This window comes from Sceloporus undulatus, chromosome 5, assembly GCF_019175285.1.
Source record: "Sceloporus undulatus isolate JIND9_A2432 ecotype Alabama chromosome 5, SceUnd_v1.1, whole genome shotgun sequence".
Taxonomy (NCBI): domain Eukaryota; kingdom Metazoa; phylum Chordata; class Lepidosauria; order Squamata; family Phrynosomatidae; genus Sceloporus; species Sceloporus undulatus.
The window spans coordinates 35,130,007-35,274,185 of NC_056526.1; the positions used below are offsets into that span (position 1 = coordinate 35,130,007).

General features: G+C 41.2%; 4 protein-coding genes across 6 annotated transcripts; 2 read left to right on the top strand and 2 right to left on the bottom strand.

Annotated features, from left to right (window-relative positions):
* The first annotated feature begins 11,249 nt into the window (after window positions 1–11,249).
* MICALL1 (MICAL like 1) lies at window positions 11,250–55,973 on the top strand. Of its 2 annotated transcripts, none has more exons than XM_042468654.1 (16): window positions 11,250–11,404; window positions 22,948–22,996; window positions 26,001–26,142; window positions 28,604–28,704; window positions 32,359–32,495; window positions 35,051–35,601; window positions 38,891–38,954; window positions 39,540–39,931; window positions 40,310–40,782; window positions 42,839–42,973; window positions 43,902–44,028; window positions 45,334–45,424; window positions 48,604–48,677; window positions 51,770–51,884; window positions 52,248–52,294; window positions 54,174–55,973. In XM_042468654.1, exons 1-16 carry the CDS (start codon window positions 11,259–11,261, stop codon window positions 54,293–54,295), a joined length of 2,766 nt encoding a protein of 921 aa, XP_042324588.1. In that variant the 5' UTR covers window positions 11,250–11,258; the 3' UTR covers window positions 54,296–55,973. The 2 variants fall into 2 exon arrangements, with proteins under 2 accessions (XP_042324588.1, XP_042324589.1); XM_042468655.1 differs by lacking the exon at window positions 11,250–11,404 and adding an exon at window positions 15,898–15,916 and having other exon boundaries at window positions 28,558–28,704.
* On the bottom strand, window positions 55,970–66,148 carry C5H22orf23 (chromosome 5 C22orf23 homolog). 2 transcript variants are annotated; one of them, XM_042468656.1, is made up of 7 exons: window positions 66,110–66,148; window positions 64,159–64,272; window positions 62,537–62,599; window positions 60,642–60,827; window positions 59,274–59,405; window positions 57,583–57,683; window positions 55,970–57,374 (listed from the first exon to the last, which is right to left on the bottom strand). In XM_042468656.1, exons 2-7 carry the CDS (start codon window positions 64,262–64,264, stop codon window positions 57,252–57,254), a joined length of 711 nt encoding a protein of 236 aa, XP_042324590.1. In that variant the 5' UTR covers window positions 64,265–64,272; window positions 66,110–66,148; the 3' UTR covers window positions 55,970–57,251. The 2 variants fall into 2 exon arrangements, with proteins under 2 accessions (XP_042324590.1, XP_042324591.1); XM_042468657.1 differs by lacking the exon at window positions 66,110–66,148 and adding an exon at window positions 65,419–65,688.
* Window positions 66,149–66,194: 46 nt separating this feature from the next.
* Window positions 66,195–72,693, top strand: POLR2F (RNA polymerase II, I and III subunit F). The gene is made up of 5 exons (XM_042466492.1): window positions 66,195–66,262; window positions 67,270–67,339; window positions 67,781–67,911; window positions 70,616–70,687; window positions 72,509–72,693. Exons 1-5 carry the CDS (start codon window positions 66,243–66,245, stop codon window positions 72,597–72,599), a joined length of 384 nt encoding a protein of 127 aa, XP_042322426.1. The 5' UTR covers window positions 66,195–66,242; the 3' UTR covers window positions 72,600–72,693.
* A 9,503-nt stretch (window positions 72,694–82,196) lies between these two features.
* SOX10 (SRY-box transcription factor 10) lies at window positions 82,197–115,520 on the bottom strand. The gene is made up of 4 exons (XM_042466451.1): window positions 115,374–115,520; window positions 113,940–114,393; window positions 85,961–86,226; window positions 82,197–85,016 (listed from the first exon to the last, which is right to left on the bottom strand). Exons 2-4 carry the CDS (start codon window positions 114,347–114,349, stop codon window positions 84,307–84,309), a joined length of 1,386 nt encoding a protein of 461 aa, XP_042322385.1. The 5' UTR covers window positions 114,350–114,393; window positions 115,374–115,520; the 3' UTR covers window positions 82,197–84,306.
* Window positions 115,521–144,179: the final 28,659 nt, after the last annotated feature.

Below are 144,179 nucleotides of genomic sequence, written 5' to 3' on the forward strand. Positions count from 1 at the left end.
TGCCCTGATCTAGTGATAATTGGAATCCAACTATCCCTGGAAGGTCCATGTTTTCCAGTCCTGACTGGAAGATTTAGCAGCAGCTTGCTTTTTCCTGTGCCTACTGGGAAGAGCAAGATTCTGCCCTGTCGTCCCCCCATCTGAATTAATTTAGTATAAACTAATTCTGTGATGTCGTGGCTTGAGCACAGGACTATGACTCGAGACCAGGGTTTGAATCCCTGCTCAGCCATGGAAACTGCCTGGGTGACCTTTGGCAAGTGACACTCTCTCAGCCTCAGAGGAAGTCAAGGGAAAACTCCATCTGAACATATCTTGCCAAGAAAACCTGTGATAGGCTTGCTTTAGGGTTGTCATAAACTGGAAATGGCAATTTAGGCACACAACAACAAAACTACACCTGCACTTTGAACTCAGTTTGCATCAATTGAAGTAAGCCAGGGACAAAAGCATGAAAATGAGAGAAGAGAGAAACTGGGACCTTTTAAAAGCATCTGAAAAAGTGGGACAAGAAGATTAACCAGGCCTGTCTGTGCCAAACTGTGACAGTTGCAAGGAGCTTATCCCATGGCATTTTAATTCGACTTATCTCTATCCAGTTTAAACCTTAATTTGGGTGGCATCCTAATATTATCAGATGATTTTTGCTGCCTAATTTGCCACCCAAATACAGCCCAGCTCCATCCCCGCTTCCAGGAGCACACCGCTGGCCATTTTCTCAAACCAGAAACAGGGATGTATTCAGGCAGCAAATTAGGTGGCAAAAACCATATAATAAAACCAGGATGCCGCCCGAATTAAGACTTAATCCAGATAGAGTTAAAGTGAATTAAAACGCCATGGGATAAGCTCATTGGAAGGTATAATATTGATAGAAATCAGCTTTCTCTGTATCTTCATTCCAGTTTTCAAGAGCTCTTAATCAGTAAAGGAAAAATTGGGTGTTTGCTCCTATGAGGGCCACAGAGCAACCTAAATGTGTTTAATTTCCAAATATAATTACACTTTTGAGTCCAGCATCTGTGTGTTTCCCACCCACTGCCATCACAATTATCTGAAGGTCAGGAGTCTTAGTTGCCATTATGAGTCTCGTTCATGTGGGAGCGGCTTCCATTAATTTGATCTTGACTGCTGTTCTCACTATTTTCTTGTTGGGATCCTCAAGCACTTGGCATATGTGTCAATTTCCAGACATTTCCTTGCTCCCAGCATCAGTTCTGAACAAAGTGCCATTGAAAATCTCCCTCTGACTTCTTCCAGGGCTTCAGTTAGTTTAGTTTTCCAATAAACTGTGGAAAGATTCTGCCATTTTAATTGCAGGACAGTGTAAACAAAAAAGTAAATAAATAAACCTTAAGGAAATAAAACAAATGCCTTATTTTATTGATAAGACTGTCATGTTTTGGAGGAAACCTCCTCCTTCAAGGAAACATTCATAAAATAAACAGCCACCTTCTCAAAGATTCTCTCAGAAGAAAGTTGTCTTTCATAAGCATGCACTTGAAGAAAGTAGTTTCTTTCTAAACAAGCTGCGCTTATAAGTAAAATTAAGCACTTTTTGGAGACTGTTTCTTTTTAGTTCCTGGATGGGCAACTGTGTTCTTCCAGATGTTATTGTCCTACAAATCCTATCAGTCTGAAGAGTCAATGATGAGGGACTATGGACACTGCAGTCTAATGATATCTGAACGACATAAATTGCCCATCTTTGATCTAGTATTTATTTATTTATTGCACTCACATTGCCTCCTTGTTCTTGTGCATGGCTCTGGAGCATGTGGTGGCTTTCCAGCTCCAAGACTTCCTGGATGAAATGGATTCTCTAGATGCGTTTCAGTCTAGCTCCAGGTCAGCTTTGGTCACTTTGGCAAATGACATTTGCTGGGAACTGGATTGGGGGAGTGTTGTCCCTGTTGGTTCTGCTGGACCTTTCAGTGTCTTTTGATACCACTGACTACAGTATCCTTCTGAGTGCCTCTCCATGATGGAACTTGGTGGCACTGTTCTGCAGTGATTCCAGTCCTTGGAGGGGCAAACTCAAAAGTTGTTGCTGGGGGATTCCTGTTTGACCCCTTGGCCATTGTCCTGTGAATCCATCAAGGTTTGTTTTGTCCCCCGTGCTATTTAACATCTACACGCAACTCTTGAATGAGATGATCGGGAGTTTGGGGATTGGGTGTCATCAGTATGCTGATGACATCCAACTATCTCTCTCTTCCATCCAATTCCAAAGAAACTGCATCCATACTAAACCAGTGTCTGCTATTGGTAATGAACTGGATGAGAGTAAATTAATTTAAAGTCAATACAGACAAGAGAAACGTTTCCCAGTCAGCTGAAAGGCAGATTGGGGAATAGGGATTTAGCCTGTGTTGGATGGGGTTATATCCCTCTGAAATCTCAAGTTTGCAACCTGGACATACTTCTTGACTCAAATCAACCTGGATGCCGAGGTTTTGAAGATGGCTAGAAGTGCATTTGTACAATTAGTACTGGTGTGCCAACTTCACCTGGTCCTGGAGATGTCAAATCTGGCTACACTGACACATGCCTTGATTACAGCTGGTTTGGATTACTGTAGCGCACTACTTGGGGCTACCTTTGGAGCCTTTTCAGAAACTTCAGTGATTGGGTCTGCAGTCTAGTTGTAGATAAGGTTTAGCACATATTTAGTATACTTACAAACAGTTGAGCAGGCCTGGATGAGTACTGTAGTGCAGATAAGGTTGTGCATTATTTACACACACAGGTTATTCTATGTGTTGATTTCCCTTGTGTCATAAGGAGATAACCTGAGGTGTATCCAAGGTTTCACTAGATTTCCTCTTTCTAAAGCATTGACAAATACTTTTTACATTTCCACACATTTTTCAACAAATGTATAAACTCCGGCTCAAAACTTGCTTTTATAAATGAAGGCAGGGTTTTCGGTCCGTCATAATATTGTAGGTACTCGCAGTCAAGATCAAGGACAAGTGTAGAGAATAAGTGGCTGTCCAAATATTGCTGGACTCCAGTTCATATTAACCAAAGCCAATATGCTCTAAAGTAAGGGATGATGGGAGCTGCAGTCCAGCAACTTTTGCAGGGCCACACATTGCTCACCTCTGGTCTAAGCCAAGACTGTTTTCCACAGAAGCTTGAATTATAATGTTCATCTTTGACTGTGCTACTGATTTGCTGTATAACTATGAAACCTTATACCTACACTTTTATTTCCACCCTATAATTGCAGAGGTGTCTTGTCTTGTTGGAATCTTCGTCCTGGTAATTTTGAAATATGCTATGAGTCACCATAACTTTGTTAACATATTGTGGCAGCACATATAGATTAAGGAAGAGTGGATCCGCAGAGCTTTGCAGTTTTCTTTTTTACTTATCTAGAAATATTTGTTGTCTGGTTTTTTTGGGCAGAGGGCGTCTATTCAAAATGCAGAGACACCAAAAGAGATGCCAAGCTACGTTATCAATTACTCATCTTGTCTGGAGAGCTTAACCCAAGGGATATATAATGGGATCTGAGGTAACAGTCCTATGATGTCAAACCCTTCTCATATTACTCATAGGTTAAAGGTACAGAGCAGCAGCTGGCTGTGTGTGTTTTGAACCATCTGCTTTGCATCACTATGGAAAGAGGTGATGCAATTTGCACTACACACCCCATTACTGTCTGCCTTTTTATCCCCTTTGATACTGTGCTTTATTTATTTATTTATTTATTTATTTATTTATTGCACCTCAGTAAGAAGGTATACATTTATGGGCTGAACAGAAGGTTCACTCTATCCCATCTTCCCAGCTATTGTCTAGCTCAGAGAGAAGGACAAAATGCAGCCCTCCAGAGGTTGCTGAAATGCAATTCCTATCAGTCTTGGCCAGCTTCACCAATGGTGAGGAAGCAGAGCCATAGTCCACCAACATTTGAAGAGCTACATTTTGCCAAGACCTGATTAGCTCAACAATGGCTAACCTGGTTCCTTCCAGCTGTAATGGATAGATGGTGTATGTGTTGGTTAGTGATAAGCGGAACTTAGAAAAGTTACATTTTCAAACTAAGAATTCCTCAAGAGTCTGTAGTTAAAAAATGCTTTTCTAAGTTCTAAGCACAATCCAGGTTCAAATTCCTATTTACCCATTAAGCTTGCTGGGTGACTATAGACCAGTTAGTCTGTCTCAGCCTAACCTACTTCACAGTGTTGTTATGGGGATAAAAAGGAGGAGGGGAAAATCTGTACACATCACCTTGATCTCCTAGAGCAATCATGCAACAAATTTTGAATTTGTTTTATTTGCTTCAACTTCATAGAATCAAAGAATCATAGAGTTGGAAGAGACCATAAGGGCCATCCAGTCCAACCCCCTGCCATGCAGGAACCTTCAGTCAAAGCATACCCAACCGATGGCTATCCAGCCTCTGTTTAAAAATCTCCAAAGAGGGAGACTCCACAACCCTCCGAGGGAGTGTGTTCCATTTTCTAACAGCTTTTACTGTCAGGACGTTCCTCCTAATATTGAGGCGGAATCTCTTTTCCTGTAGTTTGAATCCATTGCTCTGGGTCCTATTCTCTGGGGCAGTAGAAAACAAGCAGAAAATATTTTAAAAATTATATTGTTATATTTCTGTTATTATATTATCATATTAGATTAGATTTACAATTGCTTTTTTAAAAAAGGTTATATTTTTAGTATCATGCTCATTATCTTAAAAGAGCCACTGTGGTACAGCGGTTTGAGTATTGGAGCAGGATTCTGGGACACAAGGGTTTGAATCCCTGATCAGCCCTGGAAACCCACTTGGTGACCTTGGCCAAGTCACACTCTCTTGGCCCCAGGAGAAGGCAATGGCAAACCACCTCTGAAGAATCCTTGCCAACAGAACCCCAAAACAGGGCCTCCGTAAGTCAGAAACAACTTGAAGGCACTCAACAGTTAAGGTATACATTAGCTTAGATTTTAAGATTTAGAAGATGCATTTCTGCTTCTCGTGGGACAAAATGTGCTTCAATGATTATTCTTGCCATCTGCAGTCTCTAGAACATATTGCATTAACATCCTTGGTGCATCAATATTGTACTTCTAAAATCACGCTATCTACAAATAGCATATACAGTGGGATCTTGTTATCCGCTGGGGTTTGGTTCCAGGATCCCCTGTAGATAACAAAAATCTGTGGATGCTGAAGTCCCATTAAATGTAATGGCAGAACAAAATGGTGTCCCTTATATAAAATGGAAAATCAAGGTTTGGGATTTGGAATTTATACTTTTTTGGAATGTTTTCAAGCCCTGAATGCTTGGATCCATGGATAACAAATCTGTGGATAAGGAGGGCCGACTGTATGATATAAAATATGGAGAAAAATAACGGTTTCCTGTACAATAATAATTCTTAAAATTTGGTGTCTGGTTAATTAGGCTAGTATCTTTTAGCTGACTAAACTATTTCCCCCGAAGCTATTAATCCAACCAATTCATCATCCAAACATTGCAGCCTGGTTTATTTATAACAACAGAACTAATGGATGGGCCACAAATATAGGTATTACTGAGGAACATGCACTCAGGAGAGTCTGTGCCACACAACCCCATCAATACATTCTGTTCTGTCATAAGATTTACACAGGGAAAGAGAAGAATGGTCCTTCTGTAGAACGACTGGAGTAAGTAAACGTAGTGCTTGATTCCAGGAAGCCATAAACTGTTCAATAACACACAAGGCAGGGTGCCCTAACCAAAATGAAGGGAAAATCTTTTGGCTTGTTTCAGGCATATTACTTGCAGAAAGTCCTGGAAGAAGTACTGTATGTCATATTTTGACTTGCCTGCCCTCCAGCCTTACTCCTTACCCACCCCTTCCTTCTCAACTTCGGAGACCACAATGGTTCAATTGTATATGCTGATTTTAGAAAATATTGCTGTTTTCTATAGATCCTTGCTTATTAAAGCTTATTAAAAGCCTTATTAATTGCAGCATTAGCAGGGAGCTGTACACACACATGCTTTTTGGATCTGAGAACAGTACTACTGGAACAGTATTAGTAGACAGAAGGGCCTAAATGCCCTAAAGGCACCAGATCCTGTCAGATCTTGGAAACTAAGCAAGGTCAGCTCTGGCTAATGCTTGGATGGGAGACTGCCAACAGATATCAGGTGCTGTAGACTATATGTCAGAGGAAAGAAATGGCAGAACCACCTCTGTCCTTACCTTTAAAAACCCTGTGCAATTCATAGGGTTGCCATAAGTCAACAGGTGATTTGAAGGCATATACACACACATACTGGAACAATACTAGTGAAGAACACACCCACTTTGTATAACTCCCCATTCTAGTCTTCCTGGCTTAACTGGTATTTCTAGGAGAGGTCTTGGGTGAATCACGTTTGCATTCCAAAACCACCTAATTGATACAGTAATTGTATGGGAGTGCTTGTTTAATTATTTCATCCTCACCATAGTCAACATAGCAGTGGGTGATCTGATAGTGTCCTTTACCCAATGCATAGCAATCTAAACAGCACAGAAAAGCCTTTTTCACTGAATTTCTTGTGTAGTATTGTCGGCAGTTTTGGTGAATATAAATCAGTGTCCAGTGCCCTTATAAAAATATACTAATGTTACTTGACAGCTGAAATTCTTCTCCAGTCTTTGCAATGGAATACACTCTTCGGAGGATAGAAATATGATTCCTCCACCTCTGGGTTAAAAAGTAAAGAGAGGCTGTTTGGAGCCAGTTCTGCAGTTTGCATTCATCAACCAAGGTGAATAATTTCTGGCAATTCAGATGTGGTGTTTGACTGCCACATAACTGGGGCTCATGGGAGTTACAATCCAAGAACAAGATGGACATCTGTCAGGGATAATAATAATAAAATTTATTTATATTTCCCGCTTCTCCCTTCGGATCGAAGCGGGATTACAACAGTAGAAATGTCATAAAATCCATAGATAATACAAAATACATCAATCAAAATCAAAATCAAAATAAAAAGGGGAAGAGTTGTTACAGTGTTGCTCACAGTTGTAAGAATGGAGTCATCATATTCAGATGTTCAAAATCGGATTAGAGGAGGTCCATTGGATAGGCCCGCCGGATGCTTTGATTGTGATTTCCTGCATGGCAGGGGGTTGGACTCAATGGCCCTTGTGGTCTCTTCCAATTCTATGATTCCCGTTCATGCTGTAGAGACAGAGAGGGCTGAGCTGGCTGAAGCATTACTTGGCTGCAGTTGTTTCTCTTGGGAACCTGATGGATTAGCAACTATACTGTATGCTTAAAAGGACAGAAACCAGCTGTGCAGTGCCACCCTTGTAATTTCTCATCATTTGGAAAAGCAAAACAATATATGCCTTCATTAACACCAGGTCATGTCATGGCAACAAAATCTGCTTCCTTTTCATTTTCAGGACAGGTGACAATTTTTTAAAAAGGGTTACTAGAACACACAAATTCCATTACAATGCACATGCAATCTATGCACTTTGATCTAGTTTAAAAGAGCCTCACTTTTTTTATCTAGGAGATCATGCAGAAACAAAACCACGTTTCAAAATGGGACTCATGTAGCCCTTTAGATGTGGTTGGACCACATCTTTCCCTACGTTGGCTAAGGCTAATCCAACATCTGCAGGGCTGTGTGATTCTCACTCTCCTCCTCCTCCCATATATCCTAGACATTATCTAAACCAGTCATGAAAAGATCAACCTCCCATGTCTGATACTCACTTTCTATCTCTCAAGCTGATTAAAATGATCAGTTGAATGGTAAGGATCATGTGGCCCTTCAGATATTGCTGGATTACATCTCCCATCAGTGAGCATAGCCAGTGGTAAGGAATGCTGACAGTTCAACAGCATAAGGTGTACCACAGTTCCAGTCTAAAGGATATATTGGAAATATGTTTTCTACTCAGGCAAATTTCTGAAAAGGGTAATGGCAGGGCTTAAAATGGAATAATGAAAATTTAAGCCAACCCTTTACAGTCTACTTCTATATCAGGACAACTAGCCAGATTAAGAACCACAGAGTAGTCCACTGACTTCTTGCCCACTGGATCTTCCCTGAGAAACTAGGTCAGAAGTTTACACTCTCCCCTTACACAATTCCTGCTGTTTCCAACCCAGAGCTCTGCATGTTATTTTTGAAAAGATAAATGTGTTTTAAAAAGTAGTATGCTACCTGTGGTTGTTTTCTTTGTAGAGTAACATGTCACTTGTTTGTTCGGACTAACCCGTTATTAACACATCGCCCTGGGTTATAATTTCATGATGGTTTTACAAAAATACACATAACAATGTAGCAATGAACAGTTGTGTGATACATTAAAGATTAACACGTTTTAGATGCCACAAGCCTCTGGCATTTCTGCTGCAACAAAACCAACACAGATACATACTTAACAGGGCTTTTTAAAATAGAGGCATGCTGCCATCACCCTATTAGCTGTGACATGCCTTCAAGTAATTTCAGGCTTATGGCAACCCTATCACAGGCTTTTTGTGACAAGGTTTTTGCAGAGGGGTTTACCACTGCCTTCCTATGAGGCTGAGAGAGTGTGATTTCCCAAGGTGGCCCACTGGGTTTCTATACTCTGTCTTCTGGAGTCCTTGTCTGGCAATGAGCCACTATACCAGTGATGGTGAACCTTTTCGAGGCCGAGTGCCCAAACTGCAACCCAAAACCCACTTATTTATTGCAAAGTGCCATGTCCCTCTGGCTTTCTAGTAACAAACTCTGGCAAACTCTGTGCTGGAGTGACAGCACATGTGCCCACAGAGAGGATTCTGAGTGCCATCTCTGGCATGTGTGCCATAGGTTTGCCATCACTGCACTATTCAGTGGGCCCTTGGTATCTGCTGAGGTTGGTTCCAGAACCCCTTGTGGACACCAACATCTGTGGACACCAACATCTGTATATACAATGGTCTAGTAAAATGGTGTCCCTTGTATAAAATGTACAAAATCAAGATTTTATTTTTGGAATTTCTATATATTTTCAAATGTTTTCCAGCCGTGGATTGTTGAATCCGTTGATATCTGTGGATAAGGAAGGCCAACTACACTACACTTGCTTCATCCAAGTATATGACCCTCAAAGCAATGTTTCTGAAGGAACAAGTAAATGTGACTCATTAATGAGAAAGTAAAAAGGTTAACATGTGTTCAGTTAAAGAAAAATATGCACTATTATGCTCTTGTTACCCCCCCCCCCCCAATCGATGTGTCCCAGTTTAACACTATTGTGACACAGTATTTCAAAACTCTGCTCTCGTCCTGCATGATTATACTTGCTGCTTTCCTCCTACCTTTCCGCACTATTGGGTGGTAAGCACACCAATTGTTGCTACGCAACCACTACACAACACAAGTTGTATAATAGGCCTGAAATTATTGTGCTTATTAAATGACTATAATACTGTCAATTTTGATACATTCAAATAGGTCCTTTGCATTTCTTGGCGACAACATGAGTGTGTGTGTGAACAAAGGGTGAAATAGTTTTTTGTGGGTTTTTCGGGCTATGTTTTTCTCAACCACAGATGCTGGTGAAACATCAGGAATAAACTCTTCCAGAACCCGGCCACATAGCCTGAAAAACCCACAAAAAATATGGATGCCGTCTGTGAAAGCCTTTGACTTCACAAAGGTGAAATGCTAACTGCACATTTCTTCCTTTTACTTCTGGAAGGAAAAAAAAGGAACTAATACTTCTCTATCATACAGTTATAAGCTGGAAGGGACCATAAGGGACATCTACCCTAATCTCCTCCCATGCAGGAATACATAACAAAAACACTCTTGAGAGATGACGCCTGTTTGTGTGTATCTCTTGTACGTTGGTGAACATCTTGGTAACAACAGGTATCTGTGTAGGGAGATAATTTTATGGAGAATGTGTGGTCCAGTCAAAATTGTGTTGCATCTGGTACAATGGCATGCCTGTCATTAATTCTGCAGACCATTGCCCTCTAGCACTCAAACCTTGCTCTGGCTATGCGTAGCTGAAACGGCCCTACCATTAGGCATAGTGGCCACAGTGGGTTGAGTGTTCGATTCAACCAGGGTTCAGGGGTTATTCACAGTGAAAATAATCCAGGATGAATCTGGGTTGAATCTCCGTGGTTCACACACATCTTGGATGTGTCCGATTAAAGGTTTTTTTTTGGGGGGGTGGCTGTTAAAAAACCCACACACTCCATAATAATAAATATCAGGTTTCTTCGCAGATTTTAAAAGAGATCTGGATTGTCGGTAGTGTGAATAACTGATGCGAATAGACCTGAATAGACCCTGGATAAAATGATATATGCCTTGAACGTGTTCCGAATGCATTTGCATCGTCGCCTCCATCTTTATTCGAATGCTTGCATGTGTGAGCTTGCATGTGAACTTGCAGAGATGCGCACTGATGCGGTTCCATGGTCAGCGAGTCATAATTTATTACAGTCCATAGACCTCAAGTTTACACAGTCAACCGAAATACACATATCATCATATCCCCCCAAACAAAATTGCCAACAACACAAGAGTTGTGGACGTTGTTAAATCTAACTCTGAGCTCTAACTGGCCCTTTATACATAGTGGGTTCTGATCTTGGCTGCCTGAGAGAGAAATTCGGCAACGACAAGAGTGACAGGCATTTACCTTCCAGCAAGAACTTTACATTGAATAAAAAGGTCTGATTGCCTTTCACTTTCCTTAATAACGGGCAGATGTGGCTTGTCAGATCTGACTGTAAAGACTACAGAGCAATAAAACATTTTGCATAGACTTGGCTTCCAGGTTCTTACATGAGCATCTTCTTTTGGCATAAGGAACCCTGGCAAATCTACTTCTGTGGTGTGAATAACAAACCAGGAATGTGTGAGTGCCATGATTTCAATCATTGTGCTAAAAAAGAAAGCCTGTATGACCCCCCCCCCCCAATTCCCCACTTGGCCATGAAACACACTGGGGACTCAGCAGTGTCACTACTACCCAGAAGGGGCCAGAACAAACGACCATTCCCAGAATTCCACAGCCTCGAGCCCTGGAGGTTAAGGCGGTACCAAACCGGATTAATTCCCCAGTGTGGAGGCAGCCTGAGGGCGCAGAGGCGCTGTGGGCCCATCATGGGCGGAGAAGGAGGCAGCAGCAGGGCAGGTCTGAGCAGAGCCCGGCTGCGGAGTCCTGGTGGTTGCTGCTGCTTCTGGGCGGGAGAAGGAGAAGGAGACGGAGAAGGAAGGCTGTAGGAAGAAGGGAGAGCTCCTGCTCCCTCCATGTCTGGCCCCCGCAGCGCCCTCCAGGCCTGGTGCCGCCGCCAATGCGAGGGCTACCCGGGAGTCGAGATCCGAGACCTCAGCAGCTCCTTCCGGGACGGGCTGGCCTTCTGCGCCATCCTCCACAGGAACCGGCCCGATTTGCTGTGAGTAACCGGAGGAACCGCGCTAGGCCCAAGAAGCCCCGGCCTCGCCTAGGCGCAGCAGCCCGCAGCCCCCGGGGAAGGAGGGTTTGGGAGCAGGCGGGTGGGTGGGTGGGTGAGCCCACGTCCTCCATTTCCAGGGCGTGTCCTACATTTCGGGCTCTTTCTGCCCAGGAGGAATCCCCACTTGTCCTCCATTTCCCCAGGACAAGCCCTACATTTCAATCCCAATTGTCCCCCATTTCCCCAGGAGAAAGATCTATATTTCAGCCAACCGTCCTCCATTTCCCCAGGACGAATCCTACATCCCAGCCTCCTTCTGCCCAGGTAGAACTCCCACTTGTCCTCCATTTCCCCAGGGCAGGTCCTACATTTCAGCCTCCTTCCCAGGAGGAATTCCCAAATGTCCTCCATTCCCCCAGGACAAGTCCTACATTTTAGTCTTCTTCTCCCCCGGAGGAACTCCCAAATAACCCCAATTTCCCCAGGATGTGTCCTCCATTTCAGCCTCTTTTTGCCCAGGGAGAATGCCCAAATGTCCTCCATTCTGACCATGACTAAGACTGCAGAATTAAGACAGTTTGGCACTGCTTTGACTGCCATGGCTCAGTGCTGTGGAATCCTGGGAACAGTAGTTTGTTGTGGCACCAGAGCTCTCTGACAGAGAAGGCTAAATGTCACCCAGAATCCCATAGCACTGAACAAGGGCAGTTAAAGTGGTGCCAAACTGGGTTATTTCTGCAGCGCGGATGCAGCCTAGGAAGCATGAATTTGTGTTTCTTAAGTCTTTCCCAGAATGGGGAACATTTTGAAATGTAGGATATATCCAACCTCCCTTGACTTCCTTTTATGATGGCTGCACTGATTTTCCAATGTGTATATGACACCCAGTCATCAACTGCTGTGTAATATTGGTATTTATTAATATGGTGGCTGTAATGAATGAAATGAATCAAAATGGAGGACATTTTGCAATTCCTCCTGGTCAGAGGGCTGAAATATAGGAGTTTATCAGACAAGGGAAACTGGAAGTACCTGTATACTCCAATGGCAATCCCAACGCAATCATGGGGTTTCACGTTAATGCGTGATAGACTACCACACGCAATTTTGGGCAACGGGGAGTCAATTCAAACGCAATTCACATTCATGTAAATTCACTGAACTAGCGAATTCATGTGAATGAGTTCTGGCCCCACTTTCTTTTCATTTGAAATTAAGAGAAATTCCTGCCGTGTGATAAACTCCAGAGATATATCCTGGAAAAGGATGGCATCTGGTCACCCTGGGAGTGGAAGGGATTCCTTAGGCAAAAAAAAAGGAGGGAAGCCCTGAGGGATAGTTGTGCCCTAGAGAGGAATGAGGAAAAGGGAGCCCAAATATCTGTGGTGGAGAGGGGAAGACTTGTTGACGTCCACAGGAACACATACATCTAGTCGCACCTTTCTACTTTGCTGTGGTTGTTGTGTGCCTTCAAGTCCTTTCCTACCTCAGGGCAACCCTATCATGGGGTTTTCTTGGCAAGGTTTGTTCAGAGGGGGGTTTGCCATTGTCTTCTCCTGAGGCTGAGAGCATGTGACTTGCCTAAGGTCACCCAGTGAGTTTCACAGCCAACACTCACACCATTACACCACATTGTGGTGTGATATATTGTTTTATACTTCTTTCCTTCCCCACAGAAGTGATTAGAGTTTCAGTGATTAAAACTGATTTAGTAAAGAGCAACTGATTTAATAAAGAGCAATTTATTGCCTCAAGGTCAGCAGCCAGTTCTCACAACCTTTTTCTTTGTTTCATGGACCTCTTGAAAATTGTGGGGAGTCCCAGCAGACCACTTAATAACTCCCCTCACTTTTGGTTACACAAATCGAAGCTCATTCCTAACTTATATTTTGATGGAATTCAAAGACATAAGCCATGGTTAGTCTGGAAAATCAGTATGCAAAGGTATCTTGCAGCACCGTTGAGCCTAACTGAAAGATAGAAATTGGTAGCATGAGCTTTCATAGACTTGAGTCTACTTCCTCAAATGCATTTGGTCCAAAAGTTCTAATCTATGAAATCTCATGCTACCAATTTCTATCTCTCATAATGATACAATTCAAAAATGTAGCCATGTTAGTCTGTAGAATGAGTGTGTAGAGTAGTCTTGTAGCACCTTTGAGACTGCATCAGCCCCTTTTAGTGCCAGATCGGGGCCAAAGCAACTGCACGCCGCGCCCTCAATCTGGCCTTTCCAAGGCACAAAAAGGAGCTGCAAAAAGCGGTTCCTTTCTGCGCTGTGGAAAGGGTGCCATAGCCTTCAGCGCTGCGGCTTTTTGGTGCTTCTTTGGTGCTGCGTCATCTGGATGCAGCACCAGAGGAGTGCCATGATGCCTCCAGGCATGTGGTGTGGCATGTGGTGTAACACTGGCACAGGGGCGGAGTTGGGGAGTGCATCATGTGGATGCCATGCCCCCACTTCATCCCAATGCTGGCCTTAATGGACGGTCTATACAGTCCCTAAACTTCTTTCTTTAGTTAGGTCCAAAACACACTGCAGACATAATCCAGTTTGAGACCGCTTTAATTATCCTGGTTCAGTGCTAGGGAATCCTGGGAATTGTAGTTTATTGTGGCACCAGACAGAGAAGGCTCGATGTCTCACAAAACTACAGTTCCCAGAATTCTCTAGCCTTGAGCCAAGGCAATAAAAGCTGTCTCAAACTCGATTATATCTGCAGTGTGTTTTGGATGCTAGTCTCAAGAGTTGCTACAAGATCTCTCTACATATTGATTCTACCTCTCAGTTAGTCTCAAAGATGCTGCAAGATCTCTTTGCATATTTCTATTTCGATGGATATATTTTGAGCCAAGTTTTGTGGCAATTGGGCATATAATGTTGGTTAAGCTTTAGGCAATTTAGCTATTCATCTGCTGGGGCCTCAGGGCATCAAGTGACAACAGCACCATGTTATTGCAATCACAGATGCTAAGCAAGGGTCTTTATAATTTACCATTCAGCTCTGGTAAAAGTGACCTTGAGCTCCATTATCTGAACAAAAATAATGAACTGAATGGCTGGGCACAGCTATTCTCAACTGTTCTGCAACCTTTCTACAGACTGCCACTGCAGAGCGCATGGGCTGGTGGTAGTCGATTGACCACAGTTCAGTTTGTGAAGAATCTCATATACACACAGCCATATATACAAAGGAAGAGCAGTCTTCCAACTTTATAGTAAAAGATACTTCTAAATTATTATTTCAGTTTTCTGGAATTCTAAGTAGTTGGGATCCAAGGAAGGCTCTCTTAGCATTATCAGAGCAGACTTATAGGCAGAAGGGTTGACATCTATAATAGTGTGCTTTGGGGACTTCATATGTTTTTCTGTTTTACTTTGCTTGATGCCTTGGATTGAACTGCTGTGATGTCATATACCTGTGTGGTGTCTTAAACTGTGGCCCGTTACAAACGGGCACCCTAGCACGGACTCAGTCCGTACTAGGGTTAGAAAGGGGCGTCTCTTCCAGACGTCCCTAACCCTAGTACTGACTGAGTTCCGTATGAAATGGCGGTGGCCGTTCCACACAACTGCTGCCATCTTGACGTAGCAGACACGCTGCGTCTGCATATCGTGCCCCAGAAATGACGCCGTGAGTGCGCGCTTCGGCACTTGCGGCGTCTCTTCCAGGGCGCAGGAAGGAGCGTGATTTTCACGCTCCTTCTTTGCAGCGTCCGGCGGTGGCAGCAGACCGCTGCTTTTCAGCAGTCTGTAGCCCGCCTATTATTGGTTTTTCTCTCTGATATCAGAGGGCAGCTTTCCAGCCTGGAGATGAACAGTTGAATTCTGAGGTTGGGAGTACAGTATTTTAGAAAATGAATTGCAACATTGGTGAACAACCTGTGATGAGTTGAATCAGCTCACCGGGTACACATAGGTTGATCGGTTCTCTGAGAAGGAGTGGGTGATAGTTGCTGCATTTTGTAGGTAATCGTACAACCTTTCCCTACCTGGTGTCCTCCAGATGTGATGGACTAGAGCTTCTATCATCCCCATCCAGCTTGGTATCGGAGGGTGCTAAGTAGGGAGAAGGCTGAGAGACTAGCTCTATCAGCCCCAGATTATTTAACACTACTAAATATTACTGCCACTGTATTGTTTTCAAATTCATCTCTCCATATAAGAATCAAGTTTTCGTCTTCATTCTAATTTTTGTTAGGATTTCCTGCCTTTCATTCAATATGCTTCTTCCTTCCTTGCTTATTACTATTTATAAATCTGACTTGTGAACAAAGCACCAGAGAATACAATGTATTCATAGAAAATATCACTTGACAAGGACAGGAGATAAATGACCCAGTTTGTGTCTTTCAGTGGTTTCTGTTGCCAGTATTACTGCGGAAGGTTGCATATAGTTTGCTGGTTCCTTGTGATTGGATTAATTGCCTAGGAGGGAAGACTGGTCCAGTTTTGGAGGGACCATTATCTTGGGCTCCAAGAGTGTCCATCTGCACAAGTATTACTTGAACAAGGTAGAAAAGAACTAGTATTGTAAATAATTATTTAGAGAATGCTTATGAAACCGACATTGTTCCCCATCCCTATCTGAGAGATGGTCACTTACCCATCTCTAGGCCCATATATCATTCCGGGCTGTTGCTAAATCCATATGAATCACAGAAAATTACAATTGATATAAACTTTGGAAAGTGTCCAGTCAGATCTTCTGCTCAGTGGAAGATCTTCCAACTACAGCTTCCTGGCATAGATAGCTTTTTAAATGGATGTGCCATTCACATTAGCCCTGATAGCAACAAATAAAAAATGTGTTAAGTGCACCATTATTATATATGTAGACTAGGCTCCCACAATTTAGTGCTCTCCAGATGTCTTGGACAATGCAATAGAGTAAAAGCTCTATCAACCCCAGCCCACTCAAAAGGCACCAAGTTGGAGGTTGTTGTAAACAAATGGGATGATTATGTGTTCTGCTCTGCTTAAGAACCTCCTTGGACATTTGGGCATTACTGTGGGATATAAACTGTAGGACTTAGATAAGGGACATTCAGTTCATAACGTTCTGATGTTTCTGACTGTAACTCCCATCAGCCATACAGCATAGCCAAAGAGATCATGGGAGTTGAGTCAGACAACATCTGGAGGACACATCCCTTAACTCAATGTTGAGTTCTGATTAGGAAGGACAAGGGAAATGGCCATAAGGAAGCCACTATGTCTCTCATCCTTAGATTCTTTTCCTCTCTGCAATTGGTGTTGATAATATTGACTTGGTCACCTGATATAATGTGTGTGAATGTCCTTGAACTGCATTTTGTAAAGACATACTATGTGATGATAATCATCATCACCCTCTTTCAGCTGGAAAATTAGCAAAGTGGAAAAAATTAAAGTATGCACACACACAATGGTTCCTTTGCTGACTGCCAGATGCATTGGCAGAAATAAGTAGACAGGGAAGAGCTTTTCTCTTTTATCAAGAGGACTGATAAAAGGAACACTTCATTACACAATATATAAATTGCAGAGTTTGCTACCATATGATGTAGTGATGACTGCCAACTTTGGTGGCTTTAATGTGGGATTAGGTAAATTCATGGAATTTAGGCCCATCACTGGCTATTAGTTATGATGAAGATATATTACATCTTATATCAGAAGCAGTATGGAGACTGTGAGACAGTCCTGCTTTCCAGCATCCCATAGACAACTGAGTAGTCACTGTTAAGAGTAGATATTATAAGTTGGGAAATATTAATTAAAAAATTAACCTTAAAAACCTGAGTCGAGTTATCCACTGGTCAATGCTGGTTTTATAGGAGTGGAAGCCAGCCTGCCCAATTTGGGGAAGAAGGAAGGAGGCTTCTGAAAAGCACTAGAGGAGTTTGCTGGGTTGATTTTCAATGATCCACTCCCTCAACCTCCTTCCCTGGTGGCTTGATCTGGGGTGATCACTCTGGAGGTCCTTGAAAAACCATCCAGAGCAATCAGACCATGGGTTGTGTGTGTGTGGAGGGAGAGGATTGTCAAAAAGCAACCCAGCAAACAACTACCAGCTTGAGGCACATAGGGATCTGCCCAGAATCTCACACAGAGATTCTCTTTACACAGCAGAGAACTTCTGAATTCTTGCCTAGAAATGGAGCAGCAGTCAACTACAATGTGACACTGATGAACAGTAACAAATGTATGTGGGAACTGTCAACTTTTCCTACAGTTTTAAAATACATGTGATAGATGCCACAGGCCAAAAAGGCAGCTGTTAGAAGAGCACATGTCCTAAGCTTCCATTGGAGCAAGCAGCTCAAAAGAGCTACATTTGGCAGAAGTAAAACTTCTCCTTGAAAGAGAATGACTGTTCCATTAAGCAGAAGTCGCTGCTGTTAAATATCCAGGACATAAATCTCTTTTCTAGCAGATGGTCTAACTAAGCAGTTCACAGTTAAGTGGAGCAAAGTGTATGGTAGGCTTGACACATAGGACCTTACAAGGACATGGCACATTAAGAGAGGATTTTCCAGGGAACATTTAAGGGGAATGTTGAATCATTATTAACCACTTTAGTATGCCCTGATTTAGAAGCTGAGAGATCAAAGCTTGGGAAAAAATTGTCAAAAATCACTCCTTTGCCAGATCAAAAGCAGACCCTCTTCGAAGTTATATTTAGAAAGTAGCACACATTAAAAGAGTCTAGCTGGGATAGTGAATAGGCTGCAGTTGTATATTCCTCTGCAATTCCAAGGTCCTCTGTGGGGTTGGCCTGCTCTCCAGCTAAGCCTTAGAATACTCTAACAAGATACATAGACCACAGGAAGATCATAGAAAAGTATTTTTTTGGACCACAAGTCCCAAAATCCCCCAACCAGTATGGCCTTTAACAGTCAGAGCTTTGTGTGTTTAACTCTTGCCCACATATAGTAACTAAACAAATCAGATTAGTCCTAAGAAAAGATTTAGTCCCACAAAAATAACTTTTTCGAAAATCTACCTTCTCCCATCCTTTAACAGCTTAGTTGCTGACACAGGCTGTGGCAGAATGGCTCTCTGGTCTGGTCTAACCCACTTTTGGCTTTCCAGTCCATGGATTTGGTCCAGCTTTCTTCCTAACCCCTCCTGGCCCCATGCAAAGGGTCTCTACTTCTGCTTGAAACTCCAGGCCTTTTCAGTTGGAGGTCATGCCACGGAGGTCCCACACATGCCTTGTGCAACAGCTACTCTGTCAGGAGACTTTACTGGGAATTACATAGCAGATGAGGGAGCAAGTGTGTGATCTTTTTGTTGCTGTTCTGTGCCTTCAAGTCATTTTCTGGCTTATGGTAACTCTAAGGAAAACCTATCAGGGTATTGTTGTTTTTTGTTTGTTTGTTTGTTTTTTGCAAGATTTGTTCAGAACGGGGTTACCTTTGCCTTCCTCTAAGGCTGAGAGAGCATGACTTGCCCAAGGTCACCCAATGGGATCAGGGAATTAAAAATAAGGCCCATCTTAGCCTGCCTTTTATTAGCCAATGTTGAATTTGCTTAATTCCATTCACATCTAGAACAGTTCACACAACAGTTGTTGGCTGAAGTTTTCAGCCACCTGGGTGCTTCTGCAGTTCAGAAATACCTAGTGCTAGCTGGGTTTGTTTAGGATTATTTGATGATCCAGTCAACCATAGACTGGTTTTTCAGTAACAGGACTTAAGCAATATTTTAAGCTAATGACAGAGCGCTCTTAAGGAAGTCAAAAGTCCAATCTCAAGATATTTATTTCAGGATTTAGTAAGGACAGCTAGAGTAGCAGCATTTGCCTGTTTGATGCTATCAGCTCTGTAGCTTATTAGTGAGCATGGCAAAGGCTCTTCCAAGCAAGTAGAGTTGTCCGCAAAGAATATCACTTACAAGCATCCATAAATCATAATGGATCTTTTAAAGCAGTCTGTAGAAGGAAATGAAAAAGAAAAGAAACAAACATGCAGGCTGATTTTAGAGACTTGTATTCAGAGAGTTAGACACAGTGACTTTGAGATTAAGTCCCAAATGAATGTGTATACAAGCCTTCTCTAACCTAGTGACCTCCACTGAGGACCCTGCTGGGGTTAGTGAAAACTCTAGTCCAACACCATCTTGAGGGAAACTAAGGCGGGTTACAGACCGCCAAATAGTACATATACAATACGTACTAGGGTAGGAAGGGGGCGGTGCTTCTTGCTCTTCTCTTCTTTCTTCTTTCTGCAGGCCCCTAACCTAGTACGTATTGAATACGTACAAGATGGCGGCGCCCTGTTCATAGGGCGCCGCCATCTTACGTATCGGACGCTGAGGCGTCCGTACGTGTCGCAAGCCTTATGACTGAGTGAGTGCGCCCCTGCGCCTCGCTACGTCACAAACGCGACTGCAAAAAGAACCTCCATTTTGGAGGCTTCTTTTTCGGTCCGCACGGGAGCCGTGGCCGTCTGAAGGCTCCGGCTCCCCTGCGGACCTACCGGCGGCGGTCTGTACCGGCCAAAATTATTTTCTTGGACTGCATATGTGATCAGATTATCTGTCTTTGAATCTTTATTGGGTTAATTTTTGAGAAACGGGAGTGGCGGGTTACAGACCGCCAATAGTACGTATACAATACATACTAAGGTTAGGAAGAGGCGGGGGCTCTCCGCACCCCCTAACCTAATACGTATTGAAACATACAAATGGCAGCGCCCCTGTTCATAACGGGCGCTGCCATTTGACATATCGGACGCTAGGCGTCCGTACGCGCGTCGCGTCTTGTGACGTAGCGAGTGCGCCCCTGGCGCCTCGCTACGTCACAAAGGCGACTCAAAAGAAGCTCATTTTGGAGGCTTCTTTTTGGGTCTGCAACGGGAGCCGCGCCGTGTGGAGGCTCCGGCCTCCCCCGCGGACCAACTGGCGGTGGCGGCAGCCGCCGCAAAGCAGCGGTCTGTAAACTCCTCCGTTGATGTAGAATATACATTCTGTAACAATTTGATTGTCAGGGTTGAATATTGTGACAATCCAAGAACAAAACAAATTGAAAATAATCTAGGCACAACTGCTGAAATAGTCCAGACTGAGTTAGTTATCCCTCTGAGGAAAGGTAGCTTTGCCTTATCCATAATCGAATTGCTTATTTTTGCACCATATTGGGCAGAGATAATTTTTGCTTTCATCTAAAGATTGTGGATTGTTGTTGTGTGTCATCATTTCCAATTTATGGGTAACCTATCAGGGGGTTTTCTTGGCAAGACTTGTTCAAAGAGGGTTTGCTTTTGCCTTCTTCTGAGGCTGAGAGAGTGTAACTTTGCCAAGGTCACCTAGGGAGTTTCCATGACTGAACAGGAACTCAAACCCTGGTTGCCAAAGTCATAATCTTAGACCACTACACCATGCTCTCATCCTTAATTAAATGTTATGTTAAGAAATCTACTCCTGATCATTGACCAGATGCTATCATAACTAATCACGGGTTATGTGTGTAACAGGTCAGACATTTGTAGCCCATGTTCTAGCTTGTTAATTTTCCTCCCTTGGAGAAGGTCCTGAAGATCTTGATAAATGTTTTGTCTTTTAAAGTAACAGTTGTTTACCTTCTTCCCAAACCCATTAGTAAATTTAAAGGTCATTAGAAGAACTAAGAAAAATGTAAATTGAGTTGTTGCATTGTTACTGAGCAGATAGACAGAAGTGAATAGGATACAATATTTGTAGGGCAGAAGTTGGTGGCATTGTATGAATGAATGATACCATTTTATGATTGTGAAAGATATCATTTGCATAGAGTGTGCTGAAATGTTGTCCCATGCAGTCTCTTTTAAGGTCGTTCCCCAGTGTTCACATTGTTATTTTTCCTCATGCTCTCATTGTTTTTCAGTTCTTTGTTACTGAATGGGGAAGGAAATCTGGGATTCACTGGTGAGAAGTGGCATTCTAGAGGAAGAATGGCAGGAATCTCTAGTTATGGGGAGAGTCATATGCTGAATGAAGATGACTTGGTTTGGTACCCTCTGGTTTATAAAAACAGGTTTTGGAATGTTTTGAGAGCCAGCTGAAGCATGCTTGCATCCTACATTGCTCTCTGTTTACTATAAAATGTATTTACCATGCATAAATATTATACAGATACTTCTCAAGGGTTCAGTTTGCCAAAATATAACAAGAGCCATGCTGGATCATTCCAAAGGCCTACCTACTCCAACCTTGTGTTCATACAATAGCCAGTCTGTTGCCTTTAGGAAGCCTATTAGTGGGACCCAAAGAAGCTCATAGTCTTGTGTTTAGCACATGACTGCCAAGCATAGCCTCCCAACCAGCATGGTTATTTTCTATGGAGCTATGGTCATCTTATATGATGATTTTCATTGGTGTACATAGGGAACAGCTCCCTGGGTAAAATGTAATGTGAAAACTATCTGCATGATGGTGTATACTGGCACTAATAGTGATGGCTGCCAACTTGGAGAGATTTAAAAGAGTTTGGTCCAGGACAGACTGCCTCAAAAGGGCAGGCAGGTGGCAGCCTGTTTCCCTCCGGAGGGACATTGCAGTCGCCAAACCGCGCGACATCCCTCCGGAGTAAAAAGAACCCGGTTCTTCTGGGTTCTTTTTGCAGCACCTGGCTTACATCGTGAGTGTGCCACTGGTGCACTCGGGACGTAAACAATGCACAGTGACGTGTGGACGCTGTGTGACCGTTACATAAAGGTAGCGGCCCCCGTGTGGATGGGTGGCCGCCATTAGGCCGCCACCCACACGTAGTAGGTGTGGTTGGTGTGTGGTCCCAAGCCCTATTATCGCTGCCAGGATGCTGCTTCCTGCCGGCTTGTACCGGGCCCATTAGACAAGTAAAGCTAATAGTGGCTACTAATCATGATGGCAGTATATGAACTCCCATATCAGAGGTAGTCTGTTGGTTTTTGGGAAGCACAAATGGAAAAATACTACTGATGGGTTTCCCAGAATCATCTGTTGGTCTGTATATGCACAGAAAGTTGGAATACTCAGGGCTTTTGTCTTATCGGGCACAATTCTTCCTGTACTCCTAATATGTTCTATATTTTGTTTCAAATGTCATATGTGGATTGGCCTGGATTTTGAGCTCAACTCATTGGGAACCTCTTTTGAACAGGTTGCACACATGTTGGTGAAGAGCATGTTGGTGCAGAAGTGTACCTTTCCAAATTTTTTGTTTTGTTTTGTTTACATCGTGCCTTTTCTTCAGCCCTAAGACTGAAGTGTAATTAAAGCTAATTAAAAGAACGCCAATTGAAATAGGAGAGCAACAAACATAAACAATAGAGATCTCTCTCTGAAAGTGCCTCCTATGTCTTCATTATTATTTTTTATCACTTTTGTCATTGGTGGTCCTGCAGTCTGAATTCCCTGCCCTTTGTGTCCACAACTGAAGGGTTTCTTTTCCTATGGACAACTAAATTTTCTCTTCCTGAAACATGACACTCTGAAGTGTCTGGCTAATAATGGGCAGCTCACAAAATCTACATATGATCTGGTAGATACTGAAGCATATTTCCTGCCCTTCCTGTGACATCTTTTTTGTTTTGTTTTGCAGGGACTTTAATTCTCTTTCCAAGGAGAATGTGTACGAGAACAACCGCCTGGTAAGTCTCTATTGTGATCTTCACTGTTCATCAGTTTATTTTATTTTTATTTATCCTGATTCAGATTGATCTCAGTAGTGCAAGAAAAATCCTATGTGCCTGGTTGCCCGTGTGTCTGGAAATTTGATACTGGCACTGAGATATTTGAAGCCTGTGTCCCTTGCCGGCTTACAGTATGCTTTTCCCAAACCTTTTTCTTTTCTCATGGTGCTCAAATTATGAAGTCCCTGTTTTCCTTGGCTCTTTTGATGTTTCCTGTATTGATTGATTGGTTGATTCATTCTTCTGCTGCTTATTTCTTCAAAACCAGAAGCTGTTAAAATATTGAAACACAATTTCCTGTTCTAGTTGTCTGATTTTCACTGTGAATTTCCCAGCACTTCCTAGTCATTGGGTAAGGGGTGGGCAGGTAAGAGTGGAAGGCCATTTGGGGATGGCTTGAGAGTTTTCTCAGCCTCCCCTATTCAAACTGATGTGCTAGTACAACTGATTGTCATCCATGAATTCAGTATCTAGGAACATTTTTATGGCTTGCTTGTCTTTTAAAGATACAGCATACTAAGATCTCCAGAGTACAGTACGTGCTTTCCATGCTTTCTGCTGGTATTGGCATATCCATGCTTACATGACAAATTTGCAGACCCAGACTTGCAACCAAATGGAATAGGCATGCCATGACAGTAGAATAATATGGTTACATGTCTTGTGGCATATTTAAGATACCACACAAGCATAAATAATAATCTTGGCTGGTTAGGAGCATACTGATATAATTGCAGAGTTCTGCTAGGGATGGGGTAACTCTGATGTAACTTTTAGTAGTCCCTTTCTTGTGGGAAACAACTGAGCAAGCAACTACAAACATAATATATGTATTATACAACTATACAAACATACATAGACACAGTTCTTAATTGAAAGGTTGCATTAGCCTCTCCCAGGTCGCAAAGATTATGGCATCAGAATTTCCATAATATACTATTTGTGTGGATGCATGTTTAATGTATTGCTTATTTCTAATTATTTTGATGTGTTCATAGGATCCTGATCCCAGTTAACTCCATTGTTTCATCTTGGAATAATAACCATGCAGTAATATTCAGTTTTTAAATCTGTGTTTTATTATTGATGAACTATTTATTAGTTAAATTTGCAGTCTGTTGTTTCTATAACAAGCTTGAAGTAGCCATACATGGCACTTCTCCACTCCATTCTATCCTAACGACAATCAATCTGACTTCGACAAATTTTATGAATCAGTGGGAACTGGAACCTACGTCTCAAGTCCCAGTCCAGCACTCTAACTGCATACCATGCTGGCTTTTGACTTTTCTTTAAGAAAAAACAGGATAAAATATTTCTGTCTGTATGTCTTACATTATGATATGCAATTTAACACCAGTTATAAGCTCTGGCATTCTCAGACTATAGAAGGATGACTCACCCAAGGTCACCTGGTGAGTCTGTGGTGCAGCTGAAAATTGTTCATAGTCCAGCATACTCTAATGTGCTGCTGCTGGAAGCAAATCTACCACTGTCTTCTTTCTTATTTCCACCTTTTTCTTCATCCTGGCAATTATTTATCATTGAAAAGATTCACCTGTAGTCATTTTGTTTTATTTACTCAGTATTGTCAAAGAGTCTGATATTTTGCTAAGCTCTTCTTGCATGAAGTATATTTCATTTGCACAATGTTTTCTAACAGTATTCCTCGCTCCCAGAAATTTGGAGGAGTATTCAAAAGGCATTTAGGTTGAAGGGAAGAAAGAGGTGAGGAACTATGAAGTGTAGGACATGGTAAAGTCTTTAAAAGCCTCAGGGACAAGGCAAGATGGAAAAAAGCTGGCGTTGGCCTTTCCATTATTTCTTTTCACTCTGTAACCTCTTTGTTTATTACATTTATATCCTGCTTTTCTGCCAACAAATTCATATTGGTGTATGTGATTCTCCTTCCCATTTTACCTTGTGACAACCTTGTGAGGTACAGTTGGTGAGTGGTCCATGTTCGCATTCTGAGCTTTCAGGGCTAAGCCTGGATTTTAACTCAGAAGTCTCCAGTTTTCTAATTTCTGACTGGGCTATTATATCAGTCCAACTACAGCACTTCCAGATATCGAAACAGTTTCTGTGTACTGTGCTGGTCTTAAGCATAACAAGGAGTTAGTAGACTGTGGCTTGGGCAAAGTTTTTCCACTGTTCATTACTAATATCTTTACAGTACACCTGACCGAGTTCCTTGCTGTCTCTGAAGCAGGTTTGCAGTGTGACAGGCATTTGAATGAACCTCCTTAGATTACCTCTCATGTCTTAGTTTAGGCCTGGGCAGGAGGTACATCTAGATCTATTGGAAGATCTAGTGATTTGAAGTAGGTTGGTGAAGATTTCTGATTCCCAAATGTTTTATAATGACAATAACAAAATAACACACACACACAGCCCTCTCCCCCATTAAACTGTTGAAATGAAGAAAGCTGGAATTGAGGAGGAAAGCTTTCTTCATTTTTGATATTCAAAACAAATTCCTCTGCTTAAAATTATTCAATTTGAGGAGTGTGCCTGTTGCATGAGGAACTAGTTAGTGGACTGTGTCATTCTATTGAAAAAGAAGGTGGATCCTGGATACCTAACATTTGCCCACCTCTGTCTTAGGAAGCATGCAGGCATAGGAAGAGAAGTGACTGGATTTGTTGTCCTTTCAAAAAGCTTTATATTGGAAAATTCACCCTGTTTTGTGTTACCTTTCTGACAGAGAGCAGAAACTCTTCCTTTGCAGAAAGTTGGCACTCTTCAGGATAAAAAGAATGGGTTGTCAGAGCAAAATTCATTTTTTCATGGTTTATTTATTTAAGTCAAAATACTAGTGGAAATGGTGGCCATGCTGGCTTGGGAATTCTGGAAGCTGTAGTTCAAAAATGGAATTTTTCCAAGTTATAATTTTGATACACTTATGTGTCTGTGTCAGCCTCAACTTCTCTGAACTGTTTTCCTCCTGTTGCTTCTGCAGGCTTTTGAGGTTGCTGAGCAGGAGCTGGGGATCCCTGCCCTGTTGGATCCCAGTGACATGGTCTCCATGAAGGTCCCTGACTGCCTCAGCATCATGACTTATGTGTCTCAGTATTATAACCATTTCAACAATCCCAGCCAAGGTGAGAGCACTGTTCTTCACACACATACCCATAATACTTTCAGCATTACCCCATGGTGGCTGAAGAGTTCTGTTCTTTTATGGTGTAGCAGCATCGGTTTCTTTGCTCTCCTTTCAACTTGGTTGCTTGTGCAGAGTCCACAGAGCTATTCTCCGTGTGAACACCCTTATGCAAGTATAACAAGTCCCAGCCCTTATCCTGAGCTTGTTCTGAGAGTGAGAGGGAAACGAATAAAGCATCTATATCAGAAAAACCCACGAATGCCTTTCCTGTTTACTGGCAGTATAAATACTGTGATAAATGATTAACAGTTTCCTACCGTTTTTTTGCTAGTCAAAAGCAACTCTCTGTGGTGACTGCCTTATTCTGTTTAATGGTAGGAATAGTCTTTGGGCAGGGGGAGGGACTTCAAACAGTCCTGAAACATGGAGAATTCCCACCCTACTTTTCATTTTGGAGTTGGGGAGAGCAGTGGAAGGTTGCTTTTAACCTCTAGTATGCTTTGGGAGTGCTCTGAGTATCTCTGGATTTCAGCATGTTAAGACCTCTTCCCCAAGCAAAGGTTGTCTATTAAGCCACATAGTGTATAAACACACTATGGCCAAGATCCTGTATAGCACAGCATAGCATAATAGTTCCATAAGCAGAGCTACTCTACATTTCTTCATTCAACCCCCTGGCTAGACTCACTTTTTAGCAGCTGTAGCCCCCTCCAGAATCTTCTGGAAGTCTAAGTAAATTAGGTCATTGACATGCACCTGACTGGACACTTCTCTGATCTCCCCCAAGTCATTCAGCAGCTACTGAATGACTTGAGGGGAGGGCTGTACTGGCTAAACAGTGAGTCCAAGGGTGGGGTTTTGTTGTTCCAGAGGGTGGAACAGAATACCAAGCTCTGCAACAACCCAAAAACATGTTGTTATTGTTGTTTGCCTTTAAATTGTTTCCTACTTATGGTGACTCTAAGGCATAGGGTTATCAACTGGTTTTCTGGTGTTGAGAGTGGGTGACTCACACAAGGTCACCCAATGGATTTCTATGGCTGAGTGGAGAACTGAACCTTATTTTTCAGAGTTGTAGTCCAGCACTCCAGTTGCTACACTAAAAAAAGACATATGCAGCTGTAAGTTGGATTTATGCCTGTATACGTCACTAACAGAATGACAGCCATTATGTGTTCACTACTGAAGTCTCCTCTCACCAAAATCTTCTGGCATGTTCCAAAGGTGAGGCAGAGACTTCTTTCATTTGCAATGAGTATGGAGAAAGTGAGAACACTGTGGGAGTTATTCCTGCTTTCCTTTTCCTTCTCCAATATGCAGTGGAAGTGAGAGTTTAGAGATGAAAGCATGATGGCTGGGTCACTAGCAGGCATTTATTTTCCACCTTTCTCCAGTGAGTTCATAGTAGCCTGTATAATTGTCCTTCTTCATACTTTATCCCCAGAACAACCCTGTCAGATGAAAAAGGTCATGCAAAGACAGACTAAAGATTATCCAGTGAGTTACATGGCTCAGTGGGGACTTGAACCTGAATCCTTTAAATCCCTGTTCAGCATTCTGACTATTACACCACACTGGCATAAGATGTTTGCCTCTGGCAAGTGGATGTATAGATGTCTGTGTGTGATATGTATGTATGTATGTATGTGGAAAATTAATTTGTAAATAGAGGTAAGTTACCTGTAGCCTATGCTGTCAGGGCAGTGTGCATCATATAAACAAAAAACCAATATAAAACCAATCATTCCAAGATTACAAGCACAATAAAAGTAGAAGCAAAACCACATTTTATTTTCCAAAACAGAAAGTAAAACAGCAACAAGACAGCAAATTAAAAAAGATATAAAACAATAATGGAACTAAAGCAATTCAGGAAACAAGTTCAAAATGGGAGACAGAAAATATAACGCCTAACTTGGATATAAAAATACAAAGTGAGTTAAAATGCCTGAAAGATTGAAAGGTGGCTTGCTAGTTGCTGTAATATTAAGGAAAGCACTAGGCAATCCTCTCTAGGGAGAGCGTTTCAATTCCTCAGTTGAGGGGGCTTGGGGACAAGACTCCATCCCTTTCTTCTAACCAGGGGAGAAGCAAGGAGGTTGTGATGAACACAATATTGGCTGCTAAGTTTCTGTCAATATTTGTGGATATCTGGCACTTCCCATGACTTTAATGATGCTGCTCAGACCCTTGAGCCGGGTGCTAAGTCAAACTTAAATGAAAAACTTTGAAGTATGATGCAGAGAAAGAGTGAGTTGTTTGCTGTCAAAAATCATCAGGTAGGAAAAAAGTGAAGGTTTTGCACTTCAGCCCCAACTGTAGGTGGCGGCAAAGTGTGAAAAGCCAGGTTGGCCCGTTGGGCCTTTTAAAACCAGGGAATGCTACCTATTTTTTCTCTTTTCTCACTCTCCAGCTGCCGTTGTGGGTTGAGCTGACTTTTTTCCCCTCTGCCTTTGCAGCCAGAGTCCCCCCATCTATGAAACGTCCAGCAGTTGCCTCCTCACCCACCCTTCCAGTTCATGGGCCTGCAGCTGCATCTGAGACTACATCAACATCCCAGGTAGCTAAGCCTGCTAAAAATCAGGACCCATCTAATTGGTCCAGATCTTTCTCACTTGCTTCCAGTCCTGGCTTCTCAAATGATACACTCCAAAAGAAATTCAAAACAGATAGTTTTGCTTGGCTTACTTATGTGCTGTTTGTAGTACTGTGCGGCCGCATCATATGTAGACGTGACATAAATGGCTTTCAGCATATGCTGAAAGCCATGTGGGAAGAAGCAGCGCCACACACCAGAAATACTAATTTTACTAATACTAATACTTTACTAATACTAATACTAAAAATTCCGGGTATGAACTGCCATGCCGCCGCGAGCACCTTACTTTTAATGGGACTTGAGCATACACGGAATGTCCTTTACACGGGGGATCCAGAACGGATCCCCCATGTAAGGGAAGGGACCACTGTAATTGTTTATATTCTGCATTTTAAATTTTTGGTACTGTGCCTGAAGAATTCTGGTCATTAGCTGGTCTAAACATGTAATAAAAAATAAAATAAAATAAAACTAGTTCTGTCTCTAAGAGGGCATGGTGGGCAATGCTCAGCTTGTCATGCAACCAGGTTGAATGCAGCTCACTTGTACCCTGGGTGACAGCCTACCAGGAGTTCATTAAAGATCATGCTTATCTTGCCTGTGATTGCAAAACACAGAGATTGTCAAGATCTGTGCGTGCCATAATATATTACACATGGATCAAAAAGTGTTCTGGCCTAGTGTGGAGAACTGAAAAGAAGCTGTAGCTCAGTGGTAGGGCACACACCTTCATACAAAAGGTTACAGGTGCAGTCCTCAACATCTCAGGATACAGCTGGAAAAACACCTGCCTGAAGCTGTGGGGTTGTTACCATTAACTGTTAAAAATAAGAGGCTAGACATAATGTGTGACATAGTGTAAGTCCTATGTTATTCCTAACATTCCCAGGCTTTTTACCTTACTTATTTTGAAATAGCTATCAAAGGAACAGTTGATGTATTTACAGGATCTCTGGACCCTTTTATTCCATTGTTTCATCCTGAAATAATAGTCATGCTGTTGCCTTTAATGGAATTGTATATGTGTTCCTGGACATAGCGGTTCAAAAGCCTTGCCTAGAGGCAAAGTACAGAGATACTAAGCCCAGTGACATACCTTTCATGCCAGGATTTAGTTAGGTTACCTACAGAACTGCTGAAGAATAGTTAGGTTCAAGCTGAGATTTGTTGCTGTTGTTATGTGTCTTCAGGTTATTTACGGCTTATGGTGATTCTAAGGCAACCCTATCACAGGATTTTCTTTCAAAATTTGTTTAGAGGGGGGTTGCGATTGCCTTGCTCTGATGTTGAGAGAGTGTGACTTGCCCAAGGTTACTCACTTAGTTTCCATGGCTGCAGCAGGGATTACAATATGATAAATCATCTCCATTCATTTGTCTAAGTCCTGTCAGCAGCATGTAAACAAACTAACATTGCCTTCAATGATGTCAGTATTTTTCCTCCACCACCATCCATCAGACCAAACAATAGCACAAGACTTGAAACTACCAAGGGACTAGATTTGTCTGTGTAAAGAAGATGGAGCCATTTTACACTGAGTTAGGTTACTGGATTTGTTGTTCTGCTCCACAGCAGTGGAACACTGCTGGGCAAGAGTTGATCAGCCACAAATTAGTAATAGGATAGCAAACATCTGCATTCTCCAGATGGTAATCTGGGGCCCAGAAGTGTACTTTGCTATTTAGATCGACCCCTTAGAATACCTTTCAGACAGCAGTAGGGAGTTTGTACCCCTTCCACATGCTGGCTTTCATCAGCTCTAGGTAGTATATCTAGTGGTGAGGGATGATTGGATTCTCAGTCCCACAACATCTAGAGCAGGGGTAGGCAACCCTTTTGAACCGGGGGCCGGGTTGCTGTCCCTCAGACAACTGAGGGGCCGAAGCCAAAAAAATAAATAATTAAATAATTTAAAAAATAAATAAATAAATAAATAAACCGGGACAAATGTAGGACAAAATTTTCAAATGGAGGGCACTTTTAAAATAAAAAAATGGAGGACACGTGAAAAAAATTGCTGATTTTTAAAAAAATGTTAAGATAAATGCATGTTTCTGAGGCTTCTATAGACAATTGCCCCACCATGCCCCTCGCGCGAGACGCCAAAAGCCCCGGCGGCAATCGGCGGCAGGACCGGGCTGGGGCCGGTCCCAAGGCCTCGCCGGGCCGCATCCGGCCCGTGGGCCGCAGGTTGCCTACCCCTGATCTAGAGGACCACTCTTTTCCTGTCCCTGCTTTAGGAATTTCACAGTAGCAGAACTCTTGGTTCAGGTGCTGCACTTTATGCAAACAAAAGCACATTGGATGATTGATCATGCATGCAAAATCCAATAGAAAGGGCAAAATATCTCTTTCACAGATTTCACAAGTTTCATTTTACAAAAGAAAGTGTGGATCAACCTCTTTTTGTAACTTGGTGACAACTTTGTAGAGTTGTGGGAAATTGACTTGAGGGCCAAATCAAGCTTTTGGGCGCACCTTGATTCCCTCCAACTTAAGTCATACTTCACCTGTTTGCAACATGGGCATTATTCCCCTAAGTAGATGATCACCTAGAGGATGAAAAGCCAAATGATTTCAGGAGCAGAAGGAAATTGCTCTTGAAGAGATCTCCCACCACTCAAAAAAAAAAAAAAAGTAGGGAAAGTAATACAACAAGATGCCTTTTCTCTTTAAAGGCAGTAAAATAACTTCTCTCCTTAGGAGCAATGTGGCCAGACCTTGGACTGCTGCCTAGAGCTGGATTGTATCATTGTTGTTGTTATTATTCAGATGTTGCATTTAAAAATTCAATAGTTATAATATATTTTCCTTTGAGCTAGACAAATCATTTGTAATGGGACAGATACTGGAAGATTGCCTTTTACTCCGCCCTTCCTGGCAATCACTTCAAGAAGAGGACCATTGACTAGAGAGGATTCATTCCAGTATTTACTAATGCATCCTCAGCCAGATGTCTTGAACTGTTAGCTCCCATTGTTCTGGACAATAGGTAGATGGTTGATTTGGAGGCTATTGTCCAATGCACTTAGGAGGCACAAGTTTTGCTTCATTCATTCCAGGATTAGATGAGAGCCAGAGTATCTTGTAGAAGTGGATAAGACTCTACGTATGTGAACTGGGTGAGGCAGCCATTTGCAATATAAATATAATGCAACTGCAATCTGATAAAAGTATTTGGCACTTGACTTCCCCCCTCCACTCCCAGATGCATATTGTGTTTAGATCTAAAGTCTTTTGGTCAGAGTTGCAGCTCTGTGGACTATCTTTCTCCAAGGTGGTGCACACCAATGTTTTGAAGTAGCTCCATGCAGCATAGGCAGTGGCTAGGAATTTTGGAAGTTGTAGATTCAAATGTCTGGAGAGCACAAGGCTGGAGAAAGCTATACCAAATAGAAGTCTGTTAAGACTTATAATACAAGTGGATGATATATAGTCTTCCAGATTGCACTGGACAGCATGTCCTATCAGCCTTAGTTGCAGAGCAAATGGTGAAATGATAGGAGCTTCAGTTCAACAGCTTCTGGAAGTTGACTGTCTTCCACCTGTAGCTGAGGGATAGTTCTTTGTTCCAAGAAATGGAGGCATCCTCATTAGAACTTCTTTTTACTTCAGGATGATGTTGCTGAAGGTCTGGCAGAACAGTCCCAACGAACTACCCTTAGCAGTACGTGTGCAGCTTGCCAACAACATGTTCACTTGGTCCAGCGCTATCTGGCTGATGGAAAACTCTATCACCGTCAGTGCTTCAGGTAAGCTCTTCCAATCCAAGTCCATTGAAAACAAACACTGTCACCTCTTATCCTACAAGTCTGTTCTTCTTTTACTAAGAATGCTTAATGTTGCCAAGGCCACTTGGAGCATCTCATTTTCTGAATGATGAACTCAGAACGCTTTCATATTTTGTTTTGTTATTGTGAGGCCTGACGCCCTGGTTTTTAAAGAGGAAAAATAATGAGGTGGAGGGAAGCGTCATCAGTCTTCTGTATTTAAAAAGAGTCCATCATCTGTACACTCAAGAAGGCCTATGATGGCTTTTCCTGGCTAGTGACTGTCTTTTATGTGCTTCTCTATTTTATAGAATTATTGCTCAGGCTAGCTTTTTTTCTTGTTAGTACTAACAAGAGGCGGATTGAGGCGGGATTACAACAAAATCATATACATCATACAGATCAAACGTTAAAATTTCCATAAAAATAGCCCTCCTATGACACAATAATACAGGACAACTCTCTAAGGATAGCAGAGAAAAACAATAGGAAAGTTGCCACCTCTCCTTCTGCCTTGTTTAGAATAAGCTAGCAGGATCTTGGGAGATGACCAGTTTTCTGATGCTGCTACCTGTCTTCTTTCCCTCTGTTGCCAGAGAATACATATTCTGTTGGCAACTTCTCAGCATGTTTATATAATTTTGAAGGACAAAATTTAACCTAATAAGAGTGAATACCGGCAGCTAGCTGTGTGTGTGAGAGAGTGTGTCAGCGGGAAATTGGCTGCAGGTTTCTTGTCAGTTTGGGAAGAATGTGAGATGCTTTGGAACGTATATAGATAAGCAAAATGACTGTGCACTGATTCTCAAGAAGTGCAGGTACTCAAGAAGAGGGAACAGCAATAGATTTTGGAAAGAAGACAAACCATGCAGGGTACATCAGCCAGACCAGGTAGGATAGAAGGGACACCTGCTTTACCTCAACTCTCAATTTCAGTTGGATAAGAACTAATATACATATCAGTTGCGATTCATTTTGATTGGTCAGCAAATAAATTGAGTGGGCATAAGGATAGGCTAAAAGAGGGTGAATGCTTTTTAGCATTCCTCCAGCATGGAAGCTCGTTGTCTGTGATAAACTAAGAACTGATAACTGCCTGATATATGGGCCAAAAATGTTGATTTATACAGGTACTGGGAAGGATAGATATACTTAAGTAATTATGAATGCTGTTAAGATATAATAACTCTTTTATTCCTGCATGTAGAGAGATCTTGTAGCACCTTTGAAACTAATTGAAAGAAAAAATTTGGCAGCATGAGTTTTTGTAGACTTAAGTTGAATGATGCATTAACATGCAGTATAAACAAATGTCCTCAAGCTGTGCACCCAGATATTGCTATGTCAGTGTTTTTCTCTAAAGGGAATGGAAATGTTTTATGTCTATGAATAGTTATAATAAATAGCTTAATAATACCAAAAGAGACTGCTTATTTTCCCTATAAATAAACTGAAATTCCCAAACAGCTGGCCCTCCGCATCCATGTATTCTTTGTCCACAGATTCAACCATCCATGGCTTGACAATATTTTAAAAATATATAAATTTCAAAAAGCAAACCTTGATTTTGCCATTTTACTACACCATTCAATATAATGGGATTTGAGCATCCGTGGATTTTGGTATCCACGGGGGGTCCTGGAACCAAACCATAATGGATAACAAGGGTCCACTGTATTTGAAAATGCACAAGTGGAGTGTTAATGGCCATCTTTATGTGACGCCATCTTTATGTGACACTATCCATACGGGGTGCATGTACATGACGCAAGCACAGTGGTACATCCGCACCTCCGGGCGCCACGCTTGCATCCTGAATGCATTGCCGTGCGCCAGTGGCACACTGATGACGGTGGCCCCACGTGCCAAGAAGAACTTGGTTTTTTTGGGTCCTTTTTGATGTGGAGGGATGCCGCGATGTTTGAGTTTTGTGGCGTCCTTCTGAAGGAAAACTGGGCGCCTCCAGACCACACCTTTGAGGCGGTCTGGAGAGCCCCAATGATACCCTGTATGGTTTAACTAACCTTGTGAATTTGGCACTTAGGAGACCAGACATTGATAATGGCACCCCAGGCATAATTCAGAATTAGCTGGCAAGTGGCAAGGGCCCTCAACCCCTCAGTCTAAGGCAGTGGTTCCCAACCATCCTAATGCTGTGACCCTTTAATACAGTTCCTCATGTTGTGGTGACCCCCAACCATGAAATTATTTCCGTTGCTACTTCATAACTGTAATTAAATAGGTGTTTTCTGATGGTCTTAGGCGACCCCTGTGAAAGGGTTATTCGACCCCCAAAGGGGTCCCAACCCACAGGCTGGGAACCACTGGTCTAAGGGATAGGGGCGGGGAGCCACACCTGTTTCCCTCCCTCTATCTCTCTTTGAGATACATGTAGGGTTGCTTTTTCAGTTTACAAATGGGAGAAGGAGGCCAAGAAATTGAAGTTTAGTGACTGAATTTTGTTCTTTTGAGTATTTTGGTGATTGCTAGGCCACGACTCTTTATAACCTTCTAGTAACATGCTCTCTTTCTGACAGATGTAAGGAATGCTCCAGCACACTCCTTCCTGGATCCTATAAGCCTGGACCTGAATTGGGCACATTTGTATGTACCCAGCATCGTGGCAAGCTAGGCCTGAATGGGAGGGCTGAACGGAGGCCAAGTCCAGATCATCAGCATATAAAGGAAAGCAGAGAGACTGGGGTAGTGACTGCTGGGATGGAGGAAGAAAATGGAGTATTAGAGACTCACCCATCAGCTGTAGAAGCGAAAAGCGAAGGGACAAGATCATTTGACAGAACGGAGGCAGAGATTGAGATGCCTCTTGCTCAGCCAAAGAATGAAATGCTCGCCTCTACTCCTGACTCTGAGCCTTCCTCCCAAATGCCTTCCAAGCCCCCTGTGCCAGCCAAGCCCCCCATGTTCATCCAGGATAAAGCTAAGCTCAGGGAGGCTCGGCCTACTCCTGCCCCCCGGAAGAGCATGGACACCACAGCCCCATCGCCACCAAATTCCCATCCTGTTCCAAGGCCCAGAGCCAACATCCAGACTGAGAGCTCCAGTGAGCCAGGATCTGAGCTGGTCAATGGTAAGCAAACGTGAGTACGGTCAGGAGATCAGAAAATGGATCTTGTTTAAGCCAATTCATGATACTAAAGTAAAATGAGGTGTGTGTGAATTGTAGGCACAAACAGACATCTTGGGCATCTAAAGGCATATTACTGTGCAGCCCTCTGGGAAATCTTTCTCTCCTGAAAAGCATACCTATGTGCTAGGATAAACCAATTGTCCACCGAGCCCTGTATTGTCTACTGTGATTGGCAATAGGATTGGCCACCAGAGCAGTCCTCGGACAGTGCTGGCTCTTTGGCTTAGTAATGGAGATGAGCACTGCCCCCTACAGTTGGCTACGACTAGACATTCATGTCAAGGGACTACCTTTACCTTTACCTTTAGTCCAAAAAAGTAACTTTTCCAAGCTGGATGTCATTCACAGCCCTGTTCCTTGTTTCTTTCAATTAGAAACTGACTGAAATTCTCTTTGTAGTGTAGACATAGATCAAAAACATAAAATAAACATAAAATAAAAGGTAACAGTAAAAGAACAATAAACATAAGATAAAACCAACATTACTATACTCAACTATAAGTCGACCTCATGTATAAGTCGAGGTCAGGTTTTGGGGCCAAAACTTTGCCATGACCCATGGATGAGTTGAGGGAAAAACTTGGAGGCTCCTTCAGTGTGTGTATGCGTGCATGCAGCAAGAGGGACTCTCATTGAAGCTGTTTCTTTCAACATTGGTTTCAGCCTTCAGCCAGACAGCATAGTAAATGGGCTGGAGAGGTTCTCTGTTTGTTTAAAAGCAATTAATCACTCAGGACTCTTTCTGCTTGGCGCAAGAGAAAAAGAAACTATCTTTCCACTGCATGGGGAAATCTGAAAGAGCTGCCATTCCATTCCATTCACATTACCATTCTGACCTGTAAATAAGTCAACCTGGGATTTTGGGGTTAAATTTTGGGAATAAATTTTTAGCCTTGTAGATGTATATACAGTAGCAATAAAAGCTTACCTATAACACAAAATAAAACCAGCCAGGAAAAAAAAAACAGATCTAAAACTACATTTCCCCATCATCCCAGTCAAAATAGCTAGTGGTCAGAGATTGAGGAATATGTCACTCATCAACACTTGGGAATCCAAGAAATGGAGGGGGAAATCCTGATCTTAAAATACTAGAGCAGTTCCAAATACAAAATTAAAAACCTAGTATTGAAAAGAGCCTCTAGGGAGAGTGTCACATGGCACCACAGAAAAAGTCCCTTTCCCTCTTGCTACTGATCTTGCCCATTCTTTAATTCAGGGATGGGGGGGCTTAAGGTCCTGGACATGAATCTGTTCCTTAAGGCTTCCCCAGATTGCCATGTCTCATCTTTATGGCATCATTGTCTTGGTAGCTTCCCAGCCTTTGTACATTCCCCATTCTGAAAGGTTAAAATTCTTCTCTTGGGGGCTTTGTTCCTGGCAATACTAAATTTAAGGTAAAATATGGTAGAGTTTTTGGTCACACCCTTTTGCCACTGAAAAGCAGCTTCTAAGAACTTCTCTGAAATTGAAAATGGCTTCTGAACTGATAGAGGACCTCCATCCTTGATTTAACTGGTGATGCTTGAGAGATCTGGGAGCATCTTCTGCATATAAAGTATTTGTTCTGTTGGGAAACTCTGGCCTCTCTGCTATTTGCACTGTAGATGCATTGCAGAAAAAAGGAAACACTAAGAAAAGCAAATACTGCCCTTCCCAGAGCACAGTCTGAACAGAAAAACATGGCATATAGAGGTCATCATGTAAATTTGGGTATTGAATATCACAGTGACTGCAGCAAGTCAATAACAAAGAACTGTGGGTTTCAGTGTCTGTTTAGAAGAGAATAATTTATATCAAGTTTGAGGGATTTGTGGCTATTTTAATTTTGTTGGGATTCTGGCCAGGGGTAAGGGATGATGGGGACAGTAGTTCATCAACACATGGAGGGGCAAGGTTTCCAAGCTCTGATTTAAATGTATTGCAGGGAAGTAATGCAATTGTTATTGGCAGCTACTACCCATTTCTACTACTTTCAAAAGTTACTTTTAAAAGGGCATTTTTAGACATATTTTGTCAGGAATTTACATGTTTCTGCCATTGCCTTGTCTTAAAGGGTTTTTTCTCTCTCTCAAGAAAGTACAGTAATTGAAATTGTTGGAAAAGTAACCAGCAGCAGAATGAGAAACTTAACGAGTTACTTTTTAAACATTACATCATACAAGAGCAATGGGTTACATGTCAAACATTATGATGAATAACAGAAACAAAATACTTTTAAAAGGTGAATTTCAAAACCTCTGCTTCAGTGGTATAGGGAAAGAGGCAGAATCTTGGAGTCTCTCCTTTTTTCATTATTTGCACTCAGAATGTGTTTTATCTTCCTTTCCCACAGTAAATATCAATCATATGAAAATTTTCTCTCTTGATTTGGCTGTCATTGTCTCCTGCAGTTGGGGCCAGCTTCTTGTGGAAAGCTGTTGAGAAACTTTCTTGTGAAGCAATTACAGGGCTAGGTTTGCATCTCTTTATTTGGCTGAGGCAGAGTTCACTTTGCCCCCACTGTATTCACAGGCAACTCTCAAAGTGTTCCATTGTCAGGATTATATGTCTACTCCCATTTTACAATTCTGTGTCAAGATAATCTCAGTTCTGTACCAACAGGGAATGCAGCCTTATAAATCAATCCACTGAAGTTACTAGTCTTACAAACTGTTAGGGTCTTAACAGGGGAATTAAAATGGCCTTCTTCCAAGTAGACTGGAGGAGGGACTAAGCTGTCTTTTCCCTGTTTGACAGCCTACTGTGTTTTCATGCTGGTCCTTCCTTCACAGCTGGCATACAGAGTTTAGAAAAGGTTATTTTTTTTAAAAAAAACTAAAACTGCTGGAGTCCCACAGTCACCATGGTCACAGTCATCATCTCTAACATATGAGATTTTTGGTTGCCCATGTCTACTACGTGAGTTGTTAAACAGAAGGAATGGCTTCTTGAATGGATGGGTGGCAGAAAAGGCATGGAAATAAAGGATGAGTGTATCTTGGGCTTGGACCAGAGAATTGTAATCAGAGTATAAAAATAAGGAGCTGTGTTGGTTCTGCTCCCAGCAGTAGACATCCTCCCTCATAATTTAACACACTACTTTCAGAAGACATTGTGCAAATATATGGTCAGGTTTTATAAGGACTAGCCATTTTCTTTGTAAAATAAATTTTCAGCATTATAATGAATTTGGAACTATTTTCTAGAAGATGTTACACACCTGTTGTTTTCTTCAATTTCTGGTTAGGTAGGCCATCTGACCCCTGCCCTCCAGTTCCGAAGCCCAGAGGCAGGCCAGCATCCTCAGACCGGTATGTTCTTTTGCTTGAAAATCACATTGAGATAGAGAAACCAATACTGAAATGTAAAGTCTAATAAATCTCCGACCACAGTACTTCCCCACCTTGTGGAACACATGTGAAAATATTAGCAATAAGTGTGCATGTGTGTGTGTGTCTGAGTGTAAATGTAATAGAGATTACCTCAGGAAACATATTCGGGATAGCCATGTTGGCCATGAGACAAAATAGAACAATAAAAGTGATACTTTTATTGGCCAACCAATATGCACATCTGAGACAAAATGTTGACCTGTGACTCTAACATCATCACTTTTCTTCTACTGTATGATTTTTAATATCTTTGTCTGATGAAGAAGCCAGTGAAGCTTTGAAAGCTTGCAGGATGTATTTTGTGCAGGATGGCTTCTGTGCTCAGTATCCATTTCTGATGCTTATGTAGCAGAATCACAAAGTACACGTGACCTGGACATAAGGGAACATCTGATATTCATTGAGCAGTGAACATTGGATCACCTCATTACTCAAAAAGACAGCTCCATTTTTCCTCCCTACATCTATCTTTATACAATGTCTATTTCTCCACCTTCCAACTAGAACTGGTGAGTCACCAAAGCCAAAAGACCCTCCATGGATTGCATTGGTCCAAGGGGAGCCCAAGAAGAAGCCTGCTCCTCCCCCACCAGGTGGTAGCAAGGAGAGTCCACCTAGGGCTTCAGAAGAGGATGAAGGTGTTGAAGAGGAAGAAAAAACACAAGGGAGAGAAAGCCAGCCCACTATAAGGGAGCCAAAGCCCTATAACCCCTTTGAGGAGGAGGAGGAGGAAGAGGAGAAGGAATCTGTCACACCACAGAATGCTCCAAAGCCAGAGCAGACTGACACTGAAGCCACCACGAAGGTTCTTCACCCCTGGTATGGCATCACCCCTACCAGCAGTCCCAAGACAAAGAAGCGTCCAGCACCAAGGGCTCCCAATGCATCCCCACTTGGTGAGTCTGTATTCTGTCTTCAAATGGGAAACAAATTACCCCTCCATGATATCTATCCAACATACAAGTTAATCCATCTCCTTCATATAACATTGTTCCCTGGTAACCCTGTACTTTTGATGCCTTTAGAAGCAGAAGAGTGCAATTAAACTGGGTCATCTTGGCCTACATTTGAAGGATCAAGGAGCTGAGAGATATTTACTGGTAATGATTTCTCTCAGTAATTTGTAGTAATTTTCTCTGTCAACATTCCTTTTTCTTGCATATGCACCCTGCTTAAAGCATGCTGTGATTTAGATGGCACAGAGCAGTTTTCAAGTGGTTCTGCAGATGAGTGTGTGTCATCCCATCCTCTCAAGTATTTCACTTGTTTTGCAGCTCACCATTCCATCTCCCGACTCTCCAGATCAGAGCCATCTTCTTCCACCCCATCGCCTGCCCTCAGCCTAGAGAGCATCACATCTGAGTGTTCAGCCAAGGCCTCTGAAAACTTGGAGGAGACCTCTGTGCCCAAGAGCTCATCTGAGCCCATGGTTCACGCTCCAGCTGTTTCCAGTGATCCCTGCTTGGATCCTCCACTTGCCAGCATCTCTAGCGAGGGTCCTGCAGCTCTGCCCAGTTATTCTGCTGTTTCCTCATCATCATCCAGTGAGTTGGCTGATTCTGGGCATGAGCTACCTGGGGGAAATTTACAGTCCACCAAAAGCTGCTCAGCTGGGAACTTGAAAATCAGCTCTGGGCAAGTCTCACCCAAGCCTCTGGTTGGTGCCACCCCCACACCTATCCTCTTGATGTCGGATCTGAACAGTGGGGGTGCCAGGAGCTCTACTTCACCCAAAGCACAGCCAAAGGTAAGTTGAAGTGCTTCAAAAACCTAAATGGAATTCGGTGACCCTGGCCATGTCTGTAGATCAGGGTGGGAAATCCTAGGTCTTCCAGCTGCTTTGGTGACCAGTTCCCAGAAGTTCGGGTAATAAGGGACTGTGGGAGTTGAAGCCCAAACCTTCTGGAATGCCAAGAGTTTTTCACTCCTGCTATGCATCTTTCAAGTGATTACTTCTCAATCCTGCACTGGTCTTCCGTGTTGAAACTGGGTGTAGTTTTAAGCCTCCCCAAGAGTTTGATGCAGAACATTGGCATATATTACTGCTTTAGCATAAACTTTATTAATGGTAAATGTTGAAGCAGATGGTACACAGAAGGGAAAAATTCAATCCCTTTCACTAATGGTGTCCAGAATCCTCTCATAGCCAATGGTAGAATTGGGCCTCTAAACAACTAATTCTATCCAGACTATTCCCCAACTGGCGAGCAAATTCTCCATAGCCGAAGCCCTTAGACTGGGGTGCACTCCACAAAAGGCAAGACTGACAGAAGATGGACTCCCAAGGGTTATACAATATGCCCTTGTCATACACTGCGCTGCTGCAAGCACAAATTCCATTATTTGTATTGGGGTTCAAGCATACACGCAATTTCTTTTACGTGGGGGGGGGGTCTGGAACAGATCCCTCACGTAAAAGAAGGGCACACTGTATAGAGGAGAAACAAACAAAATCAAAGTGCACAAGTGTGACTCTTATCCCCCACAATGGCTATGAGAACTATGCAAGCAAGTTAAAAATAAAAATTTGATAATAAGTTAGTAATAGAGGAAAATTCACTCACCCAGTCCATTTCCAACCTTTGTATCTTTTCCCAGGCTCAAACTGCCATGCTGATGCAAAAAGTATCAAACAGTGTCAGTAATACAAATTAATTTGGTTTAACATATCTGTTTAACAAATCTGTTAATTTGTTTATGCTTGGCCATAAAGTTAATAACTAAAATAAAAATGGATTCAATTACAAGGGATTCCACCTAAAGATTAGGAAGAACTACTTTACTGTAAGAACTGTTTTGACAGTTGAATAACTGCTCCGGACTGCAGAGTGAACTGTACTTCTTTGGAAGACTTTAAACAGAGATTGGGTGGACTCTTTCAGAAACATTGTAGCGTAGTTATACTGTATATTCCTACATGTCAGGGATTGGACTAAATAGCTCTTGCAGCCCCTTCCTAAGGGTATGTGATATTATAAAACCCATCTATCTGGTGGCAGAGGCCCAACTCCTTACAACAGGTCTGTCAAGTACTTCTTGGTCCTCTTGACTTTGGCTTAAATCAGCCCCGGCAACATGTGTACCAACAAATGTGTATATTCAAGTATCTTGACACGAAGCTTTAACCAGTTAGGGCTTTACTGCCTCAGTTGTTCAGGATTCATGATAAAATGTTTGGCCTGTTCTCCATTTCCCTTTAGCTATACTCACTGATTACATTAGTGATTATACACTACCTACAAAATCAAAGTGCACAAGTGCTTTTGGGGGTAATTGGGAATAATACACTCCCAACAGGAACAATTGCTATGCAATGTGGTACAGGATTTCAGATCCTTGAGCCAAGCCTGGTCAAAGACTCTTTGCTACCTGAGGTAAGGACAAAGTGGTGCCTCTTCATGTTGCACACACACCACCTTCCAATCTAAGAAAATCCACCAAAAGTGCAAGTTATTTTCAGGCTTATTTCTGGCTTCTCATCAGCCACTTTTGAGTGTATGTGTGTGTGTCCTGGGGTGTATGCAAAGGTAAAAATTATCTCCTGTACCCTCTGCAGTTGCCCATCCCTAATCTTGCCCAATATTGTCAACACTGACTGGCAACAGCCCTCCTGTTTTCAAATGTGTTGCTTTTCTGACTTGTTGAGATGCTGCAGATTGATCCAGTTACTTTCTGCACATAAAGCACACACTTGATACTGACCTGTGGCCCTCACCCACACCCTGGGCATTCAGGCAGAGTGATAACACACTTAATGCTTAAGGCGGGCCTTTTGATGTTCTGTCTTGTGTGTTTATCCACAGTCATCCTGTAAAGAGAATCCCTTCAACCGGAAGCCATCACCTGTTGCCTCCCCATCCATTAAGAAAAACCCAAAGGGACCCAAGCCTGCAAGGCCTCCTGCTCCAGGACATGGCTTTCCATTAATCAAACGGAAGGTAAATGGCAAGAAAGTAGAAAGACTGCACTGCTTGCTCTGATGCTTTAATTCCCAGGGTGTCCCCACCCCCAACAGTAGTGGAATGAGGAAAGTAGAGGCCTAAGTGGTGCCATGAAGGAGCAATTGATATTTAGAGGTGGGGATAGTAGCTTCTTTCAAAAATTTGCACCAAAGTAAAAAGTGCTGGTCAGGGATATGAACTGTGGTCCTGGAACCTTACTTTAAGATCATCTCCACCCAAATTCTCTTCATGTAGCTATTTCCTGATTAATTTAGGCGCAAAACAGATGGTGGGTAAGGGGTTGTTTAATGCTGCCCCAATCCAGTGTTTTTCTGGGCCAAAAAGAAGCAGAAAAATGCCGCTTCTTTTTGGCCCGGAAAAAGGACATCCTTGCTGTGGCGGCAGCACTCCTTTTGGTATGTAGTGTGTGAGTGCCGTGCCAAAGGAGTGCCGCAACATTGTTCTTTGAATGTTCAAGTGAGTGGTGTGACGCCAGCATTGGGGCGGCATTGGGGTGTGCGTCCAAATGTCCCCCCCCCATGCTGCCCCGATGACGGTGCTTACTGTTGGTCTGTACAGCCTCTTACTTCATGCCATACTCAAAGCTGTGTAAATTTTAGGATTCCAATCTCCCAATCATGAATTTGTATGCTTAAAAATAACAACTTTTCATTTTAAAAGAAAAGTTGTTATCCCTCATGATTGTGTAAGCATGTTCTCAAAGGCTCAGGAGGTGCTTGCAGGAGGCAGGGAGTCCAAATTGTGACATTTCATCCTATTCCTGGCCTTTGTTCACATATTTTCTGTAATGTTATCTCCCTCTCCCCCCTCCCCACTCTGGAGTCCACAAAAATATGACTGGCTTGTTTTGTTTTTTTTAAAGGAAAGAAAAGAAAGCATGGCTCTGTGTTCCTCTTTCTTGTAGGTTCAGTCAGACCAGTATGTCCCAGTGGAGGATATCTATGGTGAGATGGACAGTATTGAGCAACAGCTGGATGAGTTGGAGCACCAAGGAGTTGAACTCGAAAGAAAACTCCGCAGCATGGAGAATGGTAGGATGAGTGATGCCACTCTTGAGGGGAAAGGGGGAAAAGTCAGGAAGAGTCCTGAGATACAAGACAGGGTTGATTAAATTGCCAAGTATGCCAGCTTTTCCTTCTGACTTACCACTGTGGGATCGTTAACCTGGTCTTGAGTAGCTGTTGTCTGGCAACATATTTCCATATTGTATCTTGTGTATGTGCAGCTTTTTAAAAGTTTCAATATTTTCAATGATTTAAGAAAAATAATTATTTTTAAATTATAATTATAGATAATAACACTATCAGTGTTTATTTCAATGCACATTATTGTATGGAAACATGGAGGCTGAGGACCAGTATTTGGTGAGAGAAGCAGAAAACAGTTTGAGGGCAAGGTATTGAAAGGAGAGTAGGTGGAGAATCTCAGGAGCAATAGATGTAAGGCTGCTGTGAAGGAAGGGGGTATGCAAGATAGGACAGCCTGGCTTCTTGGCATGTAAGAGAAGGGTAAAAGTAAAGAAGGAAGGATTTGCTCTTCAATTGCTCCCTCTTAGCTCCTTCTGCAAGTGGGAGTAGCTCAAGAAACTTGGGTCTTCTGTCATCAGTTTATTGTCAGGAACTTTGGCTTGATTCTCTCCAGACAAGCCAGAGTCATAAACTTGGGAGTGTTTTGTGCTTATACCTCTGGCTTGTTGTGAGGAAGAGAAGCTGAAATACCAGATTTGCACATCATAATAAACAAACCACAGGCTTAGGCTTGTACTTTCATTCACAGTAAGTCAGAATTTTCTGAATGAGGCCATTGTGAAATTTATTTGATTGATATTCAGGGTAAAGGACTTATTATGATGCCTGTTTTTAGTGAGGAGGAGAGTGAACTGGAACATGATGAGGGGCTGGTTGAAGGAGGATAAAACAGGATATCAGTTTTAACTGACAATTTCAGCCCCTGGGTGAGCTGGAGAGTGAGGATCTCAAGCTAACATGCTGCTTGCTGAGGTAATGTATCTCCATTAAAAACAAAGGCAAAGAGGAAGGTTGAATGTTGGCAGCTTGAAAAGGAGGAGACAGGGTTTTTTTTACAAAAAATCCCCCAGCCGGCATTTTGCAGCAGGTGGGATGGAATCCATATAGAGACATTGTTAATTGAAGAAACACTCTTCTTGTTGGACCTCTGCTTAAAAAATAGCATCTCTGGGTCTTGGGTGCTTGAAGGAAGCATTGAGCATGAGTCAGAGATCCTCTGTCTGCATCTGCCTTCTGCTTTTGGCAGGTGAAGGAAAGTGACTCCTTTACTTATTGTTTCTGAGCCTCTGCTCTCCATTTGACTGGCAGATGTACCAGAAGATGGTTTGCTGGTAGACTGGTTTAAACTCATTCATGAGAAGCACATGCTGGTACGACGGGAGTCTGAGCTCATCTACATGTGAGTATGGCTTAGCTCCAAACTATTTGATGAATCTGCCAGAACCTAAGATCCTTGAGAGAAGGCTTTCTCTTGGTCCCACCACCATTGCAGACTCACTTGGTGAGGATGTGAGAGAGAGCCTCCCAACCTCTGGAATGCCCTTCCAAGGGAAGTTAGGCTGGCCTCCTCCCTGCCTTCCTTTCATTGGCAAGCTAAGACATATTCAATATATAATCATGCCAGAGTGATTTTTACAGACTATGTGTGTTTTAGCTATGCCTTTCAACTTTTGTATATTTTAATGTACTGTAATTTTGTACTGTTTTAGATTATCTTGACAGTTTTAAATTTTACTGTACAGTCGTTGCTCTGGATTTTGGGGGATCCTTTCTGGACCACCCCCCCCCCCCCCCCCCCCGGAAATATTCAAGTCCCATTGTCCCCAATGGCGGCGCTGGCCAAGGAAAGGCCATGTGGCTGGGAAAATGGTGCTGCTGGCTGCCACAAGATTGCACTGGCCAAGGAAAGGCCACATGGCTGAGTCAAGGCCGTGTCAGTTGAAAGAAGGTATTGCCTTGGCCGGGACGGCCTTCCTCTGGCAGGCACAAGCTTTCCTTGGCCAGAGCAAGGCTGCAATGGCTCGGAAAATGGCTGCAACAGCTGGATGAAGGCTGTGCTAATTGAAGCAAGGCCACGCTAGCTGAGGTAAAGCCGGAAGAAGGTCATGCCAGCCATAAGGTGAGGGAGGGAAGGGAGGGAGGGAGCTGCGGGCTTGTCAATTGCAAGTAATCGAAACCGCAAATGGCAAGTCCACAGATACGGAGGGACAACTGTATTTTTTTTAATGTTTTTATCTGTGAGCCACCTTGGGCCCTTTCTGGGAGACAGGAAGCATACAAATATAATAAATGAATAATACAACAAGCTGAGTTTGGCTGCTGTTCCAAAGACATTTACTGGGGAGTTGATCTAGACTACTGCAAGACTTACATGGATTCAATATGCTGTGGACTGTACTGTTAGTGGGGTAGTCTCTGGTAAGTGGAAATCTTAGGACAGGGAACAAAGGCAAACTGTCCAGTGAAACTGAAGAAGTGAGATGTACCTCTGTGCATTTGATAGAATATTAGAATAATTATGTCCCATGTTATAGCCCCAACAGACATACAAAAGGTGTCCATACAGGGCTAAACATTACCTGGTGTCTATATGGGAACCAGGGCTATTAAAGCAGCATTTTCTGCCCTTATATTTATCTTTTTGTGGTGCTATCTAAGGCAGTAACTCCCACTGGTATCATCTGGGAGTTGGGTTGAACAGTTGTATTTAACTTAGTCTATGATTCCAGTACCCTTTCTTTGTTGGTAGTTGGCCACTGTTCATTGGAATCAAGGAGAAAAATCAATGAAATGTACCCTCTCTGTGTAGGCCTAACCCTGATTCCTGAAGACCAGTCTGAATGAGCAAAAACATAGGAAGAGCTGTGCTGGGTCCAACTGAAGGCCTATCTGGGAAGCCCACAAGAAGGGCTTAGATGCAATACTGCTTAAAGTGGACTTTATGGCCTGAAAATTGCTCAGATTGAATTTTGGCAAGTCTACAGCAGCAGGGAATTCCACAATGGCAGTAGGGGAGCATGTGTGTGGGCAGCTGTAAAAGTGGCTCTCTTCATATGGAATGGAAATACCATTTCCATACAGGAGTGTGGCAAAAGGCACATTTTTGTTACTGCTGAAATCACCATATCTTAAGTAGTAGAAATCCTAGCCATGAACCACTGAACTGGGAAAAGTGAGGAAGGTTTCCATTTCTCAAAGGAAAGGTGTTTTCCCTTCTTTTAAATCGTCTCCCAAAATTTGGATGGCATACAATAGATCTGTGAAGCCCTGTAGCCATAATCTTCTTCAGAGTTCCCAGCTGGAAATGGCTGTGGTTCCCCTGTGACACATAGTAATCTCATTCAGTCATGATATCCTCTTTTACTGGAAAGGACTGAAACAAAATTCAGTGTGCTGCTGGATTTCGAAGGCATCCAGGATTCAAACCGATTCTTCAAAAGGAATATTATCGTACTAAGTATTTCCCTGCCACTGCATTCCTGGTTTATAACTAGATTGAGAGGATTGTAACCACCTTAAGAGACCTTCTCAGCCCTTAAAGTGGATAATAATAATTGGGCACAGGAGCAGGAGAATGATGCATTCATAACCATAATGGTGAAGGGTCTGGAAACCATGTCCTATGAGGAACGACTTAGGGAGCTGGGGATGTTTAGCCTAGAGAAGAGAGGGTTAAGAGATGATATGATAGCCCTCTTTAAATATTTGAAGGGATGTCATATTGAGGAGGGAGCAAGCTTGTTTTCTGCTGCTCCAGAAAACAGGACCCGGTACAATGGATGCAAGCTACAGGAAAAGAGATTCCACCTCAACATTAGGAGGAACTTCCTGACAGTAAGGCTGTTAGACGGTGGAACACACTTCCTCAGAGTGTGGTGGAGTCTCCTTTAGAGGTCTTTAAGCAGAGGCTGGATGGCCATCGGGGATGCTTTAAGAGTTTCTGCATAGCAGGGGGTTGGATTGAATGGCTCTTGTGGTCTCTTCCAACTCTACAATTCTATGATTCTATAATCTGTTTATGAGCTTCCCAGAAGCATCTGTTTAGCTGCTATAAATAAATAAATAATAATAATAAATTATTTCTATCCTGCTTTTTGCCAGGCAATCAAAGCGGCGTACAACAAGTTAAAATACATCCATATATATATATATATATATGCATGCCCCCCCTTAAAACAAGATTAAACAGTGTAAGATTAAAAACTACGGTACATATTAAAAACCAACTAATCCAAATAAAATCATCATGGAAAGAGTTCACTAGATAGATGGGAAGTCTTATTCATGGCCGAGTATTTATTCTGGGAAGGCCTGCCGGAAGAGATCCATCTTAATGGCTTTTTTGAAGCTCTCTAGATTGGTAATTTGACGGATCTCGTCCGGCAGGCCATTCCATAAGTTGGGAGCGGCTGCAGAAAATGTCCTCTGGGGGATCGCTATGGAAGCAAATAGAATGCTGGGCTGGATAGATGTACTGTATGGTCTGATCCAGCACAAATTATCTTAAAAGTCTTGTTAAAGGATTCAGACACAGACAGTTACTTGAAAGTGAATAATGCTCAGCTTCCTTCCTTTTAGCTTTAAGCAACAGAACTTGGAGCAGCGTCAGGCTGATGTGGAGTATGAGCTGCGGTGCCTTCTCAATAAACCTGGTAAATTTCTTTTGTTGTGCTCTTGTTTGGCCGTGTGTGTGTTACAAAACTTGGAAAGTATTCAAATAACTTTAATGACTGCCTGGGGATACAGACAATCATAATCCAGTACAGGAGGCTCCTGAGTTGTGGAGAGATAAATTATATTGAGATTGCTTTTTGTGGCTATTATTGTTTTTTCCAATGCATCCTAACTGCCAGCAGAGAGCACTGTTCAATAAATAGACTTTTTCTACAGTATTTCTGTTACCAGCCTATCCACGCATTACTGTATAAGGCATTTCCTGACCTAGTTAGTAAGAGTCCAACAAGAGGGATGCTCCCAGAATAGGCTGAAAATGTGAATGATGCATAGAAAAGTAGAGAACTTAAATCAATCAGTGTGCAAAACTATGTTGTGTTGAGCCACAATGGATCTTTTGTCAGGAGAGAATTTTGAATATAATGATCAATCCCAGACAAGGAAGTCAGGGAAACTGGAACATAGGAATCAGCTTCATACTGAGTCAGGCGGTTAGTCTGCCCAGTCTAGTACTCTTTTTTACAGTCTACTTTGATGGGCCTTACCATTCCTCAGAGTTTGGAAAAAGTTTATTTTTCCAGAGGGTGGAGGTAGGGGTGGACTACAGCTCCCAGAATCCCCTAACTATCATCGTCAGTACCTTTTCCAAGTTGTGGCCATGCTGCTTGAGATCCTTTTAATTGGAGATAACGTTGCTGTTAATTGCTGTCGTTGATTTCAACTTATGGTAACACTATCAGTGATAGATCTTCAAGTCAGCCTATCATCAGTAGCCCTGCTCAGGTCTTGTAGATTCAGTGAGGTGGCTTCCTTGATTGGGTTTGTCCATCTGTAATGTGGTCTTCCTTTTTTCCTATTGTCTTCTACTTCACTGGGCATTATTGTTTTTTCTAGTGAGTCATATCTTCTCATGATATGGCCAATGTACAACAGCCTCATTTAAATCATCTTGGCTTATAAGGACTGTTCAGATTTGATTTGTTCTAGACCTCATTTATTTGTCTTTTTAGCAGTCCATAGTATCTGCAGAACTCTTCTCCAGCACCACATTTCAAATGCGTTGATTTTCTTCCTACCAGCTTTCTTCCTTGTATAGCTTTCACAGCCCTACATAGAAATAGGAAATATCTTGATATGGACAATCCTAACTTTCGTATTCAATAATACAGCTTTACACTTCAGAATCTTTTCTAGTTCCTTCATAGCTGCCCTTCCAAGTCCTAGTCTTATGATTTCTTGACTGCAGTCTCCATTCTGTTTAATAGCTGAGCCAAAGTATGGAAAATCTTGTACTATTTCCATCGCTTCATCATCTACTTTAAAGTTATTTAAATTACCTGTGATCATTATTTTTGTTTTCTTAATGTTCAGCTGTAAACCCACCTTTGCACTTGCTTCCTTGACTTTCTTCTGTAATCATTCCAAGTCATTGCCATTTTTTGCTAGTAGTATGGTGTTATCTGCATATCTTAAATTGTTGATGTTCCTTCCTGCAATTTTCTTACCTCCTTCCTCTAAATCAAATCTTACTTTACATATGATACATTCAGCTTACAAGTTAAACAGATATGGAGATAAATGCAGCCTTCCCTGACCCTCTTGTCAATTGGAAAGCATTCCATTTCTCCATATTCTGTCCTGATGGTGGCCTCTTGTCCTGTGTACAGGATAATCAAATGCTGTGCCTCATCCATTTCTTTCAGAGTGATTTATAATTTTTGATTATTACACAATCAAAAGCTTTGCTATAATTTATAAAGCACTGGCTGATTTTCTTTTGAAATTCTTTAATGCGCTCTGTTATCCAGTGTTCCCTATATGATCCCTAGCGCTTCCTTTACTGAACCCAGCTTTGACATTTGTCATTTCTTACTCCATATATGGTAAAAGTCTTTGTTGTAGAATTTGGAGTATCACTTTGCTTGCACTGGAAATTAATACAGTAGTCCTGTGGTTATTGCTACTACTTGCAGTTGTCCTCTTCTGTATTGCCGTAGCTTGAGTGCCTTCCAACCTAGGAGTTTCATCTTCTAGCACCATGTCTTGCTTCATTTTGGATTGTTTCATCATAGGGTTTTCATGGTAAAAAACATTCAAAAGAGGTTTACTGTCCCTTCTTCTTCACAGTAGTAACAAACATTTGCTATGATACCACTGCCATTGTCTCTGAGAGACCATTTGCCAGTGTCACTCCTCACTTTTTCTGCTGCTCAGAAGCTGTTTGGTACATTTAGTCTGTCTCCTCAGCAAAAGCCTGTCTAACATGGGTCTAACAGACCCTACTAGTAGCACTGCTGCTGTCAGCTTAGCCTCTTGCCCCACAGGAGTATGCAGTCCCACCACCACAGAAAGACAATGCCATGAATGGGGGAGATAGCATATTCTTGTCCTATGTGTTTTGCCACTTGCTGAGAGGCTGTCTTTTATATCTTTATTAGGCCATCTTTTATATCTGACAAATGAGAATAGAAAGACAAAGCAAATTATTCCGAGCAATTTGTGTATTAAAAGAAGACCTTTTTTATATGGAAAATGTTCTCCTCTTTATTCTGACCAGATGATCAAGTATGTTTTCAGCTGTTAAGGAGCTGCTTAGTAGTAGAGTTTACTTGTAGAAGGTATCTTTTTTATTTCAATAGCTTTCTTTAGCTTTGATGCTTCCTTCTTTTCAAAGTAAAAAAGTGGTGGCAGCGCTTAAGCCCATCAGATGTGGCTCACCCCTGGACTCGATCTCACACTTGCAATGTCCGCTGATCATCTTCATCCCACACTTTGATGGCTTGATTGGGTCACAATCGTGGGTCCCCTTTATTGGAGGCTGACAGACTTATCTACCTGTAATGACCCCAGGCAGATCTTATCCCTGCAGCAAACAGCCACCATCAGGAGCAGTCGTGTTTGGTGGCTATCGCACCAGCTGTACCACCGGAAGCCAAAGGAAGAACATTTTTTAGAGTGAGATGGGTGTCATATGGATCCACCTCAGATAAAATTTCACTGAGTCGGAGTTTGGCCATTGTACTGAATGAAGTTCTTTTTGTCACTGTGTTATTCTCTTACTGTTGGACAGAGAAAGACTGGACGGATGATGACCGGGTGAGGGAGAAGGTGCTGATGCAAGAGCTTGTGACCATTATTGAACAACGGAATGCAATTGTCAACTGTTTGGATGAAGACCGGCAAAGGTAGCTTGAAGGAAAGGCCAGGGAAATAGGCTGCTGCTAAATAGGCTGCTACTAAATAATAGGGGTTGGGATGACCATGCTGGCTCTAAACCTTCAAAACACAAATGTACAATGCAGTTCTTATCATGAAACCATATTCAGGCAAAACATGGAGCTTTGCCTGTGGGAACCAATGCTGATAGTTTGAGCAAGTTTGGATAGTTTGCGTTGTGGTTTGGGAGAATATGTGGCCAGGTTCCTAAGCAAGAATTGGAGCCAGATGGTACTCAGAGAAGAGTAATGCTTCTTGCCTGCATAACTGTTTTAAGCCATGGCTGTTCTCCCTAAGGTGAATCTCACTGTAGCTTTCTCTTGTTTTGTCAGGGAGGAAGAGGAGGATAAAATGTTGGAAGCAATGATTAAAAAGAAAGGTAAGTGAGGACTAAGTTCCAAGAATTAAGCAGCCACAGAGTCTCAACTGTCTCCCACATAATTACTTGTTGACATCGATTCTCAAGTTATCAACCAGATTGTCTGTAGCTAACCATACTAAAAACTTAATACAATCTCAATTCTATCCTGAGAAAACCTCATTTATATATATTTTTATAAATGATAGAAACTGAAATGTATATATTGTGTTGTTTTCCATATTTTTCCAATCAGTCAAGTGGTATTCTACCTGCATATTCAGTTGAAATAGAAATGGGGAAGTATAGGAAAATATTGGCGGGACAGAACAGATATCCAAGGATTCTTTGCTTCCTCTCCAAATGAGTTTCAGCCACATGTGTTACAGGTACACTTCCATTATTGAGGAATATCCCCCAGCAGAGGCGAACACATAGTTACTATCCCTGCCCAAAGACGGCATTCGTTGTGTTAGCTGGATGCAACAGAATCTCCTTTAACAGTTATCTCAATGATGAAGGAAACCCAGTATTCTCCTCAAAAGTGACTGTGATTGAAGGAAGGAGAAAGTCAGAGGCACTGTGCCAAAGAATTCAAATCCCACCCCCAGCAGTTGCCTGGGGGCAAATGGAGGCTAAATCTTCCCTTCTCTTCTCCTCTAAAGCAACCACTTCAGAAGAATGAAATGTCAAAAAGCTTTTCATGGCTACACTGTTAATTTTGTTAATTTATTTGGATTTTAGCAGCTATAGGGTAGTGGAAGAAACAGTACAAGATACTAAATCCTCGCCTTCCCTGAAACATTAGCAATCCAAGAAGCAGAGAAAGGGGGAAAATTCAGGAGTCTTGTGGAACCTTTAAGAATAATTTATTTTAGCAGGCGCATCTGTGGATTACAATCCAATACCCAGATGTACTGATGGAATACAGTACAGTATTCTGGCCCTCAGGTATCTATATTTCTGTAACTTATTTCACGGTACTCTGGTATATGGATAATTTATCCCACTTCCACAACTATACCTGTGGCTTGAATATTTTAATCTATTAGTGGATTTGAGGAACTGCCTTTGCAGTCCATGATAGCTCGTGCTGAAATAAATTGGTTAATCTTAAAGGTGTCACAAGACTCCTTTCTTCTGCCATCACTTTAATACTGAAAACTCTTTGAGATTTTATATGTGCACTTTCAAGTATTTTATTGTCAACCCTAAAGACTAGAATTTGGTTCCTTAACAAAAAATCTCAGGCAGTTTAATTTAGCATCAAGAAAACATTCTGGGTCTTTTCTATACTCCTGGAGAATTATGGTATGCACATCATCCTGGTATTGAATACACAGAGATCATTCCAATTTGAGGCTGTATCTTCATGTGCAAAACTTGAAGATGTTCACATGCATGTATACACAACCAGATAATGACACTGTATTAATTGTGAGGGCATGCAAACAATAGTTGTGCATTTGTTCAGTGGCTATTGCCTTTTCCATCTTCTCCACAAGTAAAAATCATTTCTTATTTGCGCATAGTTTAATTTCTGTAAACAGTGTTTGACTGATCTAGTTAAAATTATCCACCTGCATAATTTAGATTTCAGATCCTGGAATGAAGACTTTCTTTAGCACAGAGTCTCTGGTATTACATTTTGTTTACACACACACACACACACACACACACACACACACACACAAAACGTAGGAGCTCAGGTTGAATCCCTAGTGTCCCAAGAAAGGACTCTTATTATAAAAAATATGGACAAATGCTTGCTGGTCATTCTTGGTGCTGTTGTCGAAGCAGTTAACATTTCCAAGCTCTGCCCTTTTCTCTCTCCTGCCTGCCCGCCCCACAATGCATTCCAAAGAAAGAATGTTTTATACATCTCCCTTTCTCTCTCCAGAATTTCACAAGGAACCTGATGCTGATGGCAAGAAAAAAGGGAAATTCAAGCCTATGAAAGTGCTGAAGCTGCTTGGGAACAAAAATGAGTCAAAGAGCAAATCACCCAAGGAAAAAAGCTAAAGCAGGTGGCAACCAGAAGCAGGGGAGGGCTGCTGTGCTCTGTGATTGCCTCTGTCCTATTTGGCTGGGCACTTGGCAAAGAGGACTTTTTGCCTCCTGCTTGCTCTCGTTCTTAGAAGGCATGGCTTGCCATACATCAAAGCTGGCTTTTCCCTGGAGAAAAGGTAGTTACCTTCCAGCAACAGATACTCCTCTGCTTAAAGAAGCAAGGGGGCAGGAGGCAAGGCATGTCCAGTCAGCACTGAAAATTATGGAGGGATAGATGTGAAGGAAAGAGTCACTTGTCCCTTTCTCCCTCAGGGTGGGGTGAAGGAAAGGAAGAAATGAGATTGGGTTTGACTTAACCAGTTATGCACATGTTATTATTCATGTTTCTGTGCAGTCCAGGATTTGGTTAGCTGTGGCAAATTTGCACTAATTGACTCCCTTCTCTAACTGTGATAATCACATGTGCCTCACATTCTGAAAATCTTTCACAGCAGTCTGGGGAATGGGACTCTGTTTTCCTGCTCCAAATGCATTTTTACCTGCTTGTAAAAAAAAAAAAACACAAAAAAAACCTGGGGCTTTCCAAGCAGGATTATTTATTTTATTGCCGGCTTAAACTGTTAAAACTAGAGAGATTGCAGAAAACAATTCAGTATCGTAAGGGCCCATAGAAACAGCCAACAAACCAGAACCTGTATCCTACTTTTAGAAGCCTTCTGTACTACCAAAAACAACGTGCCGTGAATGTGAGGCCTCTTGGGAAACTGTTAAGCAAAGCAAGAGAATTGTTTTGGTTTGTATGGGACACTCACTGCGCCTTGTAAACCCTCTTGGTTGCTGCTGCTAATATCATCCATGGTGCTCCTTGGGATGCAGGAAGCTGGGAAAGGATCAAACGTTCCCTGCCCACTATTAGGCATGAGGATGTCAAGCTGTACTCAATGCCAACAAGGCTTTCATTTTTGCCTTGCTCACCAGTGCCACCCTTTGCCCATTTGGGAGGGATCCCAGCTGCTCCTCTCCCAGCTTAGTCTGTATCTACTTTTCTAAAAATGCAAAGACAGCTATTTCTGTGATATTCTTAGCTGACTTTGAAACCTATCTACCCCACTTCCAGCTTTCTTTTGATTTGTTGTATGTATGTTGTGTGTGTGCTGAGAAGAGAGACACATCTTTCTTTCTTCCTTTCTGCCTTCTCCTCTGTGCTGAGGAGTTATTTATTGAAATGTTTGTTTTGTCTGAGTTAAACACTGATAGTATTGTAAGTGCTGGTTAGTCAGCTGTTAGTCTTGAGTTCTTGTTAGCAGAGTAGACTACCAGCCCAGAGCAAATTGCTGTGCTGCCTTATCCAAATATGAATTTCTTGGCCAAGCCCTGGCTACGATACACACTCCACACAATTGCAGAAAGAGGATCTAGGTTGATAATGTTACCAGCTCTGGTCAGGGCCATATTCTGAGTCCCTACAAATGAATGACAACTACCAACAAACCCCCACTCTCCATAGCAAAGTCATCCCTGGGTTTGATCCCAAAGCACAACTTTCCCTTCTACCTTAAAAAAAAAAGGTTCCAAAATACCATCTAATTTGCTCTCATCAGAAAACCCTGGTGGTCAGAATGACACTGTATTAACCACAATTTTCACTGACATACAGGAAAAAGAAATTAAACAGAACAATTGTACTGAATGTCTGTTGTAGTGTTTATTTCTGTGTTTTGAACCACTTTGTTATAGAAAAAAGAGAACAAAATCATTTCTACATAAATATATTTCCAGGGAGTTAAAAACAGAGGGTCATGAAGTCTCAAGTATATATCCAACACTAGTCTTCTTTTTATTCTAAGTGAGACTGCTGACGGTTGCAGTAGACTTAAGCGCACACCTGCCTGCCCTGTCACATCTAACTTAGAATATGGACAAATGAAGGGAGCTGAATGTCCTTTTCTATCTCTTTGTGCTTAGTCACTTTTCTCTAAGCTCAATTTCTGATACCAGCAATGGAGCAAAAGATGCTTCCAGCTACAGAGTGCAGTGAATTAAGGCACGGATGATATCAGCTCCCCTCACCCACCCACACCCATGGCTGTAACAAACTGAAGCTTTCTGCATGATTGAGGCAGACATATGAGCAGACAAACATGACTCCTCCATTACATCTAGATTGACCCTGGCTACTTACTCTATACCCACATTAAGAAAAAGGCTTGTGTTTAGATAAAGTGCACCGATATGTCACTTTTTTACTTTGGTTCAGAACATACCATATTTGTTCCTGTGTGATTATACACAAGATTATGATTGAAATAGCAAAATTTAACTTCCAGTGAATCTTGCAGAGGTCCATTCAAAAATATGTGACCTGAACACTTGCTGAAAGTTCTTCACACAGTTCTCATCCTAATGAACAGAAGCACTAAATGCTAGAAAATGACATGAGGTACACTGGGTTCTATTATTACTTCCTTGTCTGCTTAGAGAAAGAAAGCACTTTGTGCCTTTATTGTTCCCAAACAGCAGTTCACTGGCTGCTTGTAAGCCACACCCTTGAGAAGGCTCTGCTACTGCAAAATACTATGAACAGAGAGTTCCTAATCTTCTGAGTTCATGCAGAAAACAGGATTTTTGATCAGCTGAGCTGCAAGGGAAATGATGTTCACTAGCTTCCAAGATTATTGTTTACTTGCTGCTGGCAAAGGCAGGTAAAAAGCAATCTCAGTTGAGATAAACAGACGGAAGAATGCATTGAGCAGACAGGAAGACTTTGGGTGGGGAGAGCATGTATGTGCAGCTGTCTTACAGCTCACCAATAAATGGGGCTCTCAAGTCCAAAAACATTGTGCATTGCTTCACTACAGTGTTACAATTACACCATTAAGAGCCATTCTTGACCCTGTCTTCTGTGAAGCTCATAAGGGTAGCAGAAAGTAGTTAGGGTGAAACAGTCTTATGCTAAATGGGTAAAGGATTACTGGCCTTCTTCATTTGTGTTTTCAGGTTCAGGTTTGTTGCCTGTATTGAAGGATTTAGCCATTGCCTCTTTCAGTTCTGCACTTCTCTGCTTATCAATTATCTCCATCTCACGTAGTTTCTGAAAAAGAGAAGGTGGGGCAGAAGAAAATTTATTTCATTCCTTTACAAAGTAATCTGCAGTTCTAGAGACCAGAAGGCTTACTTACACATATGCACTTACTTGAAAAATTTCCCTCACAGTCTTAAAAGTATGTTATACCCAACAGACAGAATGAAACAGTAATCCTATAAATGTCAGAATCTTCAGGCCAGAAGAGGCCAGATACCTGTGATATTTCAGTAAGGATGATACCATGGTATGACTTGCCCTGTCCCAGAGCCTCCATCTCTGCCAGAAACTTCTGTCGATCTTGGATTTCATTTACCACTAGACAAGTGAAGAAAGAAAGGAATCTGGAATGAAGAACCTGTGGGTTTGGACACATCAGTACTTCCTGAACATTAATTTTTTCAGTTCTTAAGACATATTTTGTTAGTTGCTTGTATGCCTTTTAAATTTAACAATGATTATCCCTTTCTTTGGGAAGAAGCTTGATAACTTTAAGGTTTGTTTGCTTGTCTGGAAAGGAAGTATTTTACAGATAATTTATTTATGGGTTATCATTTTTCACATGAAGAGCTTGTGGCCCCAATGTTAGATGGCATTCATTACAGAATTATACATACATGGATGACTGATTTCGCAATGGATGTAGTTTACAGTAAATAGAAGCTCCAGGTTTAGTGGAGATACACTGCTGAATACTAGCTGCTAGAAATGGAAGGCAGCAGTTCAAGAGAGCTGTTGCCTTCCAGGAAGATAGAGGTAAATCATTGACCACCAGGAATCTATAATTTTATGAGATGTGTATGAATGGCTCTTACTTTCTCCTACCTTTTGCTGCCACATGTGAGACATTGTGGCACCTTTTCTTCACAAATAGCATACACCTCAGAATTCCTTAAAGCAGGGGTAGGCAACCTTTTTGAGCCAGGGGCCGGGTTGCTGTCCCTCAGACAACTGGGGGGCCGAAGCCAAAAAAATAAATAATTAAATAATTTTTAAAAACAATTTACATATATAAATAAACCAGGACAAATGTAGGACAAAATTTTCAAATGGAAGACACTTTGTTAAAAAAAATGGAGGACATGCAAAAAAAAATTGCTGATTTTTTAAAAAATGTTAATATAAATGCATGTTTCTGAGGCTTCTATAGACAATTGCCCCCCAAAGGCCCCAGCGGCAATCAGCGGCAGGACCGGGCTGGGGCCGGTCCCAAGGCCTCGCCGGGCCGCATCTGGTCCGCGGGCCACAGGTTGCCTACCCCTGCCTTAAAGATTTAATGGGGTTCTGCACTGTGTACACCATTTGCAGAGGGGACATTGCACACATTTATGTATGTATGTATGTGTATGTATGTATGTATGCTTTCTATTGTAGCAGGAAATCTATTAAATAGGTTAACCCAGGCTGGCTGCTTAGCCTGCTGGTATAGTTGGCTCAGTTTTGCTGATGGTCAGTTCTACATTGTGTGTGCTCTGATAAGAATATGGCTCATGTAGTTCTGTTGCTATCTTTGATTTGCTCATTTCTTGCATCAGTTTGCTGTGGTGCCATCATGATGAATTGCCCTGCAATATTTATTTTGCGGGGATTGCTTTGCATTGCATTGTTCCTGTGTAGCAGGGCAGGAGTTGTACCCCTGTTTCATTGTTCAGCCCAGACGTATAAGAAATCTTTGGATGGGCAATGCAAATAAACTGTTACACCCAGCTACAGATTTGGCAGCAGTGTTTGGCATCTTTAGATAAGTAACAGGGCACAATAAGGAGGATACCTACAATATGGGTATTGATTTCATCTGAGCAACATCTCTACTCCAACCTGGAACAGTTGCTCACACTCTCCATCTTCCAAGACTACAAACTGCACATCAGAGTACTGCTTTTAACCAGGCAGATCCAGTGTACGTACATTCATCAAACCGGTCCAGTTCTGGTACATCTTCTTCCACTTTGACTGGTTGCTTCTGGGTTTTTTTCCTTATCTTATCCTTTCCCTTTGCGAAGATATTTTGGAGCCTTTCCTTTTCCTTCTCTAGGTCTCCTAACAAAGAAAGGAGATGATGTTTCATTCCCCCCCTACCCCTTGCAGACAAGCTTCTGTCCCTAAAAATAAGGAGACCTCGTATACAAAAGATACAAGCAAAATCATTCTTGCCAGTTTGTATGTTACAAAGTCTGTGCACACAGAAAGTAATAAATATTTGGGTAGAAGTTCTGAATCAGCTATGTTGATTATATGAGGCAACTTGAACACAGGAAGGTTTAGAAAACATTTCGAACACAATCCTAGCATGTTCCTCCCAAGTTAACTGAGTGAGGATTGTAGCTTTAGATTTTTAAAGAAGAGAGATGAAAACTGACTTAACACAAGGACCTTTTAAGCTATGGTGTTAAATTTCTACTCACCTTTTAAGAATAGGAACTTCATAAATGGGTGACCTTGACAATAAGTTTAGGATAAATGTAGCACAGTGTTCAACAGCTGGAAGCCAGGACTAGGAAATTCTAGTTCATATATTGTCTTGGCTATTGATGTCTTCAGTCATGCTATTAATTTAATTTTTTTTTACTCTTAATAAATTTTAACTTGCACTTTATCCTAAGGTACCAAGTGGGATAAAACTTAAACAAAAACAGAAGAGCCAAAATTTACTACTAATATAAAGGGATTAAAATGCCCCCCCCCCCAAAAAAAAAGCATTACGACACAAACCAACCAATACCAGACTTTAATATGGCTGAGCAAATAAGCTGCATGTTTGACTTGAAATGTTAGCTCAGCTGGTACTAAGATTGCTTCCATGGGAAGGGCATTTCAGAGAGGGGGTTCCACTGCTGAGAAGCCCCTCTGTCTTTTCTCTCAGCCTCATGCACATAAATGCACACTCATACACTGCTAATCTGAGCTGTTTTGTTGTTGTGTGGCTTCAAGTCATTTCTGATTTATGGTGACCCTGAGGCAAATGTATCATGGGGTTTTCTTGGCAAAATTTGTTCAGAGGAGGTTTGCCTTTGCCTTCCTCTGAAGCTGAGTGTGTGTGATTTGCCCAATGTCAACCAGTGGGTTTCCATGGCTGAGCAGGAATTTGAACCCTGGTCTCCAGAGTTGTAGTCCAATGCTGAAACCATTACACCATGTTGTCTCTCTATCTTTAATGATGACTAAAACTTATACTTTCAAAATTATAAATGCTATATGTAGAAATGCTATATGTTACTGTTGCTAACTAACTTACTTCAAATATGGAATATTATTTGCAAAAGTGTGTTGGCTTACGAGTGGCTTGAGGCCTGAACTTCTCCCGGGTATATGCATCTCCTGCCTGGCAGATCTCAGCAGGACGTCGATGTGATCTACCATAGGGGCTGATGGAAAGAAAATCCTTGGAAGGTGAGACAGACTTTGGAATCTGTGGTTCTTTGCTAGATGTTGGGTTGCAGCGGAGAGGCAGGGAATCACCTTCTAAGGAATGAAAGACAGAGTGGACATTAATTAGCTTTGTGACATACTGCTAGGGGCACTATCTTAACACGACTCCTTTGGCATAAAAAACAATTACTAATCTGAATCAAATGCTTAAACAGCTATTTAGAATGTTTTGCTTTGTAGAAACACAAACACACAAACACACACACACACACACACACGTATCCTTTCCTAAGAGCTATGCAGCATAACTCTGAAAAAGGAACTCATTGTTTTGCTATTGTGCAACCCCAACCCCAAGGTACTTGTTATGTTAACATTAATGTTAACATTTCCCTACCCTTCCCTCTTCCACCCATGCTAAAAAGTGAACTCCACAGTGGCTGCATCCCCAAAACTCACCTCTAGTTTTCCTATAAACCAAAATCAAAGCCATGTCATACTTTATTTGTTATTATTATTAACCTTTATTTATGAAGCGCTGTAAATTTACACAGCGCTGTACATGCAATCTTTTTAGTTAGACGGTTCCCTGCCCTCGGGCTTACAATCTAAAAAGACATGACACAGAAGGAGAAGGGAGTGGTGGAGGGAAAGGGTAAGAGGTCCAGCAGTTCCTCTCTACCTCCAAGGCCTGGACCAAGGCAGATGGACTGGAGGGAGGGCTTGGCTTCAAAATGGAAGGTTAATCATACATGTGTGGCTTAGTAACTCCTTAGTAACTCTAGTGTTATATCTTTACAGAATGCCTCCATGAGTGTTACAGTTGGCCCTTCTTATACACAGATTTTTTATACACGGATTCAAGCATCCACGGCTTGAAAATATTCAAAAAAAGTATAAATTTCAAGTAGCAAACCTTGATTTTTCCATTTTATATAAGGGACATCATTTTGCTCTGCCACTGTGTTTAATGGGACTTGAGCAGACACAGATTTTGTTATTCATGGGGGTTCCTAGAACCAAACCCCAGTGGAGAACAAGGTCCACTGTATTAGCCTTTCAGAGAAAAGACTTGTGTCCTACATTGCTTGGGTTTTGAAGAGGGACTAGGGAAGACTAGGACAGGACCCCATGTTCTCATTGCGAGGAATAAGGGAACGTCTAAGAACACATTTAATTAATGAGGTGGGGTGTGTTTGATTATCGTTACTAATCATAAGGAACAATGTACAAGTAATGTGTTATTACTAAGTCCTGCTTGTTTTTGTAGTGCTTACACATCACTGGTGAGCTAACAACAGCAAAACCAGTTATGAATTCAATAAAATGCCGACACAGCAGCAATATAACAAAAACAAACAATTTATTAATTTGGGAGTTGTAATGCAAATAAGCTATGGAAATTAGCCTGGCTATGAATGCAAGATAGAGCATGGTATGTGACACAAAGTCTTTTAAATCTCTGCTTTAATTAAAAACTTGCCCAAACTAATTTTACAGTATATGTTGAAGATCCCATTCAGCAGCAGTCAGAACCACAAGACAGCCTTCATTAATGTTCTATAGAGAGAGCTGGATAAAACTAGAGTAAAGTAACCATCACTCGTGACTTATTTCCACTTATGTTTTGTTTGACCTCTTGAGCCTATATAAGATTCCTTTACGAGGGGATGAGTTATTTCTTTGCTCAGAAATGAATCATGTGACTGAGAGTGAGCCAAATTCAGAAACCTGGAAACTAGTAATAACCAGCAACTTTGCAGCTAATTGTAAAGAAAGGGTTGAATTTCAGCATAACTCACGTTTCATGCAGTTTACAAGATGACGCTGCTGGAAGTTGGTAAGTCTGGATTCTTGCATCATCACTGAAATACAAAAAAAAAAATCTGAAAAAATCCATATCAACAAACCTTCACAGCAATGGATTTAACATGAATAGAAGTTAGGTAGAAGAGGTAAATCCGGTCTCTGGGAATGGCTCACAGGTAGTTAGACGATGCTACCCAAGGTCTTTAAATACAGCATTTATATGATTAGTGTTCTTCACATGTGTGGGACTCCAGCCCCTGACTATGGAGGTATATACATGGCACCGCAATGGGGAAGCCTGGTATATAGCAATGTTTGTCGAAAGGCCAATCAGTGGGCCAGTGCTGGTGAATCATTGGCTGCTGGTCAAGTTTCCAAAATAGAAAGAAACAGTTGTAACCAATGGTCACAAACATGGTACTGATCCTTGGCACACTAAGGAAAAATATGCCACTTTCCCACTATTCTTCAAATGTATGATCAGCTGTCAGGACCCACTGGTATCATGAGCAAAAAGTATTCTACACTGACACTGATTAAATTCAAACAACACTTTCTGATTAATACTCAAGGTCTTTTTTTTTTTTGTCCTTCCAAAGTAAATATGTACATATTAAATATTGTTCTGGAGTACAGAAAATCCAAACCAAAGAGATATTTTTGATACAATTTGCACTGGATTGTCCATTTCAAAAGGCATTAACAGACAGGCTATTACAAAGAAACAACTGATATTTTTAAAATGATGTTGAATTTAGATACTGCTTGCATGTCGCCATGCAATATGGATAACCACACCTGAAAGAAGGGCTGATGCTCAGTAAGAGAATGCATACTTTGCATCTTTTCTATGTCCAGATAGATCTAGGAAAGACTCATTATCTGAAAGGCTAGACTGCTGCTATGAACCACTATAGATAATTCTGAGCTGGATGGATAAATGGTGTGACCTGAGACAGCTTCCTATATTCCTGTGGTTGGACAAACAATGCTGTACCTGCAATTGCTGCTGCCTGTAGCTGGGAAGGGAGAGAAGGAGCAACCAATATAAAAGGAACTGCAAAAAGAAAAGGTTGTGCATCTGCCACTGTTTAAATACTTGAAGGGATGTCATATTGAGGAGGGAGCAAGCTTGTTTTCTGCTGCTCCAGAGAACAGGACACAGAACAATGGATGCAAGCTCCAGGAGAAGATGCAAGCTCCAGGAGAAGAGATTCCACCTCAGCATTAGGATGAACTTCCTGAGGGCTGTTTGACAGTGGAATACACACTCCTTCCTCGGAGTGTAGTGGAGTCTCCTTCCTTGGAGGTCTTTAAGCAGAGGCTGGATGGCCATCTGTCGGGGATGCTTTGATTGAGAGTTCCTGCATGGCAGAATGGGGTTGGACTGGATGGCCCTTGTGGTCTCTTCCAACTCTATGTGTATGATTCTATGATCTTCTATCCCAACATCCATTGGCGGCTGGACAGATTTTTTAAAATACGCATGTGATCTGGAACACCATTTATTCAAATTGAGGTTTATACAGGACATCATGGTTGGATGCTCTAGTACTGCAAAGCAGAATGCGTAGCTACATAACCTTGTTCTGATTTCATGTAGCCTTCTAGTTACCTTTTAGCAGTTCTTGTGTTTCCTGGCTGTATTTGGTCACAGTGGGCACATGCCAGAATCCAGTGCCTTTGGCCACAGCTGGTGTGGTCCTCTCTTGGGAAGCCATTGTGGCACCTTGAAAAGAACAGTGGAGAAACGCACCTTTTGTAACCATCAGGACCACAATGCCAGGGAGTATTCTCTCTCATTCTACTAAACCATTCTATCACTTCTTGTTTACGTCCCTCAAAAGTTGGTCATTGTGAGGAATTTTCCTTTTTTCTTTGCATTATGAGATATTTCTTTTAAAAAATAAATACGGCGTGCAAACCATCCAAACTTTGGAAGATGCCAGGGATAGTTTTGCTCACATTTAGTACTTAATTGCCATACACGCAATCCACTTTGTGTTTGTTATGCATAAGCCACACTTGTGTGTTTCTAGGCCAAATTTCTGGGTTTTCAGCTACTTGCAAACCGCATCTCTCTAAACTGGCCTCCATACAAATAGTTTTCCTCCTTCCTTGGTGTGGGAGATGTGAACCTCAGTTCCTAGGAGCAGTTATCCTCAAAGCACAAAACAATCTTAGAGTTCCAAAAATGCCAGTCATTAGCTGCCTTTTTAGCTGCAAGACCCACTACTTTCAGCTGACTTTTGGCATGAGTGGATAGGTATGCTAAGGTCCAAAACACACTGCAGGAATAACCCAGTTTGAGACCACTTTAAATGCCCTGGCTCAATGCTAGAGAATTCTGGGAACTGTCGTTTTGTGAGACATTGAGCCTTCTCTGTAAGAGAGAGCTCTGGTGCCACAATAAACTACAATTCCCAGGATTCCCTAGCACTGAGCCAGGGCAGTTAAGGCGGTCTCAAACTGGATTATTTCTGCAGTGTGTTTTGGACTCAAGTGTATTAGACAAATTATAAGAAGCAGTAAATACACTTTTGTGCCACACTTTTAAAACTACTTTTTAAACACAGCTAAAGGTTAATTTGCTTATAAGCTTCTGGTATCAGTACTGAGAGATATATATATATACACACACACACACACACACATATATTGTTGTTGTGTGGTTTCAAGTCATTTCAGAGTTATGATGGTGAGCCTAAGGCGAATCTATCATGGGGTTTCCTTGGCAAAATTTCGTTAGCGTGACTTTGTCCCTTCTTCCTCTGAGGCTGAGAGAGTGTGACTTACATAAGTGGGTTTCAAGACCAAGCGGGGATTTGAACCCTGGTCTCCAGCGCCCCAGTCCAACCCTCAAAGCACTACATACCTATATTTCAAATCAAGTCCTACAGAAGTTAGGCATTAGCCCCCAGAAAGCACGCCCAAGATGGCGGCCTTTTGCAGTCAAGACAGGCAAGTGATGATGGGGCCAAGGCACAGCAGGTTTGCCTTCTCTTATACTCTGCAGCTTGGCTCACTTCTGCTTGGGGGAACTAGCAACACTGTGCCACCTCTGGAGGCCATTTTCACAAGGGGGACCTCCTCCTTGCACTTTTTAACACAGTGGAGTGGATCTACAGAAAGTGGTGTCATGCGAACCGCTTATTAGGCTGGGAAGGGGACTGTGAGGAAGGAATGGACTAGAGTCCAGAACACACTGCAGGAATAACCCAGTTTGAGACCGCCTTAACTGCCCTGGCTCGGTGCTGGGGAATCCTGGGGACTGTAGTTTGTTGTGGCACCAGAGCTCTCTCTCTCTCTCTCTCTGACAGAGAAGGCTCAGTGATGTCTCACAAAACTACAGTTCCCAGGATTCCCCAGCACTGAGCCAGGGTCTCAAGCTGGGTTATTTATTCCTGCAGTGTGTTCTGGACCTGAGACTCTGGAGAGCAGGGTTCGAATCCTGGCTCAGCCACAAAACCCAATGGGCGGCCTTGGTCAAGTCACACTCTCTCAGCCTCAGAGGAAGGCCATGGCAAAAACCCTCCGAGGAACCCTATGGGACAACCCTCTCTTACCCGAGGCGGCGTCCCCCGTCGCCACGGCAACCAGCTCCTCCGACTTCCTGTGACGTCAGCGGTGACACCGGAAGTACTCCTGAGGAGGAGCGCAGCGTCTGACCGTTGGTGAGCAGCCAGGAAGAGGAGCGGGATGTCGGACAACGAGGACAAGTAAGGAATGTCTGCCCATAGGGATACATTGGGAGTGTCTGCCCATAGAGAGTAATGGAGAATGCAGTACTGGCCCATAGGGAACCCATACTTTCCCATTGGGGAAGACTGAACACTCGCCCAGGGTTTCCCTATGGGCAAGCATCCTGCAGTCCTGTCCTTTGTTTTCCTACGTCCCCATTTTGGACTTCCTCCCACACAGAAGATAAAACGTTCATGCTTTCTTAGTCCTGCTCAAAGTGGAGAACCTTTGGGAGTTCCTCTTGGACAGACGATCGACTCGTAGGACATGTCCTGGAAACGGAGGGGTACCTACATAAATTCATCCCCAGGGCAAAGGAGGACAAGGCACCATTCAAGAAAAACGTAGGCCCCGTGTCCTAATAACAGCTAAAACCATAGGAACAGAAAAACCCATGCTTCTTAGTCATGCTGAAAATGGAGGACGTTTTGGAGTTCCTCCTGGAGCTGCCCAAGTCACCCAGTGGGATTCATGGCCGAGATGGGGGTTGAAATTGGTCTCCAGAGTCCTAGTCTAACACTCACACCACTGTGGTCCAAAACACACCAGAGAAATAATCCAATTTGAGATCGCTTTAACTTCCCTGGGTCAGTGTCAGGGAATCCTGGGAGTTGTGGTTTATTGCAGCACCAGGGCTCTCCGACAGAGAGGGCTAAATGCCCCTCTATCTGCTTGTTTTGTGGCACAAAAGGCCATTTTTTTGGTGGCATTGGATCCCTGCCCCCTTTGCATTGCCCTCCTGAGATTTAGTTTATGCTTAATAGCCCCTGATAGATATGTCCTCCATACATTTACGTAATGTATCATTTAAACATCTTGCTGTTGAAGAAGATTGAATTAATATATTTGTTAGTGTTCCAATTCTTAAAGAGTTGTTTGGGTATTTAGGGGATACTGTTTGTGAAAATGAGCAAAAGGGTGTTTGAACTTGGGAATGCAGCAAGGTTTGACCTGTTGAATATTTTAATATTTTTTCTTCCAACAGTTTTGATGGAGATGACTTTGATGACGTGGAAGAAGACGAAGGACTGGATGATCTGGAAAATGCCGAGGAGGTAAATGACCTCCATTTGTGGAACCTGAACATCTGTAAAATCACAGCACTTGCTTGCAGCACTCTGAAGTTTTATAAAGAATAAGTGTGTGAACATGTATGCATTTTGCCAGGGAATGAAAAAGCAGAGAATAGGAAATGCATCCATATCTTTAGCATGAGCCTGGATGGCTAACTCCTCCAAAACTCTTGTGGTGAGCATTTTGGTCAGTGGCTTGGAAACAAGCCCTGGCCTGTTAAGGAAAGCACTTGTTTGAAAATGATAAACCTTGTTTAATCAGTAATCTATTTATCTAGTGCTTTCCCCCTTTCATTGCTTTATTTAATGTCCTTATTTAATTTAAATTATTTGTAGGCTTGAATTTAAGTTTCAAGTTGTCCCGGTGACTTATTTATATGTATAATTCTGTGGATGTGATTAACAGTTCTTTATATTCTACAGGAAGGTCAGGAAAATGTGGAAATCCTACCATCTGGAGAGCGACAGCAGGCAAACCAGAAGAGGATCACTACTCCGTACATGACCAAATATGAGAGAGCCAGAGTTCTTGGTACCCGTGCCCTCCAGATAGCGTAAGTATTTTTATGGCCTGTGTGTTAAGCTGGAATGGAGAGTATGAGCCAACAAATTCTGCAAAAGTGTTCTCCCCTGTGTTTATAGATGCTTCCATTTAGGGGCCGCACCTGATGCTGAACTCGCCTTTTCACCCTTCTCCTAGAAAATTTGCCATTCCATCCAAAGGCAGAATCTTCAAACAGAACAGTGGAGCTTTTGCTATGTCCTGGAAAGTTCTAGGCTTTGTCTCAGTACATCAGAGATGTCTGGTTACAGCTTAAGTGGGAAAGTCCATTAGCTTCAGATCTTGCATCACATAGATGCATACCTGAAGAAGTGAGATATGCTTAAATGGCAATGGACAGTAGGTTTCATCAGCTGTAAGTTTTGCAGCCTCACTACTCTAAAAGCTTTTCATACAATCTTGCAAAACTTCATATTAATTCTGTTACTGCTCATTCTGGCTTGCCAGAAAATTCCAGTTTCTTTGATTGTTCATAGGACATACAGTAGAAGGCTGTTAGGGACGCATGCTTTAAATTAGCAAGAAGAGAAATGTTTCCTTCTTAGAGACAAAACCATGCCATGTCTCTCAATTATCTCTGTCTGCATCACTTACTTACATTTATGTCGTTACAAAATATAGGCTTTAGCAATTACTGGTAGCAAGGGATACATAGCACACATAACCTCTTTTCAGAGATATGTTTAGACTACTTAGTCAGCAAATATTCAAAGCAAATAAGCATTACACTTATTCCTCCAGGTTAGGGGCATAGGATCCCCATGAATGTGGAAAGACCACAGATAACAAAAACACTTTGTTTTTACCTGAGAGAACACCTCTTTAGGAATCTCTTGGTCCTCCAGTGCAACTCTGTGGTCAACATCTGCCAGACACTGACCATAACATTGCACCGGAGGAGCTACAAATGCCTAGTGGAGTGTTCTCTCTAGGAATCTCAAGGTCCTTTGGTGCGTCTTTTGGTTAAAGTTGACAATAGAGATGTGCTGGAGGACCTAGATATTCCTGGAGAGAACATATTAATAAAATCCATGAATAATCAAATCCGCAAAAGTCAAAGCCGCAAATGTGGAGGGACAAGTGTAGTTGTTAATACAGAGTTATTTGATGATAGTATGCAGACAGTTCCATAAGAAAACCAAGTATTTGGCCAGTTTTGTTCTTGTGTGAACACAGGTTTTTTTTAAAAGTTCATTTTACTATCCATAAATGTTAGCATAAGTGATAGATATGATCCAGACTTCACAGTTTTGATCAATTCCACCAAAGAGACAGTTAATCTAATATTTGTAAAGCTCCAATGTTCTTTATATTAGCATACTATCCCTATATTGGATAGGAGCTTCAATTCAGATGAGGGAATGTGTGGGTGAGATGAGGGATCTCTTTGGATATATGAAGACGTAACTCTTCATATAGGAAAAGTCAATAAGGAAGCCTTAGCATGAGGTACAGAAACCATGGTTCCAATTATGCTGCTTTGTACTTTGGATGGGTGTTTTTTTAATGGGTGTTTCCCCCCCTCTTCACTCAGCATTCTGAAAAGGCTGAGGGTGGGAGGCTGCTTTTCTCTGCTAATGTTTGGGCATTTTGAAACATTGGTCAGTGAATAGCAGTAGCAGCTTCATTTATCTACTGCTTCATACCATTCTAAGCAGTCTTTAAGCGGTTTACAACTGTAAGCTAATTGCTCCCATCAAGTTTGGGGCTCATTTTAGTGACCTCGGAAGGATGCAGGCCTGAGTCGAGCCTGAACTCTGTCTGGTATTGAACTTATAACCTTGTGGTTTGTGAGTGAGTGGCTGCAGTACAGGCATTTAACCACTATGCCACCAGGGCTCATAATGTGGAGATGGAGAGAAGTATCCTTGTCCTAGACGTATCTTCCATTTAGAGCTTCAGGAAAGCACGCAGAATTAATACAGTGACATACCTTGAGGTGGGCATGAGCCTTACATGAGCTTTGACCCTGACAAAATTAAATACAATATACCTAATGCTGAGCCGCATTCGTATCTGAAGTCAGTAGAAATTCCATTACTTTGATAAGCCATCTGACATATACTGTGTTTGTTTTTAATAAATAAATAAATAAAAAGAATATTGTGATTGTGTGAAAGTCACAGCACATGCTTTATTTATTTATTTATTTATTTATTTATTTATATTAAATATTTTTATCTCACTTGACCAAAAAAGTGCCCTGTTTAAAAATGTACTTATACCTTGAATACTGTGAAGGTGCCATGTAGATGTAATTATTCCACACTGTCTTATTTTATGCAGTTCTATATCTTTCCATTAATCCTCCATAGAGGATCTACTGTGCATGGTGTAGGCATCCCTCTGGATACCAATGGGGTTATTTTGCATGGTCTGCTAGTTGCCTCTCATTCTTGCTGCATGGCCAGTCCACAGCTTTTTGTGTTTGTACATAATTTCAGTGATGTCTTTAATAATGTTTCCTGTCTACTGAATCATTAATATAGATATTTAATAAATGTAGTAAAATTATTTCTTTAAAAGCTTTAAATTGCATCAGGTAAAATATCAGCAACTGTACATATCACAAAACTGGGTCAGCTGAAAATGAGAAAGATGAGGAATAAAAAGTCAGGACAAATTAAATGTTTGGCTTTGGGAGAAGCTTTTCATTGACTGCCTAAAACACATGGAATCATTTTCTTCCTACTCAGCATGTGTGCACCAGTGATGGTAGAGCTGGAGGGAGAGACAGACCCCTTGCTGATTGCAATGAAAGAGCTCAAGTAAGTTGGAGATATTCCTGCTATGTGCATGATTTGTCACAGAATATAATTCTCTCTCTCTCTCTCTCTTTCTCTCTTTCTTTCTTGCCCTTTCTGAGCATTTTCTCTCTGTGTGGAATCAGCATGCAAAGATCAAGGATGAGTATGTTCACCCCACCCTGCCTGTCACTACCCCCATTGCCACCCCTTTGTTGAAATGATAATATCTGATTATATAGGCTCCTTCATGATCAAAAACCCTGATTTTCATAGGTTCTAAATTTCCAGAAAATGTCCACTAGAAGACTCCTCACTCCCAATTTTTCAATGACTGTCATGGACAGTTATGGAACAGGGAGAGAGAGAGCTACTGCACTTGCTACCTCTCTTATATGTTGACTCTGTACAAAAGTAGAACTACTGGAAAAGTGTCTCTCAGCTCCAAAAGAGGAAAGATAATTTTAAAAATAGTTCTTAAAGAACTACGTTTTATTTTGTTTTATGTTTTACATGTGCATCTATAAAGCAAAAGGAATATTATTTTATCTTCAAATCATTGTAAGTTTTTATACAAAATTCCATACTGCTGTTCTATTCATACTTACATCTTTTCTGCAGAAATTTAATCAGCAAACTTTTGAATTTTCTCTAGTTTCTGGTTCTGCACTGTAAAACCAACATTATTTGGAACTGAAAGCTTCATAGACCAGAAAGTCACAGTACCAGTTTCTGCATTATGTACAGCTGGCCCTTCGTATCCACGAGGGATCTATTCCTGATACGCATCCCCTGCCTCGCGGATAAGAAAAAATGTGAGACCTCAAGTCCCACTGTTTCCAGTGGCAGCGTGACATGCACACTACCATTGAGAACAATAGGGCTTGCCATCCACAGATACTCACATCTGCAGATGACAAACCTGCAGATGGCGAGAGCCCACTGTACAAATGGTGAAAAGAGTACTAATAAGATGCAATTCTGATTTGTAAGTTCCATTTGATGCATAACAGCAGAAGTGGCAAGAAAAAGAAACACAAATTAAAAGTCAATTCCTCTTCTTTCATTTCATTTATTCCCTCCCTTCTAGTATGGCATTCTTCATAAAATGAACCTGAGATCTAGCTCTCATTTTCCATATAACTGTGTACATCTGTGTGCATAATTTTATGAAAGCACATTTCCATAGTCCGAGTATCTAAAATTGTTTTGATGTTCAAATTGTGTAGAGACAGTCATTCCCTGATGCCTCCAACTGGAAGTCATGATGAGGGACTTGCCAACAGAGATCATTCTCTATGTAGCTTTGAGCCATTGTAATAAATTCTTGAAATTTTTAGATATTTCCTTGTTTTTACTTTTCATGTGCTGCAAGATTATAAACCTGATGTCCTGGACAAAGTCCAAGCTGGATAATTACATTGTTGACCTAAAAAGTCGTATTTAGATTAAACTGGATTTGAGTTACTTTTCTTTCAATTCTAAATAGTTTGCTTCTCTAAGAGCTTTTAATGGCTGTAGTATTCCACTCAAAGTTGGGGTCATTTCTGTGTTTTTTGATGTGTATGAATGTTTTAAACTCTGTGTCACATAAATAGGACCCTTTGTGTCACCCCAGAGGGAAATTTTTCCATTCTTTCCTCTACCTATTCACTGTGCTAGTCCCTTCCTGGGACTAGTTAACAAAGAACATCTCCCTATAGTTTCGAAGGGGAGGGAAACACTGTATCTGAAAATTTTCTGTAAGTGTTCAGTGTTGATATTCCTCATCCAGGTCCCAGTGAGCCAGATACTCCATGACATGACCAACATTTGCACTGTTTTCTATTTCTTTTCTCCTTGCAGAGCACGGAAAATTCCCATAATTATCCGCAGATACCTGCCAGATGGAAGCTATGAAGACTGGGGTGTAGATGAACTAATTATCACAGATTGATCTGCTTCTTTTCTGTGTTCCAACCTCACTTTTACTGCATATTTTTTAAATTTTATTTTTGTGTAAATAAATACTAAAATCCAATTGTAAGTTGGTTCTTGGATGCCATCTCTCTCTGTTTAATTCTGAAGAAAATCCATAATCTTTCCTTTTTCTGTTTTAGTGTTGCAGCTACTGTTACAATACAGCTTTCAACACTCTCTTTTGAACATTCTGGCATTTAATCTGTGGCTGGCTTTACTGAGCAACATGAAGTGCCTGCTGCCTTTGAAATGTTACATCTGTGAACTGGGGCAGGGAGAGAAGAGCAGCTTCCTCTGTGACCATCATGTTATACCTAAGCGATTTTAAAGTGATTCTGCAGCTGCCAGGCTTCCAGATGCCCTCTGAGGCAATTGAGAGACCCCTTCCTCCCCCCTCTGACTTACACCCTTTTCCAGGGGCCTGTAGTAGAGGAGACATTTCTGTTGCCTGCCAGTAGACAGACATGCCATTGTGCCCAGGAGCAAGTTGCCTTGGAAACCCCTCAATTTCCCCTCTGATCAAGGCTGGCTCTGTGGGCTTCTCAGGAGTATCACAGAGCAACTTTCATCAAATCTCCCATTGTTCCCTGCTCCTGCCCTGGCTTCTTATCAGTCAACAGGATCCCCTTACAGTGGCTGTTGTGCAGCAGGAAACGCCGTTGCCTTGATGAGTGGCTACCTGGTGAGGCTCTGCCTGACATGGATGGGTATCATCTACGCTTTATGGCAGGTATCAGTGCACCTCTTTCCCACCACCTCAACATCATCCTAGTCACTGCCTTGCTCAAAGTATGTCTGGTCTTTTCATTCCAAAGTGCCACAGAACTCCTTAAGCAGCAGGAAGGGTGGTTCTGATCATGCCGCGCATCAAGTAGGGAATCTGTTTGGGGGCACCTCAAGTGTATCGGACAAAATCAAGGACAGTGTTTCCTCTTGACTAAACAAATGTACCAACAGTATTTTAAAAGGAACAGCTGTTTCTTCAATAGACATTTTAAAAATTGTTGCAGGGAAAATAGTCTTGTGGCACCTTAAGGCCTATCAAAATTATTCAGGTCTGTTTTCAGTTGGGATGTTGATCCGATATGAACAGCATTAGATCACAGCCTTTAATTGAAAGTTATACATGCTTTTTAAAGTAGTGTATTTATTTATTTATATGGGACATGAGTACAAAAATTAACATAACTTTTAAAATATAGAACATCAATTGAAAATAACATCTTTAAAACATTACAATAAACAAATATGTTAGTGGAAATCAGTAAATGTTTTGTAAATAAGAACACCGTAAATTGCCAAGCAAAAGCTGGAGTTTCCAAAGGGAGAGTTTCAGAATTGGAGCAAAAAAAAATTTTTTTTTTGCTTCTGTTCTTGTTGGCTGTTAGAAGTGTAAATGACAGAGTAAAGAGACTTAATGTACTGTTCACTGTGTACTGAGATACGCAAGGCAAGGCAAGGCAAGCATTTTTAAGGTATTTTGATAACTGCTTAAAGGGTCAATGGCAGCATCTTAAACTGTGTTTGCAAACAAATAGAAAGCCAATGTAGACAGTCCAGCATTAAGTAATATGACCTCTACTAGACAAAACCTCAAGTAAGTAAACAACCTCATTCTGCACTACCTGGAGTTTCCAGTCTTCAAAGGTAATATCACAGTAGACTAAACCAAGTCATCCTTATCCCAGAGGATGAGTTACAAATGGCATGCTGGCTGAAGCTGGTAGGAGATATTTCTGGGTGTAGCTACTATGTGAGAGTTAAATTGCAAAGCAAAGTTAATGAATACTCCCCAGACCCCAACTGACTTCTGGGAAGAGCAACTCATTCAGCCCTTGATTTGCTAGCAATCAGTGCATTGGCACTTTCATCTTACTGGCCTCCTTCATAGCTACATCCATTCTGGTGACTAGACTCAAAGCCTTAATATCAGGAATCTGTACAGGAAACAGGTTACTAGCAAGTTTTTTCACACACACACACACACACATATAATGGAAGCCCATTAGGCATTTCTTAAACGTTTCATAGTTTTACATGCATGTGCCAGATACCTTAAAACCAAGGCCACTATGAAAAGATGCATATAACAATCTCTCACAAGTCTGTCTAATTTGCCTAGCTCTTGAAGAATTTTATTGTTGAAGGTAAGGAAAGTTGTTGAACTCTAGCTCAAATTTCTATCTGGGCTACTAATGCGGTTATGAGCTTTAATCCTACTTGGCTTAGGTGTCCAGAAATTCATTTTCACACAAGAACCCCTTCAGCTGCTGCACCACCACTATCACTTCAACTATCTCCAAAAACACAACAAATAATTTGATCAGTTGCCTCCATCTGAACTTTTTCAGTATTAGGCAAATGATGGCCTCCTTCAGAACTATACCTACATACTCCTATTCCATATAGAATTTATATATATTGTTAATAGTATCAATGGTTCCTAAAGTTTTTCTGTGACCAGTAAGGTCTCAAAGGATCTGGCCTACTGCCTTAGAAACTGCTCTTCTAACATTTAACCACAAGGCAGTAGATATCTCAAGTGACTGAAAAAATAATTGGACTGAGTGTAGGCAATTTTTATCAGCAAGATGTTTAATAATATTGTTCCACTTGAAGGTTTCATTTCATCCAACAGCTGAGGAAGGCAAAACAGTCCCATACTAGCTAAAATTGTTTTGCTATACAGTTTGGGGAAGACGTAAAGGTATGTAAGATGTGGGATGCAAAGGTAATAAGACATTAAGATGGGCTCTAAAATGGTTAGATTCAACAGGTTTTTTTACCAGTCACCAGACTGAGCTGCCTTTTTCCTGTAGTTTCATTGGAACTCCACTGAAATCAAGGAAAAAAGTTACTGAAAACTGATGAGTGAGAACACATCAAAAGCCTAGGCTAGGTTTTGGTTTCAATGATCAAATGAGTTGCAGACCAGAAGATACATGGAAACACCTGACAAAGGAACAGATTTGGAAATTAGTTTGATTCAATAACCTGCTTAACAAAGGGGGCTGTGACCTCACAAAGTCTGGAGACGTCTTGGATCTCAGAGGAAATATTTTTAGGTATTGCTAATGGAATTCAAATTTTATATTCTGGACTTTGAAATGCTTTTCTTACAATGACACATGGCCAGAAGGAGGCGGGACAGTTTGCATACCTATCCCAGCTATGGTCCCTATGCTTCTAATCCATAATGCCAATATAGAAGTATGCAACCAAATTTCATGGGCAGAAGGGTGACAAATACCTCTGAAGACTGCTTTAATCTTTGTGGATAGGGCAACTTTAAAAATATTCAGAGGCCAGTCTTGCCTTTAAATCTGTAATAGCTGAGTCTTCTTTGCCTCTTTGTTAAAAACACACCTCCTTTCTACTCAACTTTCTACTCTACGCAACTTTGCTCCACCCCTAGAACAGAATACTCCAGCAGTCAATATAGCCAGCAGTATTGTGGCCCAGCAGACCAACCAACTCCCTGCTCAACTTGGTGGCAAGGCCTTGTTGTTATGGAAGGGAGAAAGGGAAACCCTCAGCAACTTCATACTTAAGGGCTGAACATTAAAAGGTCATAAAATTTGCCAGACACACATTTTGTGGAATAAAAATGGTCCAGTAAAGCATCTTGTTTTATCAAGCATCTTGTTGAATGTGTTGCTTGTTATATGGGAGGCTGTTGGCCAACTGCAACAAGCCCACATTTATTAAGACTGCCATGAAATCCTGAGCTTTATTTTACAAGGTGGACTCAAGATGGATATTGATATCCCATTGAATAAATAGCCTTCATACTCTGTTGGCTGTTACTTTGATCAACCCAGTAATTTTGTTGTTGTTAACTGCTGTTTAGAGGACTTTGACCCATGGAGACACCACGAATGACAGATCTCCAAGTCACCCTGTTAGCAACAACCCCACCCAGATCTTGCAGATTCAGGGCTCTTGAATCTGCAAGATCTTGACTGAACCCATCCATCTGTAATATGGTCCTCCTCTTTTCCTACTGCCTTCTATTTTACATGTCTTCACATGATGTGGCCAAAGTACAACAGCTTCAATTTAGTCATCTTGGCTTATAGGGAGAGTTCAGCCCTGATTTTTTTCTAGGACCCGTTTATTTGTCTTCTTAGTAATACAGTAATACAGAAGTTTGTTTTTCTTATAGATCAGGACTGCATCAGGGTCTGTCAGGGACGGGTTGCCATAATTGTCCACTTTTACCAGGGACAAAATGTGGAACAAATTCAAGACCAAACTGTAGGACAACTGCAGGACAAAACTCAGCCCAAAATGTAGGACATTGAAGAAAAATGGTGGACCTTAAATGTCCTACATTTTGAGCTGAGTTTTGTCCTGCAGTTGCCCTACAGTTTGGTCTTGAATTTGTCCTACATTTTGTCCCTGGTAAAAGTGGACAATTATGGCAGCCCTCAGGGTGCATATGCCAGCAGTGTGTGGTGAAGCCATTGGTGGGTAAATCATTCAAAAGTCACCAGACGTTTTTTCTTTTTTTCTGCCTCCTCTGTCTTTCTTTCTAACACCCCCTTTACTCTCTTTCCCTTGTCCTCTCTCTTTATTTACACCTAGCAAGTAACTGAAGGAAGGACATATCACTCTTCTTGGATGCATGAATTAATAGTTTTTTAAATTATTTTAAAAATTAAGCTGGAGGCTGCATGTAGTTCTAGTGTTGCAGGTTGCAGTCTTCTGCAGCAGCAATACTTTCTTCCTAGGTGCAAAAGGAATACAGAGATGGGAACTGTATATGCTTTAAGGAGTGGTTTTAGGGGCCATTTTGTGAAATGGCACTTAAAGGGATATGATAGTCAGCTGTCACCAAGAGCAGGCATTAAAACCACAAGGAATGTGTTGTGGGCTCACAGCAACCTTGCCAATAAAAGGTTAATCTGTGGAGTTGCATCTTACAAGCCTCCTTGCCCTCCCCACTCCCCCTGGCGTTTAATCACGTTGGCGTGATGAAATTTCAGTAATGAAATGTGCCTTTGTGTGATCATTTTGGCATCTGCAATGGAGCGCGGGAGTCGTTTTCTTGGTTCACTAAAAAAAAAAGCTTCTTTGTTTTAATAGTCCCCCTCCCCCTCAAGCCTTGCATCTCTATCAGATACAATTAAAGGGATAGCAAGGAACTCTAGGCCAGCTCCCACCAGACTGCAAAGGGAATGTGCATCTTCTTTGTGTCCAGTGTGGAAGCTGGTGGGTGCCAGATCCTGCTTTTGCTGTGAAGACAGAAATATAGTTGTTGGCACTAAACATGACCAGCCAGTGACTAAGGGAGCACATCACTACCATTTCCTTAACCAGCCTTCTTTTGGGGGAAGTGTGGGGAACAATTGAATTCAGCTGAGGGATCTCTTTGGCCACCTTTGCGGTCATTCCTTAGGCAGGATTACTCCTAATCTTCAACTGTGGCAAATCCTGTTTGGCTATTTATTGTTTTCCTAATCCAGATCTCAGTTGTACTTCTTCAGACATACTGCAAGAACAGCATGCAGAATATTACTCTACTCTTGGCTATCCCTCCCAATTTTTACGGAAAGTTTTCTTACGTACATTTTATTTTCTCTGTTCTGGATTATTGGAAAGCACATTTTTGTTTGCATTGACTTAACCTTAAAGATATACTATCTTAATTTGCTCTGTCCTTACTTTAGACTATATATTGAAGGAACAAGTTTCAGAAAGTTTATTGTAGCTAAAACAGAGTCCTGAGGACCCTAAAGCTTAAGTGGACTCTACCAACCTGCCTGATCTTGAGATTTCCATGAAAACTCTTATCTGGGTCCTTTATGCCAACAGAAATCTGTTGGGCAGCTACAAGAGAGAGGCCTCTTTTTATGGTGGCACCCTGTTTCTAGAACAACCTTCACTGATGTTAATATTATTTCAATTCCAGGCTCAACTTACAGTATTTCAAAGTTATTTTATACATTTTAATGTTTTTGAGTTGTTCTATTATAATGCTGTTTTAACATTCCGCCATATTATATTTATGGTAGGTTTCTGTCTTCTCATGTCTTTTGTATATTGCCCTGGTTTCTGTTCAGATGAAGAACAGTTTACAAAACAAAACATTACTGAAAATAGGTCTGAAAGTTATCAAAAAGTGACACAACACCATTTCTTAAAATGATGACTATGAAGCCCTCTGGAAGAGGCAAAAACTGGGTGTTCGGAATGCCAGGGTCCAGAGCATATCCACCCCTACTTCAAATAAAAATTCACCATCAATATGAATGTCACTACATGAAATTCTATACCCACTTACCTGATAATAAAACCCATTGGATTGGATTGTGCTGTTGAGAATATAAGAAGAATCACAATGGGCCAAACCAATGGCCTATCTAGCCCAGAATTTTGTTCACATAGTAGCCCACCACTTGTGCAGCAACTAGCATACAGAGGCATAATGGCCATGATACTGGAGGGAATAAATATACATCTTTTCTAGTAGCCTCATCTTTCCCAAAATTGTCCAATCCATTTTTAGTCACCCAAGTTGGCCCTTATTCTGTGTTGATTTCCACAGGTTAACTATGCACTACTTGAAGTACTTCCTTTTATCTGTCTTGCATCTCCCATTATTTAGCTTCAGTGGCTGAGTTCTATTAATACTGAAAGAATCAAGCACTGTCTGCTGTCCATCCTCCATGAATTAAACAGGATTCTCAGTTTTACCTTATTTGCTAGTTGAAGGAATAGATTTTACTGCTTTTCAGTTTTTGCTTTCAAGTGAAAGAGTCAAGAGCAATTCTTTCCATAACATTGCTCATATTTCAAAATCCCATTGAATTATTCCACTGCTACCTTTGTGCTTTCTTTCACCTTATCCTCAGCTATAATTGCAACTTTGTGAACAGCTAACTGAAACAAGCCATCCAACTCCCAGTCATTATAACCTTTGGTGCTATGGTGAAAAATGGCCCAAATTACTTCATTTGCCTGGGCATTGAAAACATTTGAACTGAAACGACCCTCAGTACATAAGACCAGAGCCATTAAAGTCAGAAGGGATAATGTCAGGCCAAATGCATAACCCATTCACCCACTCCATTTTTTTGCATACGCCCACACAGAGACTGAGCAAATACTGCACTCTGCTATGCAAAATATGGCATTTTCCAAGCTTTAGGTGACCTATGACTATGACTCCCCCTTTCTTACCTTGCAACATTTTGTCTTGCAAGAAGAAATTTCAATGTGAAGAAAGGACATGTCATCTGGTCATCATCTTGAAAGGCTTGCTGTGGAAACATCTACCTTTAGAAAAGCTAGGCAAGTCAATGAAAATGATGTTTCAAATTCCTCCTGGATGCTATTGAGTATAGTAACATAGAGAGCAGAGGTGCCACTGGTTGTTTTCAAGGACAGTGTGGAGGCTGGAAATAAAACGATCATGGTTTGAACTGGAAATGTGGGTAGTATCAAACATGTTTGTTGCTACAAGTGATCTTGCCAGGGTGTGTTGGTAGTGGGGGAGCATGTTTTGTTGTTTAGGATTCAGCCATAGTGCACGAATGAGGCAAGGTCACGTTCAGATTTGTTTATCCAAAAAACAAATGTAAGTTAAAACAAATTCTGAATGGTTCAGAATTTTCTCTCTCAAGATATCATCAGTTTTGAGATTACTCAGCAGTCAATTGACAACAGTCTTATAATATTGTAACAATAATGCTGTACATTATTAGCTTAATAATAAGCTAATAATGGGTGGGATGGGGACTATGTGGGTATCTAGTTGTGGTTGAACTCCAGTTGCCACCATCCAATGCCATAATTATACCGGCTAGGACTGATGGGACCTGCAGTCCCACAACATCTGGTAAACCACACATTCCCTATCCCTGAGTTATAGAATTCATTTCTATGGTGCGTTACAGATCGCCCCTTTGGGGCGGCCTGTAGGCGCACCTTTCCCCGCCAGATCGGGGCCTCAGCGGCCAGAGCGACAGCCGCTGAAGCCCCGATCTGCCGCTTTCTGGGCTGCGGGGAAGCGGCAAAAGGCCCCTTCCCTGCAGCCTGGAAAGGGGTGTCCTTGGGGCTTCAAGCCCCAAGGACACCCCGCGGCGGCGGGGAGAAGGAGAAAGGGGCTGCTTGGCCCCTTTCTCCTTTGGTCCACTGGGCGCAGCCGTGTGAAGGCTGCGCCCAGCGGACCAAACCAGGAAGGAGCTCCGAAACGGAGCTCCTTCCGGGGTCGCAGAAAGGGCGCCCTAGGCACCCTGCCGCGACCCCAATACGTCACAACCGCGCCGCCTCGTTTGGAGGCGGCGTGGCCGTGACGTATCGATGACGGTGGCCGTGTAGAACGGCCGCCGCCATTTTGTGCACGCGCATTGCGCACTAGGGTTAGGGCGGTGCGGAAGCACCACCCCGTCTTAACCCTAGTACGCGCTCTGCGCGTACTTTTAAGCCCGTGTGTAACGGGCCTATGAAAGGCAATGGTTACTATTCTGTCTTTCAATGAAAGGATTAATTATAATCCTGCAGGATAGATCTGTTCAGTTTTTGTGGTTAGATTTATCCATTGCCTTGATTACATCCCATTTGGATTACAGTAACACACTCTACCTGTGTGTTTGAAAACTTCAGAAACTTCAGCAGATCAAAAATGCTGTGGCCAGGGTGCTGACCACTGCTGCCTACCAATTAATTTCTGGATAAAATTCTAAGTGCTCACTGTGATCTATGACGTCCTATATAACTTAGGCCCAGACTATATGAAATACTGTATTTCCATATATGAGCTTGCCTGAGGTTTAAGATCCTTGGACTTTCACACCAAGTACACTTGGTGTGGATACAATAGAAAGAGCCTTGTGGCAGGTCCCAGGCTGTGGAACTCTCTGCCACAGGAAACTAGGCTGACTCCCTGCTCTTTTTTCCTTAAAAACAAAACAAAACTAGAAGAAGCATTTAGTTAAGTGCCTGTGCAGACAGATCTTTAAAGGGGAGGAGGTGCTGTTGTTCTTGGAATGTTCTTAAATGATTTTATATTGTTTTGGAATACTGATTGTTCAACATAGTATTCTAAATTGTTTTTAATACTTTTATTAGGTGGTTTTAATTTATGTACCTAGCTTTATTTTATACTGTAAGCCACCTAGAAAGGCTACATTTAGGTTACATTTTTTTAAAAATTAGGTTACATTTTTTTTAAAAAAATTCCTAAGGCCTAAAAATTGTCCCTCCGCATTCAGAGATAATTTTAGAATACCAGATACACTGGAAAACTGATAGGAGGTAACTAGCATCTTGTGGCCTTTCCAGTAGCTTCTAGTTGATCACAGCTGGACATGAAAGATATAGTCAATTAAAAGATGGTGTGCCAGAGTGTTTAGAGAGAAATTTGGTCTTTTGTATGAGAAAGGTGTTATGTTCTGTTAGCATCTTTTCATCAATGTGCAGAGAAGGTATATGTGAGCAAAAAGATTTGTGTGTAGTGTAGAAATAGATCTTTGTGCCTCTCAGTCCTTTTGTTTGTGTGCGTGTGTGCAGGTATGTAAAAGGTAAGTGACAATGGAAAAAAGAAACAGAAACTGACACACAGAGCAGAAACCTTTTAAAGTTTATTATTTCATACATTTGATGCAAAGTTAATGGTGCTAGGACAACACAGGGCTGTAGTGCTGGGGACAGGGAAGGACGTGCTACTTGCATAAATAAGGGTGCAGAACAGTTAATAGATTACATGCATACAAGGAATACAGGCATACTACATGTCCTTTTCAAAAACTATGGAGACGAGACAATCATCCATAGCTGAAAATGGAGGCAAGCATATATAAAGTTCATAACTTTGGGCAGGTTAGCCTCATCCATCTCATTCCAAAGGGGTTGGGAAGAACAGCATGTACTGCAATGCATATTGTGGCTATTAGTGTCCATCCTTATGTGCCATTTGTTCTTCTTCTGGTAGATTCATACCATCATTTTATTAGGGACAGCAATCTTCTAAGTGACAGATTCAGTGACACTAACTGGGGACAGTGTTTCTGGTATGTGCAGGCAAAGCTTCACACAGGGCTATGGAAAAGATGAAGGCACAGTTTGATTTAGCTGGATTGGTTGCCTCCATATGAAAATTTAAAAGTCAGTGCAGAGTTCTTCCATTTTTGCACAGCCTGACTTTCTTTTTAATGCCCATTCAACACAACATAAGGACCAACAATGTCCTTGTTGTGGCAAATTTAGAATTTATAATAAAATTTGTGAACACAAGAGCATGGCTGATTCTACTGTTAGGCAGGGAGATGCATCCTCTCACAGCAGATTTTGGAAAACTTTTAAGGGCAGGGAATGACTAATGCTGTTAAATGGATTTATTTAATTTTTTTATCAGTACTGGGAGTACTTTTTAAAAATTTCTGGCTCATGCACCAATACTTCTTGTACTGTCTCTCTTGAGAGACAGAGAATATATTAGCTAAGCTAATATGATGGTCACACAGAAGTTCTCATGACACATTTGATTATGTATTCAAGCAAGAAGTAAAGGAATGGGGGGACATGGCCCTCTGAATGTCAGACTGTACCTCTTATCCGGTCTAGCCTGCATGCGCAATGTTGTGGGATGATGGAGGTTGCAGATCTGCAACATAGGGGAGTCCATGTGCTCCCCATCACTGAAGCAGGAGTACTACGTTGACTGTTCTTGGTTTCTAAGCTCTTCTGTCTTCCTTCACCCCCCTTTCACACACATGTGCACACACTCACATACACTCATAAGCATGCCAGAAGGAAACGCATTGGCTTTGGCAGGGTATTTTCTGGAGTATTAGAAAGGTAGCTGCAAGAGTTTAGATTAAACCACAGAGTGTGGAAACAAACTAGGAATACAAAATGTTCATAACAACAAAGTAGGAATCAGTCCCCTTTGCCCTTTATGGTCCAAGGGACCAACATGTACACACACATTTACATGATGTGATGCAAAGGTGGCCAGAGCACATAATGCAGTTCCTGAGTCCAATGTACTGTGTAGTTAAGTCTTAAGAGAGCCAGGCAGCAGAGAGGTGATGGACTAGATAAAAGAAAGTGGAACGCAGATGCCAAATATCAATAGGAAAAGCAAGCATAGGTTGGTCTTCCAATGGGGAACAAAATTTCATGCATGTGCGATTCTGAAGCAGGAATGTCCTAGAGCACTGTCCACATCAGCTGCACCATCCTATTTCTCCTCCTATAACATATCCATCAGAGAGTCCAACTAGCCAGGCTTCACCCACAGCAAGTGGCAAACTAATGGCCATTGGTTTCTTTCTCAACCATCAGACTGATGGTCTGGACAGCTGGGGGATGTCTGGACAGGAGGGGATGAGAAGGAAAAGGATTATCTTTCAATTGTATTGTTGTTATTTTTAAACCCTTGATCTGCCCAACAAAAACCCACCATGACTAGTTGCTCCATGCCTAGAATCATCCTCATCTAGAAGGCCTACGGGATCTTGGAAGCCAATCAGGGACTGGGAGTATGGGGTATGGGTGGGAACCTTCCTCCAGCCAGGTGAGCCATCGATAACTGCGGTCATGATAGACACGCCCGGATATTCTTTGGGTTCTGGCGACTGGATTACACCAAATGACCTCGGAACTTGGAGGCTCGTCTTCTGGGGCTGATTCTTCGGAGCCTTTCCGCTGCTGCTTTGCTCACTACTCCCCATTCCCTAGGGTCTCGAAAGGGTCGTATACACAGGCTGTTCCCAGTGTGTGGGACTATGAGACTGTGGCACTGAGGGTGCCGGGTCAGAGATGGCAGTGTATAAGGGACGTTGGGAAGGCCCCATATATGAAAAGGCCGAATAGAGGCCAGAAGCCTGACTGGAGTGGCTGTAGTAGGGTCCTGTGGGCTGGTGGTCAGGGTAGTCAAATTGGGGCCTGGATATAGAGGGAAAGGCTGAACCATAGTGGGGCAGACTAAGGGATGTATATGCTATCTGAGATGTAGAGGGCTGGTCAGTGTAATGACCCCCTGGAGCTGAGCTCTCTGTTTTGACTTGAGCCTTGGAGTCTACCACTGATGATGTGGCAGCAGACAAGGAAACCCCATGCTGTTTGGAGATCCAAGCAGAGTGTCCACTGGCTGCAGCCAGGGCACTCCCAAGGCCATAACCGGCAGCTGTGGCATAGCCCCCAACATGGCCTGGATGAGCAGCATGTCCATTTGGTGGCAGGTACTGGTCAAACTCATTAACATCAAAGGGCTCCATGTTTGACATCACTTCATGGCTGATCTCTCCGATATCCACATTGCCGAAGTCGATGTGAGGCTTTCCTCCTTCCCCAAGGGAACGACCCTCCCGCTTGGAGTCAGTCTTACCCGACTGCAATTCTGTTTTCGGAGTGGTTGGTGGTGTGGGGGGCCCATGGCTCTGACCTGTAAGAGGAAAACAACATGAAAGGACAGAACATGCGAATGATCAGTACCTATGCCTAAAGTAGGGCTTCCTAACAGCAGAAACTCTTTGCTGAATTATTTCAAATATACCACATGGAACTGTTCTCCTGCAGCTGTGGCCCCTACAACTACAGCTCCCTTCAGCCTTAGTTAGAATAAGCAATAGTAAATGATGATTTGAACTGTAGTTCAAAGGCATCTGGAAGACCACAGATGCTCATCCCTATCTTTGAGGATGGAAAGTGCTCAGGCCAGGACCCTCTACTCTCACTGTACTGGGATTTAGATATCCTTTTGCTGGTGTAGAGGCTAAAGGACAGTTAGTAGGGGGTTTTTTGTTTTGTTTTTTTAAATCCAAGATGACATCTGGGTGTAATTCATTTCTTGGCCTTTAATGGTGAACCCTTGAGTTCATTATGTTGATAAGCTCATCCATGCCAAACCAAAAAACAGCCCTGTAGCTGTTGCATTTGCCATTTCTGGTATGGTTGTGAAAGCTAGACAGTGAAGAAAACTGACAGGAAGAAAATCAACTCATTTGAAATGTGGTGCTGGAGATACTGTGGCCTGCTTAAAAGAAATGGGTCCTAGAGCAAATCAAGCCTGAACTCTCCCTAAAAGCCAAGATGCCTAAACTGAGACTGTCGTACTTTGGCATGATTCACTGGAAAAGACAATAATGCTTGATAAAGTGAAAGGCAGTAGAAAAAAGAGGAAGACCGCATTCCAGATAGGTAGATTCAATCAAGAAAGCCATAGCCCTGAGTCTGCAAGAACTGAGCAGGGCTGTTGATGACAGAGTGACTTGCAGGTCTCCCATTCAAAGGGTCACCATACACTTGAAGTCAGTTTGGTGGCAGGTAACAACAGTCTTTCATAATTCTATCCTATCATGTTTAAACAGCAGGTTTTATGGGACTAACCTGAGGAGTGTTCAGGGTGCCCATCAGACAGGGGTGAGCCTTCTCCAGCATGCCTATGGTCCAAATGGGCATTCTTATAGTGAGCCTGGATTGCAGCAGCTCCACCCGCTTCTCCATCAGCTTGGCCATCATTTTCACCCTGGGCAGCCTTGCCATTTTTTCGCCGACGTGGCTGATACTTGTAATCAGGATGGTCCTTCTTGTGCTGCATCCGCAGCCGCTCGGCTTCTTCAATGAAGGGTCGCTTGTCACTTTCATTCAACAGTCTTAAAGAGATCAGAGAGAGAGAGAGAGAGTTGGGAGCAGGGGACGGAAGTGGGTGACAGGTTTGTCAAAGGAGGAAACCACAAAATATCCAGGCCACATAAACAGACAACTTCCAAAAGAGACAATCTCATATTACCACAGAATTGAAGAAAAGAGGGTGAAGATATAATCTGAAATTTGACTTCCTCATGCTGCTGGTCAATCTCCTTTAAGCCATCTAGCAGTGTGAACTACCAATTGTGTGAGCAGCCACATTTTTCTTAGTCCAGAGAGAGTTACACTCTCAGATAATCAGTAGGCATGATGAGCAGAATGCAGTTCAGTGCACCAGAAAAGTTATTTGCTGTAGGTACCATTTTATTTAGCCTTTGCCAACATGAACAAACTGGTGGTTGTGAACAGGCAGATTATTTGGAAGTGTGTGTGGTTTCCTCCAAATGAAGTCTATTAATTTTCAGTATATGTTGTCCACTGAAATTCTAAGAGTGTGTAATTTCTTTTGTGTGGTTCAACAGAATAATATGACATATTTTGTGAAGATGTGGCATATTCCATACTTTGTTCACTAGGGTTTAGGCAGCTGTATAATTTGGAAAATGCCTCTGATAATCCCAAATGTTGCACATATTTATAAGGCACCGTGTGTTCTAACCTCAGTTGCTCCAGTTTAACAGTGACTGCTTTATATTATGCTGTTTTGGACAAGTAAATAAAAATACAGCGCAGCCTTGTAGCATTTTACATGAAAGCCACTATAGAAATGTAAAATCAGTCTGGTAATATTAGGCATTTTCTCCAGTCAGGACTGGATTTTGCTGCTCATCTCATTCATTAGACATGGGCTGGAAGAAATCATGTATCTTTTTGTTTCTGACTCTTGTTTTTATCCTTTTTCACTGTATGTCAAGCATTGCTGGCCAGCCAGTGTAACTGAAGTAATTTTCTACTGGATCTTAAAAACTCCACTCAATTTTTATAACGCTATAGTCAAAATTTTTGTTCTCAACTATTAGAAAATTAGTTATAACCCAAGGGGCGAGGAAAGGAGAAAATATATTACTACATGTTTTACAATTCACTTTTTTTCTTCAAGGATACATAATTTTCTCCTCTGGTTTTACTCTCACAACCACCTTTAAGCTGAACTCTCATCTTGCTCCCCCCTCCCCCCCGCCAAATAATGCGAAGAGAGGGCAACACTGCTCCCCAAATGACTGTGGCATTCACCTGCATCCCTTCAAAACCCTGGAACTCAGCAGAAGAGAAGGCACAAGTGGAGTGAGGCTCAGTGGGCAAAGAAATAGAAATCTCAGGGTTTTTTTTAAATACTCTTTTTTAAAAAATGTTTTAAAAACACCACTTCTTACAAAATTTTCACTTTCCTCACAAATTTTCACTTGAATCACAGGAAACTACGTAAATCTAAATACATTTGGGCTGTGATTATGATGCTATAATTGACAGATATAATTTTAATTTTGCTAGTTGTTTATCCCACAACTATTGCCATTATATTCAGTGATATATGGAAATTACAATTTATGAGTAACATAACTACACAAAACATTACTAAGGATATGGTATGGTATGGTATGGTATGGTATGGTATGGTATGGTATGGTATGGTATGAGTTCAAGGGAAGTAACACCATGAGTTACTGCACTGGGTGACATCAATCCTAGTGATGCCACTGAGTTGAGAGAGTGTGGATTGCCCAGTGTGCCCCATAGGGATTACAGAGCTCCCTAGTTCTGACCACATCACTTATATATAAGAAGACTTTTCTGCTAAGTGTCACATCCCCTCTCAGTGTGCTCATTCCTTTTTGTGGGGTAGTAGAATAAACTTCCAAATGGAGATAATATATTTTGGCTGCTGAGAAGGTGATTAAGATGCTGCCCCCCACCTCCATTCCACACATAGAAGCTAGCTGGGTGGACAGTTCCATTTTTCTTCAACACTAGTGGCAAAAGGAATTGCCTTCTTCTACACAGGAGGGCAGTAGGCTACTTTAGGGGATGCATGCCAGGCTGCATGGCACACACTATTCCAACTTCTTACCATTCCCAAACATCTTAATATCTGAAGCCTCAGGCAGTCACAACGTTCAGTTTAGTGGTAGGGCTGTCACAACCTCTAGTGAGTACTTCAATAGCTTTTACCACACTATCTGTATTATGCTTTTATTCCATATTGTCCATCCATGCCCAGAAAAAAAATATTTGGCCCAAATGTTAATACTGTATCCCCAGTCGTTACGTGTGTTCAGTGGAAACTATGGCACGTTACAGATGGCCCAGAAGGGGCAGTCTTGTGCCGCTGCTGGTTGCTGCGTCCAGGAACCGCAGCATCCAAACCGTGCGGTTCCCAGATGCAGCAAAGAAGGAGTGTGAAAATCGTGCTCCTTCCTGGGCCCCGGAAGAGACGCCACGAGACGCTAGTCGCGCACTCGCGGTGTCACTTCTGCTGCACGATGTGTGGATGCAGAGCGTCTGCTACGTCAAAATGGCGGCGCCCATCTGTATGCGCCGCCGCCATTACGTGCGAGGGGCAAGGCACGTCAGGAAGCGCCGCCCCTTGCACGTAATGACGGTCCGATGACGGCACCTCATGGGCCCATCTGTAACGCGCCTACCACTCTCTTTCACTTGTCTCTTTTTCCAAAGGAGGCAGAAGCCTCTGGGTCAACGGGAGTATGAAAAACCCATGAAGCAGGATCTTTTCAATTAACCAGTTTGTCATTTACAGTTGGCCCTCTGTATCCACTGATTCTTTATCCATGGATTTTGGTATCCACTAGGGATCCTGGAACCAAACCCCAGTGGATACCAAGGGGCCTGTATTAAAGTTAATTTTGTTTTGGGGTTGACTCTGAGACTTAATTCACATATTCAAATAGCCCAGTAAACTGTTGCCAAACTTTCTCTGTGGTCCCATTTTCTCATAAGAGCCATGGAAGACGTTATTTTAATATGCATGCTGTGTCTGGGAGGGGAGGGAATAGAAAGGGAATGCTAAAGAAAATTTTCTCCATGGAATTTGTGCAGCTGTTAAAGCAATCTGTGAGGGGGGAAAGGTGCAGTGAAAGTTGTTCAAGCCAACAGAGGACCTAGCAATAGTTTATAATGTGAGAGATGCTTCTGCACCTTTACAGAAGGGCCAGCCCAGTAGTTCATGTGTTAATCTTTAGTCTTGCTCCCATGTGTAGACTTTCTATCTGTGGAGATAACAAGCCTATATATACAAAATGATAGGCTATTACAACCAATACTTATACAATCAAAAGGTAGTAAACTTCACTTATCGTATAAATAATGCTCCAGAGATGGGAACCAGAGGCTTCAACCTTGGTATCTGTTCCTGAATAGCAAGGTTCAACCTTGGAATATTTGAAGCAGCAATTTAATAACTTTAGTTGATAGATTAATCCATGGATTGATAGATTAATCAGCTAAAGAAGTCTTCCTGAAGATGGTACACTCCAGACATGTTGAACTTAAACTCCTGTCATCCTCAGCCAGCATGGCCAAGGTTTAGCTTTCTAGCCTGAAGGACACAAGATGCAAGTTAATAACAAATTGGTTTGTTTGTTCTGAGATGTTACACAAATAGGAATGGAACGAGAAAATATTAGAAATGACCATTCACTCAAACTGCTTATGTTTATGAAATTATAAATTTTATAATTCCATAAATTTTATAAATTATAAAATTACATGCCTTCCAATAGCTATCTGCTTAACTATCTTTCATTTGTTTTTAATGACTTGTTTTTCGGACAACTTTGGCTACCAAAGTGGTTTACAATAAAAATGCCCAGTACAATAATCACTGTTGTATTGTTGAGATATGCCTTCAAGTTGTTTCCAAATTATGGTGGCCCTAAGGCAAAACAGGTTTTTCTTAACAAGATTTGTCCAGAGTGGGTTTGCCATTGCCTTCCCCTGGAGCTGAGAAAGTGTGACTTATTTAAGGTCACCCAGTTGGTTTCCATGGCCATGTCAGGATTTGAACCCTGGTTTTCAGAGTCATAGACCAACATTTAAACTACTTCACCACACTGGCTCCTCATAATCACTATGCAAAGGTATCTATAAGACAGGCCCTATGGGGCGCCGTCATGATGTGCGAGGGGCGGCACTTTCAGACGCCCCTCGCACATGATGAGGGTGTCAAAATGGCGGTGCCCTGTGCATATGGGCGCTGCCATTTTGATGTGACAGACGCCTAGCCCTTGTGACGCCACAAATGCGCCATTGGCTCCTTGCAGCATCACAACCACACTGCAGAAAGAACCTGCTTTTTGTGGGTTCTTTTTGCTGCGCGAGGGAGCCACATGGTTTGTCTGCTGTGGCTCCATCGCGCAGCAAATCAGAGCAGTGTGAGACCGCCTTTTTTGGGCGGTCTGTATCCCGCCTATGTCAGTCTCTACAGGGACTAAGCAGTTTCTAGCTTAAAATATATTAAATGGGTATCTCTTCTAAAGTCATTTTATTTACATTTGACGGAGTGACTAATACTTGAAAACATATGATTAATCAGCTAAATGTTACTTGATACATTGTCAGCCATATTAATAGTAAAGAGTCCCCATGGACAGCATTTCTTGCCCTCATTATTGAATAACCCATCCTTCTCTAAAAATAAATAGGATGCTGAGTATGAGCTAGATAGACTTTTTACAACGATATAGTGAGCAGGAAACATATATCTTCAAAACTTGCATTCTTGTAGACAGGAATGAATACTTTTTCCATTTTTCTCCCCACTGTAAAAAAGTTCTCAAAAATTAAGCAAGTCCATTTTCTGTTTGTAATTTATTCTACATTTTAAAAAAGATGCACACATAGCTATATTGTGCAGAAAATGGCATGTTTTCCATATATGAAATTTGTTTTCTGTGCAAACAACATCTATGTGATTTTATACACATAATAAGTCTGCAAATTGCAAAGATTTTCTGCAAGTCTAGGAAGTCTGCAAAGTGCCCAGGAGTCTCCTTGTTAAAGTATTTCAACTCTTGGGAAACATATTTGTCATCCATTATTCCATTTTTTAAAACAATATTCTTCCCAGACCTAATAGTGAGTGTTTCCAGAGTTCAGCAACCCTTGTTTAAGATACATCTGTACACATCCTCAAGTATACAATTTAGTATATTCTGTCTGTACATTTATGATCTGTGTAATGTTTCACCCTTCCAGTCTTGGTGTTGCCTTTTAGTCTGCATATTGTTCTCTTCTGTCTTGTAACACTGATGAATTATTAGTTGGCCAATGCCCATACTTTTCATCCTGACTTTAGGTTCTAGTTTACCCACCAAAATCTAAACTGACAGAGCTTCTGCATATTTATGCAAGTGAATGAGGTTCTTATATTAATGAAATAAACCTTTTTGTAGAGTCTAAGACAGGGGTAGGCAACCTGCGGCCCGGCGAGGCCTTGGGACCGGCCCCAGCCCGGTCCTGCCACCGATTGCCGCCGAGGCCTTTGGGGGGCAATTGTCTATAGAAGCCTCAGAAACATGCATTTATATTAACATTTTTTTAAAAAATCAGCAAATTTTTTCACGTGTCCTCTATTTTTTTAAAAAAAGTGTCTTCCATTTGAAAATTTTGTCCTACATTTGTCCTGGTTTATTTATATATTTAATTTTTTAAAAATTATTTAATTATTATTATTATTTTTTTTTTTTTTTGCTTCGGCCCCCCAATTGTCTGAGGGACAGCAACCTGGCCCCCGGCTCAGTAAAGCTGCCTACCCCTGGTCTAAGACCAGAAACATGAAGAGACAATAAGAGTTACTGACTGGAATGATAAACGATAAGCAGTTGATAGAGAAGGTAAGGGCAGATTCAAGACTTAAACTTGCATTTGCACTGCAGAAATAATCCAATTTGACATCACTTTTACTGCCATGGTTCAATGCTATGGAATTCTGGGAACTGTAGTTTGTTGTGGCACCAGAGCGCTCTGACAGAGAAGGATAAAAGTCTAGCAAAAGTACAATTTCCAGAATTCCATAGCACTGAGCCATACCTGTTAAAGTGGCATTAAACTGGATTATTTCTGCAGTGTGGGTGTAGCCAGAGTCTCCTTTTTTTTCAGCCATCATATAGGATGACCTGCACCGGAGCTTCGTATGGTGTTGACCTAACTTCACACCAGGCAGTGCTGAGTGGGTCACCACCATCCGCCACATAACTACATTCCAGTATTGCCTTAATCCAGCAGATTAAAACAATAGTGCCTCCATGAGTTCAACACCAGCTTTCCTGTCTCTCTTCCTGATCACATATCTCTCACACAAATGCCCCCAAAAATGATCAGCCCTGATATTAGTTATTAGGGAACTTGTCCCTTGCAAGCTCTTTGACTTATTCTGCCCTTGCCTGAACTAATACATACATAAAGCAAACAAAATGGATTCCATAAATGCATCCTTATCTACCTATTTTCAAGCTTGAAAAGTTATTTTTCTGGCCCATAACTATCAGATTTTCCCTAGCCATCACTTGACCCCAGAGAAGATAGCTAAAATGTATAAGACGGGTAAGAACGTATGTTGGAATTGTCAAAGAGAAGTTGGTACTTATTACCATCTATGGTGGTCATGTAATAAGGCAAAAAAGTTCTGGAAAAATATACAAACTGAAATATATAACATATTGGGTGTTAATTTAAGAATGAGAGCTGAAATTATGTTACTTTGTATGTTTGATGAGAAAGACGAAACCAATCATGGCAAAATTTTGTTTTACATGTTAGCCGCTGCTAGATTGACTTTTGCAAGACATTGGAAGTCCGAGAAAAATGTTGAGATAGATGAATGGCGAGAAAAGGTTTATGAGATGATGGAGTTGGATCTACTTTCTTATAAAATGCAAAACAAGAATAATGTAAAATGGAGAGTCTCTTGGGAAAAAATCTTGGAATATATGGGGAAAGTTTGGGGTAAGGCCGTAAACTGGGAATCAAATATTGAGGGTATTATTTAACATAATATATAAGCGAAATATGGTTTTGAGTTACTTAGTTGAAAGTTTGAAGGTATAAGGGAATACAGTAACAAAGACCAAAAGATAGTGGTAAATTAATAGAAAACAGGGGAATTAAGAAACAAATAAACAGATTAATAAGGCAAAGGGGAGACCCTGAAACCTTAGGAATAAGATGTCATGGTCATATTATAATATATGAAATGTTTTGAATAAGTAAGTTACGGTTTAAGTTATATGGGGAAAAAAGGGTGGGAGGAAGGAAATAATATAGACAGCCATGTTTAGAAGTGTCACAAGAACAGACAATGTAAAAAGATGGACAAGAAAATCATTCTAGAAATTTGGGGAAGGGAAATGGAATAACAGTAGTAGTAAAACTTGATTTTTGAAAGTATTTTAATGCAAAATATAAATATAAAGAATTTAGAATCTGTGATAAATGTAAATTTTGATGCTGTGAACGGAAAACTTCAATAAAAAACATGTGAAGAAAAAAAAAAAGATTTTCCCTAGCCATCATAGTGAAAGGCCGTGCTGTCTGAGGAATTCTGGGGGCTGATGTCCAAAAAAGTAACGTTTCCTTTTCCATGTTCTAACCTAATTATGCTGCATCTTCCCAACAAAATGCAACTAGGAAGCACTATATGTGTATTGTTATGGAAATATATTTTACAGAAAAAAATGTGTTCTAGGAAAACATGCCTTTTTCATCAACTGTCTCTGCTCCATTTTGGCATTGAATCACAGCATTCTGATCTCTTTAGTCTCTCCTTCAGATTCCAGGTAGGTATTATAAGTGAATATCTGCCACACACCTGCACCCGCACCTCCACTGACCCAACCCTATCTTTGTCTTCTCATTCTACATCTCCTGGCTTCCTCTTTTTCTTCCCAGGGATCAGAACTCCAAATCAGCTTTAGCAAAGTGAAACTGGTATAAGCAGGCAGAGGCTGGGAGATTTGCAGGATTTAGATTTCACTCATTTCCTGCCTGGATATCCCCACTACTTCATGACCTTTCAGGCAAAGGAATTTTTCTATGGACATACAAAAAGAAAAAGGAAAGAACAGATTGGCATGTAAAGCCATTGGTCTTAAATCAGCTTTAACTCAGCCTTCTATCCCTCACTGCCCCAAATATGGACTGCTTGGTGGTGTCTACGAACCAGTTTTACAGTCAGAGAAAGTCCAGATTTGTGTGTTGCAGTTCTGTAATGTATCTAGTCTATTGGGTATGCCTTTGTTCACTGCAGTGATACGGCTGAATGGTTACACTTACTCATCCCTCTTTATTCACTGGTATCAGGAGCAGCCAAGTCAGTAAGATAAGAGTGGCTTAGTCACTGCTCATCCAGAGAGTCACAGAACTGGGCAATGTTACTTTTTTGGACTAGATCTTCCAATATCCTCCACAGGCCATGCTGGCTCGGGGATTCTGAGTGTTTGAGTCTACTGACAAGAATTTCCCAAGTTTCGGAACATAATGATGAAAATTCAGCAGGGGATGGTCACAGGGTAGAGGGCATTTGATCATAAGTTCATATGGATGCACACACACATGTACCAACAGAGATGACTGTATTATGCCAGTGGAAAATTTTCCAACATTGATTGTGCTGAAAAATCACAGGTTTCTGTAATGTCATAGAGTGTATATGCCAATCAACTTTCTCATGGCTAGATCATTTATTTCCTCTTGCACCAAGAGAGGGCCCTTCATATACCCAAATCAGGCAAAGGAACTGAGTCATCTGTTATGCATCATATTTTGCCAGATACAGAAAACACTTAAAAGGGACCACCAGTACGAGACGGATGAATTTAGACTTATCAAGAGACCCAGTGTTATCCATTAGCAGGTGTTGGTAGACATAATTTCTTCCCCCATGATAGGTTTTAAAGGAACAACAACAAAAAAATCTCATGGCACCTTAAAGAGTAACTTATTTTGTCTTTAAGGCAAAAGCATTTGTTGGTCTTGCTGCAACAGACTAACATCACTACCATCATCCCCATGGAGTTATATATATATATATATCCACCCTACATCATGGGATCTCTGGGCAGAGTAGAACTAAAATCCATGTAACAATTTATAATCTAAAACAATGAAAACAATTTAAAGTCTAAAAGCAATTAATTTAACAATGCTAGGATATCACCAATTGTAAAAATATATATTGGGAGGGTTGTATATACAAACATTTCATATTTAAATTAATGGTTACAGACTGTACATTTGACATTTCACTGGCATTTGACTTAACTGTTTACATTTCCCCCTCGTTTCATGTACATTTGTTCATCTGATAAAACGATTCCATTCCACCAAAGCTTATGCTATAATTTGTCATTTTGAAGGAACCACAAGACTCTTCATTGCTTTTGATGAGGGAACAGTATTGTGAAAGGCATTCACTACTTATGTCACATGTCTGGAGTCTTTGCTCTGGCATTGAAAATCAGATTTTCGGGTTGAGACCTTGCATGACAAGCTTAAATTGCTGAAACTCCCTCTTCATCAAAACTATTAAATTGATAAATTAATGTTGTTGTTATGCTCCCTCAAGACAGTCCCCTCTTGCAGGTAAGAGTGACTTGGCAAGGATGAAATGCAAAATCTTTCTTAAAGGTACTGCTGAGCTGGGCAATCTATTGTCCTCCAGATATTATTGAATTATAAACATTTGGGCATGCTGCCTGCAGCTGATAGATGAGTCCAAGATCTAAAGGAGCACAGTGTCTTCATTCTTGCCAGTGTGTAAAATTCATTTGTTCTAAAATAATATCAAGCACTTTCTAATCAATTTTCCCCTTCAAAAATATTAACTTTATCTCCCATGTGGGTGCTCAGTCTGTGTGCACTGAGCCAAGGGGTTGTTCTTGGGATGGCACACATTTTTTGTCAATTAAAGCACAACAGTTGGCAATACGTTGTTGTTGTTGTTAGCTGCCTTCAAGTCAGTTTTGACTTATGAAGACCCATAATAAGAGACCTTTCCAAGTTAATCCAGCCTCAATAGCTCTGCTCAGATATTGCATACTCAGGGCTGTGGCTTCATTGATTGAGTCTATCAGGAATGCAGTCCTCCTCTTTTCCTTCATCTTACTAATCATTATTGTCTCTTCTAGTGAATCATGTCTTCTCATAATATGGCCAAAGTATGACAGCCTCAGTTTAAGTTGTCTTGCCTTCCAGGTAGAGTTGAGGCCTAATTTGTTCATGTATTGGTCTTTTCAGCAGTCCACGCTACCACTGAACTCTTTTCCAGCTCCATTTTTCAAATGAGTTTATTTTCTTCCTACCAGTTTTCTTCATGGGTCAGCTTTCACATCCATGCATAGAAATAAGAAATACGATGGCATAGACCATCCTGACTTTATCCAGGATCTTACCTAGTTCCTTCATAGTTGCCCTTCTAAGTCCTAATCTTCTTCTGATTTCTTAATTGCAGCAGTCTCCACTCTGATTAATGACTGAGCCAAGGTATGGGCAATCTTGAATTATTGCAATGGAGTTTATCACACGGAAGGAGTTTCTCTTAATTTCGAATGAAAAGAAAGTGGGGCCAGAACTCATTCACGTGAATTCTGTAGTTCAGCGAATTTACGTGAATTCGAATTGCGTTCGAACTGACTTCCCATTGTCCGAAAATAGCTTGCCATTGCCCAAAATTGCGTGTGGTAGCCTATCACGCAATAACATGAAACCCCATGATTGCGTTCGGACTGACTTCCCATTGCCCGAAATTGCATGTGGTAGTCTATCACGCAATAACGTTAAACTCCATGATTGCGTTCAGATTGCCATGGGATTATACTTCCAATTTCCCTTGTCTGATAACGTTCAATGTCTTCAGTGTCTACTTTAAAGTTATGTAAATCATCTGTAGTAATTATTTTTGTTTTCTTATGATCAAGTGTAAATCTGCCTTTGCACTTTTCTTCCTTGACTTTAATAATTGTTCCGTCTGCTATTTTGTGCTAGTAGTATATTGTCATCTGCATATCTTATATTGTTGATGCTCCTTCCTCTAATTTCAGTGCCTTCTTCCTCTGAATCTAATCCTGTTTTGTGTATAATATTTCAAGCATATCCATTAAATAGGTTTTAATAGTTTTTAATTGTAATTTTAGTAGTTTTATCATCTGATTATGATTGTAACATGTTATGTTTTATTTTGAATTGATTTGTTTTGTTCTGTTGTACACCGCTTTGATCTATTTTGGAAAAGCGGTCTATAAATAAACTGTATTATTATTATTATTATTATTATTATTATTATATAAGTACGGTGATAATGCAGTCTTGTTTGACCCTCTTGCCAATTGGAAACCATTCCATTTCTCCATATTCTGTTCTAACATTAGCCTCTTGTCCTGAGAACATGATATGCATCAGGATAATCAAATGTTGTGGCACACTCATTTCTTTAAGAATGATCCATAGCTTTTCATGATATATACAATCAAAGGTTTTGCTATAATCTATAAAACACAGGCTGATTTTCTTTTGAAATTCTTTGGTACTCTCCATTATGTAGCATATGTTTGCAATATTTATTCCTAGCACCTCTTCCTTTCCTTAATCCAGTTTTGACAGCTGGTATTTATGACTCCATATATGGTAAGTCTGTTGTAGAATTTTGAACATTGCTTTGCTTGCATGGAAAATTAATGCCATGATCCTGGGGTTATTGCAATCCCTGGTGTCCCCCTTCTTAGCGACTGGAATGTATATTGAGCATTTCTAATCTGTGGGCCATCGTTTTGTTTTCCATATCTGTTGACAGATTAGATTAGATTCTGTCTCTGTATGCCATCTATTCCTGATTATTTGTTTCTCCCAAGTGCTTCAGAGTGCAGTTTCCACTTCACTTTCTAAAATTTGAAGTTGGTCCTCCTATGGTTCTTCTTCAAATGAATCTGTCATCCTTTCATCTCTTTTATATAATTCTTCCAAGTATTGTTTCTATCATCTTTTTATGTCTACTTGGTCATATAATGTGTTTGTTCCCCTGCTGGTCATAGAGCATCTCCATTCTTGGCTTAAATTGCATTTTGATTTTTTGGATCTTGTGAAAGAGGTCTCTTGTTCTTCCTCTTTTGTTTCCAGTTTCTGTTTCTCTGCATTGGGTATTATAATAATTCTTCTTATCCCTGTGCACAAATAATTGAACAGTTTTATTTAGGGTTCTGACTCGATTTTTGCCACCTTTAACTTTTGCTTCTCTTCTGTCCTTTACTGCTTGAAGAGTTTCATCAGTTTCATTGAGGCTTCTATTTCTTTTTGGCTACAGTGTCTTTCAGCATTCCAGTTAGGCTTAATAGTGCAAATCTCCCCACACACAAACATGTTCTTCAGATTATATTTCAGAATGATAGCTGGCTTAGTATTATTCTTTAACTTTACTCTAACTTTTGGTATTAGTAGCTCATAGTCTTTGCTATAATCTGCTCCTGGTCTTGTTTTTGCAGAGAAAATGGAGTGTCTTTAGCTTCTGCTTCCAAAGACATAGTCTGTTTGATTTCTATATTGTCCATGAAGTGATGTGCATGTTGTTTCTTGGGTTGTTTGAAGAATATGTTTGTGATGTACAAACTATTGGCCTCACAAAGTTCAGACAGCTAGTCTCCTGCCTCATTTCTTGATCCTAGGCCAAATTTTCCTACAATCCTTGACTCTGTTCCATTTCCTATTTTTGCATTCCAGTGGCCTATGATTAACAGGAAGTCCTGTTTTGTAAACTTGTAAACATGGCACAGATTGTTCTTGCAGAAACATCATTGGCATCTGATGTGCCCAACCTAGGGTGTTATTTCTGTTAGGGAAACTAATGCCTCCTCTCCTTTTCACATCCATGAGTTTGCCAGAATCTTTTGTTAAAATTATGCTTTGTTTTAAGGCTTAAAAAAACTTGTTTAGAGGTTGTGTGCTCTTTCCACCTTGTGGAGAGAAGTAATGTGCAGTGTGGTATTGAAAAGAGAGAGAAAGCAATAAACAGTGAAAAGTTTGCCCTTCCACCATTTACTTACATTGTTTTATATTTGTTATGAAGAAAGTAATGTTCCAGTCATTACATTACTGTTGACATTCAGTTTCATTATGCTTTCATTGCAAGAATTAAAAAAGGGAACACATTACGGGTAAGAAATTATGGTCATCACTTAACTTGCAAGGTATAATTGTGGATAAGTCCTCAGTTTAGCATCTCCTTGTAATCAGTTTGTTATTGACATCCCTACAATTTCAGGATGTTCACATTGGGATGTAAGGTACGTCAGAGAATATTTTTAATGTACTTTTTTTTTCACTTCATAAGTTCATATCACAGAAGAATAATTAGTGATGGATACATCTCAGAATTTCCCCCCTTTTATCCTTTTTGCAGCAACTGCTACTCCTCAGGGACCTGTTCTATGGAAAATCTTTCTTCTGCCTGGAATTTGTTATTCAATTTCTAATCCAGGAGAGGGTGCTGTGGACACCAGTATCTTGGTTACTAGGAATCAGCAGAACAAGTTTCCAGATTCCCATAATTTTAATTTTGTCTCCAAAAGGTTGAGGCTGCTGTTACAGGGTTTTCACAGAACACATATACAGTATATGCACCTACTCCCTCATGCATACCAAGGTTTACCACTCTCTTCCATAACACTGCCTACCAACATGTTGTACCTTGCCTCCAGCCTTGAAAAGAAACGGGAAAGAAATAAAAGTTGTTATTATTATTAACCTCACTGAGCATCAGCATCCATCACTATTCTCCCTCCCTAATTCCCCTTGTCTGTCTCTGACTCTTAAAGAATAGGATCCCATCTCTCAAAGGTTTTGCTGGTTAGAACAATCCAGCAGCCCTATAGAAGCTCAAGCCAATTTGGTATCTAACGTGGATCCAGCAATTTACTCGCACAGAGTCTGAGGTGTCAGATGCCACAGATGTCAAATAGAAAAAAGTGGCTAGTTTCAGTTTCAAAAATATCCTAGGGTTCTTTTAACATCTTTCTAAGCAGGCTGCTTTAAATATACCATCATTGTATCCTGGATTCTGTTGATTAGTCGGAACTAAAATTGTTGAATCAATTGTTACATACCTTCCAACATTTAAGAGATGAAAACTGTGTGGCCGAGCAACATCAGAGTATGATCAAGATAGCAACAGTTATGAATGAGGAAGAATGCACAAGCTAGGAAAGGCTGCAGCAGTTTGCTTTTGCCTAAGTCTATAGTGAAAGTAATTTACACTCAGTTAATTCAGAAGAGGGGAGAGGAGGGAAGGATGCAGAATCATGCTCTTCTGCTGCAGCGTCTCCTAGCTTCTGTATGCCTAGTTTTGTACTTTTAATTCATCTTGCAACAATTCAAATAAGTTGCAACAAAGAGGGAAAGTGGAGGGAGACAGAGAAACTGGGACATTTTAAAATCAGCTGACAAAGTGGAACAACAGAGAATAAATCATGCCTGATCTGCCAAATCTGGACATTTGTAGGATATTTTGTTGAGGGGTGCATCAACACATTGGTGAATCCCATTGATTAAATGGGTCTATTTTAATCAGGATTAACAACAGGACTCCACTGATGTTGGCAATGGGAGAGGAGTAATTCAGTTTTAACTGTATAAAAGTCCCCAATGATACATACTTATTAAATGAAACAGCTAATGATTACTAGTATGTTTCAGTCCTACAGACCAACCTTTCACATTGTCTAATTATGACCGCAGCTAAACTACACTGTGTAATACAGATGCTCACCCAGCCAGGAGTCATGAACAGGTCACCAGTGATGAGACAGCAAACGGAAGGGAACAGGCACTCATAAATCAGCCTCCAGTCCTTCTGAATTCTTTTTTAACAATTCAAATATGGCAGAAGTCTGTTGTTATATCCTTTTGTCTCCATCCATGCACCCTTTCACTGCATTGAGTCATTTCTAAATGAGATTATATGTGTATGTGTTTCATGCTAACAAAATATTCTGCTACCTGAGGTGGAGCAGAAAATGAATTCCCCACCGATCTACCCAAATCAAGGTATATATCCCACTCAGCCACAGAAATCCACTGGGTGACCTTGAGAAAGTCAAACTCTCTCAGCCTCAGAGGGAGTCAAAGGCAAACTCCCTCGGAACAAATCTTGCCAAGAAAACCCTGTGACAGGATCTCCTTAGGGTCACCATAAGTTGTTAATGACTCAAAGGCACACAACAAAACCAGCAGTGATTAATGTCACCCAAGTGTCTCTTGGGTGACACTTGGGTGACATTAATCACTGCTGGATGGTGTCTCTCCTCTCGTGGCCTGTCTGGAGTCAGTAATGGGCTGGATGAGGGAAAACCGACTCAAATTGAATCCAGAGAAAACGGAGGTACTAGTGATAGGTTCCCCTGGTCCAGGAATGGCGGTGGTTCCACCTGTCCTGAACGGGGTCACGCTCCCTGTGAAGGACTCCGTGCGCAGTCTGGGCGTGCTTCTTGACTCGTCGCTTCACCTGACTGCTCAGGTGAATGCGACGGTCAAGAGCACTTGTTATCAGCTTCGGCTGATTCTCCAGCTGCGCCCATACCTGGCCCAGAGGGACCTAGAAACCGTTGTACATGCTCTGGTAACTTCGAGACTGGATTTCTGCAACGTACTCTACATGGGGCAACCCTTATACCAAACTCGGAAGCTGCAAATGGTGCAAAACATGGCAGCCCGGCTGGTCACTGGCGCTCCCAGGACCAGCCATATAACACCAGTATTAAAAGATCTCCATTGGCTGCCCATTCGCTTCCGAGCCCAATATAAGGTGTTGGTAATTACCTATAAAGCCCTAAATGGCTTGGGCCCAGGATACCTACAGGACCGCCTCTCCCCGTACATTCCGCCTCGCACCCTCAGAACGTCTGGGCAGCAGCTGCTGAAGGTGCCTGGGGCTAGATTAGCCTCCACCACTCGGAGGACGTTCTCCATAGCTGCCCCAGCCCTTTGGAATGCGCTGCCCACAGAGCTCCACTCGTCCACTACCCTGGCCCAATTTAGGAAGGACCTTAAAACCTTCCTATTCCAACAGGCATTCCCCGAGTAAATATCCTGTGGGCCTCCCTCCTCTTTCGTGGCCAAGAGGTTGAGCTTTGGGGCTTTTACTGTTGGTTTGTTTTTAATGTGTTTTTATTGTAATAGTTTGTATTTTTAATATGTTGTAAGCCGCCCTGATCGGAGAAAGGGCGGCATATAAATAAAAATTTTATTATTTATTATTAAGTTATTTTGGTATATGGGGCAGAAAATCCCACAAGAACCTCCCTGCTCCCTAGCAGTAAAAATAAATAAAGAATTAAATAACCAACAGTTTGCTGTGCTTTCATGACACCTACAGTCTGTTGCCTGAGGCAGCTTCATTGCTCTGATTCATAGTGAGGTTAACCCTAGTAACTAACCCTGACACCCTTCTGGTGGACATGAAAATGCTGCTGTCTGTTCCAATGAAATAGTGATGATGATGATGATGATGGTGATGATGATGATGATGATGATGATGATGATGATGATGATGATGGATCTAAAATTAGCCAATAGGACTGAATCCAAATTAGATCGGATATAACCAATTTGTAGCTTATGACAGGTAGATTATTTAATGGTTGTTATTGTGTGCCTTCACGTCATTTCTGATTTATAGCAACCCTAAGGCTGCTATAATTGGGTATTGGGATAATATCATTGGGATTTCTTGGCAGAATTGGTTCAAAAGGGTTTTACTCTTGCCTTTCTTTGAAGCTGAGAGAGTGTGACTTGCCCAGGGTCACTCAGTGGGTTTCCATGGCCAAGCAGGGATTTAAATCCTGGTCTCCCAGAGTCTTAATCCAACACTCAAACCCCTAAGACACGCTAGTGTTCAATTATTTCATTACCACTAGACAATCTAATGTTAAGAAGGGAACCCTGTCTGGAGTAATTTAATCGATTTGTGTAGTGCCTTTCATAACATTTTCCTCTTGGCAAGTTTACAATGCTGATATTTCTAACTTGTCAAAGTCAACAGGTAAACTTTGTCAAGAATCGGGCATGATCCAAATACATGTGACTTATCTACCTAGTAGAAATGAAACAAGCTGGAGCTGGTCAGTGCTAGGGTTCAGTGCATAAAAGCCATTCTGAGAAAGATTAGATATAAATGCCACCAATGATAATGTCCTCTGTAGCCCAAAACCTTCTATGGGGTACTTCCCAGCATGATATGAGGAAGCAGAGGAATACAACTAAAAGCAAAGTAATTAGAATGATTAATTGCAGCATACAAAAGAAGCTGAGTAGTTACCACTGCAGATGTTACCACACAGGCTAAATCACTTCAAGCTGTCCCCTTATACAACAAATCTCTTTTAAAAATCTGAGTCACACTTTAAGGGAAAAGCACCCAATAACCCAGTGGGAGATTCACCATGAAACCAGATAAGGGCCGACTGATGTCTCCCAGAGGTGTGGTTTCATAATGAATTCTGGATGGGATGGACAGAGGTTGAGCGTACTTCACACACATTTGTTTTCCCACGCTAGCAACCTTATCTGTGCCGATGCACTTGATTTTAGTAACAGTATGCAACCTGTTCTCCTACACTGCCAGCTCACAGCACTGCTACATCTTGGTAAAACAGGAGCAAAAACATAAAGGCAAAGCATGCAAAAAAGGGAAAGGTTTTTGAACATGCATCCATGCAACCAACAAATGGCAATTCTATGTCACTTTTTTTTTCTTGAAGCCTGTATAGCAAATTATAGGTAACTGCAAATTATGCAATCGCATGTCAGGACAAAGAGATTTTGCAGTACCTTTGAGACTAATTGAAAAATAGAAATTGATAGTATGAGCTTTTGTAGACTTAAGCCTACTTTCTCAAATGCATCTTAGGAAGTAGGCTCAATTCTATGAAAGCTCATGCTACCAAATTTTGTTTTTCAGATAGTCTCAAAGGCATTGCAAGATTCCTTTGCATTATCCAGACTAATACGGTGATGTCTTTGTTCAATATACCAGGACAGTACACATCGGTCAGGCAATACAGACACACTGCATGTTCTTCTCACATAAAAATATACACATAAACTATGTGCATACAGTTTCCTAAATAAAATATATGTTGTCTAAGAAATTAATTTAGTATGAAATCATTGGCCCTTGGTTTTCAGAATCAGTGTGGTTCCATGCCGGAAGAGACCCAATAAAACTCAGCTGAGCTGCTGAACTACTCTGTGTATATGAAAGCAGGAATAGTGAAAAAGGACCTCTTGGGCAATTGTTAGCACATGATCTGTAAAATGGAAATATTAAAGACAATGACCTAAATCCAGTTATTAGGCCCAAACTGCGTAGACCCACTGCATTAACAGAACTTATATTTGGTTTACCAAATTCCCATTGATTCAAAGTTATCTACTCTAGTTGAAACTAATAACATACGTGTAAAAAGGGGGATATCCATGATATATTATGTAAAGTACAAAGTGATAAGGGCTCCCAAACCCTAAAGGCACCAGATCCTGTCTGATCTTGGAAGCGAAGCAGGGTCAGCACTGGTTAGTACTTGGATGGGAAATCACACCAGGTGCTGTATGCTATATTTCAGAGCAGGAAACTGACCAAACCAGTCTGAATATTCTTCCTTTAAAAAAAAAAAAACTTATAAAATTCAAGAAGCCACCTTATATCAACAGGCAACTTGAAAGTACATACATGCACCAAGAAAGAAAGAAAGAATCTATAATCTTTAAAATAAAACTTAAATGCTGTTAAGTGCTCCCTTTTTTTTCTTTTAAAGTGTGCAACCACAGGACAGAAGGAGTAAGTTGAACAAAATGTACTAACTGCACAATGGCAATTGTAGGCATACTTTGGGTTAGGAGAAGAGAAGCAAGGAGGGTTCATAGTTTGCAAAAGCAATTTCTTTGAATTTGCTGTCAACAAACCAGACATATCAGTTCTGATTGTTAAGCCTATCACTTTCACCATACTTGTTTCTGTATAGGGACTTAAATAGTCTTAAATCTCTTTTTCTTTCTTGTACTTTTAAGTCAAGACTGGAGATGTTGCTTCTGATTCTGGCAGATGTTATTCAAAAAGCAATGTTTCCAGTCTGGGCTGGCTTAAAAGTAGATGGAATGGTCATCCAAAACTTGACAAAACTCTGCTTGCTTTTAATGTAGAAAAGTTGCATTTTGCATTTTGGCCAAATGCATCTCACATTCACAATTAAAATGCCCTGTACGAAAAAACAACAGGGTGAGATTCAAAACATTAACCATGGGGGGGGGGGGGGTTGGAGCTATTGATCCAAATTTAACTCTGCCTGTACAATACAGGGCAATTTTCATGATTTTACATGAAATTCCCCTCCCCTTCTGTCACTCCCTTTTCTTCTCCTTACTTTAAAATACATTTGTAGTTGGTCCAATCTACAAAAAGAAAAGCATAGCTCACCAACTGAAGACCGTCAATTGAAATGGCCTTCAACCATTTAAATCTATGTAAACTTGCTATCCTTTACCCTGTCCATCTCAAGTGGACCAAAGGAACAATGTGGGAATGATCCACCTAATACCATTCTGCTGTGCAGCCCCTATTCATTCTAAATGAGACTTGTACAAGAATCCCACCAAAACTCAGAGAAAGGAGTGCTGAAGCTAATTTTTCCTGTTTGTGTGTCTCTCGGGTCAGATCAGAAAATGATCTTGATTCCAAAGTAGTATTTGAGGGCTCAAATACTGCTGTACTGTATTGGAACTTCACAGCAGAATTACCAAGTAAAACCACATTTCAGTTTTTCAGTTAGAGGGCAAAGTGACAGAAAGAGAGAGAGAGAAGTCTGAAGTGTATTTTAAGGTAATATTTATTTTAAAATATTTCTGCTGATTTTGAAGTGTTGGCAGCGGGGTATTGAAAAAATGAAGAAAACGTGTACAGCCGTGTTAGCGGGGAGAGACACAAGGAAGTCTCTGTTAGCAAAAGCAAATAAGGCAAAGCAAATAAAGACATAAATCAGATTTTAAAAATAAATAAATAAAAAAGAAGGCAGCCATGTTGATTTGGCCCACAGGTCACTGTCATGTGAGCCAGCAGGAAATGTTGTAACTGCTCTTCTGAAGCTAGAAGGAGATTGCCCTACCATTAGGCAAAAGACAGTGGATGCCTTAGGCAGCAGATGTCTGGGAGTGGATATGGGGAGAAACACCAAATGCCAAAGGACAGAGTTATGTGCAGCACATGGCTTGCTGTGTGCTTCCAAAGCATGCCTCTTGCCCTCAGGTGGAGTAGAGAATGCAGCTCCACTGCCAGTTTTAGTCTGGTTAACTGTCCATGGAATTGGAGCACCACCTTGCACTTCAACTTAGGACTGATAAGGTCTTCGGCCAGCACTGAGCCAGAATAATACAGCTGGTCCTCCATATCCACAGATTCTTCGTCCATGGATTCAACCATCTATGGCTTGAAAATATTCAAAAAATATATATATCAATTCCAAAAAGCGAACCTTGATTTTGCCATTTTATATAAGAGACACCATTTTACTACCCCACTGTATATAAAGGGACTTGAGCATCCATGGATCTTGGTACCCACAAAGGGCAGGGGGTCCAAGAACCCACTGTACGGCAAAAAGTAAATATTGGTTATATGCTATTTTATATAACGGACACCATTTCACTAGCTATTCTATTTAATGGAACTTGAGCATCCATGGATTTTGGTATCCCCGAAGGTCCTGGAACCAAACCCCAGCAGATTCCAAGAGCCCACTGTAGCAAGAATAAGAATAAGAAGAATAGCCATATTAGTCTGGAAATCCAGTATGCTACAAATCTTGTAGCACCTTCGTGATTAACTGCAAGAAAGAAGCTAGTAGCATGAGCTTTCGTAGACACAGACTCAAGCCTGCAAAAGGTCATGCTACCAGCTTCTTTCTTGCAGTTAGTTGTAAAGGTGCTACAAGATCCCTTTGCATATTTGTTTTTGTTGTTTTTGTTGTTACTATCCTGCCCTTCCCTAAATAAAAAAATAAACCAAAAACAAAAGTTACAAATATAATTAAACTATGCATAAAATTGAAACCAATTAAAATGTATAATTCTTAAAAACAACAAATCAACCAAACACAGACAGCACAGTTCTGCATTTCCCAATCTGCCAGAGATGCCAGCCTTCCAAGGCTTGCTGATTATTTTTTTTAAGTCTTAAGCAGCTTGCAGAAAGCTAGCAAGGAGGGCACCTCTCAGTTCCAGAGCCAAAGAGCAGCCTTTGAGAAAGCCGTTTCCCATTTCCCCACTAAATATATCAGATATACCTGGGAGGCTGGGAGAGAGAAGGGCCTCCTTCTCAAATTATGTAAGCATGACCAAAGCGATGATGATGATGATGATGATGATACACATATCAGAGACCACAATACTAAAAATTCAACATTATCGAGAACTCTGTCAATACATGTTACTATTCACCATGATACAGGAGACATCAGATAGTGTCCAGCTCTTTTGACTCTAGAAATCACAATTAGAAGTCCCATCCTGATTCTGATGTGTGGTGGAATCCTAAGCAAATTTACCCATAAATAAATCCCAGTGTTCAATGAACCTTATTCCCTAAACAGTGAATTGAAGCTCGATTCAGATATAACACTATAATAAGACCACTATAATAAGCCTAATAAGAATTAAATGCAACCATGAGCTGAACAAAATCTAGACCCAAAGCTATCATTGTCACTCCATTTACCATTCACTAATCTGATTAATTCTAGATGGGTTAAAAAGCCACTGGAAACAATCTGACACCATCACAGGGCTTGTAGTTACAGATGTGAATGCTATTCTCTTCTCTGAAAATAGTTGTTGTTTTTGCCTTCCTCTCTATACTGCAGAAATAGATTTATTTTAGATACTCACTTTCTTGTGGTACTTTTCATAATGTAAATTATAATTACTATTATTATTAAGCTTTATTTATAAAGCGCTGTAACTTTACACAGCGCTGCACATACGATCAGTTGAAAAATAGAACAGAATAAAATAAAATAAACTTGCCTATGGCATACGTTCTACAAAAATAATTAAACATAATACATATTAATACAAATTAACATTTAAATAATAAAATATAGCAAACAAAAAATAAAAATAAACATAGGATAACAATCATGTGATGTCTGGGAACGTTTCCCTGAACAGTTGTGGCTTTAACTCATTTTTAAAGCTGGTTAATATTTTGCATTGCTAAATCCTTACACCTTTGTAAAGGCTAAATATTTGTTAAGCTGAAAACTCCCAACAAAAAGGATTTGGGATGGTCTTTTAATGGTTTCTAGCTAATACTGCATAAGAAAGTACATGGAATAAAGACATGTATTATTTGTCTTCATTGCTACTCATTCTGTTCCTTACTTCTAATGTCCTAGCTAGGTATCTAGCCATCACACACAAATATACCTTACAGATACCAGGATAGCTGAAAACAGTTGTCTTTATTGGTATATATCATGTCAGGTTCTTGTTGCTAAACAAGTTTATAATTATATCAACAACAGAACTGGATTTTAAAATCTGTAAATGGTCAAGAAAGTCCTTCCCTCCCTCAAATGATTATTTAACAAACTTCAAAAAAGTGAAATGTGTTGTCATTTTTAAAAAATCAGTAACAAATATTAGATGCCCAGCGATAGAGGTGATTCTTTTTAAAGGTAAATGAAATATTTCAAAGTGTTCCCAAATTAGAACTGAATTAAAATAGCAGAGCCTATTTAGAAGTAAGTCAACTGATTTCTGTAGGACTCTCCTAGAGAAGTGTGGAATGTAGCTCAAACTTATCTGGAGGTAAATAATAATAATAATAATAATAATAATAATAATAGTTTGGTCTGATTTGGTATAAGGCAACTTCCATTGCTCTTAAATCAGGTAGGTATGATTACAAATAAGATCATGGCCAAGACATTTTGTGGCCCAAGGAAATATAGCAACCTTCAAAACTGCGACATAATCAGTCCTGGTGCATAGTATCCAAACCCGTACAGATTTTTCTGACATAGAAAGCAGAAAAATCCCTTAAACATCTCTCATTTTCTCCAAGGGGCAATACATTAATATACAATAACAACAATGTAGTAATATGTGACAATATACGAGAAGAACAAACATCTAAAAAGTTTTGCTATCCTTTCATAACTGTAACTGCTACTTGAAATGTCCACCTTATTCTGCCTATTGGTAGGTTTTGCACTGATCATGATTATGACTACTACTGCTATGACTGCTGGTGGTGATACTAAAAGCAGTACTAGTGGTAGTAGCAGCAGTAGGTTTACTATTGACCATGTGCATTAGTGGAATGCACATACCCACCAAAACGTTATAAATTCTGGCAAAACATTAACATGAAATAAGGTCAGTCCACAAACTTGCAGATTTCACACAAAAAACACTGTTATCCAAAAATAAGAATAAAATAAACACAAAAAAAAGATAGAATGCATACACATTCACAGCAAAATACAACCGCGTTATCTGAAATAGCTTCACATGGATTGAGAAAAATGTAGATGTGGGAAAGATGAATGAATCAATCCTAACACTTTGGCTGCGTCTGCACTGCAGATACAATGCACTTTGATACTACTTTAATTGCCATGCCTCGGGGCTATGGAATTCTTGGATTTGTAGTTTTGTGAGATATTTAGCATTATCTGTCAGAGAGCCCTGGTGCCACAACAAACTACAAATCCAAGGACTCTATAGCACTGAGCCATGGCAGTTAAAGCAGTGTCAGACTGCATTATTTCTGCAGTGCAGATACAGCTGTAGAGGTGTTGTTTGTGGTTGACATTTTATTTCAGCATTCTATTTTCTTTGAGTTGTTATACAGGAAGAAGAACTGGGAAAGGTATTTGCTGTGATAAAGAAAATAAAAATCCCCCATAGGTGCTACTTTCCCTTAGTGAAGAGATAAACTGAGGTTACTGGAAAGGATGAGTCTGGAAATTAGTGTTTTAATGTTTGTTCCTGGTTTCTTTAGTTCCATTAAAATAAGGATTCTCTGCCAGACATATCTCGGCTAAAATCAAAGAGGGAAACAGTAGAGATGAAAAACACTTTTTTGAAGTTCAGTCTATACAGTATTTTTGTGTGTTGACACAATGAAAAAAAACTTTGGGGTAAAAATGGGGTGTACCTCAGACAGTTTTAGGGAGACAACAAAGACATATTTCTGTATAGAAAGTTGCCTTATAATGAGAGGGATCAATGGTTTATTTAGCTCAGTATGGTCTGTGCTGATCAACTGATAACATCTCTCCAGGATTTCAAGTCAAAATCTTTCCTCACATGGAATTCTGAGGATCAAAACCTGGAATTTTTTTTTTTCATGCAAAGCATGTGCTCTTCTACTGAGCCATGGCCCTTGCTGAAACCACTGACTGGAGTTATTCATGAGGAAGGACACAAGGGGCATAAAGTGGAACCCTTGGCCCTACATCACATGTGTGCTGCATTGCTCCCCATAGACAAATTACTCAGCAAAGCTAATCACATGAACTCAGCCTAGCTACTTATTTAGATTCCTGGAGGGAATGATGGTTAGGGTGTGGATAGGAGAAGGACTTTGAAAACAACCAGTGTGGCCAGATCTTGAGATTTCAGTCTCTCTGTTTTGCTTATCATTCCATTTATCCCCTAAAAACCATTGGTCATGTGATAATATGAAAACTGCATCTTCCATTTTGTTGTCTTTTGTTTGAAACTATTCTTTTCAAACTCAAGTTTTCAAATAAAAGCAGAAATCCAACCCAGAGCTCATAGGATTCAGTTCAAAATGAAAGTACCATACATACTCAATTATAAGTCGACCTCATATATAAATCGAGGGCAAGGTTTGGGGCCAAAATTACGGATTTTGATATGACCCGTGGATAAGTCAAAGGTAAAACTTAGGGGCATGTAATGAAGGATATAAAGGATGAAGTGAAGTAAAACAATGCCAAAGAATTTACAAGATTCCAGCTGGCATAACTATTTGTGCACATACTAAAGGCTAGATGGATGTAGAAGGGGTCAGTGCTTCCAGGGCAGATTAAACTCTTGCCTTTCACCATATATAAAAATACAGTTCTTACATTGACCCGTAGATAAGTTGACTCAGTTTTTTCGGGTCTATTTTTTAACCTAAATTTCTAGTAACTCATTTATTTTATTCCTTCAGGCTTTATGCATATAAACTGTGCTCTATTGAAGCTGAATGCGAAAGGATATCCTTCATTGATAGAATCCACTTTTAAGGCTGATATGCATGACCTTGTTGCATTTTAGATTTTGCGGCAAGGTCCTGCACAGCTCAGTTCCCAAGCCAATAATGCAATATAGATTGCTACAAAACACGAAAAGATTGCTCAACTCAGTAAACTAAATGCTATACTGGTCACCTTTAAAAAAATGGTATGTAGTGTAATGGTTTGAGTGTTAGATTATGACTCTGGAAACCAGGGTTTGATTCCCCATTTAGCCATGGAAATCCACTGGGTGACATTTGGCAAGTCACACACTCTCAGTTCTAGAAAACCCTGTGATAGGTTCACCTTAGGGTCACCTTAAGTTGGAAACGACTTGTAGGCACACAGCAACACAACCATATAAATGTTCTAGGGGAATATTTTGCCCACAAAGCCACAATTCACATGACAAGAGAAACTAGCTACTTTCAAGCAGAAGTTTGACAAGTTATTTTTTGGACTATACATGGATGGGAAACTTTGGAAGTTGCATTTAAAAAACAACAACAATTTTTTCCCAGACATTGGTCTCAGGTGAGAAGAAGCCCCATGTCACAATCCCCAAGACACTAAGTTTACATAAAGCCACAGAATAATGCCATGACATTAACAAGTGACTTCTCCATGTCTTGCCTTAAGACTAGTTCATTTCAGCTTCCTTTTTGTAAATTCTGTTTAAGGTGTTGGGGGCAAGGGGAGAATTGTCTCCATAATAATCACTGACTTCCGAAGCATTTTTCTATAGATTTTCATGACATATTCACAACTGCACACAAGACAGCACTGTAAATGGTAATGCCCTCTATAGCATGGGGAAGTAGCCACATTTCCCCATAACTTATATAGTGCAGTTTAAATGCTGGGAAAATGTGCTATCTCGGGGGGGGGGGAGCCTCCTTAAAAGAAGATGCCCAGATCTCAAGTAGCAGATGAGTAAGATGAACAAAGCAGATGGATAACCTTCCCAATACTTAAAAGTGCAATCTTATGCATGCTTTTCAGGACAGAGTATGCCACACAGTGTTTAGTGGGACTTACTCCCAGGCAAGTGTGTATAGGAATGCAGACTTAAGAAATTTACTATATGAATTCACATATGGACATGAGTAAGGAATGTCATGTGTGTGCTTATTATTTCAGTGAATGCTGGTTTATTGCCACAACATATACAGTAATAAAGTTCTGTATATAAAAAGAAATCCAAATTCTGACAAACTGATATTCAAAAAGTAATGAATCTACTGTACAACAAAAGATCATGGTCTAATGACAACATAAGGGCCTTGTCTTTTCATTTTAGCACCTTTTTTTCACTATTCCTGTTACACAGTTCCATTATTCTTCTCCCACCCAGCACAGCCCTTTGCTATCCCAATATTTCTGTAGTGCCAGATTCCAAATGCACATCACCTTCTGACAGTCACCACTTCTATTGATACATGTAGCTAAACAACAATGGAATGGAGGACAGAACTTTTTCTCTTCCCAAACCTCCTGTCATCAGCAGTTCCCACTCTGTCATCAACATTTTGGTTAAAATACATTTAAAGAAGTTTTTGGAAAATGGTTGGTAATAGTGCAACAGCGAGGTCAAACTCCAAATGCTCCAAAGTGAACTTCCATAAATCATGAGACGGACTTAAAACCATAAATTAAAAATAAGTGTATGTCACATGTGTGCATGTCCTGCATGTCCACACATTCATGAGTGCATGCCATTTTTCTGCTCAGCCTTTAGACCATGAGAATAACATATGGAATTTCCCAATGAAGAAAGCAGATTCATATTTTAATTCAAAATTACCCCGATTTTCTCATCATGATTGTTCATTTTAGATTTAAGAATTGTCCAGAGTCATCAGTTCAATACCCAAGCACTGTCAGGTAGAGCCTCATAGATTAATGAGGGAATAAAATTTTAGCGGACAACCAAGGGTGTACAGAGAAGGAATGCAAAAGGTCTAACCTAGGAGGCAAAGTACATAGTGTTTGAAAAACCATCTCATGGGCATGCATTTTACTATCCAATGAATCAGGCCTTGGGATAGAAAAGAAGACTATACAAAATCAAAACAGCCACAACTTCGGAGCTTTAAAAATACATTTTTTTGGACCACAGCTACTGGAATCCTCACTGTCCGTGTCAGCTAGAGGATTCTGGAAGTCATGACTCAAAAAAGTCACATTTCCAAGTTCTGACTAAGTTTTATACTGGCAACATGTAACTGGCACAGAATGTTTCTTCTGTGCTTCTTTCTATTGACTGTTCCTCTTTACTTGGAACATCTCACTTGTCCACTTTTTCATGCTGCATAAAGACAAACCCAATATGTTTCCCAACCTTCTATCCCTCCATAGCATACCTCAGCTCTTCCCCTGTGTTGTATGCTTTCTTCCCACACTTCAGCCATTCTTACCTCCAGAGCTTCCCAAGGGTCTTACTAAGCTCTGCATTGTGGAGGTGAGGATACTGGTCTGCCAGCTTCCTCCGGGCAGCTTGTGCCCACACCATGAAGGCATTCATAGGCCGCTTGACATGGGGCTTGCTCTTGCTGCTTCCATTGACCCGCACAGGCATGGGCACCAGGGTCCAGTCGTAGCCGCTCAGTACCTGGCTCACTGCTTCCCGGATGCACACTGGGAACTTATCATCATCTGCTTCAGAATCCTGCTGTTCCTTTTTCACCTTCCCCATCTCACCGCTGCTGGAGTTGGTAAGGTGAGTGTTGGCATCCGATGCCATGGAAGGTCCTGGTGAAAGGCAATGGTGGTCTTCAGAACCCACAGGGCTCATCTCCACCTCGGAAAGGTCTTGATCATCTGTCATGGTTTATTCTTTGTTTTACTCCTCAGATATTTACAACTTCAAAACTGAAACCACAAGAAAAAGAAAGGAATGGAAAAAGGAAGGTGAGTGTGAATGCTGAAACTGAAAAGCACTAAAAAAGTTCCAGAAATCCAAAAGAACCAGTAAATATTTAACAAAAAAATATGGACAGGAAACATACTGCCTTACAAATCATTTTATGAGAGCTAAATCTTTTTTCATTTAATGCAAAATCTGTGATCAAAGGAGAGTGAGAGAAGATTTCAAATTAATTAGAAACTTCCAACACCTGCTGTAAAGTTCCCTAGTATGGAAATCCACTTTTGGGTGGGCATATTGGACAAAAACAAAGATCTTGGAGAGGCAAGAAGACCAGAAAGCAACTTCTACATTCTAATTTCTTCTTCTAAATTTCAGTTCCAAAGATGGCTGGAACTATCAATTTAAACTTACTTTGAGATGGAAGTCAAGAATGTTGACAGTTGTAGGAGGAATTGGTGGTTTTTAGCATTAAAGGATCCAAACACAAATGCCTTACAATTGTCTGCAGGTACATTTCACAGTCTCTCTTTAGGGCACTATGCCTTTTGAAGTAGACCAGGTAAAAGGCACTATAGAGTGGGATGGAAATGTTTTGGCTTCATATTATCTTCCTGTTTCAGTTATGCTCTAAAATTCCTTTAAAATACAACTTCTAGAAAATTCAAAGCTTCAGTTCATGGTCGCTTCCCTGTTACTTCTTATAAAGTTTCTGCTAGATACTAACCAACCTCTGGGAATCAAAAAATAAACTGGACACCATCACCTGGTGTATTTCCCCCCCTCTTTTCTTTAAATGAACTTAGCCAAATGAACCATTTGCCTTTGAAATTTGCAATTTTTGGTTCAAAGATCATTCGAGGAGAATAGCAACAGCTTCATCTGGAAAAGAAAAACTAAAGGAGAGATCTGTCAGATACTTTAAAAACAAGAGAGAGCATGAAAGAGAGGGAACGAATTACCAAGTTCAGGTAGGAAAACTTACATCGGCCGGTCTGTCGGGCAAATCCAGAGAGAACTGTAATTTGTATCCCAATAGCCTCTCTGTTCTCCTTTCACAAGCCTGGTGGCTTTCAGGAGCTGTGTGCTGAGGGAACTCTCAGACAAGTGCCATTCCTAGGGGGAGGCTTGGTTTTTCCTAATACCCTGCATCAATGTCTCTGTGACTGGCTTGCTGCTTAACACTGGGGGAGGGAAAGGCAGAGGGTGGAGCTATGAGCTCTTTATGGCCCAAATACATTCATTGTATGCAGGCAAAAGATTCCTAAGCATCCCTTTACACACACTGCATTGGAGCCCCCATCTCAAACTGACACTTGTTCAGAAAGACGTGGTGAATGGCAGACAACTTTTAATAAATTTGTCTTACACTGGGCCCTTAAACACCAGGGGCTTGTTAGTTTTATTTGTCAGGCCGCCGTGCCTCCTCCAGCATAAGATAGGTCTATGTTTATGGGTTGCTTCTTCATACATGCCTGCATGCAATGCACAACGTATGTGTGTGACAACTGTGCACTGATGCACACTTGTCAATGTACATATTTTGCAAGGCTGCTTTAGCCACCATGGACACAGCTATGTCAAATTGTCTTCATTGTAGAACACAATAAACTACTGCAAAAGGTCCAGAGGCCAATTTTCTACCCTAGAGTCCCATTTGGAACTACTCAGACTGCCAAAAAACCCCAAAACTCAAAAAGCAAAATCCAGACATATCCAGAAGTAGTACACTTTGGGTTTTGAGTAATGGTGATACTGCTGATGAAACCTGTTGCCAGTTCTGGGAGCTTCTAAGAGAGACAATTACAGTATTCCCAATTTTTTGGCCAAAAGAAGGCATTACAGGGATTATGGAGGGGTCCAGAGCAGCACACAGCCTTGGAAGCCACATGTGGCCCCAGGACTGCTTTGTGCCAATCTTTAGTGTAGATAGAATTTTGTTACTTATATAGCAGTCTTCTTCAGACTGAGGTCCTCAAGATGTTTTTGGATTCATTCTTTTAGCTTCAGTCACCATCGTCAATGGTTGGATCTTATAGGATTTGTAATCCGAAACATTTGAAGAGTGCCAGTTTGGGATACTATATCACATATGTGTACTATAAGTCTTCCTAGGCTTTGCTCAGCATCTCATCACATATAAGAAATCAAACTGAGGCCTTTACTTGATCATTCTTCAGGATATATTTTATCTTCTAGCACAGCTTAGTAAAATTATGTTTTGGGACTATAGCTCCCACAATCCACTAGTGTTAATATGGTTAGTGACCATGCTGGCTCAGCAGGTTTGGGAACTGCAGTAAAATAAAGTAACTTTTCCAAGTACTGAATAATTTTGAAGAACAAGTTCTGAATAATATAGAAGGGATCTTCAGATATGTTGGAATACAATGCCTACTAGTAAGGCAGCAGACGAGTATTAGTATGTGCATTCAAGTCAACTCCAATGAGAGAGTTTGACTTGCCCAAGATTGTTGTTGTTGTTAACTGCCCTTCAGTCGACCTTGATTCATGGAGACTCTGTAGATGAGACATCTCCAAGACCCCCTATCCTCCACCTCTCTGCTTAGGTCTTGTAGATGCAATCTAGACCTTGACTGAGTCTAGCAATCTGGCCTGGAGTCTTCTTCTCTTTCTACTGCTCTCAACCTTTCCCAATATTATTGTTTTTTCTGAGTCATACCTTCTCATGATGTGGACAAAGTACAAAAGCCTCAATTTGATCATTTTGGCTTCCAGGGAGAGTTCAGGCTTGATCTGTTCAACATCCCATCTGTTTGTCTTTTTGGCTGTCCACAGTATCAGCAACACTCTTCTCCAGCACCACATTTAAAATGAGTTGATTTTCTTCCTATCTACTTTCTTCATTGTCCAGCTCTCACATACATACATGATGATAGGGAATCCAATGGATTGGAAGACTCTAACTTTAGTGTTCAGTTGTATATGTTTACCCTTTAGGATCTTGTCTAGTTCTTTTATGGCTGCCCTTCCCAATCTTCTTCTTATTACTTGACTGTAGTATCCATTCTGATCAATCAGATTTTATCACACCAGCCTATTCAGTGATTGTAATTGCATTGTTGAATCAAGTGGGAACCTTCTGGTTTGAAAACAATCACTATCACCCTTCTCAGCAATTGAGCTGATATGTTGCTTTGGTAATCCATGGTCTCATGTTCACTCTTCCACACTGCCTTGCTAACTCCACATTTCTCCTCAGGTATGATATACCCAGTATATGTGTGTCTTTTTATTTTTATTTTTGCTACTTGGAAATAGTGAAGGGGAAAGGGGAAAGGAGGAGGGGAATTATGTCCATTCACTCCTTGTGACTGCCAGAATTTTGGAACTGTAGCAGGAGGAACATATCATGTAACCTATCCTATGGAAAAGGAGCAATATTGGGAGCTATTGATGGGGTTTCCCCATCAATGAAAAGTTGCGCTCCACCAATGACAGAAATATACAGTAGCAACTAGAGAGACACAATATTGTGTGACAAATAGCGGCCAAAAATGTGATTATCCTACTATAATTTTGATATACTGTACTAGCCTTGTGCGATAAAGGCTATCCTCTGAAATTAATATTAAAATGAATAAAAATTAAACACTGATGTAGGCTACCTTCACTTTGGCATGCTGAATGCTTACAGAACTCTATGAAGTCTCATATGATGCATTTCACAACAGGGAGCCACATAGAGGTGTATTAAAGTCCAGAGTTTGTGTATAAGTGGAATCTATATTAGCAGTTATGGAATCCACACAACCACTCAGGCTGTTTTGAACATTTTTGTATGACTGCAAACAAAGCTTGGAAAAATTACTTTTTTGACCACAGGTCTCAGAACCCTCCAGCCAGCATGGTCACTGGTCATGATGGTGGTGGTGGTCTCAGAGCAGTAGTCCAAATAAAATAAATAAATAAATTCCAAGCTCTGGCTGCAATCAGTTGCAAAGATGTGTAAGCTAAACACATGCTGAATGCCACCATGGCTCCATTTGGCCAATAATAATAATAATAATAATAATAATAATAATAATAATAATAATAATAATAATTTGTATACCGCCCTCTGGCAAACCAATCCGGGCGGTTAACAACAGTAAAATATAAAATATGACAATTAAAAACACTTTATCCCTCCCCCCCTTAAGACAGTATTAAACAGTATAACATATTAAAAACACAATATCAAGCATAAAAACAGCAGTTAAAACTAAAAACCCTGATATCCCTCTGTTGATCCTCAACCATCACTAAGATGGGGCCACGGGAGGAATGAGGGAATCAGGGAACCTGGGAACCTGGGCCGGGATGGTTAATCTGGAAAGGCCTGCCGGAAGAGATCCGTCTTGACCGCTTTTTAAAAGCTGTCTAATGATGTTATCTGACGGATCTCATCCGGCAGGTCGTTCCAGAGTTTGGGGGCGACAGCAGAGAACGCCCTCTGGGAGGTTGCCGCAAGCCTAGATTTTAGAGGCTGCAGTAAGTTCCTCCCAGAGGACCGGAGAGCGCAGGGAGGATTGTACGGGAGGAAGCGGTCTCTAAGATAGCTTGGACCCAAGCCATTTAGGGCTTTAAAGGTGATAACCAACACCTTGTACTGGGCCCGGAAGCTGATAGGCAGCCAGTGGAGGGACCTCAAAACCGGAGTGATGTGGTCCCTCCTAGATGTACCTGACACAAGCCTGGCTGCCATGTTTTGAACCAGCTGTAATTTCCGAATCAAGCACAGGGGTAGCCCCATGTAGAGTGCATTACAGAAGTCAAGGCGTGAGGTTACCAGCGCGTGCACAACCGTCTCGAGATACAGTGGACCCTTGTTATATGCTGGGGTTTGGTTCCAAGATCCCTCGTGGATAACAAAATCTGTGGATGCTCAAGTCCCATTAAATATGACATAGCAAAATGGTGTCCCTTATAAAAAATGGAAAATCAAGGTTTGATATTTGAAATGTATACTTTTTTTGAACATTTTCAAACCGTGGATGCTTGAATCCATCTATAAGAAGGGCTGACTGTATATTATCTAGCACATCAGACTGACCATATGTCTTAGCATTTGAAATGAGATAAGTGAAAGACTCCAAAGTTATATTATTGACAATGTCAGCATAAGCATATATTATCTCTGGACATTGTGTGCTTCCTGGTATGGTATCATTTTGACCTGTGTTACTCTTGCTAGTCAAAGCCCTCTTTTGCTTTCTCATGGCTCAGTGACTTACAATGAGTGCTAATTAATAGCCAATCAGTGCCACTTTTTGAGGGTTCATATTCTGCTACTGATCAGGTTACTAGACATTAACACAGAACTCATCGTAGTTAAGGGGGGGGGAATCAAAAGAAGGAAAAGGATGCTTTTGGGACTCTTTGTCTTGCCCAGCTACACAGGTCATTTCACCTACCTTTCTTGCTTCTTAAAATCATAAAATCATAGAACTGAAAGAGACTACAAGGGCCAGTCAGTCCAACTCTTGCTTGCTATGGGGGTTACAGAAAGGAGAAAGCTAGGAGCCATTGCAACACAGCTTATAAATAATGAGGTAGGTAGGAGTGAACTGATTGGGGATATCCGGAGCTAGGAAATGGTGCAGTACCCCACTTGTGGTAATGGACTAATTCCCCACCCCAACTGTTCCGCTTGTTAAAAGCAAATAGGAGAAGAAGGCAAAAGAATTAAATCTTGCAAAAAGTGAGCAGGAGACATAGAAGTCTAAGGTTCTGACTCCATTAGTCTCTGCATCAGCCACAGCTACAAGCATGAGCTCCAACAGCAGTCGTTCAAGTTTCTCCAAACTGGTGCCCTCTAGTACAACATCCTCTGAAGAGATTATGGATGGATGCGTCTGTTTATTAAATGTATATAAATAAATAAACATTTTAATAAAAATAATGCTTATCATGACTGACAATAAAATATGTATAGACAATTAAAACAAATGTAGATGGCTCAGTATGGCCGTCCTTCTCAAACATTTATCACAAGCAAAAACTACACAGAAAATACAACGAAGGGCTATATGGCACCATCCAAGTTAACAAATTTGTTGTTGCTGTTGTTTATTTAGAATCATAGAGTTGGAAGTGGCCCTATGAGCCATTAAGTCTAACCACCAGCTACAGCATCAGCAGCAGGTAGCTGTCCAGCTTCTTTTTGAAGACCTCCAGAGAAGCAGACCTCACAATCTTTCTAGTCAATTAATTCCATTGCCGAGCCACTATGACTATCAAGAAGTTCTTTCTAATACTTAGTTAAAATCTGCCCTCCTGTAACTTAAAGCTAGTTCTGCCCCCAAGGGCAGCAGAGAACAGACCTGCCCTTCTTCTCTGTGGCAACCCTTGCAATATTTAAAGAGTTGTGATTGTGTCACCCCTCACTCTTCTCTTTACCAAGCTGAACATGCCCAGCTCCTTCAACCTCTCCTCATATGTTTTGTTCTCTATACCTCTTATCATCCTTGTTACCCTTCTTGGAACTCAGAGCTAAATGGACCAATAATGTGACTCAGTAGAAGGTAGTTTCCTCCATTGTTAAGGAAAATCTAACACAGTTATCCCTTTGGAAACTGTTGCAGAGAAATTGACATTATGCTCAAGAAGGTATTTTCAGTATTAAAGCCAAGTCCTGAAATATTTGATGTAAAAACCTCTGAGAGTATACAGAGTGCATTACTGTCAACATCGAATAATTGTAACTTAAGCCCACCCCACAATCTTACCAATAAGGGGAAATGGTAATTATGGTTGCATATTACTACTATTATGGTTTAGTATTTTTCATTTTTAACAAAATATTTTTTAAAATAACAGTGGCAACACCAATAATGCATTACGCAGTCTCCCAGGGCTAATGCTGGCATATTATAAAATCAAGAGAGTAATGACTAATGCTAATGTGTGACTCATTTTGCCTGATGATTCCATGTTCTAGGCTGTTCTTCTGAAAAACTGGGAATCTGCAATGATGCCAGCAATTTTCAAATAGTTTTTCAAAATCATAGACTAGTTTCTCATCAGCCAGTGGGCATCCAGATGCATTGGACTACATGTCCCATCTCCCCCAGCTAGTACCACAATATGATGGCTCCATCCCAACTGAGCTTCTTTGTGAAGATAAAACTTTATTACTATATATGGACTTTGGTTTTTAAAAGTGAGTTTTAAATGGGCTTTAAAAATATTTTTCATTTGTTTCAAATGTTTCCTCAGATATTACTGTATCTTGCCTTGAGAGCCTTGGTAAACAGAAAACTTTGAAGAAATCATAAAATAACATTTGCAAAGAAATGGCACAAACCTCATTGAAATAGCCGGTCTTTTAGCATAGCTATTTTTGTGAGCATTGCAAAAAGTCAGTTCAGAATATACACTGGAAAAGTTTTGCTAAATTGTCTTATTCATCTTATCATTTCTACACACAATTATTTGAATAGAAAATTGTATTTTTCATGAACGGAATGGACGGTCCTAATATATATATATATATAGACAACCCAACCTGGTTTAAATGTTGCACAAGAATGGCAAAAGTCACAACATGAGCAGCCAATGTTTCATTCAAATTAAACCCTAGAAAAGATAATTCTTTGGATTACAACTCCCAGGATCCCTCAGCCAGTATGGGAGAATATGAGAAAAGTACAGTTGCATCTCATATCACCTGTGACTATATCTAAAAAATTTAACCACTGGCTGTATTTTGTGACCTTCCAACATCTATACAGGGTGATTCAAAAAGAATGATGCAAAATCAAGTAAGAACAGCTTTCCTTTTGCACAATTCTTTTTTTTAATCACCCTAAACATTTTAAACATATCCAATAGCGGCACATCATTTTCCTCCAAATTTTCCTCAGTGAATACCATAGCCCACTGAGAGATGTCATGTAGAAAGCAGAAGAGCAGGGCTGGGCTGGTGTTTGAAAAACACGGTCCTCTGGGATCTTGCTGTGAACCACTTTCATCCCATCAATTAACAAGAAACAAATAGAGTTTGGTAACCTTTGCCCAGGGGAATAATTAATTTCCACAGCATTTTTGTAGACAATGTAATTGTATCACATAGACTCAGCTGCAAAGAGCCAGTCTCCCCTTGTTAAGAGAGGCTCATCTTTAGCCAGTGTGAGAGATGGAAGGATCTTCATACTATAGAACAGCCTCAGGGAGGGAAAAGGGGCTTGTCTCTTGGTCCCACTGGGAGATCACCATGGCTTGGAAACACTGGCCTGATTGTTCCAATGTCAGGCTAATATTCAACTTAGGGTGGGGGAAGAGCAAAGTGTGAAACAATGGAAAAAGGGAGACGCATGCAGTCCCCCACTCGTACCCCATGCCCAGGTGCACGTTCCTGCTGACCTCCTGATGAAAAAGAGAATGGATGGAGGATATTTTTTTCCTCAAGCATAGAGAGTAAGATGTTGGCTGGGAGAAGTGTACGGATGTGTAAAAGTACAGCTGGAGCTCACTGAAGGCATTTAATTTCAACCTTGGTGTTCCAATTCAATTCTGAATTAGATGAAAGAACTCCCCCCCCCTCACTGATTTTGGGAAAATTACCTTTTTGCACTACAACTTCCAGAATCTCCTAGACAGTTGCAATCCATAAAGGAAATTTCCTTGAGTCTGTTCTTTTCCTTGCATGGATATTTCTATGTGTTTCCATGTATATGTTTCAAAATGTATGCATTTTTCTCTACAGTTTTTAAATGTATGTCTGTTTCTCCCATGGACTATGTTTTGTGTACATTTTTTGAATGTGCACATTTTTCAAAGGCATTTTTGTTTCACAGTCACAGCGCAAGCTCATAAATGTATTTCCAAAAGCAAACTGGATAATCTTGTATACATTTATGAACCCAGTGAACCCCCACCCCTGACAAGAACAGCTTGCTTCCTTACCACTTGCCACATACAGTCTCTCGAGTTTATCATACAAAGGAGATTGGGAGTTTATCTTGTTAATATCCCAGAATAATCGTGTAATTATGCAAAATTATTTCACATGACATTGCACAAAACCCGCCATTAAAGTGGTCACAAAGAAGCATTAACACACATCTTTTTACTTTCGGGATTTCAGCAACAATGCATTTCTGATATCACTTTATTTGCACAATTGCGTGTGATAATCACTCTCGCAATTACTTGCCATTTTTGCTTTATTTGCGAGATGCTTTCAATGTGCTTTAAACTCTCTTTAATTCTGAAATTAGCCCCAGTGTGATAAACTCCACTGAGAGAGCTGCTGTATCTTTTAAGTGGTGTTTAAAAGGAGAAATTCTACCTTTCCTTCTTCTATAGTGCTGGAATAGGAAACACTGTATCTATGGAAAGTGTCCCTTCTGTACATAGCCTTGTAGTCTTTGTGGACAGGGAGTAGTTATCCAAGTCAGCTAGCACAAGTAGGGATTTTAACAAATGATAACATACATTCCCTTGCTGCATCCTATTTTTTATATTATATGCTATCTTTCTCCCAGGAGTTTATCACACAGGAGGAATTTCTCTTAATTTCAAATGAAAAGAAAGTGGGGCCACAACACATTCACATGAATTCACTACTTCAGCGAATTTACATGAATTCGAATTGCATTCAAACTGACTTCCCATTGCCCAAAAATAGCTTGCCATTGCCTGAAATTGCGTGTGATCACCTCTCACGCAATAACGTGAAACCCCATGATTGCATTTGGACTGATTTCCCATTGCCCGAAATTGTGTGTGGTAGTCTATCATGCAATAATGTTAAACCTCATGATTGTGTTCAGATTGCCATTGGATTATACAGTACTTCCAATTTCCCTTATCTGATAAACTCCCCAATATGGGAGCCAATGAAAAAGGAAGTCCAACTTTTTTGCCAATGTTTTTACTGTTAACCAGAAAGGATGCTTCTCAGGAAAAAAAAAGGCAACCCAGCATCAGCTCTACTCTTGGTTATTAAGTATTAAAGGGACACTAAAATAAGCTAAGAAAAAGAATCCAACAGCAAGAGTACGTATGAGTGTCTGTCACGCACACACACCTTCCTTAAAGGAATACTCAGACATGTTTTTGCCATTGCCTTTCTCTGAAATATAGCCTACAGGACCTGATTACAGCATTGCTAACTAGCATATCTTACTCAGTTTAATGGCAAAGATTCAGGGGTAGCTGTGTTGGCCATTTAAAAAATACAAAAACAAAACAAAAAACCCATCAGTGATACCTTTATTGGCCAACCGAAATGCACCTGATGAAGAAGCCCATGGAGGTTTGAAAGCTTGCAACAAGTATATTGTGCATTTCGGTTGGCCAATAAAGGTATCACTAATCAGTTTAATGGCATTCACTCCAAAAACTGTAGATATATGTAGGATTGTTGTGTACCTCAGCCATTAATTACACAATCAGCATACTGAACCTTCACACCAGAAAAGTTACTCCTTTTAAACTACAAGTTTCCAAGTCCCCAGATAGCATAAATAGTGGTATGGCTAGCAGGAGGATTCTGAGGATTGTGACATAAAACAGCAATTGTCCCCAAGCTTTGCTCCAGTCTTTGAGAATCCTCCTGTATCTTTAAGTCTGAAAACCTACATATTTTTGAAAACATGGGATCAACATGCAAACACCTTCTCTGCATCGTACCAGTTCCTGTCCATGAGCAAGCTCTGAAGACAGATAGTGCTTCAGGTTTGAAAGAAAAGCTAACTGTGCACAGGATCCATTTTATAAAGTGAAGGCTGTAAATCAGAAGATAAATACATGGATATTCGTGTAATATTTTCGGATGGTATTGGGGTTGCATGGTTTGTTGGTTTGTTTGTTTCACATACAGGTTTTTCTGAAAGCTCATGTTATACTACATTGGTTTCTTTCACTCACAATGCTATAAAGCAGTTGTTCCTAACCCGCTGCCTTTCATGTTATTCCTATAATTTAAGTAGAATAGAAATTCTTTACGAAAGTATCTTTTTCACACTTTTCAAGGCTTGTTGCAAGAAAAAGCACAATCTTCCTTTGAAATCCACACATTTGTGAAACTGGTGGTATGGTACATTTTAGAAAAATGAAATATAGTTAAAACCATGAACACATTTTAAAATGAGAATGGCTCAAATCAATGTTTTAAATACACATAAACACAATTTTATCATTGAGGGGAAAATGTACTTTAAAATTTTATTTATTTATTTATTTATTGTTAACTGCCATCACATTGACTTCAATTTATGGAAAACCCATGAATGAAATACCTCCAAGTTGCCCTATCATCAACAGCCCTATCAGGAAGGCACATATATATTTTTAAAGTGTGTGTGTGTGTGTGTGTGTGTGTGTGTGTGTGTGTGGTGGGGAATACAAAATTGCTTTACGACAAAATAATAATAATAATAATGAAAACCTTACAATTTGTTTTGAAGCTAGGAGATGATAATAATGCAGGTAGGATTTGAGGACACACAGCAAAATTAATCCAGAGAACACTGTTCACATCATCACCAGTCAGCCTAGTTTGATGGGAATTGTAGTTCACCACATCTTGGGATGGGATGCCAAGTTGGAAAAGCCATTGAATAGAGCTGAGAAAATTCTTTTCTATGTCTATATCATTAAAATCAGAGAAGCCATATTGGGCTCAATTTTTTATTTCATGTAAAACCCTTCAAAGTTTCTAGTAGCCTGTCAAAGTCTAGAACTAAAATGTAGAACATTTTTTCATAACCAGAATATTTGGGAAACTTGGGATGCACACATGATTTATTCTGCCATGTGAGGCATGTTAACTTGTTTCTTGTGTAGACCTTCTTCTAGGAGGCTAATTTCTGTTTTCAAGTGATACCAGAACTGATTCTGATGAAAGAATAGAGAGGCCAAAGAGTTAAGTGGAAATCTTCTTAGCACTAACTATCCATACTGTATATTGTGTTGAGAAAATCCTCCCATCCCAAACTTCATATAGCCCAGGTAACAGGAGGGCAACAAGACAAGGTTGAATCCCCATTGACAGGTTCAGTTCTCGGGTTCAGTTTTAATGTTCATATCCATAGACTGTCATAATGGAAGAAAAAGGTTGTGATTAGAACTTACTAGTAGGAAGTTCAAAGCTTACTTTCAGCAGCAATTTGATCCATTATTTATTACTGTTTTTGAACAGTAATTCACCATCGATACTCATTACTGTCTTGGTGAGAATAACTAGTTGCATTTCTTCTAATGCTCTCAATGTCTTTTCTATTATTTTTCATTGATGTTTGAGAGAGAAAACCTCAAGATTCACATAAATAGCAGAAGGTTTGGAAAATTCATGTCAGAATTGTTCAAAAATGCCCTTTAAAAACATTACTCACATTACTTTTAAAATGCCATCTTTGCTGTTCAAAAAATAACTACAGTTGCCCCTCCATTTTCGTAGACTTGGAGTCCACGTCCCTCAGAAATATGTGTGGGGCAAACAGAGGACGACACAATGGAGCTTGCGTTCGAGGCGCACACTCAGTGGTGTGTGCAGGAGTGCACCACCATGGAAGTCAATAGGGAGTCCAATATTGGTGATTTTCTGTTTTTGTGGGGGGAAGGGTCTGGAATGGATCCCCCGCGAAAACGGAGGGGCAACTGTAGTTACAGCTGCCTAGGTCCAAAACATGCTACAGAAATAATCTATTTCGAGACCACTTTAACTGCCTTGGCTCAATGCTAGGGAATTCTGGGAACTGTAGTTTAGTGAGACATTTAGCCTTCTCTGTCAGAGAGCTCTGGTGCCACAATAAACTACAACCCCCAGGTTTCCCTAGCAATGACCCAGGGAAGTTACGGTGGTCTCAAACTGGATTATTTCTGCAGTGTGTTTTGGACCTATAATGTTAGTAGTATCTCTTTACTTCCCAGCTCTGAATTAAACAGAATTAAGTGTAAAAATAATTCACACATCCAGGGATGCCCAGTTTAATCTCACATGATTCTATAACCCCAAATCTCATTTTAATGGATGGTTTATAGCCATGCCAGAGATGGTTTACAACATTGTCAGAACTACAATGCACAATGGTAAAATGGATAACAACCATTCCTCTCCCTTCACAATCACCTTACAAAAGCAGACATGTTCCCAAATTAGTGTCATTAAGTAGAAATTAATAATAATAATAATAATAATAATAATGTTTATTTATATACCACTTTTCCAAATTAGATCAATTAGATAATTAGCTCTTTCCATTAGCTTTCAATCCTATATTAACCCCCCACCAAAAAAACCCCCAAATATCTGACCAATTAGACAAACTATTTCTCTAATACTTTGTGTGAGGTGGCAGTTAAACAAATAATGGAAAAGGAACACTTCAGTTTTGTCTTGTCCATGGTAGTAAAGCCTTTGCTAGAAAGGCAATGTTGCTGCAAGTGTGCCATCAATGACTGCTGATGCTATTAAGAACCCTTTTACGTCTCACAATGATAGTACTATAATTCCACTTTAATTGCTATGGCTGCATTATCAGAAATTCTGGAGTTTGAGTTCTCTGCCCGAGAATATCCCTCCTTCAGCTACAAATCCCAATACCAAACCCGGAAGCTACAGATGGTGCAAAATATGGCAGCCAGGCTGGTCACTGGAGTTTCTAGGGCCAGCCATATAACACCAGTGTTGAAAGATCTTCACTGGCTGCCTATTCGCTTCCGGGCCCAATATAAGGTGTTGGTTATTACCTATAAAGCCCTAAATGGCTTGGGCCCAGGATACCTGAAGGACCGCCTCTCCCCATATATTCCGTCCCGCACCCTCAGAACATCCGGGCAGCAACTACTAAAGGTGCCGGGGGCCAGACTTTCTTCCGTTACTAAACGGACCTTTTCCATCGCTGCCCCGGCCCTTTGGAACACGCTGCCCGCCGAGCTCCGCTCGACTACCTCCCTGGCCCAATTTAAGAAGGACTTGAAAACCTTCTTATTTCAGCAAGCATTTCCCCCATAAAAATTCCTAAGGGCCTCCCACCTCTTCCGTGGCCATGAGGATGGGCTAATGGGGTTTTTAGCTGTTTTAACTGTTTGATATTTCTATTGTATAACTGTATGGTGTGGTTTATTTTTTTTAATTTATTGTATGTTTATGTATAATGTATGTAAACCGCCCTGATCTGGGGAAGGCGCGGTATATAAATAAAACTTTTATTTTATTATTTTAAATCCCAGATAAAATGGAATCATAGTGCTATAACTGTGTAGGTATAGTGTTAATTGAATCCTGTTTAGAATTTATTCCTTCCTCAAACAAAATGTATCAGTCTTAAACAGATAATTGTCTGGACATATATGTAAATAGCTTGTACCACAGACATAGCCTTAGAGTAGGGGTTCCCAACCTTTTCTATGACCCACACCCCAAGGAAATGTTTGATTAATGTTTGCACCCCTACAAAAGTATCATCACTTTTGAAGATGGAGAACTCTAATTAATTTTAATTTTTGAACTACATACAAAACTGTGGGTAAATAAACTGAACTTAAAAATAACCTTTTAGCTAAGTGCATAAAATTCAAATTTAAAATGATTATTTAGATTCCAATTTAGTCAGAAAAAATGTAAACAGTAAAATCAATCCCAGTTGTGAATATAAAATTCATTGATTTCTTTGTACCTGCTTCATTCTGCTTTTTTCATGATTTTGTCAAAATGTGGAACTTTCTTGCTGACTGCAATCCACCAGTCTGCCTGTGGATTCAGACAATTCCTAAATTTTGTCTTGACTGATAAAAGAGAACCGAATCCAGATTCACACAAGTATCACACCCTATGAAATGCCATCTGACACACCAGGCTGGGAATCCCTGCTTTAGAGTCTCTAAGGCCTCATTCCCACTGGGCAAAAAAAAATGGTTTATATTGCTGTGATTCTGACCCGGATTTTTTTCCAAGTCATATTCGAATCTTCTCCCTCGTTCCCATTATGAAAGGGGGCAAACAGACTCGGGTTTTTTTTTACCCATGTTCTTGTTCCTATTGAAATTTTCTCGGTTGTATTTTGAAGCGGATTTTTTTGCTCCCTGTTCCCATTGCCCTTCCGGAACCTCTTTTTTTAAAAGCAGCTGTCAATCAAGTGCCTAAGTGCTTGATGTCACAGCTAATCAATCACTTAGGCGCTTTTCCCCTCTGGGAAGAGAGAAGGAGCCTCTATTCCCTCCAAATCCCTTTGCCTCCTAGGCTCTCCTGTATCTTCCCAGAGTCCGTTTAGGAAAGGGAGAAGGGAGCCTCTATTTGCCCACGTCCCTTTGCCTCCAAGCTCTCCTGTGTCATCCCAGACTCTCTCTGGGAAAGGGAAAAGGGAGCCTCCATCCCCCCAAGTCCCTTTGCCTCCCCCATTGCTCCCTGGGATGTTTGGGGAGGCGATCGAGCAGGCATGTAAAAAAAAGAAAACTAATTGTTAAAAATGGTGTTCAATGGGTCTTCTCACACGTCGATGTATGAATGTGGAGCAGGGGGGAGGTTGCAGGGGGGCGTAATGTGTTTACTGTGTTTGGAGGTCAATGTAGCAATTTGCTATGTTTGGACACCCGACAGAGTGCCTAAGCAATTGAAAGCTTAATTTAAAAAAAAATAATTGTCTACACATGCGATCACCTTACCCTGCTTCCCACTCCACCGGGGGAAAGGCTATGCGAACGGGGGAAATGGTGCTGGTAATACAGGAAAGAGAACAAGTGGGTGACACCCCCAGACCAGCCCATTGAACATTGCTTCTCCCATCCCAAGTTCCCGAATCAAACACCCTTGTCGTTCCCATTCATTTGCCCCAAAACAGACTCGGGAGGTGCAAGAAAAACATATAAAAATATGCAGTCAAATTAATCTAGTTTATCTACCACTGATTCAGGTTTTCCTAGGAAAAATCGATTACAATCTCGCCTCGCCATACGCTGCCTTTTTATAGGCGGCTTTGAGCATAGGCGCTCAAAGCTGCGGCGCGTGCGGGGCGGAAGAGGCGGCACATCCCATTCAATTGAATGGGCGGTGTGCCCGTTGCGCCCCGCGTGCTGCCGCGCTGCCATGCCGCCATGCATGAGCCCCATTGGAAACAATGGGGCTCGAGCATAGGCGGAACTTATTATACGCGGAGGGATCCAGAACAGATCCCCCGCGTATAATAAGGTTCCACTGTACATGGGGATCAGATCCGAATTCCAATGGGAATGAAATCGGCGCAATGAGGATCAAATGCACGCTCGAATGGGAACGATGCCCCCACAATCTGCATCTTGATCCGTGTTATAAGCCATTGGGAATGGGGCCTAAGAGATGCAAAGACTTTGTTTTTGGTGCACACCTTCAAGTTGTTTCTGACTTATGGTGACCCTATGACATGTTTTTCTTAGGAAGATTTTTTTAGAGACATTTTGCCTTTGCCTTCCTCTGAGGCTGCAAAGATTTACTATAGAGATATGTCACTGACATGTAATTTTAAACTCCTTGTTTGAAATGTGGCACTCTGAAAAATCTAATTTCAGAAGCAAAGTGTAATAATAGCATTCAAGTTAACCATTACCAGCAACAGAAGCAATGGCAAGGATGAGGAGCATATGGTCATCCAGATGTTGCTGGACTGGGATTTGCAGTCCAACATCTAGAGGGCCACCCCTGAGCTTTGAAAATGACAGTGCCACACATAAAAGGCCATCACCTTAAGCAACAGGTGATAGTGACAGTGGTGGGCTAGTAGTGATGTATTTGAATGAGGTACTGTGTGTGCCATGCAGCCTGCCCTGTGGTGCCAAGCTAAATTTCTGTCCTCAGGTGTGATGGAGACTACTGCCCATCAGCAATCTCACCTGCCAATCTGATCAACCCCTGAACTTGGAATGGACACAGAAAAATATTTTGGGCTGGCTCTGGCATCTTCAGTGCTTGGATGATGTGAAGAATTATCAGAAATGACATGGTGAGAAGCATAGCAAAGTTACCAGGGATTCTGTGGAAATAAATAGTGCCCTTTATAGGGATCATCTCTTCTTCCCCCCTCCCCAAACATTTTTCTACATTTGATGTTCTTGAAACGAGACCAGAGCAGAGACTGTTACTTTTCAAAACTTGGTTTTGTTTTTACTCATTTGTTGTTAACATCTTAGAATCAATCTCGACTCATGGCCACCCTGTGAATGAGACATCTCCAAGACCCCCTCTCTTCCACTACTCTGCTTAGTTCCTACAGATTCATACCCATAACCTCCATCTAGCATGTGGTCTTCTCTTTCTCCTTCCACCTTTCCTAGCATTATTGTCTTTTCTAATGAATTGTGCCTTCTCATGATGTGGCCAAAGTAGGACAGACACAGTTTGATCATCTTGGCTTCCAGGAAAATGTCAGGCTTGATCTGTTCAAGGACCCATTTCTTTAATTTTTTGGCTGTCCATGGTATCCTCAGCACTCTTCGCCAGCATCACATCGCCAATGAATGTATTTTCTTCTTATCTGTTTTCTTAATTGTCCAGCTCTCACATCCATACATGGTTATAGGGAATATAATTGCTAGTACAATTTTAATTTTTGTGCTTAGTTGTAAAACATTGTTCTTTAGGATCTTTTACATTTATTCATTACAGTGCTTGAAAGTAACCCTACTACTCATTGCGATGATTAAAGAATTTTAATCACTATGCTACTACTTACCTTATTTTTACATTACTTCCTGATACTTTTTTTTTTTTGAGAGGGGAAAATACTTAAGTGTTTATCACACAGGCAAAATTGGAAGTTTAAAAGGGTAAGAACCTGTGATTATCCAGCATATTAGGCTCAATTGCGCTATTGGTTTTCACATGACGTTGTATGCAAACCACTAAGAATCTGACCTTAAAGAGACATGAGCCAGCAATTAGTCATTTTCAGGAAAATATTGTGAATTCAGTTCCATTTCATTCATGATATTTCTTTTTGTGTGAAACCTATTGCTCCAGTGTGAAACCTATTTGCAGTTTATTCACAGGATTCTCACAGTGTTTGTACTTGTTGCCAGATTTCCCATGGTTCTTTGGGGCGAGTTTACTTCCGGTGCTGCTTTTTTGTGCCCAGTTGCTGAGCAGAAAGCAGCCTTTTATACTTTAAAAAACCCCTTTCCTATCTTTTGAGTAATGTTCTGTTCTTTTTACTTAGGTTGGATACCATTACAGTACGGTATATTTTTATAAAGAAAATTGTGTACATAAAATCTGGGTGATTTTGTTTGCTGTCATGTGTGCTTTGGTGACTTCTGGTGATGCAACTAATTCTTCTGTGCGTATGTGCAAAAAAGCAATTTCCAAACCATCAACAGGATTTACAACCTTGAGTAAGGAGCCTCTAATGCATTATTGTGTTCTACATGTGAAAATAATTTGTGCATTTGTGCGCTTTTGTGGGATGAGGACATTTTAATCATTATCGGGATGGAGGTACATATGGTTCCCGTGTGATAAACTCCTTCGGATTGGTAAGAGGATGGTGTAAGACCTTGAGAACTTCCTGTCCAATTGCCTCTGAAAATGTCCAGAAAAATAACTTTTAAAAATGAATACAAGCTGTTACTTATTACGGCAATAAAGCAACTTTGCTGTTCACTACCGAATACTGTTTTTAAAACATAACTTTGTTACAAACTCTTTGCCCAGAAGGTGATCATGAGCAATGTCGCCTGGTAACTCATTGCTCCTGAGCTCTGCCAGGACACCACAGGACCATAGCCAGTTATGCTGGTTTGAGTCCTAGTGTAGCATCCATCTTAACTAGACCACACAATTGCCTTCTCCCAAATTTAATCCACTGGGAAGAAATGGTCTTCTTGCATGCAGTAGTGTGAATGCACAATCAATAATAACGGGACAGATGTGGCCTCAACCGAGCTTAGACAAGAGAGGGTATGGGCTCCATCATATCTTGGGGGCACAGGTCAGGTGTTGTCCTAGGTCTGCCTGGGGAAATTGGAGGGGCTCCCACAATTAAATATTTCTATACAGTAGAGCATAAATGAGCAAGGGAGCGGGAGAAGACTCTTGACACACAACGGCCGAACAATAACACCAGTGTACTGACGGAATGGGAGACCCATGAATTGGAAGTTTGATAAGGCTCTCTTTTTCTCTCAACAACCCCTTCAATTTCTCTCTGTACTCCCCCTTCCCCTGCTCTTGCCTGCTTTCTTGTTTGGGCTTTTAACAGTGCACTGTCTTTGTTCAAGATACAGGTGAACAACAATCATGTGATTAATACACACACACACACCCCCCACACTCATGCACAAAGCTTTTTAAGGGCCTGTCCTTTTTTGCCTCAGAACCAAGGAGCAGATAGGACTAAGAGAAGCTGGAATAGACCACAGGCCACAGCAGGGCTGCCTTTCTGCCATTTCCAATACCCAAGGTACCTGTAATGTTCTCTGCCTCCCTTGTGCATGGAATGCTTCTTTGCAAATAGGGAAGCAGCATCAGATATTTCGAGGACACAAAATAAACCCTACTTCCTTGCTTTTTGTGGCTGCCACCACACTGTTCCCTGGCTATTTACTCAGGTTCTGTTGGCAAGCCAAGACATGGATTTGGTTTGCCTCTGCTTTTGTTTGCCACTGCTGATCTCAGGAACTATGACTGGAACTAAGGCAGGGAGATGACAAAAAGAGCTAAAGGTTAGTCATCTTTCTTTCCTTTTTTTAAAAGTTGCATGCTGATAGCTGGAAATGGAACTGCTTAAAGCTGCAGGAAAATTCTGCACTATTGCTACCGAATTAACAATCTCGTACTACATTGCGACTCTATTTTAGTAGCAACGTAGTACTACATTACACTATAGTTTCTGGGACTTGTAGTACAATGTAGTAACTTTTCAGAGTGCTGATTGGCTGTTCCTCTTCAAGGTCTGGGGAGTCTTTTGTATGCCTAGGCCAGCCTTCCTTAATCTCACACCCACCCCATGTGGCCAATATCAGGTTGGGGAAGACTGGCCTAGATACTTTGCAAAATCCCATTCTACCAAAGAACCACAGGGATTATTCTCACTTCCTTCCACTTGTGCTCTTGGCACACAAGCACTTCCTTTCCTACTTGTGCAAGTACCTGCTTTTTCCCAGGAAGAAAAGGATATACCAGTGTTTCCTTCTTTTACAGTCACTCTTTCTCTGTGATTGGGATAACCTGAAAGAAAGGAGAGATGACTGTGCATGTATACATTTCCAGAGCTGATGTGATGGGGATGTGACAGAGTTCACACAGTCTTTCCTAGACCATGGGCAGGGTGAGAGCCTATGGATGAGAGAACATTATATATATTCCAGAGGATCCATTGCATCAAGGAAAAACCATTTCTAATGCCTTTGGATGCAACAGTGCTTCATGTGTGAAAAGAACACAAGGCAATGTTGATAAGATCACATTTTAGCTTCACAAAAGCAATAAAGCTATCAGTACTGAGCATTCTAAACAAGCTCTGAAGTGTGTGCCTTTTCTTTTCCTTCCTTCCTTCCCTCCTTCCATGATTGTGCTTTTTCTTCCACAATACCTGCCCATTTCACACTCCTGTTTTATGATATTCCTTCTTCAGTACCAATAGTGGTACACATTTGTTGTAATGCATTTGTAATGCTTCCCCTACTACCTCAGTGGTTCTCAACCTTTGATTGAGTAATTGAAAATGCAGAGGCCAGACCTGGTCTGATTATGTTTTTTTAATCCACTGAAGCAGCAAAAGGAAAGTCCTGACAAATTTTCTTTTGGAAATAGTAATAACTGTTGTGTCTATGAGTCTGGAGTAAACCAAAAATGATCATGCACTGTTAATACAGTATTGTCATTTTTACTGATTCCCCCTCCCTGCAAGAAAAAAAAAAAGGTTTGTGCTAGTGGATTTATTATCACAACATCATAAATCTTCTGCCATGCAATCTTGTTGGTGATTTATTCTGATTTTATTCAAAAGTGAGTTTATTTCCATGTAATGAAACAAAAATCTTCTAAAGTGGGCAACATGCACTTAGTGACTCAGTTCCTCTACACTCTCCCACACAGCATAATGAAAGTACCCATCTTTACTCTAAAAGATCCATGAGGGCTGACTGAACATACAGATAATAAAGCAAGAGAAAAGTATTTGTTAATACATATCCCACTGTCTAATCTGGACAGGGTGACCAGCTGTAATAACCACAAAGGAGGACAAAGCACCAAAAAATTTGGACATTCAAGAAAAATGGAGACTATTACAAAATAAAAGCTAAAAAACACTAATATAAATGTAAATTCTATTGCTATTTTGTTCAGCACACAGATAGAGAGCAAATTAGCAGGCATGGTTTAATATCATGTAGAGTTTGGCCCCAAAACTGGGAACAGTGGAATATAAATTCTTGTAACTAAACTGTATTGCTAATGCTAGTCGTGAATGAGGTCTGTTTGCAAGTTATGAAAGCTCTTCATCACTGCTAGAAGAAAGAGAACTGTTCTCTTCTGGAGTACTAAAAGAAGATTTTCCACATCTTGACTATGATCTGCTTAGTGCGGTATATCTGTAAGCATTATACGGTATCACACTAGAGTGAATTGTTCTGTGGTGTGTGTGATGACTTTCACATTGCACAATGATAGGGTTTTGATACTACTTTAATTGCCATGGGTCTGTGCTGTGGAATCTGGAGTTTGCAATTTGGCTAAATATTTGGAATTTCTCTGCCAGAGAGCTCTACTGAATTTCCAGATGTCAAATTTCAGGATTCTATAAAATGCAGCTATGGCAATTAAAGTGAAATCCAACCGTTGTAATTGTGCAATGTGAAAGGGGACTGGGAAACAAGAGGGATTGGTTTAGCATTATTGACGTATGAAGCAGGTTGAATTTAAAAGTGATGCCAGGTGTTTCAAAAAAATGTGCTCATTCAGGTTTACACATGGTTGAACTGCAGCATTAGCACATTAAGAATTCCCTGCCATAGGCACAGTACAGACTGCCCAAAAACGGCGGTCTGCAGGCGCCCATTTTAACTCCGGAGGGATGCCACAGTGGCTGGACAGTGTGACATCCCTCCAGAGTTAAAAGAACCCGTTTTTTCCTGTTTCTTTTCCTGATGCCCTGGTTACGTTGCGAGTGCGCCAATGGTGTACTCATGATGTAATGGACATGCCACGACATGCAGACACTCTGCATCCATTATGTAAAGATGGCAGTGCCTGGGTGGACGGGTCGCCGCCAGTACTCCGCTGCCCACACGTAGTAGGGCTCTGGATCATGCTGTTGGTGCGTGGTCCCGAGCCCAACTATCGCTGCCAGGACATCACGTCCTGGCGGTGTGTACCGGGCCATAGTTATGTTGCTCTGGTAAAAATCAGCACTGGAGCTAAACATGATACTGCTACACACTTTTTAAATTATTATTCAGAAACCATTTGTCACTTTAAAATTGGTTAACTATTACCTGGGAAAGTTTAAGACTAAAGATACCACAATGTTACCCTCTTTCACTGTGAGGTACTGCTATACTCAACCCAGTGACATCATTGTGGGGATGCGGGGGATGCGGAGAGCACCGGGTGACACCCCAGAGAAGATTGTCACCTGTTGAGGGGGTACACCTGGAGGGACTGGCATGACTACTGGACAAGCTTTCCAGGTCTTGAAGGGCTTTGGGGGAGGGGGTTGGGCGGCGGCAGTGCGTCCAAGGTCCGGTGCGGCAAGAGACATGCTGGATCATGCAGGTAGAAACAATGATTTACAAGCAGATAGAAATAGTCCTTGCCTGTGAGAGTCCGTTAAGAGAAAGGTGTTGGTCAGGTAGTCCCAGTAAAGGGAGGCAACAGGAATCAAGGACAACACAGTCCAACAGTCGAAGAAGCCAGGAAGTCCAACGTAGGAAATACAGGAGTTTGGAAACAGATATCAAGAACAGGAATGCTGGCCAGGAAACAGACAAGTTGCTTCCAGCACCTGTCTTAGGCAAACTCAGCTCTTAAATAGCCTGACATCAACTGGTTCTAATCAGAGCTGGCTTGTTGACGCTTGGCCTGCAGCCTGGCTGAGCATCTTTATTGCATCCTTTGTTTTATTCTTTTGTCTCTCCTCCTTGACTGAGGACTTAAGACCCTAGCTGTCTTCTCTGCCTCATCAGCAGGTGAGTCTTGCCCTTGTCCTGCTGGCTAAGGCTGCACTTCCACGGATCACCAGGCTGAGGTTTTTCAGCAGGGAGAGCTGCAGCCTGTTCCCTGTCTGGAAGACTTGCCTGGATTCCTTCCTCAGCCTCCTTATCAGACTCTTCCTCCAGGTCCAAGTGCTGCAGCTTCTGGCCCATGACAGCTTCAGTGTCTAGCGCAGGAAGAGCAGGGGGCTGCAGCAGTCTGGCCAAGCAGCAGGGAGGGCAAGGCAGTTGGGTGACATCAACCTGAGGGACACCATTGACTCAACCCACTTCTCCAAGGAATAAAATTTTACAGGAGTGCTATGTTTACAAGGGTCACTACAGACAATGACTACAATGTTTATTTATAGGTCAAACTTAAATGAAGGCACAACTTACCAGAACACAGTGATGTTCTGGAGCTGTACTCTAAAAAATTAACATTTCCAAGTTCTGGTCTTTCTCTCCCTCTGAGGCCAGATGACGTCATGTAGCAAAGAGGGAGTGCTTTCTTCGTACTTTTAGGCCAGGCCTGATGGAGCTGGCTGGCATTTTTCTCCCCCTGAGGCCGGTTTCTTAAAGTATTCACTGACAGAGAAAGACTGAGGAGATTATCGCACTGCGTTCTGAGAACGTTCTGATCACGTGATGAGAACGGAACGCATTTGAGAATACCGCACGTATGTGTTCCAATCGGGTTCTCAGAACGCTTAAATGTGTTCCAAATGTGTTCCAGGAGGGAACGGATTTGAATGTGTTCTGAATGTGTTCCCAGAGAGCTGAAACGTGATGAAAACGTTCCAAGAGAAGTGTGTGCGGTATTCTTATCCGTTCTCAAATCTGTTCCCTCATTCCTCTGTCTTCTGATTGGCTGAAAGAATGACAGGCAGGGAGGGAGGCAGGCAGGCGAGCGACTGCAGTGAGGGAAGGTGTGTGTGTGTGAGGGGGGAAAGAAGGAGGGAGGGAAGGGAGGAAAAAGGGAGGAAAGGTGGGACAAGGAAGAGAAGAGGAAAGCAGGGAAAGAGAGGGAAAGAAGAGACCAGAGCAGAGAGCAAGAGGGAGAGGATCTGGCTGCTTCTCCGGGGGTCTCTAGTGTCATGTCCAGTGGGGCTCCTGTGCTGTCACAATGCAGGAGGCAGGGATGCCCAGGACCTTCTCCTCCTTCCCTCCAGGAGGGAACCCACAAAAGCTCCTCTGTTTGGAGCACCACACAAAAGCAAGCAAAAAACTCCCAGAATTCCATAGCAAAGAGCCAGACAAGAGTTAAAGCGGGGAGGGAAGCTCACAACCTGAAGGCACACATTACATGCACACACACAGGAGCAAAAGGGTGTCAAGCTGCCAAAAAGGGGAAATGGGATGACAGCAGAGGACTCTTCTTTTCTAACCGGTTTAAAGAGCTGCAATGGCTGTCGGGGCTCTGCCCTTGGTCCAGTCCCCTCCCTTTCCCTCCGCTTGAAGGGACCTCCGTGGAGCTCCCTTAAAGCCCAGGCTGCCAAGGAGGGGACTCTGCCCTTGGCCCATCAAGTTACGTAGGTTTTATCCTATTTTCTTCAAACATATGCCAGCATATGAAGCCCCAACGTTTTATAGGGGCTTGCCTTCTTTCCCTCCCAAGAGAATCCTCGGACTCCCTTCGGAGGGAAGACAAGATGGGGGGGCGCTTGCCTTCCTTCCCTCCCAAGAGAATCTTCGGAGGGAAGACTTCTCAGTGAGGCTGAGAAGCACTCTCCCGGCCAGAGTCCCTAGGCTTACTGAAATCCCCCACCTCCCTTCCCCATAGAAATCAATCCAAAAACTGAGTTTAAAAGGAGCAGAGGAGAGCCCTTTGGGTCTGCATCTGGGAGAGATTTTAAACTCCGTTTTTGGATTGATTCCTATGGGGAAGGGAGGTGAGGGATTTCAGTAAGCCGAGGGACTCAGGAGAGGCGAGCTCCATGGCCCAAGCCTCCCTTTTCCCTCTTTCCTGGGGGCAGCGCCTCTCCCGAGCCGTCCAACCACTGAGTGGCGACGTCATCAGAAGACAGCCCACAAAACTTAATACAGCAAACCGTTCTGAGAACGGTTTCAAGAAAAAGGAATCACAGTGCGGTAAACTGCCGTTCTGATCCCGTTCTGATCACATTTTGATTTCTAATGCGGTAATATCCGTTCCAGGAACGTTTTCATCACGTGATGATATGGAACGTTCTCAGAACGCAGTGCGATAATCTTCTACCATTCCCTCCCTGGCCCCTTTTGTACTGTCCCATTTGCTCTGTGTGATAAACCCCTCTGACTGTTGTCTGAGGACCAGCCTAGTTTAGTACAGAGAGTCTTGTCACTAGAGGTTGGCCTCTAGTGATAGATTGGGCATAGCAACTATAGCCTGAATAGAACCAGTTTCCATTAGTGGAGAGATTTAACTGCTTGAACGAAATCATATTTTTTTCAGTTGTCCACAAACAATTGGGATTGCAAGATCCTAGTAAAGAGAGTGAGGTTATGGGGAGTGCGTGTGTATGGAGTATTGTGTGTGTCACAGGAGACTTTTAACAGAGTTTAACAACCATTCCACATTCAGTTGTTGTTGTGTGCCTTTAAGTCATTTCTGACCGTAAGGCGAACCTATCACAGGGTTTTCTTGGCAAGAGTTGTTCAGAAGGGGGTTTGCCATTGCTTTCCTCTGACACTGAGAGACTGTTGACTTGCCCAAGATCACTATGTGGATTTTTATGGCTGAATGGGGATTTAAAGCCTGATCTCCAGAGTCATAGTCCAGCACTGAAACCTCTACACCACACTGGCTTCCCCACATCCACTTGGCTGCTGTTTATCCAGACAGTGGGAAGACAAGGTGATGGGGACTGTATCATATTGCATTATATCAGGAGGGTGTCAGGCTGGGACAGTCTGGTTTAGTAGAATGAGACTGTCTTGTATGTGTTGAACTAATATATAGGTTGAGGGAAGGGATCCTGTAAGGATAATCATTTGGAGCATATCTTTGGCAAAGAAGAGTGGTTCTTTAAGACAAGGATCATGAGATGATATGACAACTCATACAATTATCCTGCTTTTATCTCCCTTGTTGTGTGGTGTGGAACAACCCATGAAGTCAGGGGAAGGGTTAAGCCAAGACCTTTTAGTCTGCTGCCTTGCTTCCTACAATTCCTCCCAGGGAATAAGAATGGGAGAACAAGGAGTTCTTTCTGTTTTCAAGAATTAATAGCAAAGAGTCATCTGGGTTGTCATTCAAGCTCTGATCAGTTCCCAACCGAATAACTTCTCTCTCTCTCTCTCTCTCTCTCTCTCTTCTCTGTATGCATACATCTGAGAGAGCATAGGGCCTAAGGCTGAGATGCCAAAACAAGGATAGAAACAGTTCTCCTGGTAACAAGAGGTGTAAGCTGGCACCCAGTCAAGGAGGCATTTCTTAATTTAAAAACCTCTCAGTCTCTGCCAGAGCTAGATATTTCCACCCATTTTATTATCTGTTTGTCCTTTACTATTTATTTATTAGTCATTTACAAATACTTATGAACCCTTCAGATATTAAGATTTCAGAGTGGTATATTATATGAAATGATAGAGAGCCAGTGTGTTGTAGTGGTTAGAGCACTGGACTATGACTCTGGAGACCAAGGATTGATTTCCCACTTGGTTATGGAAATCCACTGGGTGAGTCATAGCCCCAGAAAACCCCATGATAGGGTTGCCATAGGGTTGCCATAGGTCAGAAATGACTTGAAGGCACACAACAACAATAATAATGGAATGATAAAATACAATATTTTTGGATACAACTTCCAGAATCCCCAGTCATCAGGGACATTTTGCTTTGAATGATTGAAGAGTTGTCCTCAGGAATATGTAGCACTAGCAGTAGGGCCTTTCCAGGGTAACTCAAGAATAAAATGGATCATATAGGAGAAAAGGTGATCTCTAAGGTAACCAGTTCCCACAATGTTCATGGCTTTATGTACTAATAACAGAACCTTAAAACTGGCCTACTATAAAGAGCTTGCCAGTGCAATTCCTTCTTCAGAGGTATTATATGCTGCCAGGAGGTCACCCCTACAAGGTTTCTAGTCAAATTGATCTGTACCAGTTACAAAATGTAGTGCAGTCTAATGGCTATTTCTGTCCAAGAACATCTGCAAATGGCATACCAGCTGAAGCTGATAAAAGGTAGTTTGAGGTAGTGAAGTCAGCTGGGGCTCCTGTGACAAAGACAGGTTGAGAAGTACCCCAGGCTGTGCACTTGGCAGTGCAATCCCACCCTGTACAGGTTGTCCAATTATCTACTGATATGGCTAGAGTCTCCATTTTGCCTGTATTCAGCCTCTGTTTTTGTTTACCCTTATTGAGCTACCATTGCTAATCCAGGAACTGCATGGCCATATTTAATTCAAATGTGACAAAGAAAGAGAGCTGTGTGTCATTAGCATACTGATGACTGTTCCCAGTGGCATCAGATGGCCAAAAAAAAAAAAAAAAAAGAGTCTCTCGGTGCCAGTCCTTGGAAATTGTCCTTTGGATAAGAGAGGACTTAACAAGTTCAGTGCACCAAAGTTCCAATTCACTGACCCAATCCAAGAGATAGATGATATCAAAAGCTTCTGGAAGTGCAAGCAAGAGCAACTGAATTGCACTTGTGTGTTGTGTGCCTTCAAGTAATTTCCGGCATATGGTAACCCTTATGGTTTTCTTGGCAAGATTTGTTCAAAGGAGCTTTGCCATTGTATTCCCCTGAGGCTGAGAGGGTGTGACTTCCCCAAGGTCACTCAGTGGGTTTTGTGCATGACCTGTAAATCAAACTTTGGTCTCCAGAGTCCAAGACTCAAACTACTATGCCATGCTGGTGTTGCACTTACCTATCATCTTCTTGTCAAAGATCATTTTCTTATCCCAACAAACCAATGGATAGTACTTCAATTCTACCGGATCTGTGATGTTCTAGCTTGACTCACAGGAATTCACCTCTCTCTCTCAGTGTGTGGAGTTCTTGGTGAGCTGTATTGAGGGCAAATAAAATATGTCTGCCTGGAACCTGTCCTTGTTAAATGAATGAGAGTGAAGGAAAGTTTCATGTAGGCCCAAAATTCTCATCAGATATTAGAAGAAAATAATAATAGGTGGTTATCTCTGTCTGTCTTGTGATCTTCCCAAAGTAATCAAGCTGATAAAGAAGGGATGACCAGAGCAGATGCTTTCATTCAATCTTATAGAGGTGTGCAATGTACTTTCTCAGATGTAAAAAATGAGAGTTCTGGAAGAAGTTGCTGAACTCTATGGCCACACATCACCTTGCAGTGTAGTAGTCAAAATGTTGTAGAAAATCTACACTGTCCAGTATTGCAATATTAGGGTCACAAAAGAATACACAAATGACATAACCTGAGTGGCCTTTTAAACTATTCTATGCAAAAAAAAATTAAGGCAAAAATAAAACACAAACTACTATAACTCAGTGGTTTCCAGATTGTGGAACACAGAGGAGGCCCACTGTGGTATATTGAATGTTGTTGAAAAACTAGTGAAAGCATGGTTTAAATCTCTATACAGCCATAGTATTAATTGACAAGTGTTGGATATGTTGCCTTTTCTCTGACCTTCCTCTAACTAAGCTCCAAGCAAGAAGCTTGATAATGGTATGTAAGATTAATCTGAGGGTGCATCTAGATAGTAGAAATAATGCAGTTTGAGACCACTTTAACTGCCATGGCTCCATCCTAATTAGTCTTGGGATTTGTAGCTTTGTCAGGCACCAACACTCTTTGGCAGAGAAGGCTAAAGACCTTGTAAAACCACAAATCCCAGGATTCCATAAAATGGAGCTGTAGCACTTAAAGTAGTGTCAAACTATTATTTCTATAGTATAGATGCACCCTGGAACTTAGAAAAGTTTTATTTGGGGGTTATAATTCCTTCAGTTCCCCTATAAACATGGCCAGTGGAAAATGGCTATTCTGGGAGTTGTAAAGAATTGTGAGAGCTGTAAAGAAAGTAGCTTTTCCAAACTCTGAAGGAGCTGGCTTTCTTCTTAAGAAGCAAATGCTTATTCTTCAGTGAGCGTCTTTTTAAAAACAATATCTGTAACACTTATTATACCCATTTTATCTTGAAATGCAGAACCATGGGGTAGTGTTGAATAACACCTTGATCCAACACATTTCATTGTCCTCCTGAATTAATTGAGAACATATCCATTTAGAACAAACTCCACAATTCATGACTACAAAGGGTGATTTATTTGCTATAATATATTTGGAAGAGTTTGCTTGATGGTAAGAAATCTATGGCTTAAATATACATGAATTTATAATCAAGTAATGCTTTGCTATCCAAAGGAGCTGACAATAAACTCTGCAAAAAAAAAAAGTGTTGAAATATATTCACCTTAAAACATGCAGTACTTAGTAGATATATAGCATGTTTTCATGTTGTTGTTGTTTGTTGCTGGCTAGCAGTCCCCACAAAACTTAGCATTTTCACAAGGTTTGAATGAGTCAAGTACCTTCTCCCTTATGATACAGATAATGCTGAGCCAGACAAATAGTGCAGTCAGTCAGTCAGGAAGTTCCATTATTCATATAAATTCAGAAGTTCAGTAGCCTTTGGAGGTACACTTTGTGGAGATGTGCAACAGAGACCCTTCTTGAAGGTTGCTCCATGGCTTTGGAACTACTTGCTCAGA

Excerpts from the sequence above, each read along its gene's own strand:
- MICALL1 (XM_042468654.1), top strand. The coding sequence starts at position 11,259 with ATGTCTGGCCCCCGCAGCGCCCTCCAGGCCTGGTGCCGCCGCCAATGC. Across the intron at positions 11,405-22,947 it reads AGGAACCGGCCCGATTTGCT|GGACTTTAATTCTCTTTCCA; the intron begins GTGAGTAACCGG and ends TTTGTTTTGCAG. Across the intron at positions 44,029-45,333 it reads ACTCCGCAGCATGGAGAATG|ATGTACCAGAAGATGGTTTG; the intron begins GTAGGATGAGTG and ends TTTGACTGGCAG.
- C5H22orf23 (XM_042468656.1), bottom strand. The coding sequence starts at position 64,264 with ATGGCTTCCCAAGAGAGGACCACACCAGCTGTGGCCAAAGGCACTGGA. Across the intron at positions 59,406-60,641 it reads GTTCAGGCCTCAAGCCACTC|GAGACCTAGAGAAGGAAAAG; the intron begins GTAAGCCAACAC and ends TTTCTTTGTTAG. Across the intron at positions 57,375-57,582 it reads TCCTTACTGAAATATCACAG|AAACTACGTGAGATGGAGAT; the intron begins GTATCTGGCCTC and ends TCTCTTTTTCAG.
- POLR2F (XM_042466492.1), top strand. The coding sequence starts at position 66,243 with ATGTCGGACAACGAGGACAA. Across the intron at positions 67,340-67,780 it reads ATCTGGAAAATGCCGAGGAG|GAAGGTCAGGAAAATGTGGA; the intron begins GTAAATGACCTC and ends TATATTCTACAG. Across the intron at positions 70,688-72,508 it reads ATTGCAATGAAAGAGCTCAA|AGCACGGAAAATTCCCATAA; the intron begins GTAAGTTGGAGA and ends TTCTCCTTGCAG.
- SOX10 (XM_042466451.1), bottom strand. The coding sequence starts at position 114,349 with ATGACAGATGATCAAGACCTTTCCGAGGTGGAGATGAGCCCTGTGGGT. Across the intron at positions 86,227-113,939 it reads ACCCTTGGGAAGCTCTGGAG|ACTGTTGAATGAAAGTGACA; the intron begins GTAAGAATGGCT and ends GATCTCTTTAAG. Across the intron at positions 85,017-85,960 it reads GCACCCTGAACACTCCTCAG|GTCAGAGCCATGGGCCCCCC; the intron begins GTTAGTCCCATA and ends TTCCTCTTACAG.